At 43.9% G+C, this 122,128-nt stretch overlaps 2 protein-coding genes and 1 pseudogene across 4 annotated transcripts in view; 1 reads left to right on the top strand and 2 right to left on the bottom strand.

The window, feature by feature from the left end:
* Positions 1-9,363: 9,363 nt before the first annotated feature.
* Positions 9,364-72,408, bottom strand: NFYC (nuclear transcription factor Y subunit gamma). 3 transcript variants are annotated; one of them, XM_063104061.1, is made up of 11 exons: positions 72,220-72,408; positions 62,575-62,644; positions 38,162-38,274; positions 30,767-30,838; positions 29,242-29,355; positions 25,858-25,953; positions 20,851-21,024; positions 17,261-17,419; positions 14,064-14,171; positions 11,535-11,594; positions 9,364-10,547 (listed from the first exon to the last, which is right to left on the bottom strand). In XM_063104061.1, exons 2-11 carry the CDS (start codon positions 62,582-62,584, stop codon positions 10,116-10,118), a joined length of 1,338 nt encoding a protein of 445 aa, XP_062960131.1. In that variant the 5' UTR covers positions 62,585-62,644; positions 72,220-72,408; the 3' UTR covers positions 9,364-10,115. The 3 variants fall into 3 exon arrangements, with proteins under 3 accessions (XP_062960131.1, XP_062960133.1, XP_062960132.1); XM_063104063.1 differs by having other exon boundaries at positions 9,364-10,235; XM_063104062.1 differs by lacking the exon at positions 62,575-62,644.
* LOC134385446 (5S ribosomal RNA) lies at positions 64,821-64,939 on the bottom strand (annotated as a pseudogene).
* A 39,842-nt stretch (positions 72,409-112,250) lies between the features above and the next one.
* Positions 112,251-122,128, top strand: part of RIMS3 (regulating synaptic membrane exocytosis 3) — a 12,717-nt gene continuing 2,839 nt past the window's right edge. Inside the window, exons 1-3 of the mRNA XM_063106778.1 lie at positions 112,251-112,467; positions 117,869-118,010; positions 120,368-120,480. Coding sequence (XP_062962848.1) covers positions 112,251-112,467; positions 117,869-118,010; positions 120,368-120,480 — 472 coding nt within the window. The remainder of the gene's footprint in view (positions 112,468-117,868; positions 118,011-120,367; positions 120,481-122,128) is intronic.

Raw genomic sequence — 122,128 nt, 5'->3', positions numbered from 1 at the left:
GGCTTGGGATCTTTTTGAGGCTCTTCTGTGGCAGAAATGGAACTTGAATTCAGGTTGCCCTTATCAATACCCAGAATATCTGAAGTTGGGTCTGTTCTGGGAAATCTGACCCTCAAGATCAGCATAACCTCTGGACCCCATACCTCTCTTCCCATTTAGAGTGCTGCAAAGGTCCTTTCCCCTCCTTGTGAGGAGCCCTCACTGTAGGGAAAAGGTCTCTCATCTTTCCCAACTCCAGATTACCCCTTCACAGGCAGCAACCAGAGGAAAGAGACTGGCTGCAGCTAGAGGAATGGAAATTAGATCTCAGGAAGGACCTCTATAGGGCACAGAGGCCTGTTTCACCTGCAGGTGTATGTGTAATGGAGGGACAAGTTCACTGTTTTTCAAAGTGGAGAGACACAGAACTCTTCCTAAGGGGTGGCAGGGATGGGTGAGATGGTTCTAGGAGGCCACAGCAAAGTTGAGTCGGGGTGTGTGTGTACATGGGGGAGTAAAGGAGGCAGAGGAGAAAGTCCAGTTCAGAGAGGACAGGTGGCCACTCTGACGGTTACCCGGCGGCCTTTCTGCCCCCATCCGGATTCCCAGGACATGACTGGAAGGATGGACTTTCCCCACCACAGCCTTTAGTGACTAAGACACTTTTCTGAGCAAACAGCTGTCTCAGTCTCCCTCAATTGCCCCACCCTCCTTCCTCCCTTTCTCTCATCTGTTCCCTTGACCCCACCCTCAGCAGCTTCCTTCCCATCTCCCTCCCTGGTAAGACTGCCAAAGCTTCCCCTCTCTGCCCAGACTTACTGTCCCACCTGGACAAGTACCTTCCCTGCTCTGGGCTTCAGTTTCCTCATCTGTACAAGAAGGGAGCAGAGCTCCAAGGTCTCCTGCAATTCATCACTGTCCCCATCATCCATCAATGGAGAAAGTATTGATTGAGAGGAAGGGTGGGGAGGGAGATTGCTCCCAATTGCTGAGCACCAATTGTGTGCCAGGCCTTGTCCCTTCTGGGGCAGACAGCAGCCCTTCGCATGTGGGAAAGCTGAGGCTCAGAGAGGTGTGGGGACTCACTGAGGATATACAGCCACCCCCAAAAATAAAAAGGATACACGGCCCATTGGTGACCCCAGAACTACCTGCGACCTGTGCTCTCCCGTTGGCTTGCAACTGCCTAGTGCGCCCTGGGTGCTGGGATCAGTGCTTGGAAGGGAAACATACATGGCCAATCCTTGTTCTCTAGGACTCACTCCTGCCACGGATTGAGGTCTGAAAGTGGCCGGGACCTTGATCCTGGAGCCAGGTTCAAGCCTGTCATTGACTCCCATTGTGACCTCAGGTCACTCAAGGGCTCAAATTCCTTTTCTGGAATGGGAGGGGGTGATTGAAGTCAGCGATTTTCAGACTATATCAGCAATGGAATCCTTTTTACAGACAGCATTGTAAGGTAGCACCCCAGTGTGTAAAAAGCACTGGCACAGAGGTGCTCTTGTTGAATTGGGGTGAAGAGATCAGGCTTTCTCCCTTCTGCCCTCCTTCTGCTCTCTTCCTGCACCCAAGAAACCCTTGGGTTTTCTTACAGCTCTAAGTGTTGCTAAAGTTCAGAGAAGGGAGAAGTCTCCACAAGCAATGGCAGAGAGAACTTTCTTGGGGACAGGAGTGGAGATGACTTGGAGAGGTACAGACAAGGACAACCAATTAATGCCTGCAGCTGCCAACCACTAATGGGGGCTGTGCTAAATGCTAAACCTTGTGCTGCTTTACCTGCACTGTCTATTTCATCATCCCAATAACCTTGTGAGCTAATACTGTTCACACCCCCATTTAGTAGTCAAGAAGACAGGCTCAGTGAAGAGACTTGCCTAGTACTCTATACTTTTTACCCCTTGTGCTGCAGTGTGAGGGGCGTGGGGCAGGGGGTGGGGGGAGTAGGTAACTGGGATGGGGAGGATGTTATAGAGCATGGGGGAGGAAAAGCAAGCTTAGCCAGGGGCACACAGGAGGCCTTGAATGCCAGGCTGAAGGGTCCAATCTGGCCAGATTAGAAAGAGGGAGCCCCACCAGGCCTGAGCCGGGCATGCTGCAGAGGCTGAGGCTCCCTAGGAGAAAGCCCAGGAGGGACGGAGTGGGAGGCACCAGCACCCGGGGAGGTTGGCAGTGCTGGGGGCAGAAAGAGCACTGAACTATCAAGTCATGGCTGAGCTTCCAATCCTGCCTCTACTTCTGGACTAGCTGATGACCTTGAGCAAGTCACATTACCTCTTCCCCACCTTCCCTGGTTGTCAGGAGGGCTGAATACAATAATGCACGAAAAAGACACAGATCATACAGCAAGCTTCACAAACCCAAACCATTCATCTTATGGTTTTTCAGGTGCATGTTTGAGGTGGAGTGGGGAGATGCTATGAGAATCTTCTGGTCCTAGCTAGCTCTTCTCAAACTAGGAAGGAAGTTTTCCTAGGAGGGGACTGAAGTGGAGGGTGCTCATGGGGTGATGGCATCACATTATTTACCTCTGGGAATGCACCTCTGCTGAGAGCAGGAGGAGGAGATATGAAATAAAGGTAAGGCCTTCTCCCTTTTCCCTAAGCAGCCCAGGAAGGACAGGAGACTTAGGCCACCCAGCAGATGGAGGGGTTCAGGAAGTTCCTCTTCCTGGGATCTGGGAGTGCCACTGACCTGCCCCCAGCCTAGACCAAGCAGCCTGGCTAGCCAGCTCAGAGCCACGGGAAGTGGGAAGGGAGCAGTGTCGCTGAGCTCAGCGAAAGTGAACCCCCACTGCTCATAAGGGCTGGAGGGGGGCGCACAGGGAGAAGACAGAGAGGAAGAAGGGGGCATGGAAATGAGTCAAAGCCATCTCTTCTTGCACTGCTTCTCTTCTGCCTTCAGGATTCTTCCTCCTTAACCCCATCTCCTGGAAGACCATGCAGAAGGCAACTGTACTGTGGTCCTGCTGGTAGGCTGAATGTTCTCAGGGAGAGCCAGTGGGACAGTGGAGTTGGAGGGAAAGAGAAAAAGAAGGACTTTTCTGAGTTGCTGAGTATGCAATGGAAAAAAAAACTTCTATGCTCCCCTGGTAGGAGAAACTTGGATGAGGGCTCAGGGAGGGAGTGATATAAGCAGAAGGGACTAAAGACTGAGTGGTAGGGAAGGGGGTTCAGAAAGATGATACTTTGAAAGAGAAACAGGGCTTCAGGGAGGAGAATGGGGGCTCCAAAGAGAGTAGGGGCTCAGTGACAGGGATGGGAGGCTCAGAGAATGGGAATTCCAGGTCAAGCTTCATCAAACACTTACTGTAGTCCCTCCTCCTTGAAATATTAGATATGCAAGGTAAATGCTGGTAATTAAAAAAAAAAAAAAACACATCCAATCTCAAAAGCAATGATGAGAAATCATTAAGGGCCATGAATGAGAGGGAAATCCTGGGGGCAAGCAGGCGTTGAAGCTGGACCTCTGAGCGGGGGAGGGGGTGTTTCAGTGTTCCAGGAGCAGTGGGAAGGATAGTTGCAGAACCCACCAGTGGCAGGGGCTACAATAGACTCCCTGCTTAAAGCTGTTTCTGGGAAAGTGCTGCCTGCTGTGAACAGGACTAAGATCTCTGCCAGCTAGCCACCTGGCCTTGGCTTTAGGTGGGAAGAGTATCCATACGAGTATGACCCTTCTGCCTGTACAAATGGAGTATGGGCTCAGGATCTGATATCCATACCATGCAAAAGTCCCAAGCAAAGGCATCAATATAAGAGTTGATTTGAGGCTGGCGCTCTTCCACATGGCTTGGGCACATGCAATTGAGAAATCATCTGTTAGAGTGGCCTCCACATCCCAGGGCACAATCAGGAAAACGTGCTGGAAATAATCTCAAGGATAAACTTCACAACATATTAAAAACACAATACCTTGAGAGGCATATCTGTCATGCAAGAGTTTATATCTAAAGACCTAGAGATAGGGCCGGCCCATGGCTCACTCGGGAGAGTGTGGTGATGGTAACACCAAGGCCATGGGTTTGGATCCCAAATAGGGATGGCCAGTTAGCTCAATGGGTGAGCGTGGTGCTGACAACACCAAGTCAAGGGTTAAGATCCCCTTACAGGTCACCTTTTAAAACAAAAAAAATAAAATAAATAAAATAAAATAAAGACCTAGAGATAATGGAGCAATCTAGAAGAAAGTTTAGTATAGTTAAAATCTTCAAGAGGATAAAGGAAGAAATAGCATCTATAAAACAAGAACAGAAAGATATCAAGCAGGTACATGTAGCAGAAATGAACAGAACTATCTAGAAATTTTAGAAATGAAAACTAAAGTCACTGACATTAAAAAAACAAAAATAGTACATGGGTTAGTAGGGTAAATACAGCTGAAGAAAGAATTAATGATTTAGAAGCCAGAAGTGAGGAAATCCTCCAGAATGAAGCATAGAACAAGAGATTAAACATATGAAAAAAAAGAGACATAGAAGATTGAATGAGTAACTCCAGCATATGTATTATTAGTTTCAGAAAGAGATACTGAAAAGAGTGACTAAGCTTTCCTGAAATAAGACATGAATTTCTAGATTTAAAAGACCCACAGACTGCATATTAAAGTATCTTAAAAAATAAAAACAAAACAAAACTACATCTAGACACCTTGTAGTCAAAGTGTAGAATATCAAGAATAAAGAGGAAACTCTAAAAGCTACCAGAGAGGAAAGATAGCTTATCTACAAAGGTCCAATAATTGAATCAACAGTAAACTTCTCATCAGCAACAACAGATGCCAAAAAAACAATGTAATAGTATCTTCAGAGTGCTGAGGGCAAATAATTATGAACCTAGAATTCCATACTTTGCCAAACTGTCATCAAAATGAAAGGGCAAAATAGAGACTTTTTGACACATACAAAATCTTAGAAAGCTGCTGTCCCACAGACCTTCACTGAAAGGCTTGGGGGAGGGGAGGAGAGCTCACAGAGGTGATAGGGCTCAGTGGAGGGCCAGGACTCTAAGGAGGGGCTGGAGGCTCGGGGCTGCGGAGGGAGGCTGGGCTCTGTTTCAGGCTTGTCCTCTGCACCAGTCAGCCAGAGGAGCCCAGCCCAGCCTCGCCCAGCTGGGGCCCAGCTGAGGTTCCCCCCTCCTGAGTGCCAGCCTTGCCATCCTCCTGTCCCTCTTCCTGGGTCATGGTAGTGGCATATCACCCAAGCTGGGGTGACACAACCAGCCTCGCTCTGGGGGCCTTGAGGAGGCCATGCCCAAGTTGCTCATGTGACTGGGCACTTGACGTCCACCCTAGGATCCTCTCATGCTACCGCATAGAGACCTATGGATGACTGAAGCTGTGGGACAAAGGCTAGGTCCCTAGCCAGGAGTTGGTGGGGGAGGAGACTTTACTTCTCTATAGGAAAGGAATCACAGAGGGGACAAGACCAATGGGGGCTGAGCAGGCTGGGCCACCTGGGACAAGAGGCTTCTTGAAGCCATCTGGCTCCATACAACCTGGTAGTGTCCTTGTGTCCTTTTTTAACTTCTTTGAGGCTCCATTTCTTGCTTATAAAACAGGGAGAATATGTACCTAAATAGAATGTAAAGATAAAATGAGAATCCATTTAGGTATTGAGCTTTAGATATATTTTCCTACACAGAAATTTCTTTAAAAGATCCTCTCCATCTAACACCTCTGCATATTATCAGTACTCAATAAAAAACTGTTAACAAGAAAAAAAGTTGTGGGGAGAGCAGACGAGCAGAGGTGGGAATATGTGCAGTGTGCTGAAGTCCCTGTCTGCAGTTTGTGTTCATTCACTCACCAGTTACCGTTACTGTCTTGGTGTCAGGCCCTGTGCTGGGCTTTGGAGGCAAAGAGATGACCCTCAGCTGGAGGAGGACCACCTGTGAGGAAGACAGCCAAAACCAGACAATTCTAACAGAAGGACGGGATTTCTTCAGAGCTAACTTGGTCTTGTGTTTATTGTCCATCTCCCCCTTTCCTACCCCCAACTCCTGTCCCCAACCCAATATCCAATATAAGCTCCATGATACCAGGGATCTCATCTGGCTTGTTTTTAGCTGTACTCATAATGTCCAAAACAATGTGACACACAGAAGATGCCAAAGAAATATTGCTGAATGACTGAGTATGTGAGCTCTAATAATACTGGTTGTAGAAGTAGATATGGGAACATTGAAGAGGCCTCGGCTGACTGCCCTGGCAATTACAAGTTTCTCAGCGAGGGCCCTTTAAATTGGGCCTTGATGGACATATAGGAGATCAATAAGTGAAAAAGGAAGTAAAAGGGCATTCCAGGCATTGGGGCCAGCACATTCTGAAAACATGGAGTTAAGTTCAGGAACCAGTAAGTAATTGGGCGTGACAGGAGCATAGAGTGCAGGGGCTAATGAAGAGGAGAGTGGAAAGAAACAAAGCTGAGAAGTAAGAAGGACCTTGAACAAACTTGGACTGCTGGGAGGTCCTTATCAAAATCCAACCACTTACCTTGATGCAATACTCCTCTAGAGAGGGCAGTGTTTCCAGCTCTCACTGTTATCCTTGGGAGGACCCTCCCTTCAAAGGGTGAAGGTCTTATCAGGAAAGGGGCTAAGGATCTAGTACTCATTGAGGAAGGGGACAGTTATACCCACATGATTTCCTAGAATTCTCAAGTTGGAGGAGGGTGGGACAGGGCACCTCCCTGAGACTCAGGTGAGGGCTGCATGCTGCCCCCTTGTGGCCTCAGCAGACCTGAGCATTAAAGAAGCCAGCCCAGTTCAGCTGCTCATAATCCCCAGGGGTCTCCAATCTCCAGCATCAACCTCCTATAAAATTATCCCAACCACCAGCTGTCCCAGATCAGACCCAATTGCTTTATTTATTCCACATTATACTCAGGGCTGGGCCAGTAGGTTCGAGGAGGCTGAGTTAAAGGAGACAGTTCATATTTAGTAAAGCCTTGTTCTTTCATACACACACACTGCCTTTGGCGAGAGAGCAACTGTGTATGCACAGGGGGGTCGGGAGAGCAGTGTTTTAGTTTTGGCCCCACCCCTAATTCATGGAGTGACCTTGGGCAAGTCACTGCACTTTGCTAGGCCTCTCATGACTCCATCTGTAATACAGGGATCATGATCCCTCTTCCTGTCTCCCCTGCAGGGTCACTGTGAAGATCATAGGGAGGACAGATGCTGCAAGTGCTAGGGAAAATGTTTAAAGAGAGCTCCGGATGTAAGGGGATCATACTGGGTATTAGATAGGGGCTCACTTGGGCTGCACCAAAGTGTTTGTTTACACCAAGATGGGCCCTGCTGGCAAGGCAATTTAAAGGAAACATGCTCAGCACTGAAGCTGCTTGCCAATCACAACTGATTGAAACATCTCCAAAACAAGAATGGAAGACTATGGGAAAATGGGGACCCATTGACTGGCCTGAAATTCCAATTACACTTGGGTTTTCAGAAACAAGTTGAAGAGCAGCAAGGTGGAACATAGGGTGCCAGGAAATGAGATAGCAGAGCTTCTGCCTTTGTCTGAGACTGGGGCCTCTGCTTGCTCGCTTTATCTTTTGCATCTCTCCATGTGGGGCTGGGCACACGGGTATCAGTGAAAACTTGCTGACTGTATGATGTCTCACTAAGATGTGTGTGGGTACAGGACAGTTTGAAAGGCCAGAAGTCCTCCTTCAGAGAAAAACCCAGAGCTAGAATGAAGATACCTGGATATAAAAACAGGAACTTGGGAGTTGAAAGCATGTAGGGGCTACCTGGACTCACTTTGTTATGGGAGCAGACTTACTGACCTGCATGGTGTCACCTGCTTTACCTACCCTGACAACAATGGAAGGATACCATGTATCCCAAACCTTAAAACAAGGAAAATCTTTGCTTTTGCAAAACAATGTGATTTTTCTTCCTTTTATAGAGTGAATAACTTATGTGATTCCATCTGCCTTTTTGCTTTGGTGGCCAGGAAGCTCAGGGTCAAATAATTCTAACGATTATGTAGGTCTTTAGGGCGATCATATTTGTGTTGTTTTCTATAATTCTGATTTCCTACTCAGTTGTATTTTTCCTAATTCTAATTTGTTCTATTTTATCATTTCATTGTGTTATGTTTTTACAGCAAGCCTTCTCAATTTTTCTTGTAGAATGAGGCAAGGGTACAGGTATACTTAAGCAAATGAATTAAAATGAAAGAGATGACATACATGTCCAAGTACTTTATAAACTACCAACATCAAGGGGATACAGTCAACAGGATCCCTATCTGGACAGTAAAGTGCAGAGCTGGCCAGACCTGAATCTAGGCAAGATATTTAAATAAGAGATCCCCAGAAGAAAGAACAGGCAGTAGTGTCACCTTAATCTTAACTAATTCTTGAAAACCAATTCACATCCCCAACACAGTGGGGGATATTTGGTGAGGGAATCATAAGACCATCAGGCCCAGACTCAAAATCATCTAATATAAGCCTATTTCCTTTCCCACCTCACCCCTTGAGACAGTCCCAAAGACGAGGGAGTTGCCCATAGTTTAATGACACATACTTACTCTTTCTGGCAATCAGTTCACTGCTTTTCCCACAACAGGCCTCATCTACTTGTAAGGATGGCAAGGTTGAGGTAAGAAAGATAGGGCATCACCGGCCTCTATTGCCAATGAAGAAGTGAGATGCTCTTTCTATTCTCCCTGCTTCGATTAACAGAAAGCAGGCCCTGGCTGTAGAAACCCTCTGATCTGCTGTCTGACAAGGCACCTGGGCTGCCCTCTATGGCAGATGCCATGCCTCTCTGGTGATGGGCATGACCACTGCAGGCAGCTCAGAGTGCCAGCCTGTGCCAGGCAGGACTGGAGGGACTTACCCCAGTCCTTCTTTGCAGGATACTGCCAGCTTTCTCCATGAGAGATGCCCTCTTGACCCTCAACCAAGCAGGACACAGCTCAATCTGACATGTGTAGGAGTCCAGTAAGTCAGGCAGGCACCTCTGAGCAACAAATATATTCTAATGAAATTCACTTTTTTTTGTTTGTTTTTTTTGTTTGTTTGTGACTGGTAAGGGGATCGCAACCCTTGGCTCAGTGTCGTCTGCACCACGCTCAGCCAGTGAGCACACCGGCCATTCCTATATAGGATCTGAACTCTTGGCCTCAGCGCCATCAGCACCACACTCATCCGAGGGAGCCAAGGGGCCAGCCCTGAAATTCACTTTTAAAATTGGCTGAGGACCTCAGGTTGAATCAAATATGCAGCAGAAGTTCCATTAGCTTTGAACAACTCCTCCTCACAACGGTATCCCTCCTTCCCAGACTCCCAACCTGAGGGCAAACAAACATTTCCAGGCCCTTCCCAAGCAAAGTGGCCCCATGAATGCCCCAGGACACAGAAACCCAGACTCTAAATTATCTAAAATGAGATTTATTGCATTTCATGCAGTTTGAAGTCCATGCAGCAAAAGAGACTAGCATAATTTTTTAATGCATTTAAAAAATAAAAGAGGTGGCGGGGGGACGGCAAATGCACAAAGTTCTAGTCTCCTCGGGAAGGGTATGGGAATAAAACCATCCACTCTCCATGGGAATAAGTTCATCTCTTAAATATAAGGAATGTTTCCATGGCCTCTAGATGCAAACACACAGACCTCTGGGGCAAGAGCAGGGGGACTGTGAGAGGACCACTACACACATTCAACTAATTCAATCTGAGAGCAGAACAAGGTGGCAAATCTTGGGGGCAGCAGCTATTCCAAGAGTTAGGAAATACCACACACCCCTGGGGAGACTTGCTCCTAAAAAGAAGTAGCGGAACCAAAAAAAGAAAAACAAAAGGAGAAATATTTCTTCAACCACACTCTTCAAGAAAATGCCATAAATATGTCATTTAATAATTTCATTTCATAGCATTGGACACACAGCTCAACATATTGAAATATTGATTCCTTGGAGGAAAAAAATGGAAAAAGGAAATAAAAAATATTGTATCTTTCTGCTGGAGAATCTTGGCCCCCCAGGCGTGGGGCGTAGTGCACCAGTGTCCTAGCCTGCAGGAGGCGTTGAGGTCGGCCGGGTCCTCTGGGGAGGGAGGCTGTGCCCATCGCCTGGGGCTGTATGGCAAAAATTGTGTTGGGTGTCCTTGGCCTTGCCAGCTCAGGCCTTCAGTCGCCGGTCACCTGGGGGGCCTGCCCGTCGGAGGGCTGGTTGGCTGACTGGATGAACATGGGTTGGGCGAGGTCCTGGCCGGCAGGCATGGTGACTTGCTGGATCTGGTAGAGCTGCTGCGAGGGGTGGAGAGGAGAGAGTGAGGTCACCCCTGGGAGAGGGGCATGCAGCTCCCTATGGGCCTCAAGCTGGTTGGGGGCCCCAGATACTTCAACCACCACCCACTGCAAGGCATCAGAGGGAGGAGGGGGTGTGGAGCTCTGCTGGGGCTGGGAGCAGCAGACACAGGAGGCACCAGCCTGGTGTGAGGGGGGGTGTGTGGTGGGCAGGGAAGAGGTGCAGGGAGTTGAATTTCCTGTGGCTTTCACTTCTCTGGGCTCTGCCTCTCCCGTTAGCTCAGAGCCTCGAGCTTGCTGCACGCTGTTCCTCTGTGACAAACACAAGCAATTCAAACCACTGTACCAGCAGCTTGGAAGTCAGCATTTCCCCAAACTCTTGGTAATCCTCACTGGCAAGGGCAGTAGGACTAACCCCTCTCCTCCTTTCATCAGAATATCTGGTTCAGGTTGAAGCTTAACTGAACCTGCATTTCCTACATGGGCCCTGCTAAGAAGATGGCCTGGTATTAAACAATTACTACAGCCAAGACCCATGAGGGGTGGAGAAGATGCTCACACAACCACTTAGGAAGGTCAGGGCCAATTGGCCACTTGGATTTTCAGTTGCCTCCAATAGAAACCAAAAGCCAAGACCTCCACAGGAGCCCTGGCATGTGGGCCTAGCACCTGATACAGGCAAAAGCCAGAGGTGAATCCTAATGCCAGCTCTTCTCCCTTTTGGGCAGTAGAAGCACAAGTTTGGGCATGTCATCCTATCATGTCCCCAGTGGTTTCTGGGACCATACTGTGAAGGAAAAGCAGGAGGGAAAAGGGAAGATTCCTTCCTTGCATGGGTTTAGAATTACTGAATTATGGGCACCAAAAGAGCTCGAGAGGTCACATGTTCTCTGCAGTTCGACAAATTCATGCTATTAAAAATCATCATAGAGAGAAAACAAATAAACAAACAAAAAAACAGTCTTAAAGAGGGAAACAGGAGACCTGCATTCTAGTCCTAGCTCTGCAATGAACAGCTGAGTGAGCATGAACAAGGTACTTCCCATCTCTAGGGCTCAGTTTACTAATTTATAAAATGGCAATTTGGGTATGTAACATCCAAGTTTATTTTTAGCTCCTGCAAGTCTATAAATCTAAGGGATAGGTCCTCTCATTTAAAAACTGTACTTGTTTTAATAATTTCTGTTCACTCATTGTTAGGAGAGGAGAGGACAGTTGCCCTAACCATCCAAACCCAAATACTGCCCATTACTATGCCCAACTCCTCCCACTCTGCCCTTGCCAGGCTGGGCACCGTACCTGTCCATCTGTGAATTGGCTGAACTGCTGCTGTCCTTGCTGGACCTCTGTCTGTGTGATCTGTAGGAATCAAGATGGCAGAGCAGGCATGTCAGCAGCAGGGTCAGGTCCACCAGTCCACTACCCAGGGGAGGGTTGTGAAAATGAAATGGGACAATGCCTATAAAGTGCCCAGGATGAGGCCTGGCATAGATCAGGTGCTTGATGACTAGTAGGAAAGCAAAGATCTCTCCACATCTCCTAGCACTGATGGCTACCCAAAGAGCTGGCACAATACAGGCACATCGAGAACCCTGGAGCACATAATATACAACTCCCACACACATCTCTCTTAACATCCACCTACTCCCCCAATCACTCACTCACCTTCAGGTCTGAGGTGCAAACAGAACACCTACCTCCTAGGTACTAACATGACAAGGTATAACAGTTACGGTTTGGGGCAGAAGCCCTAAGAGTCTGTAAAGGCAGATTGCAAAATGTTGGGCAAAGTTGTGAGTAGTCCCTTCATTCTTGGAAGGTGAGATCCAAACCAAACCCGTATCACCCAGATTATCTGACCAGAACATACAACATCCTGGCAAACAAGTGGCCTTGGCCCTAGCAGTCCTTTTGGCAAACATATGAAGGACTTTTTCTGAGAGAGGCAAGGGAGGCCTTTGGAGGGCTCCCTGGGCCAAGGGAGGGGAGAAGGAAGGGGAACAGATGGGGGTAGAGCAAGAAAAACATTTACCACATGCACTTAAAAACTTATGTGGGGATTTTAAATGGATTTTAAAAGAAATTTACTGACATGTAGAACTGGATCATGTGATGACATCTGCGTCGTATGATGACAACTGCTGGTAAACTAGAAAGAAGACTGAAGCATTCGTGCACATGTGTATCTATGGAACATTTAACTAGCAATGTCCTCTGTATACCATCTTCTGGAATCATCACAGCCAACCTGCAAGGTAAGGACTGTCCTCTCGAATGTCCTCATGACAGCCAAAAACAACCCCTGCAGGCTGACCCAAGAGGCTATGAGGAGCAAGAATGGGGACAGGTGTGAAAGGGCTTCATGAAAATTTCGTACTTTATTCCTTATTTTTGGTCCTTCTCCCTCTACCAGTCTACAAGCTGCTTGAGGGCATGAGCCACATTTTTGTCTTTATACCCCCAGTGCAAAGTAAGTGTTCAAGAAATGTCTGCAAAATAAATGAATGAGCCTGAGACTAACAGAAAACACCCAGATAAGGTTAACTGTGCCCTGTGGCCGACAGGATTGCCGTTCACATCAGCTGAGAAGGAAGTTTCATTTACCTTTAAATTCTATTTAACATATTATTTATTCAGCACTCATTCAACAAACATCTATCAAGCACCTACTAAGCGCCAGGTTGTCACAACAACCCCTAACGAAGATTTTAACTGCCCTCAGGTACCCCCTTCTGGCTTTTACCCCTCCCTCTTCCCAACTCTCCCCACTTCCTAGCTTTAGTTCTGTTCCCAAAACTGACCTCTGAGGAACTAAGAACACTTCCTTCTCACTTCCTGCCACTTCCATGCCATAAAAAGTTTTTTGGATCCCAAGGAAGAATCTTACAAGGTTTAAAAAAAAGAGAGAGGAACCCAAGGAGGTTACCAGTCTTGACACGTGTATCAATGTCAGTGAGCACTGCAGAAATAATGGAAAAGCTCAAGTCCTTAAAGTGAGCCAGGGAGTGGGTATGGAAAGGGCCCTTTAATGATCCCAGAGACTATATGGAACTCAGAAGCTTAGCTTTTGCCTCATTCCTCTCATTTTCCCAAATGAGATCTTTGGAGACCTGCTCTACAAACTCAGCTCTGTCACCACTGTCAATAGATATATCACCAGAAATGCCAACTGGGCCAGACAAGTCCAGCTCTTAAACGATCGCTGCTTTTTTTGGGTCTGAGGCAAAAGAATCCATTAGCAATGCCTCCCCTTGACCAGCATCCCCCATCCTCTGCAAATAATGCCCATGTCCCTCAACCCCTTAAGCCCAGGGAGGCAGGCCCCTCAGCATCTGCAAATCTCAGCCTTCTATATTGTAGGGCATGGGAGGAGATGAGGGGTAATTCTTCTGGTTAGAGATGCATGAGGAGGTAGGGGTAAAATCTAAGTAAGCTTTCAAAAGGGCGAAGGAGGTGCTAGAACACAATAGCTTTTGGGGTTTAAAGACAGAAACTCAGCCTGCTAAGGCAGTCTGTCAAATGCTTCCTCCACCTCCAGTCTGACGTGTGCACACACCTCAGGCTTCTTGTAAGCACCCTCAAGGCTTCCCCTACCTTGCATTTCTTTGTCCCTTGAGAACAAGATGTTAAGAGACATACTTTGAATCTAATTTTCCAGTTACCCCCATCTGTCCCTTGCAGTGCAGAACAGATGTGGAGAGCATGGGAGTGGGCGGCTCTTGCCAAAGGGTGAAGTGGCAAGAGGATTGTGTGCTAAGCACTCCTTTCCAGCCAGACACCAGCTGCCGTTGGTCTCCAACTCAAGCTCAGCATCTCTGGGGTACATACCTGTTGGGCGTTGGTGGCAAGTGTCTGGATCTGTCCCTGCACGACTTGGGTGCCTGATACAGGCTGGGCTAAGCGGATATACTGCAGCTGTCCGGCATTCAGCTGCACCTAGGGCAGGGGCAGAGACAAAGAGACCACAGGAGACTGAACGCAACCTCAAACAGGCAAACTTTCCGTGACCAGAGATGGTGATTGCCCGTTACCTCTCAAGCCCACCAAAGAAGCCTACCCTGAAAAAAGTTCCTTTTCAACAGAGGTCAAAACAAGCAAAACCACAACTTCCCCACCCGCAAATCACATAACACAAAAGAGGATATGTTCCCTAAATGTATTTTGGAAAAAACTCCCAGAAGATCTTGTCACATATGTGAGAACAGCATGGCTACACACTCACTATTTGCTGCTTCTTGGCTGTTTGATCACAGCTTATTATAAGAATTTATTGCAAAGACTGTCTGATGATATCAGGATGCATGTATCTTAAATGTGGGCCTCTTTCCCCTCCATCACCACACATCTTAACACTGTGAAGAGTTCCAGTGTCCACCAGGAGCCCAAGCAGATGGCCATCATTCTGCACCACAGCTCTGGTACTGCCCAGCCCCCTGCTGCACATCTTGGAGAAAAAGTCTGGGCTGCTTTACTAGCTCTGTCCCCAAAAGCCAGGGCAAATGGGGTTCTGTAAGACTTTTAGGATCCCTGGAGTTCAGCACTAGCTTCTATCCAAATACCTCCCAAGGGGAAGCAGAATCAATAAACCTTTCACAGAAAACCCCATCCTGGGAAACCAAAGCTACAAAAGTGCCCTTATAGTCCCTCATGCTTATGATTAAGTCTCAGGTAATATAATAATACCACATGCTGCATTTAATTGTTTGCTAAAAGCCTTAACTCGGGCTTGTAACGCTCCAGTGTACCATGAAAGTATTAGTGCTTGGAGCTGAGAATGAAGGGAGGACCAAGGCGGTTACAATGTGAGAGGAATGTGTTGCTCAGCAGAGAGAACGGTCAGCAGAGGACTGAAGACATTCATACCCATGATTTAGGGGTGGAAAAAGGTTTTGGGAGCACAGGCAGATTTGGCCTGTCTCTATCTGGGGGGCCCAAAAACCGGCCTCTGTGGTTCCCCAGACTTTATTGCAAAGGGGAGCTTCTTAAGATTGACAAGCAAGTTGTACCTCTTTGCCCTGGAACAAATTTCCCCTGGCCTTCAAGAGCTAACTTCACTGTAAGAATCTTAATTCCATTAGGAAAATGCTGATGGGATGAAGCTGCACCTCTGCATGTACTGTTAAATCAATCTACTTCTCTGAAACTTCCAGCCTCAAAGGAGCTAAACTACCAAGGAAAAACTAACTTTGAAGTTCTTGGTAGACTATTCCAGAATTGTCTGCTTGAGGCAAGATGGAGGGACATAAAGCTAAACCCATTAAGAATCTGCTTCAAAGGAGACAAGGCAAGAGTATTGAGACCTGCAGTCATTTCTTTTCTGAGACTATGCCAAGAGGAGCTGCCAGGCAATGTAGCCATGCCTAAATTCCCCACCTAAATCCTATAATGCAGCTCACAGGCAACAATGTTAAGTTGCTTGTGGGATGAAGGCAGCTGGTGGAAGCTTAGGGAACCTCATCTGCTGAGACAGAGGCTGGTCCCAGGAGTCACCAAAACTCCAGCCAAGGATCATAGGATGAAAGAATAAAGCATCATCCCAGGAGTGAGAGAAGGTGTACTCACAGCCACAGGGACTTTAAATTTTCTAGCTGGGAAGAGCTCTTTGCAGAAACCCAAATGTGATTGAAAAGCTGTGAGCCAAATGGTTCCAAGCAGTTCTTAGAAGCAAATTTTCTTTTAGGCTTATGTTAAGACATCTCGTGATGCTCTGCCCCTCAGTCCTCTACCATGGGACAGGTCTGGGGTTCCTCACAGCTTTTTGACATTATTTACAGAGCAAATAAGCCTACCCCTTGGGCTTTCAAAAGAGAAGTAAAGTTTCCTTCTTAAAGGTCATCACTATTACGAGCACTCTGATGAGGTGCCTAAAGAGTCTAGAAATGCAGACTCCTGCAGAAAGTGTCTAAGACCACTGAAGATGAGGCTGTGAATTCTGCAACAAATCTGGGCTAAAGCTCTCTGTCCCAAAGGGTTAAAGTTACTGCAAGGCAGAAACTCTTCTCTGGCTTAAATGAACTTGTTCTGGTGCCTTCACGTGTAAAAATAAGAATGATTCAAGAGAGGTCTTGATGGTGTGTGTGTATGTGTGTTTGAGAGAAAGAGAGGGAGAGAGAGACACACACAAAGAGAGACAAACAGGCAGAGACAGACACATACACTCCACTTTCCTAAGCGGGATATATGTATGTGTATGAGAGAAAGACAAACAAAGACACACAGACAGAGACAGAGACAGAGACATACACAGTCCACTTTCCTAAGCTTTTTCTTGGCCAACTGCTCTGTTCATAAGAAGAACTAATCCTAAAACTGAGCTGAGGCTATTTTTGAGTTTTTTCAAAGAGGAAGTGGTTCACCAAGTCCAAGTGAGTTTCTACACCTGCCTACGTTTCATTTACAATAAGAAGAGCAAGGGGCAGGAAATAGAAGGACTGCTCCACATCACTTACCTTCCAGTTTTTGGTGGCAAAATGACCAATGTGTAGACTACAAGTGTTAAGACAAGGACATTTTTTACAAAAGAACAAGTACAAGTAAAAAAGCCAACAAATCTAAGAAATAAAATCCCTCAAGGCACACGGGAAACAGGAGTCCACAGTGAAGGAATGGATAAGTTAAATGGAAGCCAAAAATATACTTTGCTACAGGCTCCACTGGGAACTGACTCATAAATATGCAACAAGTGTATTTATGGCCTTCCCTATACACTTCCCTCTTATTCTCTCCTAATCAAAAGACAGGTCTGCCTCAGAGGGCCTTTGGGCCTTGGCATGGGTCAGTGGTTACAGTGATTTCTCTGCATAGATGAAGTGAAGGGAAATCAAGAGGAGCTGTCCCATAGTGGTAAATCTGAATATGGATTAAAGGAAAGCAGGGAGCAAACAGTGAAGCAAGTTGTGGTCAGGTGATAATGAAAATAAAGGTTAAAAACAAAACAAACACAGACACACACATATATAAAATATAAGTATTTCCTGCTATGAAGTTGAAAACAGAACCATGCAGACCTCTAGAGCAGGGCTTACCGGGATCTGCTGGATCTCTCCTGTGTTAGTGATGATCTGCTGCATCACCTGCATGGTCTGTCCAGTGCCACTCTGGGCCTGTTGGGCTTGACTCTGTGGCTGGGCCTGGACAATCTGCACCTGCTGACCTTCTCCAACCTGCATTGTCACGGGAGTGGTCTGGACAGAAGAGTTATGAGAAGATGTCTGAGCTCTGGTTCACAGCCCATAGGATTACCAAGGGATTAATAATGAGCTTTAACTGGGAGCAAACCCCCTCCATTAATGCGTAAACTTATCTAAACACTAAAATCAACACTCAACCTAAAAGTCCTTTGGGTTTACAGCACTGCTGAAGTTACTCTCTGAAATGAAACATGGGAAAGCCAAACAGATTTTTAGGCTCATAGTACAGAATATTTGCCAGGGTCTCAAACACAGATCTCCATGCTTCAAATGCTGTAACTTTTCACAGCCCCTCCAGTGATGGTAAGACACATGTGGTACAGAAAAAATGAAAGCAAGCATCACAGCACACTTGAGAAATGGCCAAAGTCAAGTTTGGAGCAGGTGAATTTGTAGGGCAAAACTAAATGGAAAGTGGGATCAGTATGAATTTACTAAGTTCAGTGTCCTGGTCTCTTCCGTAGGCATGCAAGACACTGGAAAGAAAATAAAGCACATGGGCACAGCTCTGGGACTGGGCCTAGTGCACACTGGTTTCCATCCCCATTCAAGCAGTAAAGAGATTCCTGCCTACTCCTGCCATGTGGCTCTTGACCACAGCATGGCTTCCCACGGCAGAGGTGAACATTTACTAGTAACACACTAGACACTGTTAAGACATAGATTCTTAGCTGAGCCTACCCCTAACTAACAGAATTTAATAAACCAAGGGCTTTAACTTTCTGGAAATGGCAATCTCAGATTTAAGAAATTTCTGTCTAATATTCTGCGTCTTTTACACACCCTTAGTGGATTGTAGTCCTATAAAACTTACTCTTTTGAGAGAAGGCAAAGACTTGAACTGTCAAAAGGGTCAATCATTCCTGCAAATCTCAAAACTTTAGCCCTAGATGGGACTTTAAAAAAAAAAAAAAAGATGACTGGTAAGGGGATCCGAACCCATGGCCTTGGTGTTGTCAGTACCACAGTCTCCCAAGTGAGCCACGGGCCAGCCCTCCTAGATGTGACTTTTACAGATTACCTGGAGCAGTGAACCCAGGATATCTGGCTCATCTGGGGGTGGTAGTGGTGAGAGGGAGGTGGAGTCTTTTGAACTACACATGTACTCCAACACCCCCTAACCCTCCCCCGTTCCCCTTCCCCAATTCGAACATGATCTCTCCCTACTCTGAATTAAGAATCACCTCAATAAGACAACTCTGGGAGTCTCCATGAATCATGGGCTTCAATTGATATTGCTATTCTAATGTTCTTAATTCCGACTACATAGGTTTACTAGACATTATAACCATGCATCTAAAATTACAAGGGAAGGGGATATGTTTTGGGAACTACAAATGAGATTCGAGGGATTACTAGGTAAGGAGAAATTACTATAAACTGGAGGAGGGTAGGGAAGAAAGACGATAGAGAGCCCTGAGTAAAAGCACATGCAGTGGGCTAAACCAATAGGAAATGTCTCTTCTGTTCTCATACTATGATCTTCAACTCAGCGTATCCCCAAACCTCTAGAAATAAGTTTCCAATTTTTGACAGAAAACATAGGATTCACTTTACCAAAATATGCATTCCTTCCACTTTGCTTTAATATGTATTCTGTCCTGCAAAGGATATTTGCACTCAACTTGAAACAGCCATCACTACAGGTCCAGGGAGGTGTGACACAGCACGAGGCCACCCTGAAACAGCAGGACAGCACAAAAGCAGCTGGGAGATGCTAGGAAGAACCAATTTCACCATCCTCACAAGCCTTATCAGCTCCTAGCTGAGCAGGTCTGGGTTGGCAGAGGAGAGGATAGATGAAATTCTTGCTGACTAAAAAAACGCATGCGCCAACTCATCACTACTATATCAACCTAATTTTCCCAAGAGGATTTCCGAAGTATTTCTTAATCATTTCAGGAAAATGAGGGCTTGTGTTAGCATGGCAGCTGTCATATCACGTATGGAGTGCCCTGCTGTCAGGGCACAACAACCATGAGCTTCTTAGGATGATCAGCCAATCAGAGCCAGCCCTTGGCAGACTCCCTTGAAGTTCACTCTGTAAAGGGATAAAGCTTTGGCAGATAAAGCTCTCTCCACTGCAGAGGCACAAGCATTAGCCAAAGAAGTTCCCTTAGGCATCGGGTGCAGTGAATGCCTTGAGGCAGGGACTGGGCTGTGATCATCTTCGAATCTCTCCTGCCTAGCACAGTGTCTGGCACAGAGCAAGCCCTCAATAAATTTTTGTTATATGAACAAATAAATGATCGGGGAATAAATCCTAAAATCATAATCAATATTTAAATACACTTCCACCCCCATTTCTTTCTTTTAGGCAAACCCAGCTCCTTACTAGAATATGCAAGGCTACCCAGGATGTGTTTCCTGCCTCTCCTTTCAGACTTGCCTACATGTTCCCCTATGCTGATTGTACTTTCCTACCACTACCTGTACTGTTGCTCACCTCTAAGCCTTTGCTTGTGCTGTGCCCTCTACTGGCAATACCATCCCTTCCCACTTTATTTGATTAACTTCCACTGTTCCAAGACTCCTATGATTCCCTTCAGGAAACTTCTCTGACTACCTCCTCTACTACCACCCCCTCACATCTCTGTTAGGTATTCCTTTTGATGTGCTCCTATAATACACTGTACACAATTCTAAGAACGTCCTATACTTCCCACCTGGTGGTATAATCTGTAAGTATTTGTATTCCTAACTAGACTGTGAATTTCTTGAAAATAAGGACTATTTCATTCATGCCTGTATCCCAATACATAGTATAGGATTTTACCTACAGAGGATGCTCAGTGTTTGATGAATAAATAAATTAATGATTGACAGGGAATTTGGACTCAGAGCTCATAGTACAGAGCTCTCTGCAGCCTCTCATGATCTCTAACAAACATGGATATTACTGCTCTCACAACAACACTATCGGGGATAGAAAGGATCCTCTGACTACTACTGTAAAAAGAGAGGTCACCTGACACAAATATGGTGGGAGAGAGAAATGACAAGGATAAGGAGAAGAGACATATGCAAGTTGGCAGTGATGCCCAATCTCCCCCTTTAAGGGCACAAATTCCAGTTCTGGACACACAAACAGCAGGAATAGAGTCCACTTAAAAGACCTTCTACAGAGATCCCACTACTCTTCATGGGGACATTAAAGATTTTTTTTTTCCTTCTGCAATTTCAGAGCTCATAAGGATTCTGGAGAGTATCTTGTCCACTGCACTTTCCTCATTTGACCTACAAGGAAAACAGGGTCCAGAGAGATTAGGGTGACACCTCATTTCAGTGGCTGAATCTGAGGTTTCCAGACTTCAAATCAGTGCTCTATAATAATTTGGCTGCCTCTCTGCCCTAATCAAGCTTTCCCCATCCCAAACCTAACAGGCATGGTCTTGCTGGGTGGGGACCCTCAGCAGCTCACAGACCTGGCCCTGCTGAGGCTGCGCGATGATGATTTGCCCGGGCTGAATGGTGGTTGTGGAGCTGGTGGTCTGCTGGCCTTGCTGTTGCCCCTGGACTTGGACGGCGGTGGGCTGCTGAGCCAGTGTGAAGTAGTACTGGACAGGCTCAGCAGGAGTCACAGACTGGCGCACCTCCTCCTGTGGGGTGGAAAGAGAGACAGGTAAGAGGAAAAGAACCAACTCAGCAGCCGCCACAGTGAATTTCCACTCTTCCCCCAAACAGGCTATGAGCAGTTGCCTGCTGAATGCTGAGCTCTCCACATTTGAAGCCAAAGAAAAGTGGAATTCGAAGAGACCAGTTGTGCTAAATCAAACTAAAAATAGCAGATTCTATAGGCCTCACAAAACATAGAGCTAATTTTCTGAAGTACTGAGTAATCACCAATTGCGTGATGAGCTGCAAACGGGCAAATAATTACCGTAACTAAAAACCACGCACCAGTGGTGCTTATCAGTAAATGCTGTCAAGGCCAGTGATCTGAGAACAGTGCTAATTGCAAGCTCTGGGAAGATGCTACCGAACATCATGCCTTTCAGGCCGCTCCCCATCTCCCAAATATGCAGCACTCTCCTTATTTTGTTCCCACCACCTCAGGAGGGGCAGAGCAGGGGAAAGGGAAACACGGCTTTTCCTCGGCTACAATTTCAGAAGCAAATATCAGGATTGAGAGCACTGGTAAGCAAGTGCCCAGCTTTTCTATGGTCACTGAGGGCATGTCTATTCAGCATCACATCTGGTTCTGATTGTACTTAGCCACAGAAGCACAACCCAGGGAGCCTGATGGACAGCTCTCCGCTGGGGTGCTGCATTAGCTGACTAAGGAGGTCGCTTTTTCCGATCTGCCGAGTGAAGAGACTGTTCCTTCTTCAGCTGATGTTTTCCATGGCAGAAGGAGTAAACAACCCTCTCCCAGCCACCTTGAGCTCACAGCTGAGAGTGTAGGATGTTTACACACACTACGGCATGGTTACAGCCCAGAGGGTCTGGGGCTGATCGGCCCCTGACCACTGACACAGAGATCGACGTCTGATCCGGAGTGACCTGTGACACATGTGCCCCTGCCTGGGACAACAAAAACAAAAAACATACAACCACTTGGGCTAGCTGAGTAAAAATATTAGCTAAATTTACTCACTTTCTTGTTCTGGGCTAAGTTTACCAGGTTCCACAAGATAGGAAGAGACACTTCTTCAAGGTATAGAGACCCTGTGGACTGCCTCAAAGCTCCCCAAGGTGACATTTGCTAAGTTGGTAATGACCCCCTCCCTTCACTAGGGTTTAGTGCCCCAATCTGTACTTTCATAGTACTGTCCTCATTACACTTTTTTGTACCTGCATGTCAAATTAACTGCCTGCCCTCCTAAAATGTAAGCCCTATGAGGGCAAATCCTAGCTCTCTCTTGCTCCCCACTGTCCCTACCATCCCCATGTAGGCACTCAATAAATGCTTGCTGAATGATAAATGGATTTAGATAGACAGACAGAGGCAAGAAAGTACTTTTCTGAATCCAAGATGGTGGTATGACAAATTCTCTTGAACCCAACAGTGTTACGATTAGAAAAGAGTCCCTAAACTCTCTTTTGCTACCTCTAGGATTCCGTGGCCACAGTGTGGGGAGAAGGGGGTATCCTCTATAGAAGGGGGTTAGGTATTCTTTTGCTTGCCTGGTGACTAGGGGCCCAGGATACTGAAACTAGGACTACAGATATCTAACCTCTGAGAGACTTGGGTCTCTGCAAGACAAGGTTCCCTGATGGTCAGCCACCCAGCCTAGCAAGTCCTTAAACATAAACCAACTTTCTAGGTTAATATATTCTGTGCTTCAGACCCAAATAGTCTTAACCCTCAACATGATCATGCTGAGGCAGAAGAAAAAGGAGATCCCCTTTTATTATCATCTAGGTCTCAATAACTTAACAGTGACAACATAGACTCCATTTCAACTCCAACTTCTCACCATTATAAACAAAGATCAGCCAGGCAACTAGGACTTGGCTGTGGCAGGGAAAAATACTAAAACCCTTTTTAGCTGAGAAACGGAGGTCAACTGACCTTTTCAAAGCTGTTGAAATAGGTTCAACGTATTTATTAACCACTGAGATCTCTCTTCCTATTTTATAAAAAACACAAATCACTAAAGTTGTACAGACCTAACCTGGAAAAAGCTCTTGGGTGATACGAGGGTATAGCCGACTGAGAGCCCCAGAACCAGCTTGTAGGAAGTCAGGGAGTAGGGAGACATTGGCATTTCCTAAGCCTGACCTGTGATTGTTCTGTCTCCAGCTATCCCTGACTACAAATGATCTATCATTGAATATGGGTTTTTTCCCCCCAAACAAAAAGCAAACCCTCCAAATACCCCTCTTCCAGAAGCCAAAACACCCCTTGCCAAAAGCTGTGAGAGTATGTGAAGAGCTTCTCCTATGCTGCCTAGTATATCCCCTGAGATTGTTTGTGAACTAAGCAGTGTCCAAGACACTGTGTGAGTACCAAATAGATTTGTGTTGTGAGGACAAGACGTGACTGTTCTCAAATCACTGGAATGGAAGGAGGCATATTTAAAGCTCTTCTGTATTATAAAGGCTCATTATTCTGCCAATGGAGGTCAAGCCAGCAAGAGAATGATTATGCTTGGTTTAAAGAAATGGGTGAAAAGATAATGACATTTCAATGGGCAGGAACTTTCAACTCATAGCTTTAGTGGGGCAGAAGTTAGGCCTCAACTACCTGCTACTTTCAAATAGTCTTTACTTGCTTCCCTGAAGAACAAGAAAAATTCCCAAGCACCTCTGAGAAATCAAGGGGCTTAAGCCCACAACTCAATATTTCTGGCTAGTTCCTCTTCCCAGGAGTGGGACATCACGCCAAGTGCTAGAACAATCCCTGAATGATGGGATCAATCCAGAATGGGCACTTTCTCAGCTTTAGCAGTGGCCTCCCCAACCACAGGGCTTGCTCTTGGAACCTCTTCGGAGGCTGAGACTGAAAAACAATACCAGATAATGAGCACCATCACATCCTAGAGCCATCACTACAGTGTTGTGCAGCCAGACCCAGATTAGAAAAAAGTACATCTGCTTCAGTAGCAAGAGTGAACTGCTGCCTCCTTCAGAAAGGGTGAGTTTTGGAGAGTAGGCATTTTTAAAGGACTTTACGAGGTGCCAGCCAATTTGGAGCTTGGGAAAACTTCATGTCTACAGAGGATTAAAAATGCTATCTTATGATTTCAGGCCAGCTTTCAGCAATCTCAACCTTTCAAAGGCCAGGCAACAGCTGTCCTGAAAAGGATGCCAATCAATGGCTTGAACACCTAGAAAGACCTAAATCCAGGCAGCAAGGAGCTGTTTCAGCTAGACATACTTTAAAAGGAGATGGATCATAGCATTTCGAACCCGGCTAGAATAAAACAAGGAGCTGTCTGACACCCTGAGAGAACCAGAACCACTGAGGACTTCGAAGAAAGGGGTAGGACATGGCCCTTCTCTCCAGCCATGTCTATTCAGCAGATAGCCAACAGAGAACAAGGAGTTAGCACAATGAGAGTAAGTAAGGATTGATTTCATTACAGAGCTCACAACCTTTTTTCTAAAGGGGACTTCTGATAGATACACGGAGGAAAAAATCCCAACACGGAAAGCACATGTGTGGTATTATTCTAAAGGAAGAAAAGTGGTCTGAGTTCTTGTTGTGACTTCTCAGAGAGGAGGGAACTACCTCAGGAGGAGGAACTGAATCCATGGGCACAAATCTGCAATGTTTCAAAGGCGATGTGCAGCTGGGGACGAACGTGGCAGCCTGCCGCTGTAAACATCCGACTGAAAGCTCCTCTGAACACCTTACAGCTTCCAGTCAAGGATGTTTACAGTAGCAAAGACTGCCCAGAAAGAACGGAGACGCAGTGAGGCACACCCTGCTCTAGGAAGGAGATGACAGAGGGCTTGCTAATCAAATGCTCCCATGCAGGGTCAGAACTATAAATGTCGATTAGCATGCCCAATTCTCCTATACTTTCTCTGACTGGTTGGTTATTAACATTGGCCAGCTTGGGGAGAATGGTTGTCATTGAATGACTGTTTTTAAGGATAATGTACTATGACATAATGTGTTTAAAACACTTAGTATTTTATTAGCAAAATAAAGCAAGAACAAGGCACAGCATCGCTCTATTCTGCCACTATTTCCCAAGTGGCTCTACTACACCTAGTGAGTTATGCAATTTGCGTGCCTAAAACAATGAGCTATACAGGACAGGGGTCTATTACAATTGTTATTGAAGCTATACGCAACCAAAGTACTGATAAAACAATTGGTGTAAACTTTGAAGAGGGGCAGGCAGAAAAAAAGGGAAGGTAGACATTCTTTCTTCTGATTGCTTATGAAAGTTTAAGTGGTGATTCTCAAATTTGGTTGCACATTAAAAGCATCTGGGGAGCTTTAAAAAGTACTGATGCCTGGGCCTCATCATCACAGATTCTGATTCAGCTGATGTGGGGTGGAGCCTGGGCACTGGCATTTTTAAAACCCTCAGAGGTGATTCTAATGTTCAGCCAGGGCACAGTATAGAGTAAGAGAAAACAAAGTCCCTTCACTCCAAATACCACTGTGCACATAGAGAAGCTCTTTCTTAAAAAGCTAAAATCTGTAACTTGCTGGGAATGTTCTCCCACCCCAGATTAGGAACTCTGATATATTCCCTAAGGTACCTTGAAATAAGCTTCACTTTACTGTTTGTAACTATTCTTTATTTTTCATTTTGTCAACTTTCTTTGAATTGACACTTGAGAGGCACTGAGTTAAAAGTATCCACAAATGAGTAACAGGAGGAGATGTTAAGGATGAGTCTGGTCTAGAGAAGAGGAGCAAAAGGAACAGCAGATGACGTGTGCTGACAGAGGAGAAGCAGCACATTCGACACCAGTACGCAAGTGCTCTTCAGTCAGCAGCAACAGCAATGCCTTTCCCAGCTCACCTGACGCTTTGGAGGTTTCAGTTCATCTCTTGGAACAATATCGATGAGAAAGTCAAACTGATCAAATTTTGTAATTGCCATGGCGATATCATTCCTCTGTAACAAAGAAAAGCAGAGTGAAAAATTACACTGGGGAGAAACTAGTTCACCTGGTTTTAAACCCTCCAAGTAAAATAAGATGACTTTTAAGCCATACTGAATGCCCATGGCCAAGTTTATAGCAGAAATAAGCACAAACTTATAAACTTCAAATGATCAGATATCCATCAGCAAGAAAAAAGAGATACAAGTAGCTCATGCTTTAAAACAGGATATTTGAGCCTCCAAACACTACTCCTCCTGCTTCATCCCGTCCCAAGGCCCTCTCCACAAATTATTATCCTCCAGCTAAATTAGTATAAACCTAGCAATCTCACCTGGCAGGCTTCTGGTCATTTTGTGGTTAGCAAGGTTAGTATCATTCGATCTTACAACTTTTTAGGCCTTAAATAATATTTTGTCTACAAGTAATTATAATGTATTTTAAATCTCTTAGATAAATAAATTTTTGCAACACTTTCTAGTCACATGATCCATATATGTTGGTTCTCACAAGGGTATGATTTTCATTTTGCAATTCAAAATAGCAGTCATAAATCCATGGTCTAAATCTGGTTGAATGTGATATGAATATTAGAAGTCTGAAGTTACTCGAATAGAGGCAGAGGTGGGTAGAGAACACAGGAGTCAGCTGACTAATGATACCACAGAACCAAGGCCCGCTCTGATGGATTTTTCTCTTCAAGGGTGAGACACTCCCTTTCTTTGAATACTAAAACTAAAATATTTTTATTAAAAACCAATACCTTATGCATATTAAGACTTGTGTACTTTACTAAAAATTTTAAAGCAAAAGGAAAACAAACAGGAAAAAAACATTGAATTCCAGTGAATGACATGCATATTTAATTATTTAGGGGAGAAAAAACTTTGAAATGCACCTAAAAAAGATGACTTGATGGATGGATAGAGGGACAGATAGATATGGGGATAAAACACATATAGTAAAATGTTAATGGTAGAATCTAAGTGGTTAGTATAAAAGAAGTTCACTGTAAATTTTGCTTATGTTTGAAATTTTTCATAATTAAATGTTGGGGGGAAAGTCAAAACACTAACAGAAATCCTTAGCAACCTTTATATACCACACCTTAAGAGAAGGTGACTCATCAGAAAAATAGAAAGGCATGGAAATTTTCTGCTTTTCTTCCCTTGTATCTGTGATGGCCCCAAGACAATGAAATGCAAAACTCCAGTCCGCTCTTCTTGCCAACCACCAGCTTGATAATAAACCCTCCCAATCGAAACAGGCACATCTTAAGATTGGTAGCATTCATCTAAGATGAGTACAATATAGTGTTACATTCTTGATGATGTCACCTACTGAAGCTATCTAAATGGCTCATCCATGGATAGAATGAAGGGTGAAAAAGAAAAGGAAATAATAATCACCTTGAGACATACACCAAAATGTTCCACAGTATTTTGGAAACATAGATATACTTAAATTGGTCTTTCTAAAATTTTTATTTTGCCTTTTTTTAATGCTAATATTTCACCAAGTTATTACTCATCTTCAGTAAAATACAGAAATCTTTAAGTACAGTTTGATGGAATTTGATAAATGTATGCACCCAGGTAGATAACACCCAGATAAGAATATAGAAAAGTTCCCTTCTAACCCTTTCCAGTCGATACCCTCCTTACTACACCCCACTAAATGAGGCAACCACAACTCTGATTTCTGACAACATAGGTGGTTATAGTATACGGTATCATGCACTATGTAATTCCCCCCCTCATTTCTTTTGCTTACCATAGTATCTTTGACATTCACCCATGTTGTACAGAGTAATAGTTTGTTTCTTTTTATTGCTTAGTTATTCATTTCATGAATGTATCAGTTTGCTTATATATTCCTGTATTGATGGATATGTAAGTTGTTTCCAATTTCTGACTATTATAAATAAGGTTGTTATGAACATTTTTATACAAGAATGTACACATTTCTTTTGGGTGCATTCCTGGGAGTGGAATGACTGGGTCATAGAGCAGGGATATGTTTAACTTTATTAGAAAGTGCCAAATAGTTTTTCAAAGTGATGACATCACTTTACATTCTGACTAGCGATATATGTTTCAGACACTCCACTTCCTCCTCCACACTTGGTATTGTCAGTCTTTTTTACTTTAGCCATTCTAGAGAGTATAAACTGGTATCTCATTTTGGTTTTAATTTGTATTTCCAGATGACTAATGATGTGGCACCCCTTTTCATAGGCTTACTGATCATTCAGATATTTTCTTTTTTGAAAAATGTTGAAGTGTTTCACCCATCTTATTTTTAAATCTGAACTAATTTTGAATGTAGCCTGCTTTAATTGGACCTATCTAGAACCACAGACTTACTTCAAGGCAGCATAAATTAGGTTTTGCAACTTCAACATGCATATCATCTACTAGAGTTCAATATCTTTTTCCTGTTTTTTTTTTCTTTTGCTTTAAATTTTTCATACAGTAAAGTACGCAAATCTTAACCGTATGTTGCAATGTCTAGCCGCACTAGAAGGCAGGCTCCCCAAGGTGGGGATTTTTGTCTGTTTTGTGTATTGTTGACCCCCAGAGAATAGAACAGTGCCTGGCACATTGTGGGTGTTCAATAAATATTTGTAGAATAAATGAATAAACACATGCATTTTCAATTTTGTAGGTAAAGAGAAACAAGAAGAGAAAAACATAACTTACTTTCTTGGCTTTGTTGTTAAAAATACTGTCACTGATTTATATTAGTCACACCCTTCCTCTTATATCTGGAAAACTTTTCCTCCAAGAGCTAGCACCAGAATGTTGAGGGGAGAGCTTTTAGAGCCAATGACCAAGGGTTCTATACACAATATGAATGTTGATTTGATGGATTAAAATAAAAAGAAACAAGAAGGATTCTCAGGAAAGCAGACAAACAAAAAGGCTAATGAAGTTAGTGAGACTCTGATTCTTCCTGGGATTGTCCTTTGCTGGAGTCTCTCAAGGCTCCCAACCAGAAGTTGTACATCTGGAAACAGGTAAATACTCTATCATGTGAGCCTCTGTTCAAAGGGCTAACCAAGTGAAGAGTTCAGTCACTGAGCTGTGAAAACCATGAGAGAATTAGAAATTAAGATTCTTGGTGGGGAAACACTATCACCATGACTATAAGATATGTTTTCCTCCCAACAGTGGAGAAAGATGCCAATTACACATCAGCTTGAGAGGCTAAAAAATAGTCTTTGGTCTAAAGCCATGCAAGAGAAGCAGGCAAAGGCAGCTGCTTGCCCCAGTTTTCCCAATGTTAATCTGCAATATTACCTGTAGGGTCCGGCGCTTGTTATCCTCTGTGTGGATCCAGGCTCGAAGAGTCAACTCTGTGATAAAAATCTGGGCTGCCTTGGCAAAGAGCACAGGGGCTTCTGCACTGATCATCTGCAACAGACGTAGGCCCTCCCTGTCAATCACTAGGCAAGTCATTCAAACCAGTCAATTTGTCTTTGGCCTCATGGCCTGCCATGAGACTATGGGCAAGGGTGAGAAAATGAGAAGGTGGTATTTTCAGGAGATTCCAAGGTAAAATAAATCCATGAGTAGAGACAAAGCAGGTAACAGGGAGAAGGAAGAGGGAGAAAGAATACAATGTGCCAAAAGCAAAGTGCTTTCTTATCTCATAATAGCCTTGCAAAGAAACGAAACTAGGGTTTAGGAGAGATGAAGTGACTTGCCCATGGCCATAAGGCCAGTTAAGTGGCAGGGTTTAGGTTCCAATCCAAGGAGAGACAATATGGAGAAACATAATGAGCTTGAACACCAATGGATTTAGGTAAAGGCTCAGGCTTCCCATCATTTTAGGCTTTGTTTTACAAGTACTAAAAAAGAGGGTAACCTTCCAGTGTTGCTATGGGAATCAGGTGAGATAATATATGTACTCAGCACAGGGCGTGACACACAGTAAGTGCTCAAGTAATGTAAGCTGCCTCAATGTGTGACTTCAAAATTCAAGCTGTCAGTCAAACAAGGCTCTAAACCCTTGGTGAGGTGGTCTGTGCAGGACAGAACCACAGGAAGCACTCTGGAGCTAAGGAAGCAGGAGATGAAAATTGGGATCTTGTTACTACCACTCTAGGTGAATCACTTAACCTCTGTGTGTCTATTTTCAGTCTGTAAAATGGAACTAATAATTTGTATCTTATCAAATCATTCAAGGTTATTGTGAAGAGGAAAGCAGCTAATAAAAGGGAAATTGCTATGAACTGTTAGCTTTCTGTGCAAATATAAGAGATTATTAATTTTGAGTGGCAAAAAGACAGAGTTGCTCTTTCCCTAAGAGTTGTAATGGAAGGTGGACTCCTAGGAATACACAAATAGCTAACCCAAGTAAACCCTCTCACAGGTATAATACATGTAAAACAAACTAACAGAGCAAAAGGTTACAACAGGTGCAGTATCCATATCAAAAACTTCTTAGAGCTCAAATCAGCAAACTACAGATCGCAATAAGATGCTAAGATGATGGCACTGTCCTCTTGATTTGATGATTCATGTGTACACTACACTGTGAAAAGAAATGGGTGATTACCACCTGATTTCAAAAAACAATCAGCATCTTTTCAACATATGGGAACAACCCAGATATCCCTAATTTTCAGAGAAGCATATATAATAAGTAAGCTAAAAGTGAACAGTTTTACTTAATTTTAGACAGGAACTGAATAAAAAAAACAACAGATAGTATCAGTATTTTTGTTTCTGTTTAATTAAACTTTGAACTCTAAGGAAATGAGCAATTACCTACCCATCGTTTGAACTTCAATATGAATAATGAAAATAAATGTGAATTCACCTTCACATCTTCATCCAGTTTCATAATCTTCTTAATACGAGCCAGTGGGAGTTCCTGTACTCGGAAATCTTTCTGAAATGAGCAATAAGAAGTGTATAAATGGTGAGCACAATCAATAAGGTGGCAGAGCACAACAGGCAGTAGGAAACACCCTGACTGGTTTAGTCCCTCCTTTCAAGAAATATGGTACAGATGAAATGAAGAAAATACAAGCTCCACAGCAAAATTCTTCACTTAACTCATGCAGAAATTCAAACAATTAGAGGGTTTTAAGAAAAACTTATGATGGCCTCTAACAGTGCCCTCATGAATGGTAGCCCCAAACAATATCAGGTTCTTTGCCTCAGCACAATATAGAAGTACATCATAAGTACCTTCTTTTTTTTTTTTTTTTTTAACCAAGAAAGTTTACTAGTCTGCAACATGCAGATTAAAATGAGATTTTTGCCTCAGGGGCATTCCTCTAAACTGCCAGTTCTTTCTTCTATTCAGGGACTATAGGGACAAGTGCCAGCAGCTCCTGACCACAGTGAACCATTGTTTTTTTCTGCTAGTGTGATACTGGCCATTTCGGACCTCTGCTCTGATTTTACAACAGAAATCAGGGAAAGGTTCCTTTTTCATCACAGCAGCAAAGGCCTTGTCTCCAAAATTTGCTTCAGGTTGTGGGTGGAAGGGCATGGAAAAAGGGTAAGAGTAAATCTATCAGCTGCCTTTTAGGAACAGCCTGGCTACTTTCTTCTTAACAGGACTGGGGTGGGGGGAACTGCATTACTTCACTGAGGATGAGATTTAGGTAAGGGCTTTTTGACCAGCACTACTCAATTATTTGTAATTTAAGCTCTTTTCTGTTTTATTTTGAAACTACTGGTATTTAAACACATGCCCAATGATGCATGCAATTCTAGAAATAAAAATCAATTTTGAGTTTCAGAGCTGCAATGAAGAGAAAGGTGTAAAGGCAGAGATTAGCTAAAATCAGCAAAATCTCTACTGGGACTAAGTATCAAATGATTGATTCTATAAGTGGTCTGAAATGTGACTCACCGAACCCAATATATATGCTCACCTGGGAATTTGCATCATCACATTATACAGATTTGATGTGATTAACAAGTGTAAGTAAACTTTCTTTTCCAAGACCAACAGAAAACCTCAAATATATGAGGGTACTCCAAAAAGTTCACGAAAAGATTAATACTGTCTTTTAATCCTATTTTTCCACAAGTTTTCTGAAGTACGCTTGTATGCCAAAGAAGAAAGAGCAACTATTAGGATAAAATGTACACTAAGACATCTAATTTATCTACGCTAACCCAACCAGCTGCTTGGCTACCACTCAGCTCTATAAACTTCAAACACCAATTTTTCATCTTTTTCTTTTCCAAATTAGGTATCAACGTTTTCCATGAAGCCTCTACTAAAACTAACCCTGGAGTGGCAGAGGCTTAGAAGTCCAGTTTACTAAAATTTCACCAAAAGGAAGGAGCAGGGCATAGTCATTCTATTCTTATATTCTTCTCTTCCTCTTTCATACAACTCAACTAATAGTGAATGTATGATACCTACTACTATGTGCAATCTATTCCTATCTTTGAACAGCATGTAGTTTGTCGGAGACAGTCACATAAAAACTTTATAATCCCCTATCCTACTCTGGGGGCGGTGGCGGTGGGGGGAGAGGGGTAAAATCCCACAGGGACACAAAGAAGGAAATAACCAGCTGGCAATGTGGGGCAGGAGGGAGAAAGAGAAGTTAGGAAACCTTCCACAGAGGGGATGACATCTGAGTTGCACCTAAGAGATGCTGAGAATTTGTCTATTGAAAAAGTATGAGAATGTTATTCAGACAAAACGAATAGCAAGCACAGAAACACAGAGACAAAAAACATGGCCTATTTAAGTTTTAGATGTATGATCTGAGTGCAGAGGGGAATGGCAGACTCTAAAGGGATTTTAAAAAAGGTTTAATTAGAAAAATCAATCACTGGTCTTCCTTACTGTGTGGCATATCACATGAGATGATGATACTACACAGAAAAGCCAAAGAGAATACCAGGGATGATAATTCCTTTGGATGATACACACAGCACAAGATTATGACCACAAGATTTAGCTCTCTTGCAAGTGTGCTCTCATTTGGTATGTTTGCTTAATATAATTTTCACAAGATTATTTCATGATTACTTAACCAAAGCCCAAAGCTGATTTAAAAAAACAACCAAAAAAACCCCTTCCTTCCCCAACTTGAAAGAGTAAAAATAATATTACTTTAGAAATTCCCTGAGACTATTCTCTAACCAAAAGCAAGAAATGGCCAATGATAAAGAGATAATACCATTCCCACCTTGCAGAGGTAGGAAATGAGGCAGAAATTTACAAAAAGCTCTGCTTTAAGCCCCCCACCCCAAATGTTTTCTTTTGTAAGAAAAGACTTTTTCATGATTCCCAAACCTTGAGAGCTCAAGGGGCAGAGTGTGAAAAGCAGATCTTGAGATGTGGGGATTATCATTGCTGACAATGGCCCAGTTTTCTAGAATCCTATCCTAGATTTCCAGTCACATGTAAGGGTTTACAATAAGCTTGTTAGAGAAGGGAGCCCCTCCACTATTAGCAGATTGAGGTCCACTAAATTGGCTTTCAATTCAATGCTCCCCATGTCACTGGTAACCTTGCAAGTGATGTGAATAGCATTTAACTCCTTTTCCTGATGATGATCCAAGTGAAAGAACAACTGACACACATGGTCTTTTTCCCCTGACTTTCAGGAGTAATATCAGTAAGGCGGAAGAGCAGATTCTCAGAACATTCTCATGTTCCTGACCACAACCAAAGAAGTACTGTATATTTAAAATGCTGCCATCTGAAACTGCCGAGTTTCAAGAAGTCTAAATTCACTCAGTGAGAGTCTGGAACCAAAGAAAAAAATGGATCTTGGGATGCACTCAAGAAAATCCAGAGTTTCAAAAAATGATGAGAAATATTTTCCAGGCCTACCCAGTCAGGCACTCCAGCAAAGTCTAGATTCTAGTCCTCTTGAAAGCAGTGATTCTTAACCTTGGCTACATGTTAGAATGACCTGGAAAGCTTCTGAAAAACAAGATGCCTGAGATCTTCCCAAGACCAACTGACTCAGGAACTCTAGGGGATGGAGTCCTGGCATCTCGTTTTTTGAAAATTCCCCCTATGACTATGACCCAAGTGGGGGTTAAAGACCACTGCTTTAAAGCCTTGCTACTCAGAGTGAGGTCCTTATACCAGCAATGGTATCACCTGGGAACTCAAAAGAAATGCAGAATCTCAGGCTCAACTTATAATTTAGAATTATAATAATATTTTATAAATTTATATAAATTTATTTTTAATTATAAATTATAGTTAATATTTTAACAAGATCCTCCTTCACATGGTTTGAAGTACTGCTCTACAGGAAAGGCTCACACAGCACAAGATCTGTTTTTTAACAGCCCACTAACCGTCAGCACCAAATTCTTGTTTAAATGGTTATCTGATTTGATTGTAATGTTAGAAATGTCATTGCTCAACCTGGAGGCACTGAGGAATGAAAAGATAGAAACTGCCAATTAAAAGAAAGTGATGTGGGCATTAAATTACAGCTAACTGAAGCCTGAATGGGATTTAGGGAATAAGTTAGGGGAGAATTAGATTTTTCTTTTCAAGATTCAACATCATCTCCCCCTGACCCACCCCTAAAAAGACAAAGTTAGTTTCCCTTTCCTACTTTCAAAGAGGCCCGGAGGGGTAAAACTCAATGCCAAGAAGTCTGTTATTTATTGTTCTCAAAGCTCTGCTGAGCAGAAATATAGTATTTTACACAATCACTCTAGTGCACAATCATTTTGGTATGGTTTCTAACCAACTCCAATCCCAGCTGAACACCATCTGGACTTACGGACAACTATAGAGCTTTTACAAGTGAGGAGAGCATGATGGCCAAGCTGAGATGAAAGATTAACTGATTCTGCAGGACTCAGACCAAAATGACTGGGGCTAGCATTTCAATACATGGTGAAATATATCATCAGCAAACTTCAATTACTTGTTTTTGGAACAATCTATATCCCAGTCTTAGAGAGATCACAGCACCTTAAGAATAGTCTCGTAAGTTTTATTTTTATATGAATAGTTTCAACATAATGGATTTTTTAAAAATCTGTTAGACATTTTGATGTCTCAACCTAAAAGACTCTGACACATATGAGAAAGTCTGGTTTTAAGTACTGCTGAGTTCTGAAAAGTCACAGACTGAATGCTAAAATGTTTGGCCACAATTATACAGGCAGAGGTGCAGTCAGAGAAGCAGAGTCCTGAGTAGACAGAGAAATAAGAGTCCTAGAAAGGGAAAAATCACCCAGACTTGACTGGATTGCATTTTCACTCAAACTTGGAACTGATGTTGCTTTGTGCTAAATATGAAGTAGAAGAGTCTGATTCATTCAAATATTTATTATGCACCTACCATATGCCAGACACTGTTCTAAGCATTTGGTGTAAAAGACATAGCATGGTAGAGGTCTAGGAGTCTTTTTCAAGGGTACATGGGAGGAAAATTTTAATTAGTTATCAATAGAAGAATGATTAAAGACAACTTCCTCTTTACTCTTCCTTCTCTTCACCCCCAAAACCTGAACCAAAGCTGAATCCCTCAAATTAATCCTTTTTTAACCTGATAGACTAGATGTCTGTGTAATAAAATTTGGTCAAACCATAGTCTGCTTTGTTAGCAATCGAACTTGAAAAATAAACCAAGTAGACTTAAAAGTCAAAGCCCAGGGTCTTGAAGAGATATTTGCACACCTATGTACAAAGCAGCACTATTCAGCACAGCCAAGAGATGGAAGCAAACCAAATGTCCATCAACAGATGAACAGATAAACAGATAAACAAAATGTATTATAAACATATGACAGGATATTAGCCTTAGAAAAGGAAAGAAATCTTGTCAGTGTGCTACAGCATGGAGAAACATTGAGGACATTATGCTAAGTGAAATAAGTCAATCACCAAAAGATATAATTCTACTCATAGGAGGTATCTAAAGCAGTCAAATTCATAGAACTAGAAAGTAGAATGGTTGTTACCAGAGGCTGGGGAAAAATTGTTGTACACAGGTATAGAATTTCAGTTTTGCAAGATAGAGAGGTTCTAGAGATGTGTTTCACAATAATGTGAATATACTTAACACTACTGAACTGTACACTTAAAAATGGTTAAAGTGGTAAATTTTATACCTCTGAATGTGTTTTTCACCACAACTGGGAAAAAAAAAAAAGCAAAGCTAAACAAAATACAGAGAAGTTAAGTATTGAGCTTAAACTTCCAGAGTTTATCTGGCCACTTGCCTGATCCTGGACTTATGTATCTGGGCTTAAGCTGGAGTACAGACTTGCTACATTGGCCTAGTCCCACCACACCCCAGGAGGGCACTAGTTTTATACCAGGCTAACCCCTAAACCAAAAGCCGATAAGCTTGTCTATGAGATCGTTCCCTTAAAATATGAACAAAATACCCCACTTTTTACTTTATAATTTCATTTTTTCCTCCCTTTTGAGGACAGTGGAGGTAACTACCACCTTTAGACTACAGAAGAGAAACAACAGCTTTTCAGTGGAAACCCACTCTGAACTCAGGCCACTCTGAGAAAGGCCAAGCTAAAGTTCAACTGCCAAAAACTCCCAGTATAAACAAGCACAACCCACAGGTACATCCAAAATATGAATTAGTCTTTACCTCTGCAGTCAGTGGGAATTTATCACAATAAGTTATTCTGTTTATTTTATTCATTACTTGTTTATGATCTCTCATCAGAAATAATCTCTCATCAGAATACATGTTTCATGAGTGCCATGATCTTGTCTGTGTAGTTCACTACTGGACACACAGTATCTAGCATGGTCACAGTAGGTACATAATAAGTATTTGTTTTGTGAATGAATAAATTGACCTGTATGTCAGAGGTCAAAGGCCACTAAACCTAAAAAATTGCAACATTAGTTCTACATCAAGAAGGAAACCAGTGTCTGCTCTGCTTGGATGTTCATACTTCTAAGGCAGGAATGACACATCCAACATAGGGACCTCCTTCAGTATTTGCTAAAATGACACCAAATGAAACATTCTTCATTAAGGACATGATGCTGTATTCTGAAAATATACGAATTCTAACCTGTCTCATCTTCTACTACCACTATCATACCATACACTTTCCTCCTACCCCCAACCTCCACTACCCACACAGAAACCTCTAGCCACTCTGAATATCTTGCTGTTCCTCTACATATAAGGGCCTCCCCTCTGGGCCTCAGTGCCTTTATGTTCTCTCTGCCCAAGATATACTCTCTAACCTTTCCATCTGGTGAATGCTTACTCAAAATTCAAGACCCAACAAAAATATTCTCTTTACTTCCCTAACTCAACTGGAAAGAAACAAGAACTATGTCTTCCATGCTCCCATAGCGTTTTGACATGGCTGCTTCAGAACTCATCAATGTGCCTGACTCAGTAAGTATTTAATAAATACTTAATGACAAAATGATTCTGGTCATAATTACTAGATTATGAGCTCCACAAGGGCCAGGGTTATATTTGATTCTTCTAAATCAGTGGTTCGCAACAGGAAATGATTTTAGTCCAAAGGGACATTTGCCAATGTCTGGAGACATTTTTGGTTGTCACAACTGGGGGAGGGTTGCTACTGGCATCTACTAAGTAGAGGCCAGGGATACTGCTAAACATCCTACAATGCACAGGACAGCCCCTCACAACAAAGAATGACCTGGCCCAAAATATCAATAATGATGTTATTGAGAAACTATGATCTAAGTGTATCTTTTAACACCTGGGAAGAGTGCCTGGCTCACAAAAGATTTTTTGCTGAATAAATTGCCCATCAGTTCTCATCAACTTCTAGAACTGTGGCAGGGCCACTAAGTCAGGCTTAAAAAATGAGCTACAGTCACTGAAGGAAGGTGATATCTCTGCTTTCCTACATACCCTAAGACATACACTTCACATTAAACTACCTCCAAGTCAAAGCATCCACTACACATTCACATACCTAAAGAAAGTCACTAAGATATAACAGACACTCTTGTTTACCTCACCTAAAGTAAATTACATTTTCTTTTTTCCCCACCCACAGGTGAGGAATGAACAATGCCTTTGTAAATATGCTTGAAATTAAAAATGTTTTAGTCTAAGTTTTGGTTAATCATCTAGTAAGCAGAGGCCAGAAATGCTGCTAAACATCCTACAATGCACAGGACAGGCCCTCGCAACAAAGAATTATCTGGCCCAAAACGTCAATAATCTGCTGTTGAGAAACCCTGATCGAAGCTCTTTATACTCTTTAAAAGTTTTTCATTCTTCCTTACCACTGTTAAATTCCGGATTTCTTCCATGACACGAGGCCAGAAGGACTGCAGGCTTTGCTGCGCGTCACTGCTACTAGTACCACCAAATCCTCCTTCTGTGGACATTTCGATGACTGAAAACAAACATACATGAGACACATTAAAAATAATAAAGTCAGATTTCCTGTCCAGCTTAGTCATTTAAATCTTTCTTTGTGGATATCTTCAACCAATTCATTTAATTTTTCATTCTGATAACTTATATAATTATACTGAAGAGATTTTTAGCACAGACTAAAACCTTAACAAAAGCATTTGGAGGAAAGGGTTACCTTCTTTCTAGCTTATACTACAAAAACTATCAAAGAGCTCTAACTATAAAATCAAAGTTGCTAGAAATCCAAACCAAAATCCTAATGTGAATCAAGAGCTTTTAACTTCTTGGCCAGAGGGCGGGGGGGGGGGAGGAAGCACTTTGTTGCCCTAATCTAGTCCATAATTTTCAACACCATTCCCTCCAAAGCTTTTTCAAATTCTCCATGGCTTCTCATACTCCATGCCATAGCCTGCAGCAAATATATTAAGGGTCCCTAGTGCTTAACATTTACAGAAATGTAAACCCAAGTCTGAAAAAATAAAAGCCAAGTTTAATTTTTTGTTTTAGACACTTGTGACCCCATTTCTCTGAGGCTACTGATAATTATTCTTCCTTCTAATCTCAGGTGAATCTGCCTCAAAGGACATAAAAGTGCTAACCATTAGGCCAATAATTGAGTGGTTAGCATGAAATCTCTGAACTGAAACTACTTTCCAGTTCTTTCCTAACCTGAACCTTGCTATTAGGCACACAGCCGAACACAGCAGACCAGCAATTGGAAGATTTCAAGATAGTTGAAAAATAATGGGGAATTAAAACCAGGATCAAGAGAAGAAGGTCAGAACCTGCATTTGATCAACTGCTTTGTGATGGAGGAGGGAAGATGAATAAGGATCCCTACATCAACTATAACTGTAGATAATATTGTAATGTCTTAAAAGATTTACGGGGGAAAAGTAAAAAACTCCAGATGGCTTAAATGCTTATCTGGTAAATACTAAAATGCAAGAAACAGTTTAATTAAACACAAAGAACAAGAAACTCAGTGATGTCCTAAGAATTTCTATTCTGGGGAATGATTTGAAAAGGTTTATTTAACATGCCAGTGACAGGATGCTGGCAGAGAACTATGTAAGTCATTAAGAACGAATTCTGAGGGGCTGAAAGAAAAGCACCAAAGTCAGGTGTCACATGACCAAACATGTTACTTTCCAGGCTCCATGCTGGAATGCATGCTGGGCAGATCACTCTCCATTGCAGTGGAATAAAAGCTGATAAATCTAGGTTTAGCCTGTGAGGACATTCAATTCACTCTTAAACGTTTGCCTGGATTATCCCAGAGGTCCCTGTTTGTTTGTTTTATTCCTTCTAAAGGAAATGATGAGAGGAAAGAAATGGGAGAAAAAACGAGTACAATCTTCAAAGCAGATTTCACTCTGGTATAAAGACATTAGTGGGTGATGATGTAATGGGAAAAGGTTTGTAGCCAATTTCTGGTGCTGAGGCCTATAAACAGCTCTATACATCATCAGGAACTCTTAAGTACCTGGGAAGCAATGTGATCTTGGGAGTTTCCAAAGGGAGTTAAAAGAAAGTGTTGAATCACAGTTGGAAGTAATTAGATAAAATCTTGAATCCTTGATAACCAAGTGAGATCCCCTCAAACCAGCCCCCATGACATTATTACTTATTACAATATGCACATGGTCTGTACACTACTCTCTGAGCTGTACTGAGAGCAAAGAAATCAAGATAATTTAGAGAAGTTTAATTATCTAGTTTCATTAATAGTTTCCTTTAAGGTACTCATGACGATGACAAGTGAGATTCAATTTAAACTTTCTAAAATGGGGGGGGGGAAATCCTTCTGGAAATGAACGTAATTATCAAAAAACTTAAAAAAAGAATCTACCCTTTTGTTGTATGGGTCCATAGCTTTCTTTTCTGATCTTAGCACAATCTGCTTATGCAAACTGCTACAGTCAAAGGAGGAAAATGCATGCTTGCCAATGTGGTATCTCTGCATACTTGCTAATGTTGGTAGGTTTCGTAGGAGTGCAAAGGTCTGTGAGATTTAGAAGTCCAGTAACAAGTTTTGGCTGTTCCTGATCTCCCCAAAACATTACAAAGGTGAACAATTCAAGAAGCACTTTTAGGAATGTCTATGCAGTCTGCTTTTAAATTCTGAACTGTCCAACTACAGATGTGCTAGCATGATCAGTACCCAAACATCAGTATTGTTAATAAATCATGAATTAATTTTTTGCTGGCTCAGAGCCATAGACTGTTGTGGTGGGAGTTAGGTACAAAACAGAAGTTAAAAAATCTTTCTGGAACTGAAAATGTATTAAAGGTTAAGTTTTTAACTTGAGAAGCCCATCTGCTTTAAAAAAATCACAAATGGATAATGGCAAAAAAGTCAGTCAAAAATAATGTTCTTTCTATTTTACCGCGTTATAGAGCTTTAAGACTTAAAAAGAAAAACATCAGGAGGCATCCAGGCCCACCCCTCTGTATGATGTTCACAGCTGCTCTTCAACCTCTGCCCAAGCCCTGCAATCCTACTTTAAAGTGGTCATCCGGCTCAAATGAGTGCCTCCCTCTCCAGTTCTGGGAAACTGGCTTACTGGTAAGACATTCTTTTACATCTTTGGACAGCTCTGACTGTACTTCTTTACATTAAGTTTAATTTACAAGAAAAGTCCCATTTGAGCTTTGGATTTAGAGTTAAAGCTTTCATCATTTTTCCATCCACTAACTTCTTTTCATAAATTCTTGACTTCGAAAGACAAAAAACGTATTCTTTTTATCAGGGACAGAAGATCCTCTCATGAGGAAAAAGAGAAAAAAGTTTGGAGTATGTTTTCTAGCATCTTTGCAGAGATGATTAGTGATATCTCTTGGAAGAACATAAATTGTTACATAAATTCCCAGAAAAGGTAAATACTTTCATTCAAAAGGCTTTCTCTAAAGCAGATCCATTCACTACATGGAACTTTAACAATTAAACAAAATCACTTAAAAAATTAAACAAAAGCAATATATTTTATGAAGAACAAATTAGTATTCTCGATACTTTCTCACTGAGGCATGATTTAACATTAAAGTAATAAAACCTAATCATAAACACTAACTAATTTTCCTGGCCAAACACCACAAGTAAAAAAATATAAAGCAACCTTACTTAATCATCACCTCTTATTTAATAATTAATACATTAATTGTAACTGAATGATTTTGCTACAGAAGTAGCCCATTTACAACATCTACAGCCCATGTAAAATGTGCCAGGTTCATCTCCTAGGCTGATGATAGAAGGCATGTATTTAAAAGTAAGCAAAGATTTATTTCAGGATCCTTTTTATTGTGTTAAATTGCCATTCTTATCTCTGGATAGAACTATTTATATAAATTGACAAGGACAAAACTGCCTTAAGATCAAGCCACATTAGCTTAGATCACTCTTATGAAAAAAGCAATTAAGAATTTCTCAGATTTAATTCATTATTAATATTAGATTTATTATTTGTGTTCATTAATTACTTTATAAATACTTGAATAAAACTGCCTGTTTAACTATTTAATAAAGACTTACAGACAAGTTTAAGTATTGAGTGTCTGATGCTAGAAGTAATCTCAACTCCCAGTATCTATTAATTTATCTAGTTTTAATTTGTGTTTGTTTGTTATAAGTTTGCTTTTTAAAGCTAGAAAGGAGGGCTGGCCCGTGGCTAACTTGCGAGAGTGTGGTGCTGATAACACCCAAGGCCAAGGGTTTGGCTCCCTATATAAGGATGGCCGATTAGCTCACTGTGTGAGCGTGGTGCTGACAACACCAAATCAAGGGTTAGATCCCCTTACCAGTCATCTTTTTTAAATAAATAAATGATAAAGCTAGAAAGGGAAGAATCAAAGTTCATCATGAAAAGGTTGCTCCTACAATGCTCAACTCAATCGCTGTCTCTAAATATTCTTATCTGTCTCTAAATATTCTCAGAGTGCCCTTGATCTGCACCTCTCTTTCCACTCTCACCACATTACAATTGTGACGAGTTACAAATCATTATTTGACCATTATTTAAATCTATGTCTTATTATTATTTATATGTAGGTCTTATACCGCCTGGTGTACAAGCTCCTTGAGAGTAGAATCTGAGCATAATTCATCTCTGGATCCCCCACAGCATCTAGCACAGTCTGACAACAAATTACTCCTGAGAGAAGGGTCAAGAGAGTTGCTGGATATGTCCTTTCTGAGAAATAGGGCATCTTGGAAAGCATGGCCCTGAAATAGACTTATTGGGATTACCTGAACAATCAAAAGAAGTTTATACAAGCTATTCCAGTAAGCTCAAAATAAATCAGGTTCTCTCTCGGAGTTTAAAGAACGACTACAATCAGAAATTCACCTGAAGCTGACTTACTGAAATGGATTTAAGATAAAAGGGAATGATAGAAAGGACACACAGACACACACATATCCAAGAAGGCCCTGGAAGTTGCAAGGCAGACTAGAAGGCTGAAAACACAGGCGTTGACCATTCTAAAATGTAAGTCTTTTGAAAGTCAGAACTTCTTCAGAAAGGTGACCAGGAATGATTAACAAAGTTTGAAAAATTAATGACAATGAGTAAGCAGGAGGAAGAGGGCAAATACCTCTGCCTGGCCATCCATTAATAAGAAGGTAAGAAAATCATGGAGAAAGTAAAATGATTCAATCAGACCACACAAGAGGGCAATTAGAGCTGTCACTCTAATATCCAATTACTCTTTATCATTCTTGAAGAAAGAAAAGGAGACCTAAGGAGTTTTCAAAACATCCCCAAAACAGACTACTCTTTTAAGATTCTCTTGGAAATCTTTCAAGCTCTTGCTCTTCACCAGGTACCAAGCTCACCAAATCTTCCCTTAGCTATATGCCTGGGCATGAAACAAGATGCATCAAAATTACCAACCTCATAAAATACAAAGAAATTTAAGGTTTTACTACAATATTACTTGGTTTCTAAAATTCTGTACCTTCAGGTTTTAGATTTCTATTCCTTGGCACGTACCTCATTCTGTATATCAGAGTCTTTTATGATATGCCTAAATCCACAACACAGCTCTTTGAAGAACTATAACCAAATAGATATTGTTGGGAGATAATACTAAAACCCTAACATCACAACAGCTGTTCAAGGAAAAAAGACCACAAGAAGCTCCCCTAAAATGAAGCCCAATTCTTGACCAGTATCGCTTCCTAATAAAGTACTAGAGTTGACCCATCCTCGGCTCTCACTGCCAACTGCAAACAAATACATCTTAAACCCAGTACTGACTGAGAAACAAATCTAAATGTTGGTACCATCATTCCCCTTTAATGTTCCCAATCCAACTTGCAGCCCTTAGGCCTTTTGGGCTATGAATATCCCTGACCATTCCTAGTGTCTATAACTTAACAAATGTCAACAAAGTATCCTTCTATGTTCAAAGCACATATCTTCTTCACTCCCTTTTTTGACTTGCATTTTGATCATGTCTTCTTCTGTCATGAGACGACATGCTTTTTATTTTGCCCGATGGGCAGCACTGTCACAAGCATTTTATGTTCCAATACTGCTCAAGTATTTACTGAAGTTAGTTCCAGGTTTCTTCATTTGAATCAGCTAAAATTGTTGGGATGTTGTATTGTAAACGGTGAGTGAGAAATAAAGAGAAAGGAAGAATATTTTATATGAACCAGTGGACAAGGAAGAAAGGGAGTAGAATTTAAGCTAATTTGTGCTTGCTATTTTAGATATTCTTCCAAACTGTAAAGAAAAGTGAAAACTAAATTTGAGGATTGAGACTTCTGAATCAAAACAATTCTACCAACAATTTGGTTCTCATGTGTATACAGATGAACCTTAGGACATATGCTGTTATCAATCACAGTGGCCAAAAAGTATTTCAAGCCTTAAGGAGACTTATGCTCTCCGTAATAAAACCAGTCTAAAATGGACAATTTTAGGAGGAGAAAAATAGCACCGCTCTGGAAATTAAAAGAAGTATGTGTTTGTGCACTGGCCTGCTGCCTACTAGCTGGTGGCCTTGGGCCAGTCACTCCACTAAGCCACTACAGGAGCAATGTATACTGAATACATATGCCAAAGGGGTTACTGGTGGTTTGGTAGGGAAACTACACTTCACTACTTGAAGATGCAATAAATGAATGAATACAAGGGAAGATAGTGATTAGAGAAAAAAGAGGGTTCAGTAGTCTTTAAGCTCATTTACGGTTTCTACTTAAGCAAGAAAGCACTAAGCAGTGCCAGAAACATTATTAAAGTTCTAAACTGTACATAGCTGGGTACCAGCTGATCATACTTACTGGTAGGCTACTGCATAGTCCCCATACTTACTGGTAGGCTACTACAAGAATGAATAATGTAGCCTTACTTTCTCCAACTCTGATTAATGCCAAGATCAATGTTTGAGGGTGTGTCTATATCTAGATACAAGAGGCAAAGTACGAAAATGCTTTTCAAAGTGCCTACTGGAAAACCATGCTTCACAAAGACTAAGGGTCGGAACTGGCTACACACTGCTCTCCTTAAAGATCTCACAAGGACACATTTTCAAACTGGCAGTAGAGCCATTTTTCCTTCAGAAACAAGTTTCCACTTGCCATCTACCACAATATAATCTTGCAGACAAGGGCCAGATCATAATAAGGTTGTAGTATAACTGGAAAAAAAAGAAGGTACAACAACTGTATAACCAATGAAAGTGAGAGGAAGGCTTGAACAGACATTTTTTAAAACTTGTTTCTTGTGGAATAGAAAATGGTAAGTAAACATCTTACTTCACACACTTTTTTCCTCATTCCTTCATTAATACCATCCCTGCAGATATAACAGCAATAAAATACTGTCAGTATTTTGTATGGAGGAAAAGGACCAAATATTTAGTGAAATATATTAAAGCAAGGGTCTGAAAACTATAGCCCGCAAGCCGAATCTGGCCCACAGCCTGTTTTTGTAAACAAAGTTTTCCTGGAAGATAGCAACCCTCATTAGTTTACAGTGTCTGTGGCCGCTTTCATGCTACAACAGTAGAGTTGAAGAGTTACAACAGAAACCATATGACCTACAAAGCCTAAGCATTGTTCTAAAGCATTGGTAGGTGTTTTATTTATCCCTGTTAACTGATGGGGAAACTGAGCACCAGAGGTTGAGAAGCTTGTCCCAGAACATACAGCTATTAGGTGACTCCCCTGCCTCCCTCAACTGTTTGGCCTCCATTAGCAGTGAGCCGGGCCAGCCCCCTCTGCTCCACATATATATTTCTTAATCTTTTTGATCCTCCAGCCTAATGAGGATAAATAAATTCTTGCAGGAAGAATGGCGAGTAACTGGTTTTTCAGGCCCTGAGCCTGAAAGGCTGACATGAGCTAGAGATAGAAATAATGCCTATAGTCTAAGTTGTATTTTAAAACAAAGAGCCATTTTGCTTACTGGGTCCCTTCTGAGATTCACATATAACCTCTTGTCCAGTATCTGACAGAATCCTGTGTTTGTGTGTCCAGGAGAGGTGAGAAGTGTGATTCTGAAGAATCTATCAAAGATGCCAACTTAGGAGCTTTAAGAACTTACAAACTACTTGCCACATATATTACCCTCAATTAATCTCCACTTGGGTCAGTGATAAACTTATGAATATTATTCCAGTTTTAGGATTGGATATCTTAAGTTACTTACTCAAGGTCACAGTACAGTAAATAAGAGTCAGAAATGCGAAAGCTCTAAAATTCTACTCTTGATTTATTACAGCTTGTTCATTCCCACTTTTTGCACAGTTTTAAGGTATATGTATATTCAAACTGTTCAGACAGATAAGCAGTCTCAGCTTGGAAAAGTGACTCAAATCCTTAGCCCAAAAGATCATTCTGATGCACTTGTTCCTGGTAATAAAAATGCAATGATAGGAGATAGCAGTGCCACCAGCACTGCTATCTCCTATCATATAAGCATCTTCCTCTTATTTCTCTGTTGTCTCTTTCTCTGTGCTCTCACTCTTTTTTCTATTTTATCCTTTGCATATCTCTAGGCAGGTCAGCAGCACCTATGAATACTCAGCTGAGAACAGTGGGGGGCAGTAAAGTACAAGGTACATACATAAATAAAGAAAATACATTAGAACTGGAGGTTCTTGCTCTCTGGCTAACTAACTTGCTATATGTTTATGATCTTGGGCAAATCACTTAAATTCTTAGGGCTTTTGTTCACCTATAGAAGCACCTCAAAGGACAGTTCCTACACATAGATGGGAAAATACATGTTAGAAGGCCTAAAAAAATACCAAGCTTCATGCAAATGCCAGATGGTGTCATATTATCATCACTGCCGAAAGCTGGAAAAGACACCTACTCCTGGCCTAAATAACCCTAGATGCAGTACCAAGGCTACAGACCAATCCCCTTTAGGTATTATAGCAAGTGACCCAACTACCTTCTTTTCTCTAATTTAAAATACTTAACTTTGTTTTTAACATGTTTCCTTAAAAAGCCCAGTTTCAGATGCATGGAAATACATATTAAAATAGAGAAAGATCTTCTCTCATCTCTTTTATAAACATGAAATAATTTTTAAAGCCCTTTAATAAACTATTAAATTTAGAACAAATGTACTACTTCCAAATAAGCAAAGAACTCAAGCTGAAAATGACTAGGAATGCTCCAAATTTAAATTTCTGGGAATGTCAATGATCACTAGCTATGCAAGCTTTCCCTCCAGGCCAATCCAAAAACATTTAAATTCTTAGAACATGTCTCCTTGGACACCTCAGACTTCTACTTATTCTCTATAAGCTAGGAGTATGTTTTGTCTTCTGGAAGGAAATCATGTTTATGTTTAGAAGGCAGAGAAAACCTGGAGTATAAATAAGCCGTCCCCACCCTACCTGTACCCCCCCACACACCCCCAGAAAAAGATTCTGTTTGAGCTCTGAAGAGAGTTCCAGCTGCTTCCATCTCTATCCTAGATCCTGGAGTAAAGGGACAATGTTCTGGAAAGAAGGAATTTTTGAGACTATCTCATGGATTGAAACCAATGTTTAAAGTTTTTCTGGAATAACATTGGTAAGACCCTTGCCTTTGCAGTACAACTGTAAAGACATTAATCAAAATATACATTCACTAATCAATGACAACTAATTTTTTTTCTCCCCAAGAAACTATTCCTGGCACACAATCAAATCTATTTTTACAATTAGCATATTTACTTCCCTCAGACTTGTTTGTGTGGCATACCACTATTATTATTCTTGTTAGGCATATTATTTTAAAAGCCTAAAATTTCCATGCTCCTATTTTTCCCCCAGTTCCTACATATTGTAATTATCTGTTTCTGGCACATCCTCAAAACAAACATGCCTTGCACACAGTGGGGTTTTAATACACATCTACTGAGTGAACAAACACAAGCTCAAGAACTTCTCTTGGGAGGGGGAAGGTAGGTGTGGCTGGCCAATACAGAGATTGAACTCTGGACCTTGGTGTTATCAGCACCACACTCTAACCAAATGAGCTAACCAGTCAACCCAAGAACTATTTTAAGACCCAAGTATTGTTTGCCTCACTCTAGGTTCTTTTCTTTGAAATTTGTGTATGGAGAAGTTTTTTCTTAAGTACCTGTGCTCAGTTGTGCAGTAACCCAATGGAAGAGTCAAAAAAAAAAGAGTGGGGATGAAGAGAAACCTGTTCTACTTTAGAAAATATAGCACAAATGTAGACAATTATCTAATCATAGGCCCCACTAGAAATTACTGCTGGTGAGTTAATCCATCTAAAAACGGGGGTGGGGGGGTGGGGGGGCGGCAGCAACAAAGAATTCTCATTTAAAAAACTGGAGGGTGTTACAAGAATGTCAATTTGAGCTTGGCTGTATTGATTTGGCTGTACTGATTGTGCTGATTCACAGACACACCGAATTCTGCCCTCAGCTTAATGTCTTTTTATCACTGACTTAAATATTTTTTTAAGAAAGAAAGAAGGAAAGTACGTTAGAAGGAAAGAGAGCAGGGAGGGGAGGGGAGGACAGGGGAGAGAAACAAACCTTCCAAGCCAACCAAACCCTAAATCTCCCACCTCCGTGTATATAGCTGTCAGGAACTGAGAATGTAAAGACCACTTCAAAGAGTGCAAAATTGAGATGGTTATGCTAATCCCTTATATTTGTACTTACTTTACACCTTTTAAAGTAGCTTCATATTATCTCATTTGTTTCTCACTACCAACACATAAGACAGCAAAGGTACAAATATTCTCACGTGACAAATAAAGATACTTCATCCAGGCAGACTGAGGAACTTGGCTAAGGTCACAGGGCAAGTATATGCCATAATTGGAATTAAAACTGATTGTCAGTTCTGTGCTTTTCACCTAATGTTTGTCCTCCTATTTTAGAATTAATAATGCAACAGAGGACCAAAAATTTAAGAACCTATAGGTTTTCTCAGCCTGGAACATAAATCCACTAGTGATTAGTTTAAAATAATTAGTTTTCCTGATCATTCTCTTTAAAAAAGTATTCCAAACTGCCAAGATGACAGATTCTTACACATTTCAAAGTAGAAAGCTTAAACAAGAAAGTTTAAGGTTTTCGAGCTTGTTAAGCTGCAGTTGCCACCAAGGAGTGGAACTAGACCATCTGGCCACCAACCAATAGTGGAGATGGAAAGGCCTGGTAGACCAAGTTCACTCTCTGGGGACCAAGTGATGAGAAGTAATTTGATTTTTTCACTAGAGGCCTTAGCCTAACCCCCTTGCTGAAGATATTTCCATAGCTCCATACTTACAAGAAAAATCATCTGGCTAAATTCTATATGCAGTTTCAAAATTATAGCTATTGCTACATTGTGAACATGGTGGCAATGTTGCTTTAATTATGCAACCATCACTCCAAGAAATCAGAATTCCTTTGTTTTACCTCACTGGGGGTAAAGCAAAGATTATAAATCACAGCTAGGAAATCTAAAGCAACTGATTACTTAAGAACACCATGACTCATCTGAAAATACCAATCTTTGTGAAACCAAAATTTGGGAATTGCCCCACACCACAAAGTATGCATTTGCATTGCTATGGAACACCACAGAACACCTAACACAACTCTAACCACATACCTATTTGGAAAGTCTTCAACTACTTATCTGACCTTAGCAAATTTAGGATTCATGAAAGACAATTTCCCAAAACACTGGTAGTGCACAACAGTATCTATTTATACTATGCTTTGTTCTGAAAAGTGGCTGTATTCGCATTTTTTGATAAAAATTTCAAAAGTAATTCAACTTGATTATATGTTTGATCCTTTTGTGATCAACTTGTTAAGTAATCATATAAGATTCTGTGAGAACTCTGGGGAAATTCTTTTTTTTAATGTGTGCCTTTTGGGGGAGGAGCAAGCACAGGAAAAGGGACAGTGGAAGAAGGAATTAGTTCAACCAGATGAACACAACTACAGACTATTTTTCACATTCAGTAACAAGGTACAGTGCAAAGAGCACAGGGCTCACTCTGCCTCCTGTTTCTTCACCCTTAAAATGGGGATAACAATCTTCTTCTCTCCTACCTACAATAGGTAAATACCAAATAAGAGAACGAGTGTAAAATCACTTCATTAACTGTAAAGTACTATGCTTCATATAAATACTGCATACTGTTACATTGCTTAACCATCTTCATGGGTAGCTTCATGGGCCTTTAGCCAGTTAATTACCGGAAAAAAATAATCATGGAGTTCAGAATATAAATAACCAGGTAAGATGGCTGGAAACTTACCAGTATTTCTCCAGTGAAAAATTTCTTATTGCCTTTTAGATTGAGGATAACTATAACATACTTAACCTAGAAACTAAATATAGTTGCCCTATATTAAAAATTCTGCTAAATCCTACAGATGAGGCTGGTCCCATTCCTGGTAATTAATTGTGTGTACTGCCAATTAGTGTTATCATGATCATGTGGCTATAAATTACTTGCTAAGCAAATGCTGCCAAAATCCTAGATATGTAGTATTTTTGGTTGGCTTCATGACGGATGATGTCATTTGAGACTTTACAAAGCTAACATCAGTAAGATTAAGCCCAGTGCAACTCAGAAAACAAAATCTAGTTTCTGTACTGAATAGAGAAGTGTTATACGTGTGTGTACACACACACACAAACACACACAAACTAATCTCAAGGAACTACTGGGTAACATCTCAAGGAAATATGTGTATGTCTTCAAAGCAAGTGAAAGTCACCAGATTCTAGGGCAATATTTCTAATCTTTTACTATTAAGGCACACACAGAAAATATTAACACTAGCTTTTTGAATATTCAGCCTGTAAGCTAATACCGATGTCCTCACTCAGTTTAACTTGTTACAAGATCATGTGTCATGCACGGTGCTCAAAGTATTCTGAGGAAGATGTGGTCTAACAATGACACTTTTACCTTGTTATTATGCCTGAATACAAGGTGTTATAGATATTCTCTAGTTTTAAACCAACACTCAAACAATGAATAAGAATCTTTTTAGAGTAAAGAATACTAATTCGTACATAGGAGCTGCACACTCAGATGCTAGGGGTACACAATCAGAAAAAGCTTAGAGAACAATGACCTGGAGGACAGACTCTACCATGCTCATTTCTGGATTTCTCAATTTTAGAGTCTGACTTTTTTTGTCTTTAACATGAAGCTTTATTCGTCTATCCATTCTATCCCTTTTTTTTTTTTTAAAGATGACCGGTAAGGGGATCTTAACCCTTGACTTGGTGTTGTCAGCACCACGCTCACCCAGTGAGCAAACCGGCCATCCCTATGTGGGATCCGAACCCACGGCCTTGGTGTTATCAACACCACACTCTCCCGAGTGAACCACAGGCCGGTCCCCATTCTATCCCTTGATTCTCTTCCTTCCATACCCATCCATGGTCAGCTATAATCTCTCTATGCTTAAATTCCAAATACACATTACCAGTTTTGATATTTCTCCAAAGCTCCAGTCCTGCATGTACAAGCTGCCTGCTGGACATCTTCAACTGGAAAGTTACCAAGAAATGAAACTCCAAGTGCCCAAAACCAAATCTATCTTCTTCTTTCCCCAAACCTGCTCCTTCTAACTTTTCTGTTTCTATCCTCCAGTCACCAGTCTTGAAATCTGACTCATCCTAGACTCTTTCTCCTCTGTTCCTCAATTCTAATCAACTGCCAAATTCTGTAATAACAGTATTCACCTCCTGACCTTTCTTCATACTGCCACTATCTCTGTTCATGCCCTCATCACTCCCATGTATTAATAAAAGATGATGATAATAGCTAATAATAATAATGATAAGCTAACACTCATTTACTGATTACTGTGTGCCAGATGTGGTTCTAAGTCTTTTACTTTACCACCTATTTAAACCATCCTATTAATCCTGTAAGGACTATGAACCTAGTATGTGAAAGGATCATATTGTTCATGATTTCCATTGTCTTCTACCCAACTACATTCTACATAAGGATGCAGAGCAAATCTTATAAAAGCACAGCTCTTTGATAATGCCACATCAATCTATTACCCCAAATCTTCAATGGCCTCCAATGTCAAGCAGACTGTTCAAATTTTTTAGACTGGCTAACACCAACTTACTTCTCTAGACTTCTTTCTTTTACCACTCCTTCCTCTCCTTAACTCATCTCCTTATGCTCTAAGCAGAGTGGACCACTTACTGCTCTCTTCAGCCCAAGCTGCACTTTATGAATCAAGACCTTGCTCCTGCTGCCCCCATGACTGTAATGCCCCTTGTCCCTACCTCCCTAAATCCAACACCCAGTTAAACTGTCTCCCTTCATTCCTAAGCCCAGGTCTCCCCTCCTCTGAATTCTGTGCACTTTGTACTTTCCACATCATTTTCTAATACTTGATATACATTATCAGTTTCCCCTACCAGCTTGTTAGATCCTGGAGTAAAATTTTATATGTATACATTTTTAAAGTCTCCACATAAAAGACATACACGCATGGTGAATCAGTGAAGAAAGTGTAAAAGGCATTCAACTTTAGGATTTCCTCAAAGGTAAGAACTAGATAGCTTAGGTAGATAAAGGAAAAACTCATTTTTTTTCTGGATATTTCTAGTCAAGCAGGTCTTCCCTTCAATTTTCTATGTAATCTTGAAGCTGTGGAGACAAACCAAAAAGAAGAAAAAAGAATAACCAACGGAATCATCAGAGCTGTTTGCTGTGGTTACCTTGGTCTTCTTTCTTCCTTTGAACTAAGGAACACAAGGTCACAAACTGTGTTATGCCACTTAAAAGTTAAACGTTTACTAGATGTTTTTTCTTTAGCTCTTCCTTTATACTGGAATTTACCTTTGTTTCTAATCTTTCAACTGCCCTTTTTCAACCACAGAGTGCTGAAGTGTAATTTAATTTACAGTAAATACTCTGAGCAGAGAAAAACTTTTGATCCATTATTAAACAGTGGGGTCGGGCTTTAGGATGCCATGGGGAGAGACAGGAAGATAAGAGTGAAAATACAAATAGAAAGTGACCAAGTTCTAAAAAGCTGGGCCCAATATTGAGGCAGCAGAAAGAAAATATTAAAAAGAAAACTAGGGCCGGCCCGTGGCTCACTCAGGAGAGTGTGGTGCTGATAACACCAAGGCCCCGGGTTCGGATCCCATATACAGATGGCCGGTTCGCTCACTGGCTGAGCGTGGTGCTGACAACACCAAGTCAAGGGTTAAGATCCCCTTACCGGTTTAAAAAAAAAAAAAAAAGAAAACTAAACTTCTGGAAAATGCAGACATGAAGTATATACTATCCAGCTGTATCTATTATAATTTTCAGTCACACTACACTTCAGGACTTAAATATGACATAAGTTATATCATTCAAGCCCTCATTCTTTCAATAAATTGTAACTTTTGTTCAAATATATGAAGGTGGTGAGAAAAATAAAAAATTTTCAGTACATCATAGTCTATCAGCGAATATGCAAAATAAGAAAACTTAGATCCATGACTACCCTAACACACATGAGCACATACACAAATACCACCACTTTGCTGGTGGGAAGGAGTAAAGTCAGCATAGTTAAAATATTAACTTGGGAGTATGTAGACAATGATTCCTATTTTAGTCTTGTCGAATGCTTTGAATGACCCTGAAATCTTTGTTTATTAAATACAGGTTGGCTTAAGGACTCACTTGAAGAACAGGGCCCAAATTTGTTTGGGAATTAGTTTGTTCTTGAAGTATATTATCAACAACACCAAAAACACCAAAAATAAAAACCACTAACTGGCATACAGGTGGTATATTTGTAAACCTTAGTTTACTTCCCTGTAATGAACATAAGTTACCCAGCTCTCTGGGATACCTCAGCCAGGTGAATACCATTAGCTTCTTAGCTTAGATTCTTAGCTTTCTGAATAAGCAACTGGCTGAGGCAAGTGATCCTCAGATCCTAAAAAGGATGCTAAGTCTGGTGCAACAGCATACTTCCTAACCCAAAAGACTCCACATGGAGACTTCTGAACCTCTTCCATGACCCATTTTCTCTCTGTTCTTTCTGCATCCAAATAGCAAACCCGTACGAATGTACCAAAAGGAAGAGAAACGTGAAAAATAAAAAGTAAAAACAACCTAAAGGAATAAAGGTAACATGCAATGAACTGAGTAGGATTCAAATCTCTGAACTTGCACAGGCCAGTAACTAAAAAGCTGAAGGACTTGGATTACCTCTCTGGGCCTCAATTTCTCCATTTTACAAGAAGAGTATTAGAATAGATCCCTAAGTGATTCACATTAGCCTGACTTATATAAGTATTCAAACTGTACGCATATATTATTAGGGATAATTATTAGGGATGGGTAAAAATCATGTCGTTCATGAAGATGACCACAACCAGCTTTAAGAATGCTTTTTGGGTTGCTGAAGCCCCACAAAAGCATACAGCTTCTTTAAAAGGAGATGTCTTGTTTTAGAAGCAAAAGTCCGCAGTGACCACGATTGCTGTTTTCAAACATACACATGCCTGAAACTGGAACTATATTTGGAAAAGTCAATGCCAATTTTACCAAATCTCATTCTGTCTGAATGTGATTCTTTCAATACACGAAAAGGAAGCATTCTTTCAACCAATGCTGACTGACCATGCCTGAGAGGAAGTGACTTAATAGGACAGGAAATCAAACAGATCACAAAATATCAACCCCACCCCAGTGGAAAAAAAAAAAAAAAAGGAAGTCCTAAAAATAGATGACACTACGCATGTAAAATGGGTGCGAAAGAAATCCCCATGGGTGTCCACCATTTATGTCAGAAAGGTATCTTACAGTGAAACCTATACTAGTGAAACCTGTACTAGTTTCTACATTTTGATCAGACCAACTTTTTAAAAAGTCTTTATCTCAACATGTACTTGCTTGCAACTATTCTGAAAGCTGTAACTACCTCCGTATCTTGAAAACTGACAGAAAGGAGATCATGTGACCACAAAGCAAACAAAAACAAATGGCTCCAGTTTACTCTCTAAATATTTGGTACACAAACTAAAATATAACTTCGGCTTGGTACAAAAGAAACAATTAACAGAGTTAAAAGACAACCAACAGAGTGGGAGAAAATATCTGCAAAATATACATCGGACAAAGGATTAATATCCAGAATATACAAGGAACTCAAACAACTTTACAAGAAAAAAACAAACAACCCAATTAAAAAAATGGGCCAAAGAGCTAAGCAGACATTTCTCTAAGGAAGATATACAAATGGCCAACAGACATATGAAAAAGTGTTCAACATCACTCAGCATTCGGGAAATGCAAATCAAAACCACACTGAGATACCATCTCACCCCAGTTAGGATGGCTAAAATCCAAAAGACTCTGAATGATAAATGCTGGCAAGATTGCGGAGAAAAAGGAACTCTCATACATTGTTGGTGGGACTGCAAAATGGTGCAGCCTCTATGGAAAATGGTATAGAGGTTCCTCAAACAATTGCAGATAGATCTACCATATGACCCAGCTATCTCACTGCTGGGAATATACACAGAGGAATGGAAATCATCAAGTCAAAGGTACACCTTTCCCCAATGTTCATCGCAGCACTCTTTACAATAGCCAAGAGTTGGAACCAGCCCAAATGTCCATCATTGGATGAGTGGATACACAAAATGTGGTATATCTACACAATGGAATACTACTCAGCTATAAAAAAGAATGAAATACTGCCATTTGCAACAACATGGATGGACCTAGAGAGAATTATATTAAGTGAAACAAGTCAGGCACAGAAAGAGAAATATCACATGTTCTCACTTATTGGTGGGAGCTAAAAATTAATAAATAAATTCACACACACACACACACACACACACACACACACACACACACAAACTGGGGGGTGGGGGGGTGGAAGAAGACATAACAATTACAACTCCTTGAAATTGACACGACAAGCCAACAGAAAGGACATTGTTGGGTGGGATGGGGAAGCAGGAGGAGGGAGGGAGGTTTCGGTAATGGGCCACAATAATCAACCACATTGTATATCGACAAAATAAAATTTAAAAAAAAAAAAAAAAAAAACTTCTGCTTGGTAAACATCTGCAACCATTACAATTTACCTGCATTATAATGCAAATCTCAATATCCAATCAGAACAGGCTTCTAGTTTTAATTCTGAGAGGTTCCTAAACCCAGCAAGGATTTTCAAAAATCAGCATTCCCATTTCATCTTATTCTTAGAGGCCCTTTTTTTTGACAAAGGGGTTAAAATTCTTTTTATAATCTTGATGGGTGAAATTTGATGGTCTCAATGTCTGCATTAAATAGATAGTCAGGGCCGAGCCTGTGGCGCACTCGGGAGAGTGCGGCGCTGGGAGCGCGGCGACACTCCCGCCGCGGGTTCGGATCCTATATAGGTAATGGCCAGTGCACTCACTGGCTGAGTACCGGTCACGAAAAAGACCAAATAAATAAATAAATAGATAGATAGATAGATAGTCATGTCAGCATTAATAAGAATATGCCAGTGAAGGCATGTGGAACCAGTTTAAAAAGAGATGTGTCCAGGGCCGGCCCGTGGCTCACTTGGGAGAGTGTGGTGCTGATAACACCAAGGCTCCGGGTTCGGATCCCATATAGGGATGGCCGGTTCGCTCACTGGCTGAGCGTGGTGCTGACAACACCAAGTCAAGGGTTAAGATCCCCTTACCGGACATCTTTATATGGGATTTAAAAAAAAAAAAAAAAGAGATGTGTCCAGTTTAAACAAACTCCTTTGTAAATATATTAAAATACTGGCATTTTTTTTTGATGCCATATCTATCTTCATAAACATTAACCCCCCAAAAGTTTGGATTAGTAGCAACTAATATTAATTAGCACTTCACAATTTGCAAAGCACTTTGACATACATGATCTCATTCAAGACTCACCATTAAATAAGAAGATGCTATTTTTAGGTCTCATTTGTAAGGAAGCTAACATACTAAATGGCTGACAAAGTTGGTGACAGAGCTGAATGGGACTTGAAGACAGGTCTCCTGACTTTAAATGGTCTGCACCATGTTGCCTTAAATACTGTAATCAGAGTAAATAAATGTCCAAATCTCAGATCCCATCTACGTCTCCCCAACCAATACACACAGCCACCCCCAATCCAAATTATAGTTAGCTCTAGCAGGAATTTGCTTGTTCTGGAAGTAAAGTTTTCTTCATTTCTCTGGGAAACAATTATCTGGCTAAAGTGTTAAATGGGGAGATCATAGAAATGCCATTCAACATATCCTAGAAAATAAAATATCTTAGTCACCATAGGTTTTGCACAGGCATGCCTATGTTCATTTTTCTAGGTAGTGGATCAAACTCTCAAAGAGTCCATAACCCTAAAAAGGAGAAGAACCTAGGCTAGAAGCAGTGGCTAGGTATCTTTCCAAGAAGCTAAATCCACAAAGTTTTCAAGTTTATAAAGTTTATCTAGGCCTCAAACTGTACCCCACCTCCACTTTTGCCTCCCCTGCTCCAGGCCTTCTCCCAGGGCCAATAGTCATTCAGTATCTACATTGGTTTTTAAATCATAAATAAAACCTGGAACAACTGATAACATATAAATCAGTGACTTTAAAAAAATAAATTTAAATTAAAATAATTTTCTCTTAAAATGTGATCCTTAACATATACTTTTTTCTTAGACCTTAACTTTCCAGATTAAACATTTTCTTATACCATAAGCATTCCAATCCCCGAAAAGAAGTTTCACAAATATAACTACTTTGAACTCCTAAAATACCATTCTTCACTAAGAACCCTCTAGATTACAAAGAAGACAAGGTAGCATGAAAGGAATTCTAAATCTGTTAGGCAGCTCACTCAAATATCATACCAAAAGGATTTAGAATATTTTTGCTGGGAAGAGGGAACAGAGAAAAGTGGGAGAGAGAATGAATGCAACCCTATTGTCTTATTGCCTGAAAACTCCTAATTTGAATGTATAACATATTCCTACTAACCACTCGACTTGAACACAAGTACAGTCTCTTTTCATCTTAAATAGCGCGTTTCAGTCCAAATCTGTATAAACAAACTTTGTCCTTCAATCTTTCAACTCCTCGGCAGTTTTTCAAGGTCACTTTTGCAAGCAACGACAGAGGCCTGCTTCCAGGAACTATACCACTCCAACTTGAAGAGCCCAGAATCTATACCCCTATCAATTCTCTCAGGTAAATCCTTTACTCAAGGGGAAGTTAGGCAAGGCAAATCAACACCCTCCAAACTTCTCCTCTAATAGGACCTGTTCCTTTTCCCTATCCAGAGACAGTGCTACTGGCTCAATGATCCACAGTCTGCTGCAGAAATGTTCCAATGACCTTCATTCTGTATTTGCAAATAAAAAGACATAGAATTGCTTTTTAAAATAAGGTATATTATAGATCTTAGTACATGGGATTTATGATTTCACTATCCACAAGAACTGATGGATTACTGATTAGCAACCCACATTAGCTTCATATCCCTAACGAGGTGAAAAAAATATCAAGGGCAAAAGATAAGGTGCCTGTACTCTTAACTTTCCTATTCGCAAACTGCAGGTAAATTAGGATTTTAAATATTTCATACAGAAAATGAAAAGCATTTTGCTCACATCATTTTAAAGAACCAAATCAACACTTGACAAAATGTACAGAATCAGTGGGAAAAGATTTGCTCTTGTCACTGCCAATGTAAGTGAAGAATGTTTCTAACCAGCATTCTAAGCCAAAATGTGCATTTTAAAGCAAAAATTGTTACTAAATTAATTAGCACTTACTAGAATCTACAGGCAGACAGATAAATCAAGAAAGTTATGGGGAATTTCACATTGGCATATGGGCCTTCACCATTAGAACCTTCATCAGTGCAAATCATATTTAACACAAATTTCAAACGGCAATAGTGTTACTTCCATCTCTGAAAACACAGATGTCAACAAAGTGCCCAGAAATAGAAAAACTCTTACAATAACTTAGCTTATTCTGTAGGAAAGCTTCAGTGCACTTGAACAAAGGAAAATTATTTGGAAAACAGTTAAGTTTACCTAATGCAAAGAGAAAGTGATTTGCTTCTGTGAGCCCCTGAAAAATGATTAGCCTTTCATCATGTACCTCCTCTTGTCGATACGCAACTAGGAAAAGAAATCCTAGTTGGACATGCAAAATCTAAACAGAGCAAGGTATTCTAGGTGCACCAAAAAGGTATGCATGGAATGTAAAGTGGCCATTTTCTGAAACAGTGCAACTTGTCTACACTCTCTGAAGCTAAATAGTTTCTATTATTTCAACACAAAACAAAGAATTAAACTTACCGAGAACTGCATTAATTTTACATGTAGTTATTTATATCTCCTCGGACAGGGAGAATTTAAGTCACTCCTATCCCTCCCCCCCAAAAGAAGGAGGAAACAAAAGGCAGCAGAAGATGCAGAAACCTGAGTCTGGAATGTCCACTCCAGTGAAAACCCGAACAGCTGTCCCCCCACCCCCCAGCAAACTATTCGCCATTTTTCTTTGTCTTTCAGCTGACCCCTGCCTCAGTGAAAAACTCCGAGGCTCCAATGAAGCCCTGCAGCCTCCTTCCACTTTAACAGTCAAAGGCATTCAATCTAGCATGCTATTTGACACCAAACCTTGCCTCCAGAGTGATCCCATTGGCTGAGCTGCTTTATCAGCTAAGAACACAAAGCCATGATTGGCTGTTCACGTCATCAGTTACCTCTTTTGTACACTTCCTGTTTTAAAGTTACCTTGAGAAGCAGAACAGGGGTCAGATTCAGACTTCAAAGTACGAGGAACTTAAGGCTTGAAAATGCCCAGTAAATACACACAGCAGATTCATTACGGCTTCATGTGCTTACAAAACAGAATACTGCAAATTTAGAATTGTTCTTAAAATCAAGCAAAAGGTTGTTACAGTTCCCACCCAAGGGATTTCTTATTGGCTGTCAGAGTTCCATTTAAAAAATTTAAGGTAATTTAACTGCTTCTGATTGGCCATCAAAGATGTCTATAAGATACTGCTACAGTATCCTATGGCAGTAAACCAGAGAAGCAATGTGTACAAGGTCGGAAAGTTGTGACTATCTTCAGTTTTCTGATGAGCATTAATAGAAGAAGAAAAAAGAAAACTAGATTGGGCTAATCCAAAGAAAATGCAACTTCTTTAACAGTAACAAAGAGTGATGCAGATGGCCATACAATAGTTTGCAGGATTTCTAAAAAGCATAGTTTAGTACCAAGGCAAAACACTTAAATTTTAAAATGCAAACTAATCTAAATAGGAAAATTTGGGGATAATATACAAAGTTAGCGGCAGGGATAGTGGCATTTCTGAAAAGTCAACCAGGAACCCAAGAGGGAAATATAATGATAAAAGGAGAAAAATTGGCAAAGAAGCCAGAACATCAGTGAATATAATTAAAAGCTCATTATAGTTTGATGGATTAACTAATTTATTAAGGGCTGTCATAAGATGCTGCTGATTAGCTTTTAATGTTATAGAGTTTTGATACTAGAGAGGATAAACTTTTTCTACCACATTTTCAAGAATGAGCAGCAAGGCTGATACCAAGAGAGATAAGTATTCTTGACTCATTGTGGTTACTGAAGATATTCTGGGCTGCTGAAGTTCACCAGTAATGGTCAAAGATTTACTCATGGATTTGGGGCCCAACTGCTTAAGTATTAAGAGGCAGCTCCTAATACGGTAAAAAAATCAATTAACTTAAAAAAAAAAATTCAAATAGAAATATCTCACCATTACCTGAGGCCTTTAACAATCTCCTTAGATCTGCTTCCTCTCATCAAAGCCAAGTATCCTAGGACTAAACAACACAGTTGTTTTGCCAGGCAGATGAGATCTTTTGTAGAAATTCCTTGGTTGACCTAACCTGAGGAATAATCCTTGGCATATGCAGAGATTCCACAGGGCCCTGAAATATGAGCAATGTGGTCCGTCCTATCACTTTGCCATATTAACTTCTCTACATGCATTCCACTCATTTCTCACAACAAAATGAAATCTTTTTTTTTTTTTTTAAATCATGACCGGTAAGGGGATCTTAACCCTTGACTTGGTGTTGTCAGCACCACGCTCTCCAAGTGAGCGAACCGGCCATCCCTATATAGGGATCCAAACCCGTGCCCTTAATGTTATCAGCACCACACTCTCCCAAGTGAGCCACAGGCCAGCCCTAAAATGAAATCATTTCTGACCACCAACTAGTACAAGGTTCAGTGCTAGAAACATTATAGACTTTACCTCTTTAATTCTCACTACAACTACCTTTTACATGTGAGAAAGAGTGATGTTCAGAGAACTTAAAAGAACTGCTCCCTAGCCATAAATCTAGATGGAAACTCAAGTCTCCTCACTGTACCACACTGCTTACCAAGACATGGAACACCTCAGGGCACAGCCGAGGAAATTCTTGGGTGCTACATATATGTACAGATACCATAAACCATTATCCAACTTCACTAATTTAAAAATTAAAATCTGACTAATGTTAAATTTGATCTGCCGGTTAGAGACCTAACTAAGTATATGACAAAATAGCACCCTATAAGTTGACATAAATTTTATTACTAAATTATTAGGAATAAATCAAATTTATAAGTACATGAAACAACTAACAACTAAATCATTAACAACAGTACACATTAAAGTATTAAGGGATTGTGAGGCAATTTCATTATGGCATCCCAGTAAGAGTTTGATTATGTCAACAGGATGTGTATGAGGCGGTTCCTGAAGCTACACAGTGTTACAGGTATTGTCATTTTCTCAAAGTTTAGGTCACAGATTCTGAATGGCTATTCCCAGCTTGGGAAGAGAAGGCAGAAGACCAACAGGCCAGTTGATTACTTTATCCACTCTAGAGTCTCCCTTAACCCCATAACACTGAGGGCCAAGTCAGCTGTAAGGAGATAAAGAAGCTCACCTGAGGGATGGAGGGGCAGAATAGGGAGAACATGTTCACAACATCACTGACTATTAATTAGTATCAGTATGACAAAACAACTAAGCACGTGGGAGTCCAGCAGAGCTAGTTTCAAATTCTGACTCCTCTACTTATTAACTGTATGACACTGGACTAACCCTGAGCCTGTTTTCTCATCTATAATATACACATATCACCATCAATGTCACAGGGCCACTGTAAGGATTAATGAGCTAATGTACTGTGCCTGAAAAAGCATTTTAAAAATGCCAAGTGCTAAATGTCATCTAATCCAACTTCCTTGTTTCACAGAGGGGCTAAAGTACAGAGAGGGACAAGACCTGCTTAAGTCCCTAAAGCTACTTTGAGGGAATGTTTCTCTTCTACCTCCAGCACACCCTGCAGCTCTGCAGCAAGCAATGCCTTAGCCATAAAGGGCAGTGTGGGAGGACTACCAGCTGCTACTAAAAATCTTCTCCAGTTTTTATGCCGGAAATCCATGCCTTTCACTACCAATCCCAGTCGAGGTCTGGTTACTGTTCCAAAAATCTGCCCTTCGACTCTTCTTTTGATGTGTCAGATTAAACCAACCATGTCCCTCGATAATCTGTAAAGGTCTTCGGCATAGTTCTTATTAGTTCTTGACAGTTTGCAAAAAAAACACTTCAATTCCTATTTCTCATTAACAGTCACCTTAGTGGAATCCAAGCCACAGTAGGAAAAGAACTCAAATTATCCTTGAATTTCCATTTGGCAGCCTAATCCATTCACTTACTATAGCTTTCTTTTCTCTAGCCTGTCATTACTCTGAACTAACAGCCTCACAGGATATTTGGGTTCCAACTCACATTCTTCCATGGTCCTGGATCTCAGCAGCCATCTACACCAGACAACTGAATCTTCTTAACACTCAGATCACTATGAGACAAAATCAATGACTCAAGTTACATGGTTCAAGCTTCAATGCTCTCAGAAAAGGCAGGGTGAGAACTGATGCTTTGGATGAGAAGACTGATTTTTGAATCATAGCTACCTCCTTACTACCTGTATGATCTTGGCCAAGTTACTAATCATTTCTGAGCTCATTTCTTCTTATGTAAGATGGAAAAAACAATACCAACTCATAGGAGGGCTGAGACTTAAATGAGATAAGTGAAAGTACTCAGCATTATACCTGGAATGTGGTAGGTGCTCAATTAATATTTAAACATACACTTAACTATAGCACTTACGCATATATATTATAATTTTTTAACATGTCTCTATTACCAGAGATAGGCTTTTTTAAGGGAGCACCTGTGTCTTATTTATATATACATATATTCCCAGTGCTCAGCAAAAAGACATAAATCAAACCCAACCTTAGTTGCAGTGTCAACTAAATAATAGGGAGTAGAGGGAGTAGCAGGGATTGAGGAAAACTAGAGTGTGTACGTCCCATCTAAAGGGACAATCACTACTCAGCTCCAGCTGAAACAGACCATACAGAAATGCTGGTCCACTGAAGTAAGAGCTTCAGATTTTTTAAAAGAAGCAAAACCCAGGTTGTTTTAATATCAAATCTTTCCATTTTTAATTTTGCTTCAAATCTTTTTAAAAAACCATTATAAGCAAATCAAAGAACATCAAGGACTGCCAGATTGCAACTTCTGACCCATAACTTTTATTTGACTTGGTCCTGAACAACTATCAGCTATTTCCCAAATCAAATAAATCCAACTTCAAAGTTAAAAAAAAAAAAGTGTCAACACATGTTCAAAAGAATCTGACCGAAGTCTGAAGATAATCCCCAAAGAAAGCCCAGAAACATTTCAAGCAGTGATAACATTAGAATAAAGGAATGTAGCACTGGTGCTCAATAAATAGTTACTCAATGAATGAATGAATAACATAAACTAATAAATGGAACTTTAAGTAGATTATAAATTCTCAATTATTTATTTCTCAAATATATGCTATATTCTCCAAAGCATAAACTAAGACTACTGGATAGAAAACTATTCTAGAGGGGACCTACTTACTTCAGCTCTCAGAGCTGTCCAAAGATGGCATAAGCTGCCTCAGAAGCTATGGATGGGGTTTTTAGGCACGGGATGTTTGAACACTTGACAGGGATGTGTAAAGGCAAGATGAGAAACAATAGCCATATAGAGTAGCAAGAAAAACAGCCCAGTATTTGCAGCTAGACAGAATTAGAGTCTAATCCCTCCTCACCACTTTTTAGCTGAGTGACCTCGTGCTAGTTACTTAACCCTACTGAGGCCAGTTTCCTATACTGTAAAACATCTTTTAAGGTTGTAAGGATTAAGGTAATTTCATTTGTTCAATAAATATTTATAAGCATAGGCATTGTGCTAACTAAGCTCTGGGGATCCTAAACAAGACACAGTCCCTGTCCTCAAGGAGACTAAAGTCTACTGTAAGAAAGAGAAAAGTTAAAATAGGCAATGACAATAATGCTGTATGTTAAGAGTTACCACAGGGGCAAATGCATAATCCTACTGGGGGACGTAAGCAGAGCACCCACCCCAGGGCCTAAGTTTCAGGCTTCACTGGAGTTTTAAAATCCTCAGAATAGGAGCCTACTAAGACACACAAAGCAAAAAACATGTGCAAGGTCGAGAGCTGACGGAAAGCATTACAATCCTGGAAGGGCAGTAGTTTGGAATGGCTCTTTTAGAAGATCATTTTGGGTACAGTGTGGAGAATAAGCTGGAGAAGAGGGCAAGTGGGAGGATGGCAGCACTCTAGACCAATAACAAGGAAAATAGGATACACAGAAATTTAGTTACAGGAAAATGCAGGAGTAGACATGTTGAAAAGTAGACAAATGGGAAATATTAAGAAGATAAATCAGTAAGACCAAGTGTTAATAACGCAATAGAATAACTGACAAAACCCTGCCTGATAAACAGCAAATGCTCGAATATGGTAGCTGCTACTATTATTATTGTTACTGGCAAGTGGATTAAATGATCTCTAAAATCACATTTATCCCTAAGAGTCTAAGTTATTTTGGAAACATCTTGTTTCCAGAAAAGTCCTTTCCCACTACTGGCCAAACTATCCTATACAAAATGATTTTTTTCCCTAAAGCTTACAGCACCCAGTATTCCCAGGCAGTCTCCCATCCAAGTACTAACCAGGCCTGATCCTGCTTAGCTTCAGAGATCAGACAAGATCAGGTACGTTCAGAGTGGTACAACTGCAGACTAGAAAATGATTAACTTTTATTCACAGACTACAACAAAACTGCTCAACTGGGCTCCAAGACACATCAGTCATAATATGAAATGTTTATTAGGTGTTCTCATACACAGGGTTCCAATGCCAAATAAGTTTGAGTAACACTGCATACCATATCCTCTCTTTTGAAGGGTTATAAGGCACATAAGCATAAAGGCTATGCTATGAATAATAATTCTGCAGTAGAGAAATGAATTCCACCTTGGCCGTTATTTTGCCAAGGATCCTTTTCTCATTCTCAAAGGACACGTATTGGCATTATATAGAACCAGTTTTCAATGGAACAGCTTGGGAAATGCTGCTGTAAGCCAACTTACAAACTTTGGTGAAATGAAGACTACACAACTCTATTCTGACAACTTTCCAAAATGGTTAGAGTTTTACACACATTATGGTGTTTTTGTTTTTAATTTAGTACTACTAAAAAGGACATTAAATACCACCATACACAGCAATCCTCCGCCTCCCAAATTATTGCCAACCAAGCATGCTTTGCTTCTTTAAAAAGTCCCATCTTTGTCATTAGAGCAAATTCTAAATATAATAATGAGCAAATTCTATGCTACTCACCTTCAGGGTACAGTAATAATTTTTAAGAAAGTTTAAAATGACAAAGATGTTCAGCTGTGCAGATAGTTATGTACTTTATTAGTCCCTTCTCTTTTCTCTCTTAAAATGGACAAGATCATGCCAGTGTGAAGGGGTGTGTTTTTCTTAACATGGGGCAAAAAATCTCACTTTATATAGACCACTACACAATTTGCAGCTCCTGAGGACATGGATAACAAAAATTAGGAATTGTGAAAATCTCCAATAACTCATAGAATTAAGCCAATGACATGACATAAAATATTCTATACTCTAATATCATTTCCTATGAGTCATCCCATTCCTCTCATTGAAGCACTGCTCATCATCACTATTTACAGTTCATATTCATGAACGTATTTAAGCACAGAATTCTTAAATCTTGTTTATAAGGAAATACTGTTGACTTTCAATGGAGGGTATTCATTTAAATAGGACACCTTCCTAAGCGAATCATTGCACAATATATGCATGTATTGACACAAAACACTGTATCCCACAAATATGTATAGTTAAAAATTTTTTTAATTTAAAAATCGGACATCTTATATACCTTGGACATGGATATTTGAAACTTTAATTTAAATCTGTTCTACTAGAAACATTCAAATGCAAAGATTAGACTCTAGTCCCATCTATCTACACTGCACCTGAAGTTTATCCATTAGAAAGCTCTCACTGTACAAAAGAAAGAACACTGGATTTAGAAGTAATGACTGCAAATTAGAAAATATCAAAATGGAAAATACCACTCCCATATTGAAAATGAGTTTAGCTGTCATCTCATTTCTATTGGGTACACTACTGCTAAAACACGGAGACGTGTGAGGAAAGGTACAGCAAATCCTGCAACCTGGCAAAAATTTCTGTAAGCAGAGATTTTTTTCTGAACCATTCCACAATGCTGTCTTCCTGCTTACTTCAAAGAAAATGTTACCCAGGTGACATATCACACAAACTAAACCAACAGTCCTACTTCAACTGAAAATTTCTACAATAAGAAAAATTTTAAGTGATTATCATGCAAATCTCTCCTTCTCTAAAGAAGGATAACACTGGCTATTCTGATTTTAATAACCAATGTTACTTGATAAATATGGGAAAGTTTTCATCTCATCAAAATCATTACCACTCAGCACCTGGGAATTATCAGAGAGATCAGGAGACAACTTTTCTGTGGAACAAATGATCCTACTACACTGTGCATTCAAAAGTAAGATTGAGGGGCCGGCCCATGGCTCACTTGGGAGAGTGTGGTGTTGATAACACCAAGGCCATGGGTTCGGATCCCTATATAGGAATGGCTGGTTAGCTCACTTGGGAGAGCGTGGTGCTGACAACACCAAGTCAGGGTTAAGATCCCCTTACCAGTCATCTTTTGGGTAAAAAAAAAAAAAGTAAGACTGACCTCACAGTGGCCCACTGAAAATCAGCTCCTACACCACCACCAGCACAACTAAATTAGATTTTCTTTCATGTCAAGTGGCTGTTCCCTCATATGGAAATCTTCTGTATGTAACAGAGCAGATAATTATAAAAGGCCTCCTCAACAGGGAAGCTCTAACTGGCTGTCAGGACAGATTTTATGCTATTCTAAAAAGAAAATGATGTGTTCTCTCACTTCTTAAGGTCCACTCAGTGACAGATAGATACCTACCATATGCTATTGTATTCATTTCTCATAGTTACCCTATAAGGTAGGTACTGCATTATTATTGCTACTATACAGAGAAGAAACTAAGGCTCAGCAAGATAAGAACTTGCCCCAGTGCACAAAGAGGGTAAAAGCACTGCAAAAACAGAATTCTTTCCTAGGTCTGACTCCAAAATCAGCAACTGCACTTTTTGACCAATGTTTTTAAAATCCATTTCTTCCTGCAATTAATCTACTTAAATTATGTTGGGTGCTTCGAGTCTCTGCAAGAAAATACTAAAATGACCTTGTAGCCTTCCTAACTTGTCACAGTGCATGCATAAAAAAAACTGAATAAACAAAATGAAAAGAAAGACTGTAAGACATCAGATAACTACCAACCAGTTTCCTCTGAGAACAAGATATAGAAAGGAAAAGAACAACTTGCTGGCTAAGGAATGTTCTTCCTAGCTTGTATGCCTGAGGCTGGAATGAACCTCAAGAAGGTCATCTATAACCCTAATAATGTCATCTGCTATTCTCCCTCCTGTAAATGAGGGAATTTTGTCACTTAAAGTCATCTCCACCACCAAGGCAATACTGTCCAGCAAAATGAGCACCTGTCTGGAAATCCAGTGATCTGGGCTAGACCTGGGTCTGCCCTTGCAGAGCTAAGTGACCTTGTCAAGGTCATCTCACTCTTTAGGGCCTCGGCACAGAGGACATGGCTGAAAGAACTGAAGGTCACTTCTTGAATTAAGATGCAAAGATTCTTCTTTTCCCTTAATATTGTATGGTGTGATGTTAAACAGTGTTTTAAGAGTAAGGGCTCCATAAATTGTATAGGAATTAAGAGTTATGAACCTGTATCTGAATCTGGGCTTTGCCACTTACTGGGTATGAGATCTTAAAAAATTACTTAATTCCTCAGCTTCCTCACATGTAAAAATGAGGGTGGTAATAATATCTACCTCATACTGTGTGAGAATAATATATATAATTCATTTATACCCTAGCTAGTACAATGTAAGCACTCAATAAAGGTAGTAACTGATATTATTCCTGGGTTTGATTCATAGATCCTTAGTGGCTCACTGCCTCTAAAGAAGATGAAATGTGAATTTCCACATTCCCTCAAAAAGACATCTAGCATGGCCCCTTATGTCATTTTGCCTCCATTTCTCTGTAAATAAAATGGGATTAAAATACCTTGTATCTTCTCTAGTACAATGAATTAGTTTTGACCAAACAAAAAATATGTAAGCATAAATGAGATAACAGAATTATTTGTTCTAAGAATTAAATAAGATGACATGGGCACCATCTATAAAGTATAAAGCATTAGTATGATTTCTGCTTAGAAGACAAAGTTGAAGTTCACAAGTTTTTAACATAAACTCAGACTTCCTCACACCTCCTGGGAGTTCAAGATTTCTATGGTGGTCAATTCCAGATGATAACAAGGTGGCTAGGGGTGTAATGAGTTAATGGGAAACAAAGGTGGTCATTGGTGTTGAAGAGCAGGTTGCTCAAGAAATGCTTACTAAATAAAAAAAGGTGTATGTATGTGCCTGTTTTTGTAATCTTGCCTAGACTTCATATTTGGTTAACTTAATGACTGAATCAAATAAGGCTGAGATGACCAATGTAAAAAATGCATGGTAAGCCCTGTTTCCATTTGTAGCTCTGCCTCTACATTCCACATCACAATGCTAATGCAAATAAAAAGGGGGGGGGGGCGCTTCACGTAATCACATCAAAATACAAAACAATTAAGACTTCCAATTCACTTGTCTCCCCTCTAAACCTTATTTAAAGGTTTCCAAACAAAACTGGAATTGCAAATATCTCATCATATCCAGTTTTAATCTTACACATCATGATAAGTATATCAAGATAAGTATAACTGGAATTGCAAATATTTCATCATATCCAGTTTTAATCTTACACATCAGGATAAGTATATCAAGATAAGCATACCTTAGAATCAGTATCCCACAGTTTGAAGAAGGCACTGCCTTAGGTCTGGTGTTTGGAAACATCCTAAGGAACTGGTGATGTTCAAAAAAGCCTCCCTAATGAGCTCTTTACACTAAGCACTTGGTAGTTCCTGACTGCTTGGCATAACTTACTTCCATTTACAGAAAGACTGTCAGCAATATTCTAAAGTCTGGTTTTAAGGAACGCAGATTCTCATTAAAGTTTCTGTACATATTTATCTGGGTTCAGAAAAAAATTCAGCAGTTTATTTTGTAAAGCTTCCCTTTCACAACAGAAACCAAGGGATATGATTTAAATATCCAGCTGAAGAACCCACATTCTATATGGTTACAATTCTATTGTCTGAATCCTTGAAACAGTACAACAAATTCTTATTAATTATATTCTCCAATTTAATACACTCAACACCCAGGAATCAAAGTAAGATGATCCCCTTGGAGATGTAAAACTACCTAGGAGTTTGATTAGTCAGGTTTATGTTGACAGCATGATAAAACTAAGGCTTTGGCATCAAGCAACTTGGGTTTGAATTCCTTCTGATCCACTTACCAAATGACACTGGACAAACTACTTAACCTCCCTGATCCTCAATTTCCCCATGTGCAATATGAGGATGATGCCTACCTCATGGAAGTGTGGTATTAAGTGTGCCCTAAAATACCAATTCCCTTCCTCTACTACTTTCCCCTTCTGTCTCAGAAATTTACTTACATTCGCATAAACCTGACAAAATTTGAAAACCACGGGAGTTTCTTGAAATTGGTATTAAAACAGAAGTGTAACATCTATCTAAAGCTAAAAAGGACCACCTAACAAAGAGAAGGAAAAACAATTAGGGAAATATCAAGGTTTAACATAAACATGTTTCCATGGTCCCCACACCTTGGGAGAAACAAATGTAAAGCAATCCAAGTCACTACGATTCAGAGAAAAATAATTGTACCCTCAACAAGTCAACTCTAACAACTCTGGATAACAACAAAAACTTTTTGAAATATAAACCAGAAAGTGCTGACAAATGCTCTTATTTCAGGCAAGAAGAAGATATGCACTGGTTTATTTTTGTCTAGAGCTGCTTATTTAAAGAAAAAAATTAAAAGTTAATGAGTGGTCAATGAATACAAAATATTACAAAGATAGGAAGAATGGGATCTAGGGTTCTATAGTAATATAGGGAGACTGCAGTTAACTAAATACTATGTATCTTTGAATAGCTAGTCAAGATGATGATGTTGAATATTCCTAACACGAAGAAATGACAAATGTTTGAGTGATGGATATACTAAGCACCCTCACATGATCACTGCACACAGTATGAATGTACCCAAATATTATAATGTACTCCATAAACATATACAATTATCATCAGTTATCTAAGAAAAATAAATTTAAAAGAGAGAAAAAAAAAAGAGAGAGACATAGAGAGTAGAATAGTGGTTACCTGAGGCAAGGAAGAGGTGGGCAGGTAGGGGTGGAGAAAGGTTAGTAGACTGGTACAAAGCCACTGTTAGGAAGAATAAGTTCTGGTGCCCTAGAGTGACAACAGCTAATAATATTGTATATATCAAGATAGCCAGAAAAAAAAGATCTTGAATGTTACAATCTCATAAAAATGATAAATGTTTAGGTGATAGATATGCTATTCTCATTAGATCATTATATATACATGTATGGAAACAGTCAACCCCATAAACATGTACCATGAGAAAAAAAATTGAAACTAAAAAAAGATGAATATGGTGTAAACTGTACTTGTTAAGCACATATAAAAGGAAATAAATGAGCCCAAACCCTGTATCTCTGGATGGCTCCCTTTCTCTTAACAGGAAACCTAACAATGTTCAGTCAACAAATGACTGTCACATCCTTAATATTTGCTAGAAATGTAGCTTTCGAAACGTAGTCCTACCTGTATCCCTCCTAGAGTAGGAAAATTTCATATACATCTCAAAACTAGCTGCATGGTCCTGAGACGCAATAATCTATAATTGCTGTCTTAATATACTTTCCAAGACTGCAAATGTTCCCCAAAATGCTTCTGATATCCGACTTTCTCACTTAGATCTGACTCACTACCTAATGCTGTGCCTCCTAGGTTTGGCATTCAATGAAGACCGGGCACACCTATTCAGTAGGATCCCTCTACCTGTTTACCTGCTTCTCACATCACATCCCAAATCGGGTGACTGTGTATTCCAGGGCTCCACCAAAACCTCAATGTTTCGATGCTCGCACTTTCCAGTAAAATCCCTGATCTGACTCTATCATTGGGCTGTCTTCCTAGTCCTGCACTTTCTTCGTACACCATGCACTCGGATCATGGACTTCAGGATCACTCCCAAACTGGGTCACCCTCCAAGTCTAGCTCCCCTAGATCTCGAAGACCCTCTCGACCTGTAACTCAGATTTCGATTTCCACGCCTGGGACCGTAGGAGCTTGCACGCCCCCATCCTGGGCCATGCATGTAAAAGGGAGGGAACCTCTAGAATTATGAGTGCCCCTCATCCCCGGCCATGTCCCAGGATACCCCCAAAGTATTTGCCCTGTTATCACCCTCCCTACTGCCTTCAGGCCTCTAGGCTCGCCCCACAGCCTCCACCCCACGCCTGCGCCATAGGGGGTGATCGCCCCCGCAGCCCAAGCCCCAGATGCGCGCATCCCCGCAGCCTCCAATTCCTTCATCACCCCGAGGCCTGAACCGGCGCGACCAATAAGGTGCCAGGTCCGCGGCCTCCCCGCCAACGACCAATCACGAGCGAGCCCCCCCGCCGTCGCCTTCCGCCAATGAGAGAAAGCCCGCGGGCCGGGCCGACGCGGTGCACGGACCCCACGAGCGCGGCGGCGGCGGAGGCAACAGCGGCGGGCCCGGCGAGGAGACAACATGGCGGCGGGCAGGCCGGACCGAACTACAGCAGCGGCCGCGCGAGGGAAGTGAGGTCTCGGCCGAAGGCGGGAAGCACTGCCCCTCCCCCCGCCGCCGTTTCCCTGTCACCCACCCTCCCACAGAAGCGCCCGCAGACTCACACGCCTCAGCTCAGGAGTTCAGGGAAGAGCAGGAGCCGCCCCCGCGCTCCTGCGGCGTCGGACAGTGCACAGGCCAGGGCACGGCGGAGGGGAGGGGGAAGCGTGCGTCACAGAGAGCGGAGCGCGCGCGAAGCGGGGTACAAACAAGATGGCGGCCACGCCGTTTGCACCGTCCTCCCTTTCCCCTCCCCCTCCTTTGGCGCCTCGACTCGCAGTACCGTGTAACGCGCAGAAGCTGAAGTGGTTGAAGTCTCGCGAGAATTGGGAAGGGACGCCGACCGGGGAGGCGGGAGGAGGGCTGCGTGTTTTCTGACCCCGCCCCGTTCCTGGGGATCCGGAGGCGTTGCCTGGTGACCTCCACAGGGCGTTCTACCCTTGTGGGTCTCTGCTGTAGTGTGCACACTTGAATTTTAGGTGATAAGTAGTTTGTGTGTTTGTGTTTTTAATTCGGGAAGAAAGAGACCTGAGGAAAGAAGGACGACATGGCCTTGCCAGATTAGGCACACCATGAAAGAAAATAGCTGCTAGCACCATAAATTCATATAAGAGGGCATTTAACGCTAACCTGCAAAATGAAATACTCCAGAGCAAAGAACAGTACTTCCCAAGAATGGTTGGCAGGTAACCTTACGTTCACATAGACCTTGTTTTTCTCATTTGAATGCAGAATTTAAAACTTCAAAGACAATCGGAATCCACAACTACAATGAGCATCTACTTTTTCATATTTTATCTTACTTATCTCCGTGACCACTTAGTCCAAAGGCATTAGTGTTATTTCCATTTTACAGATGATAAAACAAACTCAAAAGGGTTAAGTAACTTGATCAAGGTCTGCAGCTAGTAAGTGTCAAAACCCAGTTTGAATAACCTCTGAATCTGTAGATCTACTGATGAAATGTATATTGAATAGAATTATCTACAATGAGACAGTGTATTAGCAAGCACAGAGAGGAATGGCACTTCCTCTGCTGATGATAACCTTGAGTTTTACAAACGACTTTGGAGCCTTTTCATATATGTATATTTTTTAAATTTTTAATTGACATGTAATAATTGTACGTATTTATGGGGTACTGTGTGGTGTTTTAATACATGTATGCAATGTGTAATAATCAAAGCAGGTCAGTCATCATATCCATCACCTCAGACATCATTCCTTTGTTGAGCTTGGAGCCTATTTAAGACTTTTGTTGCATGAGTCCTCAACAATAAAATCAACACACTGTTATTTCTTTCCTTTGGGTTTTTGACGCTGGTGATAAAGCAATTTAGAATGGTGGAATAAACCGCTGAGTTGAATTCAGGAAAATTGTTTTCAAATCCAGCTTCAATAAATCTCACTTAAGGCACTCAATAAATATTTGATGAATTAGTACTGCCTGTAAGACACCAGACTTCATGAGTCTCAATTTCTTCATCTGTAAAATGATATAATTCCTACATCCTGGAAATGTTGGGGAGATTGAATGAAATGTGAGAATACTTTGTAAACTGCAAAAGTTTATAAAGAAGTTATTGATGATACTTTCAGACATGAGAACAGGCATAAAAAATTTGGCATAGGGAGATCAAAAATAAAAATAGTATGTTGAGATTGTAGAGAGATAAACTTACGGGGAAAAAACTAGGTAAATCTATAAATATTTATTGAGCCGTTACTACATATACTGTTTGCCAAAGAGATGTAAAAATGTGTAGGAAGCAACACAAGTCAGTATTGGCGATTACTGCTAATAATTAAGTATCAACGGCACGTAGGGGCTGCAATCAGTTTCCCTCCAAAATCAGGTTACTCTCAGAATTAAACTAATAAAAATCTACATAGTAGAGAAAATTAGCCAAGGGTTATATTAAATATATTTAACATGTAGTGCTCAAGCATTGATCAAGCATATTAGAAGTCCGCATAGGGTCCTGGAACTATCCCTCTGTGATATGTGTTAATCCTTCAGTTGCTGGTTTGTGAATAAATAGGTCCCTGGGAATCCCAGGGAGGGGAGTTATCAGGAGGCTTGGGACAGCAACTGTTTACCAGATAGTACTAAAGTATCTCGCTATTTTAATAGTATAACAACTGATAACAGTAATACTGATACATGATAAATATTAGTCTTTGCTGTAAACTGTATTATTATCAATATTCTCTGCCCATCCCTTTCTGAAACCCTCCCTATCTGGCTCATTCCTAGGAGGTTATACTTCTTACCCTAATGTCGTCAAATTTAGTCTTGTTTTTATCAGTGACATGTGAGTAGAAATGGCATTAGCTACTTCTGAGCAGAAATTTATGAGCAATCACATGTTTCTGCCATATTATCTTTCTTCTGCCCTGAAAGCAGCATGTCCCAAGTAGAGCTGCTTCTCCACCTTTGGTCCCAGAATGAAGATGTACAGAGCTACAGCTGGTACACATGACATGTAATGTAATGTAAGCAAGAAATAAACCTTTGTTGCTGTAAGCTACTGAGATTTGTATTAGTCTGTTTTCTGTTGCTTAACAGAATACCTGAAACTGGGTAATTTATAAAGGAACTAAATGTATTTCTTACAATTTTGGAGGCTAGGAAGTCCAAGGTCATGGGGGGCACATCTAGTGAGAGCCTCCTTGCTGGTGAGGACTCTGCAGAGTCCCAAGGTATGCAGTGCATCACATGGCGAAAATGCCAAGCAATGTTCACTTGCTCTCTTCCTCTCCTTATAAAGCTACCAGTTAACTCCCATGATAGGCCATTAATCCGTTAACCCATTTCTCTATGAATGGATTAATCCATTCATGAGGGTGTAGCCCTCAGGATTCAAACACCTTTTAAAGGCTCAATCTTTCAAATAGCATGGTCAATTTCCTACCCTCTTAATACTGTTACAATGGGGATTAAGTTTCAACATGAGCTTTGGAGGGGACAAACACTCAAACCATAGCAAGATTGCTTTTAGTTGGTTGTTACTGCAGCATAACCTAGCTAGCCTAAACCAATTAATGCAACCCTGAAATTAGCTATCCAGGGGGGTTAAGCCAAGATCAAAAAACAAAATTCTCATCCAGGTCATAATGGGAGGAATCTCCAGAAGGCAGATGTGATTATAACTTAATAAACAGAAGCCTAATCAATCTTGCCAACCAATCATTCTGTATCCTGTTTGGAGAGAGATTCTGTGAACCAAAGAACTTGATCAGCCTAAGCAGTCCAAAAACAGGGCAGTCAGAGGCTAGCACTAGCGTCGCCCCTCTAAGCCCTGTCTCAGTCAAGCCAACCTGAACATTAGGATTTCCTTGTCCCTGTCCTCCCTATGGGGGATGATGGTATCTCAGACTGCCTCCAGCTAAGAAATGCTTAAGATCAATGTGCTTTCCTGGTCTGATTCTATGCTCACTCAGCAAATGTCTTGCAAATAGGGACAGAATCCAGTGATCTGCCACCTAGAGGATTCCAGTTCTTTTGGTAATTGTATTTTTCATTGTAAATTAATTCTGGTTTATATAAGTATCAGTTTTTGTGAGCTCAGTGAATACAAGATTCCCCCAGGAGATGGTTCCACTCTCTGCTTACTATTAAAATTAGGTTTCTGAGTTTGCAAGGTTGAAGATCAGTTCTAGGATGAAGGTAAATTCCATCTGGACATCCTTAAGCCACACCCCTCTATATCATTATGTGCCTTTTTTGATCTAAAAGAAAACCAGTTAGTGCTAAAGAGAGATACAATTCATGAGCTGTTGGTGTTCAAAAAAGGGATCACTTATTTCCACTTAATATAAAATAGTGGGGAAGTTCAGGAAAGATTTGCAAGTATGTGACATTTGAACTGGGTCTTAAAAAATGAGCAGAATGGGGAAGAGCATGCCATGTGTAGGCAGCCACCAGAGCAAATAGAGTAAGCAAGGGAAATACAGAGTAAGAAGGAAAGGAAGAAGAATCATATGAAAAGATAACATTATGGTCAGATTAAGGCCCTTGGGTTTCATTTTCTGTTATGGAGAGTTAGTCATGGATTTTTGTCTTGTTTTTAAATAATTTAAACCATTTTTAAGTGTGCAGGTCAGTGGCATTAAGTGTATTCACATTGTTTTGCAACCATCACCACTAACCATGACTAGAATTTTTCATCATCCGGTACTGAAATTGTACACATTAAACACTAGCTTTCCCATCTACCTCCCTCAGCCTCTGGTAACCATCATTCTACTTTCTCTCTCTATGAATTTGACTATTCTAGGTACATCATGTAAGTGGAATCATACAACATGTGTCCTTTTGTGTCTGGCTTATTTCACTTGGTATAAGGTCCTCAAAGTTCATTCATATTGTAGCATATACTAAAACTTCATTTCTTTTTATGTCTGAATAGTATTCTATTGTGTGTTTATAGTACATTTTGTTGATCCATTCACCCATCAATGGACATTTGAGTTGTTTTCACCTTTGGACTACTATGAATAATGCTGCTATGGACATTGGTTTACAAATATCTGTTGGAGTCCCTGCTTTCAATTCTTTTGGGTTTATGCCCAGAAGTGAAATTGCTGGATCACATGGTAATTCTATGTCTAATTTTTTTTTAAGGAACCACCATCCTCTCTTCCACAGCAGACGCACCATTTTACATTCCCAATGATAGAAGTTTTTACAAAGAGGAGTGACATGGTCAAAACTATGTTTAAAAGCAATCTGGAAGGGCCAGCCCATGGCTCACTTGGTAGAGTGTGGTGCTGACAACACCAAATCAAGGGTTAAGATCCCCTTACTGGTCATCTTTAAAAAAAAAAAAAAAACAATCTGCAATAGAGAGTAGGATGGAATAGAGTTTCAGAATGATCAGTTGGAGACTTCCACAATAGTTTAGGCAAAATGTAATGAGGGCCTGAACACATCAGCAGCAATGAGAAAGGGGGGAAGAGTATACAAATGCAGAGGTGATATTGCCAAGGTAGGATTGAAAAGACTTGACCATTGATTGGCTATTGAGGGGGTGGGGAGCAAGAAAAATAAGAGTGTTTAGTGTGACTCCCAGGTTTCATGCCTGGGAGCATGGTAGTATCCAGATGAAGAATCAAAGCATGGAGAAGTCCTGCGTTCAGATTTGGACATGTGGAGTTTGAATTCCAAGTGGGACATTGTAAGCCATGGGGTGGACATTTGTTGTCTTGCCTGCTCAATACCCCTTGCCCTTTTAACTGGTAATGGCACTCTACATTTTTTTTTTTTTTCCTTCTTCTTCTTTTAGATTGTATAATGCATCCTACTTCATCTCTTTATAGCACTGGGTTCGGAGGATACGTGTCCATGAAAATACACTTCTCAGATCTCTGACAGGGAGAGTTGTAATTCACCAACAGTCCAGCTGCTGAGCTCTGAAATCCCTGCTGAGCTTTGAAATCCATTGCCCTTACTTACTTCCCACAGGCCGCTCTTAGCCAACGACTGAGCACAACAGGGAATTTAGGACAGGACGGTTCCTAGGATAGGTGGTACTCTTAAGATGGACGACTTTGACTGGAGGACTCCCCAATGTCCTTGCCAAATTTACCTTGGAACTTCAAAGCAGTCTAAGATGCTTCCACTTAGAACTTCTTTCTTCTCCCTCTCCTCACTTAGGGTCAGACCAACATCACAATCTGATGGCTCTCTCAGTCTTCCTCAGTTCTTTCCCATTTTCTCTCACAGTGTTTTTTATAATAAATTTCTTGCATTTTATCCTGTCTTGGTGAATGATTTCCTAGAATCTGAACTGACATGAGGGGAGGGAGGATGGGATGTTTCCTACAATAATACCTTCCTACAATAATAATAATACCCCTTCAGCTGCAGGGACAGGCGCATGACCCAGTCAGAATAATCACAATGACCCCTACTTCTTGGCCCATTGTCTCCTCAGGTTCTCTTCCAGACCATTAGCCACTTGGTCCACCTCAATCACAGTCATGGCTGACCAAGTCAGAGCAAGGCCTCACAGTTCTGCTGGTTGGGGCTAACTAGTTGCAAACATGGAGTCTATGGCTTCTTCTTCCAGTCCCTAATGACACACCACCTCACAAAGCACAGGATCTAGCTTCCTGAGCATCTGCCAAAGGGGCCAATGAAGCAACCTAGTACAGGAGATTTAGCTACCCAAGGGACAAACTGATCAATGGAAGACAAGAGACATTAAGGAGTAGGATAGAAGAATCCACTCTTCCTTCCTTCCTCTGATGGACTGTTTTAAGATATAATTTGTCCATGTGACCTTTCTAGAGAGATCTGCATGACCAAGTGGCTGCACCTAGTCAAGAGACTGCCGTATCTGATCAAAGATCATTATGAAGTAGCCAGCAAACATTTCCTTGCATCGCTTCCCATCTTTTCTTGCTTTCTCTTCTCCCTCATTCTCACTGCCCCAGGATTGTGCCTCCCACATAAAGTTTAAGTACATAATCCCTTCAGTCTTTATTTTATAGGAATCCCTGCTAACACAAGTCACAGTTTCTGAACGGAGAGCACGTGACCAAACTAAGCTAAGCAAACCCTTCATAAAAGTTTGAAATATAGCCATAGAAGAAACTAAATTCTTAGGCTCAATTCTGAATTCCTGGGAGAAAGAACTCCTGCTTGGGCTAGCTTTAGCCAAGTGTCCACCACTGAGTCAACCAACATTGTTGTGGAGGAGAGGACAGGATCATATATAAACGTTATCATAACCCTGTGAATAGGTGTGCTAGAGGGTGGGAGATAGAGTAACACTTCCCAGAAAGGTGGGAGAGAGGATCAGGCAGACCAAACAATGGCTGTCTGAGAATAAATAAAGAGAAAGAAGGTAAAGAGAATGCCTGAAAATAAATAAAGCTATCCAGTAGAGCTTTCTGCAATAATGAAAATCCTTTATATATGCACTATTCAGTATAGTAGCCACTAGCCATATGTGGCCATTGAGCACTTGAAAGATGGTTAATGCAACCAAGAAACTCGATTTTATTTTATCTAACTAGCTACATGTACAAGCTGATCAGTTAGCTCAGTTGGTTAGAGTGTGGTGTTGGTAACACCAAGGTCAAGGGTTTGGATCCCCATACTAGCCAGCCACTCCCCCACAAAAGCAGACTACATATTAAACTAATGACTAATGACTGATTGCTAATGACTGCATATTAGACCACACAAATCTAGACTATTTGTCCACTTTAGGAGGGAGCATGGAGTACTGGTGATAGCATGTGTTTTGGAGTCAGCCTGATCTGGGTTTGAGTCCCAGCTTCATTTGCTTAACCTCTCTGACCTAAAGAGGTGAAAGATGCAAAGACCTGGAGGCCATTATAGGACAGTTTCTCAGCTCCTCCTGGATCATCATGAAATATGAGGTGTCCTGCTCTACCTCCTCAGAAAAAAAAAAGAAAGATGCAAAGAACAGTCAATGGTGTGTGATACCACAGGAGAGAAAAGGGCAAAAGATCTGCAAAGGGTTGAAGAGTCCATTGTATTTAAGACACTAGGAGTGAATTAGGACACTATGAGTGAATTAAGACAGAAAAGTGCTAAAAGTGTGATGGGGTAAAATCCGGACAAGCTATTCATCTATTTTTTGGTCATCTGCTAAGTTCCTTTCCTCTGGAGAGGGATCCCAGGCAGGAAGAGATTGGGAACACAAAAATGATCTCTCCTCTTAATCCTAATGGCCACGTGGGGAGCTAAGAACTCAAAGGTGTGTCCTGAAGGTGGGGTTCCCAGGTCATGACAGAAAAACAGAATCAGAAACATTATCAGTTGTGGGGTCTGGAGGCAAAGGTGGGGTTGCCTAGATCAAGGAAGCCACAAGGAAAGAATAGCTGATATACACACCTTCGTTACACAGCACTTACAGTGTGGCTAGTCCTTCAAAGTTCAGGGCTATGTGCACCTTTGTATCTCCAGCAGCTAGTAAGTGCCTGGCTCCACAGTAGGGACTTAATCAACATCTGTTGAATGAATGAATGCAAGTAAGCCATTCCACTCTCTGGTGCATGGTAGACACTTTATAATGTTAATTAAGTTATCAGAGGGAGAAAACTCTGCAGTGAGAAAGTGCAAGGGAATCCTTCTTGGCTTGGAAACCATGTTTGTAAGGTCCTTAGCATATTGCCTGGCATAGAGGAATTATTCAACAAGTGGTCACTATGATAATTATTATCAGTGGGTGAGTAAGGTTTTGCATAAGGTTGAGAGAAGGCCTTGATAATAATAAGAACTAACATGTGCTGATCTCATTTAATGCTTTAACTCAATGAGATAGGTTATATTAGACTAATTTTACCATTGAGAAAACTGAAAGAAGAGATGTAATTTATCCAAAGTCATCCAGCTCAGAAACAGCTGGACTGGTATTGAACTTAAGTCTACCTGACTCCAGAGTCCAGGTTCCAGCAACAAAGGTTTGGGAGCCAGGGGAGCTTAACAGAGAAAGCTCTGGGGTCAAAATTTACTTCTGATTCCTACCCATTAATATCAATCTCAATGCCTTCTTCTCCCTTCCACACCTACTACTTGCCTTCTTGCCAAGCTCCTCATCCCTTCTATTGAGTTCGCCTCTAGACCCCCCTTCTGCTTCCTGTCCCATTCAACCATCTCTACTCTGGTTTGACTCAAGGAAGCAGAAGTTGAAATGGGATCAAAGGAAGGCTTCTCATTTGTTAGTTTGCTTTTGGTTTTAAGAGACTCTAGGGGGCTGGTTGGTTAGCTCAGTTGGTTAGAGCATGGTCCTGATAACACCAATGTCCAGGGTTTGATCCCTGTACTGACCAGCAGCCAAAAAAAGAAGAGAGACTCTAGAGCAAGTGAGTAAACTAAATATTCCAGTATACAGAAGGAAGTCAACAATGCAGATGAGAAACAACAGAGAACATTGACGGAGGTAATTTCTTGGGGTCTTGAGCACAGGTCAGGTTAGAGGTTGGCCTCTGATAGGCTTTCCTTCAGAATAAAGGAAAACAGATATGGGAAAAGAAGCAGCAGATTTAGGCAAAAGTTAGGATGCTTAAAATCAATAATTAAGTTTTGCAGCAATTGATGATGGCATGGTATAAAATAATGTTTTTATTATTACAGGTCATAACTCATTAATAGATCAAGAAATTGGGCTGGCCAGCTAGCTATTATTGAAAAAATGAAATAGAATAGAACTGAAAATTTGAATTAATTGCCCATAGCAAGGGTAAGTACTGTGGAAATTGTTATGAAACTTTTGTTTCAGTCATAAATACACACACGTGTGTGTGTGTCTATGTGCATGTGTATAATGGTCACAATGTAAAATATACTTCTTATTGAGGGCATAGTAAAATATATTTAAAAGTCACCAGCCAGGCTGTGACTATGGGAAAAGTGACTGATCTCTAGAACTTCCTTTCTTTTCCGGAGTTTTTCGTGATGCTTGTAAAGTGGTCTTGCTTGGTCTCATTTTACGACAGATAATAGACACTCTGGGGGGCATGAGGCTGTTCAGCTATGCCAGAGCTCCCTAACTATGCCAGTGGCTACAGAATGTGAGTTACAAGTCTCAAAAATTAATTTCCTAAAAATAATTAATTAATTAATTTCCTAATCTTCAGGGTTAATCTTTCTTCCTGGTTTCCGCTTCCCTTACTGTCCCAAGATGACTGCCAACAGTTCCCAGGACTTGGATGTTTCCTCATTCATGATTAGCAAGGAATGGAGAGTTTGTCTGCCAACCTTATCAGCAAAAATCCTGGGATTCACTCTGATTGGACTGGCTCAGTTCACATGACCACCCTGACCAATCATTCAGGCCAGTGGGATTGAATGCCCTGATTGGTTCAGCCTTGCTCTGCCCTGATGGAGTTAGCTTCTGGAAATACAAGGGACTCTGGAAAGGAAATCAGGGGCTATTAGAAAGGGAGAAATGGAAAAATAAGGTAGTCAATTAATGTTCAATACATGTGGCCTTCTATGGGCCAAAATTAGTTAAAAATTTCAATAGTGTTGTGCTAGTCATTTGTCTGTTTGCTCTGAGCTCCACTCCAGCCTTCTCATGCTCTCCTTTGTACTGAAGGTACAGGTGGGAAATTGTGTGCCTTGACAGATGTTGGTGGGAAAAGAGGCAAAACCATTGTTCTGTCTGCATCTCTGGCAGCAGCTGGTGTTATGGGCTTGGAGACGTTCAGTGTTTCCAGCAGTGGTGGTGGGGGACTATTGCCACAGGCTCCAGCAGTGTGGGTGGTACAGGAGGGGCAGCAGTGGATGGCTGCAAGCTCCAGTGACCTCTGGTGGTTCTGTCAGCAGCATCATTGCAAAAACAGCGCTCCAGTAGTGTCGGCCACATGTTTGCTTCTGAATCTGGTAACACCCTGTCCTTTGATCCTCTAGGTCTTGGGGTGGTAGAATCTTCCTGCAGCTACTAATCTCTGGTCTATCCCATCTTACCCTTTTTTTCTTCTTCAGGCCTTTTAACACATTTCTAAACAGTTCTCTGGAATAAATTTCCTCTGTTTGAAATTCCAAGCACATTTTCTGTTTTCTTGTGTTCACCCTGATGGACACAGTGTTGCCCTGGCTATCTGATAGGCTGACAGCAATTACTAACTGTTTAACATTTGTGCTGTTTGCAGCTATTGGGCTGGGAGATGACAGCACACTAATCTCTCAGCTGGGGCATTGGGAAAGGAACAAGGGAAGACCCTGGAGCAAGCCCAGGTAAAGTTACCTATTCCCTTCTGCTGCCTCACCCACCCCTAACTAGTAGAACTGTGTTATGGAGTGCTTACTGCTTGCCTCCCAGGATTACTTGAATCTGTGTTGTGGTTGGGAGAGACCGGCTCCAGAATGAGCTCAGTTAGCAAGGGGGCCCACAACAGAGGGGCCAGGAAAAGGTGTCCTTGCTGTGGAGTAGAGTTTATGGGGGGGGGCGGGGAGCAGAGACTATTACCTTTGCTGCTTCTTTTTTAGAGGCACTGATGGAGGGGTAGACTAATGTCTACCTTTTCTGTCTTACACCAAGTCCTCTGTAATCAAAACAAAACAAAATAAAACAAAACAAACAAACAAAGAAACCCTGAGTCTTGCAACAGCATTTATCCTTGCCAATACCTGAGGAACTGTTATGAAACCCTTATATCCGACCTAGCTTACTTCTGTGGCTTCTAGTGCTACGCAAGCCATTGAGGGGTAGCTAAATTTCTGTAGGGAGTGGAGGGTTGAGATTGTGAATGACTTGCAGGCGCCAAAGGGGCATCAGTACCAAGAACACCACTTCTCTTAGAGGTCCCTTGCCATGGCCAGCAGCGTTTTGCAAGGTGGGCAAGTCCTGAGAAGAGGACGATAAACTCAAATACGATCCATGATCAGAAACCTTCTAGATCCTACTCAGACATTAAATTGCTCTATGATCTTGGGCAAGTCACTTAATCAAGCTCAATTGTATATTTCCCTCTGTTTTAAAAAGAGCATAGGGTTTTTTAAATACTTTAAAAATAAGTTGTTTTAAGGGAGTGGATGGAATAGGAGAAGTGATAGGTATTATTTTCTATCTCTCCTTCTCGCCCATCCTCCCTGGGTTTCTGTGAGCATCAAGTAAGATGATAAGCATGAAAATTCAGTGAAAAGTACAAAGCACTATACAAAAGCAAGGAAGTATTATTATCAACATAGTTGTTAGCTTGGGAGGATAAAGGCAGGGCACAGGCCCAGAGCCAAACAGCTGGAAGGCAGGAAATCTTAATACCAAAGAAGGAAACTTTCTTTGTTCAAATTCTTCCCAGAGTGGCACTTTCTTTGGAGCAGACCTGGCACTGAAATCCTCTGAAACGCTGAAATGAGTCCAGGAAAGTGTTAAGGGGGGCAGGTAGGGCACTCAGCAGCCAAAAGACACTGGAGAAACACCAGCCCTGGTTCCTTGGTTCCTTTGTGATCCAACAAAAGATATAGTCTAAGGGGGAGACAGATTGTATCAGCAGGTCTCGGGTTCAAAGCCAGGTGTATGTTGGATCCTCTAACAGGCTCTTTAGCCAGCCACCGAGCTATTTTGGAAGCCAGGATATCAGGGGTACTCTCTAACTAATACTGAACAACCTAAAAACCAATCCCTCTACACAACTTTCAAAATGAACATCAATGAGGAGAGGACCTTAGAGATAGTCCAGTTAAACTGAGGCCCAGAGAAGGGCAGGGACTTGTGAAGATAACACAGTAGAGTCAGGCTCATTGGGCTGCCAGGAACAGAAACCTACTCAATCAAGCTCAAATACAAAGGAGTGTAAGGACTGTAATGGAAAAGCCAACAGAATGAAGGCAGGTCTGGGAATCACTGTCCTATTCATTTTCTCTCTCCTCACTCCCTCCCCATCTCTGGACCGGATTGCTTGTTTCTCCTCTACCTACAATCAGGCTTCTGCTTTCTCTTGCTCCTTACTACCTATTATCTTGGCTTGAACATGGCTTTACTGGCCAAGGCCCACTTCTCTCTGACCTCTCTACTTCAACACCCTCTGCCACCTGACAATTTCTTTCTGTTCCTTGGTTCAAGAGGGGCTCAATTAGCCCATCTAATATTGTTGGGCTAGGCTGTCTTAGTTCACTTTGTGCTGCTATAACAGAATATGTGAGGTAATTTATTAAAAACAGAGATTTACTTCTTACAGTTCTGGAGGCTGGGAAGTCCAAGATTGAGGGGCCTGCATCTGGCGAGGACCTTCTTGCTGTGTCATCTCATGATGGAAGGCAGAAGGGCAAGTGAGCACGAGAGAGAGAGAGAGAGAGAGAGAGAGAGAAGGGAAGAGAAGGGAAGGGAAGGGGGCTGAACTCATACTTTTATCAGGAACCCACTCCCATGATAACAGCATTAATCTATTCATGAGGACAGAGCACTCATGACCTAATCACCTCTCAAATGTGCCACCTCTCAATATTGTTTCATTGGGGACTAAGTTTCCAACACGTGAACTTTGGGGGGACACATTTGAACCACAGCATAGGCCAGAGGTCAGAGGGCACCAGCTAATATATGAAATGATGAACTTTGAGTCAGCTGCTGGCCCCACCCATTCAAGTCTAGAGGCTGGAAAGGCCAAGTGATCTACAGCACAGCTCCAACGGGGTTTGTGGTCTGGGTGGTTTTCCTTGAAGTGGACATGAGTTGGCAGAAGCTGCACCTATCACTGGGATTGCGTGATTGGAGCCAAGGGTTCCAGATTTCCTGCCCAGAATTTTTCCCGTAGATCTGTCATTTCTTTCATTTATTTATGCAGCAGACAAGTCTTAATGACTGCTAAATGTCATTCATAAATATCTTCTTTGTCCTCCTCCTCCCCCTCCTTCTCTTCCTTCCTGCCCTGAGGAACTTATGATATATTGAAGATAAAGGCAGGAAAATAATCAGAATATGTAGACACTTTGGAAGAAGTATAAACACAGTAATAATAATAGCTACCACTTACTGAGTAGCATGTACCAGTCGCTGCTAATCACTTTACGTACATTTTCTTATTTAATCTTTACAACTCCCCTGTGAAGTCAGCCCCACATTTCCACATTTCACTCATGTGGAAGGAACAGACTCAGGGAGAGAGCAGTTCACAGATAATAAATGGCACCACAGGGCTATGATGCCAAAGCCCGCTGTGTTAACCACTGAGCTGTGCAGCCTTTATCATGCTGTTAGAGCCTGGAGGACCATTTGGCCTAGGGAGGAGGACAGGGATGACTGGGGAGAGCAGTAGACCTCCAGGAGGAGGTGACATCTGAGCTGAAGTGAGCAAGCTTTCAGCAGGCAGATGGGGTGGCAGTGTCAGCAGAAAGAGCTGCAGGTGTGAACAGCAGATGTGAGTAGAGCACAGGGAAAGGCTGGAGTGGGGGCGTGAGCAGCAGCAGCAGCAGGGCTGGGAGCACTTGCGTGACCCCCAGAGAGGGTGCCACCCTACATTTGTGGCCTAGGAGCCTCACTTGCAGCACCCTATTCCCTGCCCCACCTCAGGGTGTGAAGGCAAGGCCGGGAGCATTGAGGAGAAAAATCTAGGAGGAGGCAAATTCAACAGAACCTAAGAAATGAGACTGCTATTGCCTGGGCTTCTGTTCCTGGAATGGACTCACAGGATGCAAGGATAGAGTCCAAAGTGAAAAATTCAAGAGGAGGGAGGATCTTTAAAGTATTAACACTTGAAACAACACTAACAACCCTTCCTGCCCAGATTCCCCACACAGCTTTCTTCAGCCTGACTGTCAGTCTTGTCTTATTTTGTTGTTTTTTGGTGGCTGGCCCATATGGGGATCCGAACCTTTGACCTAGGTCTTATAACACCATGCTCAAACCAACTGAGCCATGGTCTTGTCTCAGATGTCATTTCCTCTAGGACACATTCCTTGGTCTTCCAAGCCTGTCTTAGGGCACCTGAGCAACTATTCTGTAATTGCCCTTTGCCTTCCTTCTCTGTCTTCCCCCACCAGGGTGTGAAGTCCTTGATGACAGGGGCTGGGTCTTCCTTACCCTTCCATCCCCAGTACAGCCTGTGGCTCTTGGTAGCTGCTCACTAAAAGGTAGATGAAAGACTAACAAATAGCCCCTAAGGAACTCCTGCCAAGTCTTTCAGGCTACATCGATTTTTCTGACTCTGGGGTTCTATAGACTTCAACAGTTAGAATCCTACACATGTTTGAGCCAGGAGAAACCTTAAAAATCATCTAGCTATCTCTTTCCTTCTACCATTTCTCAGATTGAGGTCCAGTTATAACTTATTTGCCAACAATCCCATTGTATGTCTCCAGCCACAATTTCTTCTCTGACCTCCACATCTAATCATCTGCCTATGTAGACCCTCATCTGGGATGTTCCACACTATCTGCATCTAAACACGTCCAGAACTGGACTCAATATCTTCTCCAGGCCTGGTCATCCCCCAGGCTTCCTGTCTTGGTGAAGAGCATCACCTCCCACCCTGTTGCTGGGACCAAAAATGTGGGAGTCCTCCTTACCTCCTCCCACAGCTTCCCACCACCAATGAAACATCGAGTCCAGCAGTGTCTACCACCTAAACCGCAAAATCTGTCCCGTTCTTCTCTGCCTCCCTGGTCCAAAGGCCCCCCCGTTCTCAGTGGACCTCCGCAAAAGTCTCTTTATTAGTTCCCCCAAATCTGCTCTTTCCTTGTACCAATCCATGTGCCTCACAGAAACTGGAATGATATCTTAAAAATGCTACTTTCTTGGGCCAGCCCATGGCTCACTTGGGAGAGTGTGGTGCTGATAACACCAAGGCCACGGGTTCAGATTCCTATATAGGGATGGCCGGTTAGCTCACTTGGGAGAGCGTGGTGCCGACAACACCAAGTCAAGGGTTGAGATCCCCTCACTGGTCATCTTTAAAAAAAAAAATGCTACTTTCTCATTTAAATCCTTTGCTAAAAGACTTCCAATGGCTATCCACTTTTAAAAGAATTAATAATAATTATTGTTATAGCTAACACTTATGGCAAGTTTATTATGTCCTAGGCCCTGTTCTAAGGACTTTACACATATTAACTCATTAAATCCTCACAACTGTAAACATCACCATTACACAGATGAGAAACAGACTCAGAGAAGCAACTTCAGGGCCTTTTCATAAGTTCTAACCCCATCATTGACTCTCACCTGGTTGACTGCTATTCAAACTTCAAATGGGACGCCTTAGGGAGCATTTGAGGATCTCTCTTGCTAGGTCAGGCCCTTCTATAGCATGTGTCCCAGTTTTAATTATACAGTTACTCAGGGGGGTCATTTGATTGATATCTGCCACCCCAATAGGCTTTAAATTCTATATCTTTTGCTCATCATTGTATCCTCAGTACTCCACATATAACAAATACTCAATATCTGTAGAATGAATCAGTGAAAAGTGTTTTTATTTTATTTTATTTTATTTTTTTTAAAGATGACCGGTAAGGGGATCTTAACCCTTGACTTGGTGTTGTCAGCACCACACTCAGCCAGTGAGCGAACCGGCTATCCGTATATGGGATCCGAACCCGGGGCCTTGGTGTTATCAGCACCGCCCTCTCCTGAGTGAGCCACGAGCCGGCCCCAGTGAAAAGTGTTTTTAATAGGACAGAGGATACAGTCAGATTTGTTTGAGAAGGATTCCTCTTGTGTGGAAGCTTGAAGGTGGTGAGACCAAGTCACTAGCAGCAGCTGATTCCCAAGTGGGAAGGAGGCAGGCTGGACAAGGGGAGCGGCAGTGGGAAAGGAAAGATGCAGGTGAGCCTGGGAAGTGTTTAGGAGGCAGATTGAGTGGATGGAGGTGAGGATGAGAGAGAAGTCAAGAGTGACTCCTAGGTTTCTGGCTTAGGCAGTGGGTACCTTGAACTGGGATGGGGAGCACCTGGAAGAAAAGAGGCAGCTTGGATTGGCAGAGCAAGTGGCCCCTAGACCAAGTCAAAAGAAGCATGGATGTTCTCAAATCTTTGCATCCAAACTCCTCAGCTTGGTCCTGGTGTACTTTATCTAGCCTCATCTCCAACCTACCCCCAAACTCAGGACACACGACCACTGATCCTACCCCAAGCCCAACTCTTCCTACTCCCTGCCTCCTACGTGCTGCCCCACATCCTCACTCCTCCCTCAAACTTCATAAGACTCAGCTCAAGGACGTCTCCTCTAAGATCCTTCCCTGATCCCCCCACCCCTTTCTGAGGTCATCATGTCCTCCACTGATTCCAGGATTCACTGTATCAGAAACGTTTCTCTGCCCGTCTCACCTAACGACTGTTCTCCTCAATTCTGAACTCTAGTACCTGGTACAAGGCCTGGATCAAGATAAAGCTCAAAAAAGTTTGTTTTATTGGATTTTCGCAAGGACGTGGATTTATCACATTAAGAGTTGGGTCCAGGAATGGGACATTAAATCCCGGTGTCCCATCTTAGAGATTGGACAAGTCAATTCTCTCAAGCCTCAGTTTTCCCATCTGTCAAATGGAGATGATAATACAGTGGACCTACCTTGAAGAGTTGTTTTGAGGGCCAAATGAAATACTCTGTGTTAAGCGTTTAGTACAGTTCCTGGGACATGGTTAGCTCCCCCCCACCGCCCCAAAATTAGCTGTTATTATTATTATTTTTTTTTTAATTCTCACCTTAACGCCAGGAAGAGGCATGAACTGGAACTAAGGGTTGCAGTTCCCAGGATGGCCGCGCGAGGGAAGTGTTGAGCAGCCTCCAAGCGGACTCGCTCTGCTCCGCTAAGGCACCTGCTGAGGACCCAGATGGCTCGGCCGGGGTTTCCGGGGCTTTCCGGCCCGTGAACAGGTGGGCGCTGGGCAGGGAGCCGTGGAAGGAGCCTCCGCGATGTACTCGGTCTCGACTCTCACAGCCCCGGCCGTCTCTCGTGCTCGTCCGCTTCTTGGCTTGGGGGTGGGGCTGGCAGGCCAGAGGGAACAGAGTGGAGGGCGACTGGGATTTATCCCCTCCATTTTGTCACTTATCTTTCAAACTTGATTATGGTCATTTCTTCTGTATAGAAGTTTTTATAATCACATTTATCGATATTTCCCCTTATGGCTTCTAGGTTTCATCGTGCTTACAAAGTTTTTTCAATCTCCAAGATTATTAAAACATTCATATTTTCTTCTTTTTTTAATTCTTTGGGAGTTTTTTGGTTGTGGTTGTTGTTTCAGTTTTTGTTTTTTCTCTCATGTTCTCTTCTGGGACATTATGTTGTTGTTACTCGAATATGTGCTCCACTTGGAATTTATTTTGGTGTAGAATAAGGACACAGCTCTCTTCTATTTCCTGCAATGACTTGCCAGCTATTCCACCCACTTTTTGCAAGGCCTCCCCCCCCCATTTATCTGAAGTGCTATCTTTATTATACACTGATTTCCTTTCTGTGACTGGGTCCATTGCCGCACTCCATTTAGTTCCACTGATGTGTCTAGTCCTGCTTCAATACCGTAATGCTTTAAATACATTGACTTTATAATATGTTTTAATATCAGGTAAGGCAAATCTCTTTTCATTATTTTTCTAGATTTTTTTATTCCTGCATGTTTATTCTTTCATATGCACTTAAGAATCACCCCCCCCCACCATCTTTCTGGAAGCCAATTTGTAATGCTGGACTCCCTGAAATTATATGCAAAATGTATATTTGCACATTTCTCCAGAGACAAAGTTGGAAATTTTCATCAGATATGCAAAGGGACCGTGATTCCAAAGGGAGCCCCTGGTTTACATGTCTCTGTAATGGGCAAGGGAGGAGCACAGAGGAAGCCTGATTTATCTCCTCTCTCCCACATCCTCACAGCCTCTGCTCTACCCATCCTTTGCTTCCACCATTCTTCGAGATACTTCCCTGGCTTCCATCTTGCCTCCCCTAATCTAATCTCTCTTGCTGCTCAAGAACAACTGTTCTACCACAGAGGCCCTAGTTCTAGGCCCAGGTCTGAGTAGATTAGATGTTAAAAAAACTTTAAGTAAATAAGATCCTGAGTACTAGCTTCACCTCTCATCAGCTATGCAACCCAGCTTTAGGCTCTCCAAGTTGTTGAGCTCAGTTTACCCTTCTCACAGACCAGGTGTGAAGGGGTGAGATAGGATGAGGGGTATGTGGAAGATACAGCTAGCTATCCCCAGGAGGGTCCTTTAATCTTAATAATTTTCCTTTTCTCCCCACCGTCCCAGTCCCCATTCACATTTTAATTCATACCCTCAGCAGGGACACTACTTATTTTACTGGTCTCCAGCAAATATTAATAATACTGTCCTCTCTCTAACTTAGTGGAATTAACACTGGAGCCCCAGAGTGGAGTTGACCAGTCCTAAGCAAGGTTAAACACAGTGAAGTTGGGGGCAGGCATGATCCTAGGAGAAACTTTATACAGCATCCTCCTCAAGTCTGAAGCTGTCAAGGAACCCAGTACTTAGGGAGTCTACTTGGAAGTTCATTTAGGCAGATTCCAGGCCCTAGGACAGGGTTTCTCAGCCTCAGTACTACTGACATTCCAGGCCTGATAATTCTTTGGTGGGGGGTGTCCTGTGCATGGCAGGATGTTTAACAGCGTCCCTGGCCTCTTCTCATTAGATGCCAGCAGCAACCCCAGTTGTGAAAACCAAAAATATTTTCAGACGTCAAATTTACCCCGGGGGGGGGGGCAAAATCTTTCCAAGTTGAAAACCACTGCCCCAGGAGTAGAAAGGGCAGAAGAAGGAAGTTAACTTGGGTCTCAGGGCGGAACACTCTCTACTCTCCTACCCTCTGAAAGAGACATTATGAAGTCTTTTTCTTCATAGCAAGCACTTGGGCAAATCTTTTCCCTTCTCTGAACTTCAGTTTATTCATCTGTAAAACAGACCTGATGTTTGTAAGTGGTTTCCCCTTCTCCCACCACCTGGCGTTCCTGGATCTGGCCCAGGGTAGGGCAGGGGGCACCGCGGTGACAGTGAGGTCCTGGGCGGTGCCCCCAAAAGAAGGAAGGATGAGAAAGAACAAATAGGGCCGATTGTGGAGGCGGGTAGCCAGGCAGGAGACAGGAGCTTTCTAAGGACATGGAGAGGCTTGAGGCGTCCCCAGATCCCGCTCCTTCGAGGCCCGCTCTTCTGAGGCCTCATTCACGTAGTTGGCCTCACCCAGGCAAAACCAGACTCTCCGGATTCTCCTAGGCCCCGCCCACCACCGAGGTCCAGCCCCCACTGGCCCCGCCCACCCAGTGCCCCCTCCCACCTGGCTGAGGCTCCGCCCTCAGAAGACCCCGCCTCCCTCTTCGCCTCCCGCCAGCCCGGGCTCCGGCTTTGCACCCGGAGGCGACTGAGAACGGTGGCGGCTGCGGAGCCGGTAGCGCAGGCGGGCGGAGCAGAGCTGCCCAGCCTGGTGGCGGGCAATGCCCCCGTGAGCCTCTCTCGCCGCCCCCTCCCCCCCCCGCCCCGCGTCCCTACCACCTCGGAGTCCGCGCCCGCCTGGAGCCGTGCCGCGCCTACCGCCGGGTCCGCGGGGCGGGGTCCCGGGGTAACACCTGCCCCGCCTTGCGGAGCCGCCTCGGCCTGCGGAACCCCCCTGCCTGTCTGGACCCCGGCCCCACCTCCGGGTAAGTCAGTAGGCCTTGTTCGCCTGGGAGTGGACGTGGGGAGGGGGCCGCCGAGGTCTGGGGACCATGAGGGAGAGGGGGACTTGGGCTGAGGAGCGCAACGTACGGATGTGAATGTGCAGGGTCGGGGGGGAGGGGCCCGGTGATGAACACAGCGTGTGTGATGGCTCGGGGCCGGGTATAAGGTATGAGAGGGGGACGTGGGGTGTTTGGGGAAGCCCGGAAAGGGGGATAAAGGGCCCCAGAGTCTTGAGTTCTTTGCTGATGCTCAGAGCACCAGGAGTCCTGGTCTTCAACAGCATTGCCTGGCATGGCATTTTTGGAAAGTGCTTAAAATCCCTCCTGGAAAGGAAGCTGGAAGGCAGCCTGCCTTTCTCCCTCCTGCCTGTGCCCTGCTTGAGAAGCGGCCACTTTTTCCTCCCAACGTGACACCATTGTGGTGCCCAGAGGACCCTCCCAACCCATGAAAGAAAAGGAGTGTGCTCACTCCAGCCCTAGGGTGGGCAGAGGGGCCTTCCGGGAAGCTGGGAAAGGCAGTTGGTCAGTAGCACGGGGAACCCGGCGTTCAGGTAGGCTTGGCAAGACCTTTGGTGGGCAACTTGGGCACCCTCTCATTTTCAGGGAGGATATCTTCCCTGGCTGGCTTCCTGGCTACCTGGACCTCATGTCCCCATCACTTTCTCTGGACAACACAGTCCTGAAGCATGGGTTTCCAGTGTTCTGGGCCTGGAAGCTCAGGAAAGGCTCAAAGCTCCTGTGGTCCTGGATTGTTGTGGGCAATGCCATACCCAAGGCCAGAGAACAAGAGGCACTGTCTGGCACTGCTACCTTGGGGCCGTTTGAATGTGGCCCTTCAGGGCTTGAGAACGTGGGTGAATGGTAGTGTCCAGCCATAGCCCCAGGGGTGTTGTCAGGGTGTGAGGAGGAAGATTGTGGCCCCTTTGGTCCTGTCCTTCAATTCATGCTGACTTCTTAAGTTTGAGATCCTTGGATGTGGTGCCTGAAGTAGTGGGAGGAGGGTCTTTCTGGGTTCGGCCTGGTCACCAAGGGGTTAATGAGCTATCCCCATAGTTGCTGCCAGCCACCAATTAGTCTGTAATCAGGCAGCTGCCAACTGTCCCTGGGGGTGTGTGGGCAGCCTGTTCTCTGGTTGGGGAAGGGGACTGGGCAGGGACCCACTGGAAAGGGGGCCCATGCAACCTGTGCTTAAACCAAGCGTTATGCCCTTCAGAGTTTGTTTAGGGCCCACAGACCCCTTCCCTGCCCTCCGTGCTTGGCTGCCTGGCTTAGGGACTTCCATCCCTAGGGTTCTACACTTACCCAGCCCTTTGCAGGGTATAAAGCTCAAAGTCAGTTAAACTTGACTTCAAACCCAGCCTCTGCCACTTTCTGGCTCTGTGATTTTGAGGAAATTACTTCCCCTCTCTGAGCCTCTTTCAGTAAAACACCTTCCTGCTAGGTCTTCTGGGTGGAGCAAATGAAATGGTGGATTTGAGCTTCTTAGCACAGTGCCTGGCACTCAGGAGAGCTCAGTAGATATCTGCTAAACTCACAAGCGACCCCTGTGCCAAGTACGTGCTGGGGCAGGCATGCAGGGGCCAGGTGCTGAGGACCCAGCAGGGACCAGTCTCTTCCCGCTGGGCATGTGGTCTACGTCACTGTCTTAACTATTCTCCCTCCCTCCTTGCTCACCAACACTTCTGGTCTCTGGACATTAATTGGACTTTACTCTGCGGAGCCCAGGCCTGAATCTGCTACTCTCTGGGCTCCCCCTCTCCTCACCCAGGTGTTGAACTCTGGGGTCTGTCAGGGGTCTGGATGATGTCTGCAGCTGCAATAGCAGCTGGCCCTTTAAGGAGGGAAGAAAACAATTATCCTTCCTGGGCATTGCATCAGCTGGAGCCTGGAGGGTCCCTGGGGAGGGAGGGGGCAGGCTGGTGGTTGATTTCATTAGTGCCATGTGAGAACTCTCACCTGAGTCTGCCCCACTCCCCAGCCGCAGCCTTCTCCCCCAGGCAAGAGCTGCCCCAGTCCCTCCTCCCACCCTGGGAGCACCATCTTGGAGGGTTCTCTCTTTCTGTACCCCCAGCCCATGTCACGGTCTGGGCAGAGGGGGGTGTAGGGAAGTGCCTCTCACACTGGCCTTTTGCTGACTGTGGCAGTGTCTCTCCTGCTAGCATTCTGCTGACTTGGGGTGCAGGGTGCGTCTCCTGTACTGGCATTTTGCTGACAATAGGGGAGTCTCCCCCATTAGTGTTTGGGTGACATGGGGCGTGTTTTTCCCACACTGGCGTTTTGTTGATGCAGGGGAGGGATGACTTCTACACTGGCCTCTCGCTGACAATGGGGCCGTCTCCTACACTTGTATATTGCTGACCTGACAGAAGGAGCTTTGCCTGCTGAAGTGTGTGTATTGAGGGTGTGGGTTAGAAATAACTGCTTGCTGGTTGAAGGTGAGCTGGCTGGGAGTGGTGAGTCACAGGGATTGTGTGGTCCAGGGCAGAGAAGAGACCAGGTACTTGGGCATTGGATAGACCAGGTTTAAATCCTATGTCCTCTACTTCCAACGTGTTACCACTTCAGCCAGGTGACCTCAACTCCTAAGCCTTAGTCACCTCTGGAAAATAGGAATATATAACCCATACTGCTCCACCAAATGTGGTAACTGGATGAATGGCCCCTTCTCCCGTCTCCCAGGGCTTGCAGGAGGAGGGCACATCCTAACTGATGGTGCCCTTACCTTTGCAAGTTTGGGCTCTTCACACCTTGAGCTCAAGATACCTGGACAAGACTTGGTAATTTATCCTGAGACCAATGGCAGCCCCTAAAGGGTTTTAAGCACAGGAGGCAGAGTCTGATTTCCAGAGAGTGTGGGCTGGGGTCTATGGCCCTCAGGCAGAACCTTCTGGAGACTGACCTTTTCCCCCCTTCCCTGTGGAGTAGCCTTGACACCCAGGGAGCCAGTTGTTTATGTGGCTCACCCCAGGAGGGAGGGGACCAGTCCCAATCCCTTCGGCTCCCTGTCTCTGGGCTGAGCCTCATCTCAGCCTTGTTGACGAAGTTCAGCCCCTGAGGCCAGGTTCTCCCAACCTCCCTGGGGAGCCAGAGCGCAAGGGGCAGGGCTTTGGCACCAGGCTGGCCTGTGTTTACATCCCACCTCTGCCATTCACGAGCTGGGTGACTCTTAGCAAGATACACTCTGTCTCTAAATTTCTTTGTCCTCAACTATAAAAGGGGTTGGTGTTATCTCTGTATGGGAAGGATAAAGTGAAATTCTAGATGGAAATCATAAAGTCCTATCTCCATGCCAGTTGGCATTTTTACTCTGTCATGTGAGGGCTGACACCTATTCTGGGCCAGGCTCTGGGCTGGTTGGGGCTGGGAGCAGGGCTGGTTTCAAGAGTCTATGGTCACAGGGCCCTGCATTTAAGACCCCACACTTGGTTTAATGTTCTGCTGTTACTGTCTTGAAATTCTTGGTAATTTTGAACAATGGGTCCCACATTTTTATTTAGCACTGGACCCTGCATATTATATAGCTCCACAAATTGGGTAAGGGTAGGAAGAGGCCAGGAAAGACACAGACTTGCAAATAGTTTCTGAGTGGAGGCCATTTGAAGCGGAGGCAATGACTAACTGTCCCAAGGTGGGTGGATGTTAATAATAGTAACGTTTATTTAGTGCTTACTGTGTGCTAGTTCTCTGAGAAGCACTTTACATGCTCATCTTCAAACAGCCCTTCAAGGTAGGTATTATTATTATCTCCAATGTATAGATGAGAACACTGAGGTTAAATTATTTGGCCAAAGTCACAAAGATATCAAGTGACAGAGCTGGGATGCAAAACCAAGTTGTCCAACTGCAGAGCACCTGCCTGGATCAGGGAAGTCTTCACCTAGCAGGGGGGCCATCAGAGCTGATTCTGAAGGATAACTTGGAGTTTGCCCAGGGGGAAGAAGTTGCAGTCATGAAGGGAGGGCTCACATAGCCAGGAAGCGTCTGTTCTGAGGGTGTGATGCTTGCCAGGAGAAGAGGAGCCAAAGCCAGGTGCCTCCTAGGGCTGAGAGAAGGTAACCTTTGGATTTCATAGTTCTGATTTTCTAAGCTCAGAGCCCCTGGTCACTCTGCCTCCAGGTCTTGCTGCTACTATGGCTCCTAGAGCTGCCCCAAACCCACTTCTCACTGTATTGCTCTCTCCATATCCCACAGATAATCTCATTTACTCTCTTGATTTTAATAATCTCTTCTGGGTTCAAGAACTGCAGGTCTAACTGCTTCCAAGACCACGCTTACACGTCTCACAATCAGCCTTAGGTCCAAATCCAGGCCCCCAGCTCCATCTGCCTGCACCTGCTCTGCCTCTAGGGTCCCCAGCTCATCTCTGGCACCATCATCCACCCACTTGCTCAAGCTGGAAAGCTGGAAGCTCTCCTGGACACCTCCCTCTCCCTCACCCCCACATCCCACAGCCAATCCTCAGTAAGTCCTGATAGTTCTCCTGAATCTCTCTGGAGTCCATGGACTTGCTTCCTGCCCACCCCCCACACCAGACCACTGTGGGCTCACCTGGACTGCTGCGACAGCCTCCTACCTCGTCTTCTGACATTTCTGTTCTTGCCCCACTTCATGTCATTTTTCACACTTGGAGCCAGAGTGACCTTCTAAAGATAAATGTTGATTGTGTCATTTCCCTTCCAAGACTTCTTGGAATAAAAGCCAGACTCACCGATGTCGTCTCCCAGGCCCTGTGTGATCTGGTCCTTGCCTACCTTTTGGTCTCATCTTCTACCATTCTCCCTCTTTCTCAGCTGCAGGACTTTCACACATGTTGTCCCCAATCCTGGAATGCACGCCCCCTCCTGGGGCCCTGCTAACTCCTACGTATCCTTCAGATAGATACCAGCTGGAACATCACTTTGCAGGGAAGCTTAAAAACCAGAAACTAAACACTGCCCCCTTCCATAGGACCTTATACTTCTTCACCACACTCAGCACGCTTGAATTGCCTTTTCATCGTTCCTTTTTCTTGCTAGACTGTGAACCCTGTGGCATCAGCAATCCTGTTTTGCCCAGCTCTGGCACATAGTAGGAACACAATGAGTTGTTCCGGGAATGAAAGGAGCAGATGAACCATTGCTGCAGCATCCCAACTGGCCTCCCTGCCTCCAGGCCTACCTTTTCCAGTCCTTTCTCCATATAGCCCCAGAGAGATCTTTCTAAAACATAGAACTGACCCTGTCACCCCCTGCTACTTAAAATACTTCAATAGCTCCCCATTGCTGACAGGAAAAGGCCTCAGCTTCTCATCATGATATTCTAAGCCCTTTATGATCTGCTCCCGACTGTCTATCCAGCCTTGTCTCCCCGCTCCCGCTCCATACTTTGAACTCCTGGCAGTTCCTCTAACATGCCAGGATGTCTTGTGCCTCTATGCATCTGCACTTGCTGTTCCCTCTGCTTGCAGTGCCTCCCCACCCCTGCTTTGTCTCCACAGAGAACGTCTTCCATTCTGCAAAATCAGTTCAGCTGCCACCTTTGGTGTAAAGCCTGTGTGGAACCCTTCCTCCCTCCCTGGACAGATACCCCACCCTCCCTCCACCACATCTTTATGGAGTCTACATCTCTTACTCTCTGCCTCTTGCTAAACTGGGTTCCTCTAGCTTAGACACCAGATTTTTTTTTTTTTTTTCAAATTGTTCATCTTTGTACCTCTGGCCCCCAGCTTCTCTCCTGTCTTAATTATGTCTTTGCTTATGTACAGAAACCCACTCAAACCAGCTTCAGTAATAAAGAAGTTTTGTTACATGGGCACAAGAGATTCCTGAGAACTAAGGCAAAGGAAAAGCATTAACCTTGGAAAGACAGGACCCAGAAGGCCAGGAGAACTTGAAGCAGCCATTCTCTGTGCCCTGCTGGCCATCTTTGCCTTTCTGTCTTCTGCAGACTGGCTTTCTCTGCTCTTTCAGACACTGAGCCACCTGTAGTTCCTGTATTGTGTCCCTCGGCTCCAGTCTCATTTAGAGATAGAACTCAGGGCATGGCAGACCCAATCTCAAACTCCCAGGAGAGAATCTGATTGGCTCTGAGTCCAGTCCAATCAACTGCAGCCTGCAGGGAAAGACCATAAAGTTAGACATGCAAACGTGGCTATTGGTGCCCACCTCAGAGAAAGGATTTCTTTGTTAGCTGAGCAAGTACTTCAAAAGACATCTACTGGAATCCTTAGAGCACCTGGGTGGGTGCAGCTGGTTGGGCCTGAGCCATAATCTTCCATCTGGACAGCACCTGGAGAAAAAGGACCTGGAACTGTGACTTGAAAGGGAGTTTTTCCTGGGGCAGCAGTGCCCAGGGCAGCTCTGAAGCACCTGTCAAATGTAATTCGTAGGTCTGAGTAGAGAGAGAGGAAGATGAGACCCTGAATTTTCTTACCTCCCTGCACAGAGACAGAAGAGGAAGGCATGAGCAGTCAGGATAGTTTTTCCTACCAATATCTTCTTTACCCTCTAAGACTTAACTCATTTCCTTTCCTGAGTGAAGAAGCATGCCATGCCTACCCTACCTCCCCCTCTCCAGCTCCAAGTCAGTCATTCCTTACCTATATTAATTCTGTTCTTTGTACTTCCCTAGTAATAAACATTTTTGAGAACTTACTCTGTGCCAGGCACTGTGCTCATGCACTATTTCATTTAATCTTAACAACCTGCAATATGGGTACTACTATTTCCACATTTTATAGGCCAGGAAACTCACATTCAGAGAGGTGGCATTTACAGACTAGGGACACACAGCAGTGTGACTCCAGAGTAAAAGCTCTTAACCTCAGCTACTTACTCACTTGCCTGTTTGCCCTTTGGGATTGTGAGGGCCTCACGGGCAGATACCATGTTACCATCCTCTCTCTCTCCCCACTGCCCAGCAAGGGCCAGTCTAGAGCAAGGGCTCCCAACTGTGGGACAGATGGAGGCAGGTAGAGTAGAAAAGACATCCGGGTGGGAGTAAAGGGTCTTGTGGATCCACCCCGAATTGCTGTGTGACTTTTTTTTTTTTTTTAAAAGATGACTGGTAAGGGGATCCTAACGCTTGACATGGTGTTGTCAGCACCACGCTCTCCCAAGTGAGCTAACCGGCTATCCCTATATAGGGATCTGAACCTGTGGCCTTGGTGTTAGATGCACCACACTCTCCCAAGTGAGCCACGGGCTGGTCCTCTCTTAACCTTTCTGAGCCTCACTTTTCTCATTCAAATATGGGGATGATAATTCCTGCTGTGAGGCAGCAACTGGCTGCTAGCTGGCCCCTGTGCCCAAGCTCCTGCAAGAGGTGGGCAAGCCTAGAACTGCCCAGTGTGAGCAGTGATACCTTCAGAGGGACCCAAGATGACTTTCAGTGACTCATGGATCTGCCATTGCATAACGTTGGCTCACATAGTGAGAAAGTTGGTTCCCTTTCAACTCTACCAAGTTCAAGATTGTCCCAGGGAGAAAGTGTCAGTGTAGTTGCTAGTGTGTCTTTAACAACTTTCCAACACTTGCTGCCCTCCCTTTTTAACAGAGCAGTCTCAGGCTAGGCTCAGAGCCTTGGATGACAACTTCATGTAGCTAAAATTTAATAATATAGCTTTGTTTTTACTGTATTTATTTTATTGTCATTTTCTATTTATTCAAAGTGATATTGGCTTTCCGTTTATAGTAGTAATACAAAGTTTCTGTTTAAAATACATACATTTAAGTTAAAAGTGTCAATTTAAGGAAAAGAAATAGCAGTACAGGAATACGTAGATTTGGCAGAAATTGTTGAGATTGCACACAGTGTTATGTGGATAATGCAAAATTGGGATGGTATGGGGGTGACAGAGATGCAGACCGTTGGCCTAGATAATTATGAAGCTCTCTTCCACTTACCTGACAGATTTGGGGTTCTCTCCCTGCTGTGCCAGCCTGCTTCCCTCTGTCCACCTTGTGCCCTGGCCTGGGTTTCTTTTGGAGAATCCTTCCATGATTGTTCTGCAGACAGGAGAATTTGTGCTACTGTCCCCACAGCCTGCTTGAGAGGGGGTCTCTTGGAGTTGGAGTGTCTGGATGGGGGTAGGATGCCCCCTCATCTCTGAGGCCAGGACTCGAGGCCTCCTGGGGGGAGCAGGAGCTGCAGACTCCACAGTTCTCCTGGTCCCCATGTACAGCACATGGGGTTCCTAGAGGCCTGGAGTCCCAGAGCAGTGAGGTTTTGGGAGTACAGGTGAGGGTGAGGCTGTCTCTGGAGCTTCATGCCCCAGAGCTGTGCACCAGGGACAGCAAAGCAAGAGGCTTGGAATCTCAAAGGTCGTCCCCTTTCCACTGCTCTCCCTTTTACCCACCTCTTTATGCTGCTGACTGCCTGCCCCCAGAGACTGGGCTGCAGATCCTGGGAGGCCTCAGATGACACAGTGGATTTATCCACATGGCCCAAGACTAGGGCCAGAGTAGAGAAGGTAATGGGAAGGAGGGAAGTCCTGTCTGCCTCCTCCCCAATCCCATGTTAGCAGTGGGAAAGGGGCCTGGGTAGAGTGTGGGACATGTGCTTGTGTATCCATGGTGAATGTTTGAGGGTCTCTTTGAAGGCATATTGTGTGTATGTTTATGTCTGAGAGAGAGGGAGTTTAAATTTGCATGTAGGTGTGCACACTGTGTGTGTCCATGGTGAATGCAGCTATGTAGCTCCCAGTGTTAATGTCTGAGGGTCTCTGTGAGGGAGTTTTTGTGCAGCGTGTGAGTTTGCATGTGGCAGGGTGTCCTGTGTGTCTGTGTGTGATGTGCGTGTGAGTCTGTGGTGACTGCATCTCCAAGTGATGTGTGTCCGTGACGCATATGGTATGTTTCCATTTGATGTGTGTGCTGTGTCTGAGCGCCTTGTCTAAGTGGCTCGCATGCTGGGTGTGTTGTATGCCTGTTGTTTTGTGTATGTTGTCGTCTTCGTACAGCGTGTATCTGGCTCTGTGGTGTGTCTGAGTGTGGCTGAATGAAGGTGTGTAGCATGCATTTGAATCTTTGTGCCCCTGTAAGGGTCCGGGGGTAGAGGGGAGTGCCAGGAATGCAGCATGTGTCTGAGGGGCGGTGTCTGGGCTGGATTGGTTGGAGCCGCGGCCCTGCTGGGTTTCCAAAGAGGGTCCCCAGGGCAGGCAGCGGGCGTAGGTGGCGCCTTCCGGCTTGGCGCAGGGCTGGTAATCAGAGCCCCTTCCCCCCATGAAATATTGATCCAGCCTCGCGGGCCGCCCTGGAGAGGGGAGGGGCGGCGGGGAGCAGCTGCTGGCCGCTGTCCGTGGTGCTGCTGCGTCTCCCCTGGTGGGGGCGTTGGGCTCAGGCGAGGGCGGGCCTGGGGGTGGGGGGGGAGAGATTGCCCCACCTACCAACACCCTCAGCGGGGGGTCCCTGCCTCTCAGGATGAGTTTGCCTGTCCCTACCACCAACTCTTTCTCCCACCCCATCTAGGAAGGGGAAGCATGGGGTATCTTATTGGGATTCGGTATCCCCCCTAGAGTTAGGGTGACCATATGCGTGAGTTTACCTGGGGTAGTCCTAACTTACACCTGTTGATTTTTAGTTGTGTCCCTGCTTACTCTCAAAAGGGTTCCAGTTGGATGATAAATTATGTGCTCGCCAACAATAAAGGTTTGATCCAAAGACCTCTTTCCCTACCATCTCTGCTCCTTTTCAGGCCTGGGCTTACTGCCCCTAGAGAGGGAGTCAGGATGCTGCATCCTGAGCTGGGCAGGCCTCTCCTTGGTCTTGACATCAGGATATCGTAGGGCCTCCAGGTTGACCATCTATATGCTCATGGCATCTTCTTGGGGTTGTCCTTTGTCTTGTGACCACTGATTCTCCCTCCTTTAGTGGATTCCATTTTCCTCCTACTTCTTTGTTTGTTTGTTTTTAAAAGATGACTGGTAAGGGGATCTTAACCCTTGACTTGGTGTTGTCAGCACCACGCTCTCCCAAGTGAGCTAACTGGCCAGCCCTATATAGGGATCTGAACCCTTGACTTGGTGTTGTCAGCACCACGCTCTCCCAAGTGAGCCATGGGCTGGCCCCATTTTCCTCCTACTTCTGACTGTGGATGTTACCTCTCGCCCTTTCTTCACTCTATACTCTCCTCCGGTCATTCTCGTTCCTTTCCACACCCACTTTTCTTTCTGGGGAACACCCAAATCCTGCCCACTCACATTGCTCCCCTTAGCTCCAGGGAATCTGCTTACCTGCCCAACACCTCCATGTGGGAGTTGCAGTAGTTATCTCACACTCATCATGATTAAAATGGGGATTCATCTTCCCCTTAAACCAGAATTGTCCTCTTTGTCCCTTCCTTTAACTTTAGGCAATCCCCTACCCCACCCATGTCTCCTGGCCACACTTTCCTCTTCACACCTGCACTATCTCAGCCCTCATTACCTGCATGGGGATGGCAGCCTCCCGGCTGCTCTTCCTGCTGTCAGGCTTTCTTCTGATTCTGCACTCAGTGTCAGATCGATTTCTGTAAAAACATTATATCTAAATCATGTCAGATTTCACTCCTACAGGATTAAAGCCAAGCTTCTGAGTCCCACATTGACAGCCCTTCTTTGGCTGCTCCTAGCGTACCCTTCCAGCCCTCTCTTCCACAATTGTACATACTTTCTGCTCCAAATGCTCCATTCTGCTCACCAGCCTCGAACACGGTGTTTTCTTTCTGGACTTTCCTAGAAGTCCCCGCCTCACCACCACTGCCTCTCCAAATTCCAACTATCTGCAGTGCACTTTCTTTTTTATTTTTATTTTTATTATTATTATTTTTTTGTCTTTTTCGTGACTGGCACTCAGCCAGTGAGTGCACCGGCCATTCCTATATAGGATCCGAACCCGCAGCGGGAGCGTCGCCGTGCTCCCAGCGCCGCACTCTCCCGAGTGCGCCACAGGCTCGGCCCCTGCAGTGCACTTTCTTATGATGCCTTCTCTGGTCTTTCCCATCCTAAGGTGTTCACTCCTTCCACAGAACAACCAGAGTATTTTTTCTTTACCTCTCAATGCCTTGAGTGGTCTATGGACCAGCAGCATGGACATCACTGGGGAGCTTGTTAGAAATGCAGAATCACAGGCTCCTCTTGTGACCCATGGAATCAAAATCTGCATTTCAGAAAGATCCTTAGGTGATTTGTATGCACATTTAAGTTTGAGAAGCACTGGACAGCATATCCATTGGGGGCAGGACCTTGCTTCTTTTTGGTGGTGGCCTTCAGCCAGGGCTGGTGGTGTTCTCAAGTACCAAGTTTAGCAGCCCCTTTCAGGTGACAGGTGCCACATCTGGCCAGATTCCATGAGCTATGGGAGGGGGTGAATGGTGGAGATAGATGAGAAGGACGTGTGACTTGCCTGGACCCCTTCCACATAGAATCTATACCCTGCAAGGCCCCAGAGCTCAAGATCTGTATATCTGACTCCAGAAAGCACTCTAGCAACATGAAGAGGAATCAGTTAATCAATAAAGAGCAGTTATCAAGCATATAGCAAAACTTTTCCCTCTTCACAAAACACACATTGGTGGAAATGTCTGTTATTTTAATGTATGTTTTGAAAAGAAAAATATCTATTTTTGTTTTTTTCTTTATAACATTAATACAGTTTCTAAAAGCAGCAACTTTAGAAAGCACAATATGTCACACAAAGAAAATAAAAATGATTCGTAATTCTACTATCCTGGTACAAATATTGTTAATTTAATGTTTTAGATTACTGTTCATTCATTCAACATATATTTACAGAGCCCTACTATGGGCCAGACCTGCACCGGGTACTAAGGATTCAGGGTGTGAGCTGTTTTTAAGCAGCTCACAGCCAGCGGGTGGGGTGTGGGGTACAGGCATGGAACAAGTTAGGAACAGCAGTATATTAATTTGCTAGGATATCTGTAGCAAAGTACCACAAACTGGGTGATTAAAGCAACAGGAATGTATTCTCTCACAGCTCTGGAGGCCAGAAGTCTGAAATCAAGGTGTGGGCAGGGGTGGTTCCTTCTGAGTGTTGTGAGGCAGGATCTGTTCCATGCCCCTCCTCTAGCTTCTGGTGACAGCTGGCACTCCTTGGCATTCCTTGGCTTGTTGATATATCACTCCAATCTCTGTCTCCATCATCACTTGGCATTCTCCCTGTGTCTGTTTTCACATGACCATCTTCATATAAGGACACCAGTCATATTGGAGTAGGGACCCACTCTACTCCAGCATGGCCTCAATTTAACTAATCACACCTACAGTGAACCTACTTCCAAATAAAGCCACATTCTATGGTACTGGGGGTTAGGACCTCAGCATTCTTTTTGGTGGGGGGGATACAATTCAACTCATAGCAGGCAGGGACAGTACAGAGTCCTGGGGGAGCATGATGGGGGTCTAAGGACTTTCAAACTGGGACTGAGCAAAGAGTAGGGATTAGCCAGGCAAAGGCAGAGAGACAAACAAATATGGGGTCCTCAGAGCATGGGTGTGGGGGTGAGCTGGAGAAGAGCATTCTGGGCAAATAAGAGACCAAGTGTCACTTTAGGAATGAAAAGAAGCCAGTACAGATGGAAGGTAGAGCAGGGGCAAAAGGCATGGGGAGCGCCGGGAGATGAGAGGCAGAGCCAGGCCGCCTGAGCTATGGGCTTTCATAAGGGGCTTCTCCTTTATCCTGAAGGAAATCAGAGGTGATGGAAGGGGGTCAAGCAGGAGTGATTCATTCAGCTTTGTAGGCTGTCTCCTCCCAAGACTGAGCTCTCTGAAGGCTGTGTTGTTCTTCTAAGTTCTGAGGGAGGACACATAGCCATGTCCTCAGGAGCCCACTTGCTGTGAAGGCATATGGTAACCCTGTCCAGGGAAGGAGATATGGCCATGCCCCCAGCAGCCCCTAGTTGGAGTGTGGGGGACAAGCCTTGCCTTCAGGAACTTTCTTCTGAACAGGAGGCAAGACATCACTGGGGGTGCCTTACCCTTGGTTGTTTGAGTCCTCAGAGTCTGGAGGACGTAGGCTGGGGCCTGGCCACACCATGTCCTGCATGCCTTGAGGCCTATGACAGAATGTGTCCAGGGCAAGTGTGTGGCCTGTGTGCTTCCCAGAGGCCAGAGGCCCCAATGCTAGGGGAGGCTGGGGGCTGGGTCTTGCAGGGTCTGTGTCCTCAGCACCATGCTCCCTTCAAGGGATGTCTGGGGTCTGTATTGCCTTCCTACTCAGGACCCATCCTATCTGGTGCTCAACCCTTCCCTTGCACACCCTCAGAGGGCTTCCCCTTTACTGTGTGTGATGGGACAGAACCCACCCTGCCCGGAGCTGCCTGTCCCTGCCTTGTTGGTCTGGGTGGGCCAGGCTGGGTGGAGGAGAAGTGGGTCAGCTTGGTAGCCATGGTGACAGCAGCTGCTCCCTGCCAGCCTTCTCATCTCTTCACCGCAAGCCTCACTGATGGGCTCCATTGTCCAGTCTGGCAGGAATGGGGGCCAGGAGAGTGACGCTGGGGGCTGGAGTGCATATGAGTGTGTGTGTGTTCAAGCTTGCACGAGTGCCTGTCAGAGCTGATGTGTGTGCCTCAGCCAGGGGTGCCCACTGCCCACTTCCCTGCCCATGGGAGCAGTAGGGCTCTTTCTGCCTCTCTGGGCTGGGCAGGGGCCACGTGGAGTGTTTGTGAATGTGTGCAGATGTTACACACATGTGAGTCTGTGAGTGCCTGTGGCTGTCCGTGTGGCTGCTCCTGTGCGCCTTTGTGTGGATGAGTATCTTTGTGGGTGGGTGTGCACATATCTGTACACACACGTGATTGTGTCTCTAAGTGTGTATCATCTGTGTAGGTCTGTAGGATGTGTGATCGCATATTTGAAATTCTGTGCCCTGTGTCTCTGTATGTGTGTGTGAGTTTTGCAAGCCTGGTTTGGAGGAGATGAAGGTCTGCACACCAGGAGAGGAGCTAACACAGTGTGCCCCCCACTCTGGCTGGTGCTTCCTTGGCGCAGCCTGTCTCCCCCACACATACCAACCCCTGTCACCCACCCACCACTCCCTGAGTGTGGAAAGGAAAGGCTAGGGTCAAAGGGTCCCCTCTTCCCCTTCTGTGGGTGCAGGCACTGGCCTCTGCCATGGGCACAGATTGGCATGCGTGGGAAGTCCCAGTGCTGAATTAGGGTTGGGGCTGTGGTCTCAAATGCCAGACCCAGTATCCAGCGAGGGGTCAAGAGCTGAGATGCCGGCACAGCTCCATGGGCCACCTCTCATCTCAACTAAGAGGTGTAGGGACCCTGATCCCACACTTATTCTGGAGCACCCAGGACTGCAATGGGAAGTGATCCTGTTTGTCTCTGAGCCCTCCCCTGAAGTTGTTGTACCTGGTGTGGACTCCAGTTAAGAAACACTAACACCTGGACAATCCTTTCCCATTTACAAAGCCACCATTATTAGTAATTATAATGTGATTGCCCAACTGAGCAATTAGCGTACACCAATCCTTGTTTTGTAATATTTTATCTAATAATCCTAAAGCAGACATTATTATCCCCACTTTGGAGATGAGGAGGGTAGCATCAGGGGTGGGGGGGGTTAAGGGAGCCCTCCATCACATTGCTTGTCAGTGGCAGATCTAGGTTTTGAACCTAAGCTGGTCTGCCTCCAGAGCACTGTTTGTATTCACACCAATTTCCTGTACCTCACTGTCTCGTCTGATCCCTTGTCCAGCCTGGAGAGTTGGGCAGGGTCCAGGTGGCAATTAGACTCGTTTTATAGAAGAGGAAATGGAGGTTCAGAGAAACTCAGTGACTTGCTCAGGATCACATGGCTGGGGATAGAGCCAGGAGTGCCTACCTTGCTACTGACTGCTGAGAATGTCACAGGGTGTCTGGGAGGGACACAGACCCCATTTGTCAGGAAAGGGTGGAGGAAGGAAGAATAGGGTCTAGAGCTCCTTAGAAATGGTCCTGGATGAGTCCTTTGTGTGTTAAAAATATTCAAGCTGTGAGGCTTCAGCGGTTTGATATTAAAGCACCTAAAGTCAGATCAGGGGACCCAAGTGTTCAGAGTTTTACAAAGGAGGAAACAGAATCGGAAAGTTTAAATTATTTGCCCAAGGCCACACAGCTATCTCCAAAGTCTGTCTTTTTATTCCTCAAGCTACTGGAAGCCCTTGAGGACAGATATCTTCCCTTGCTCTTCCTCTAAGATCCCCTCTTCCTTTCCAGACCCTTTTATCACATCACCTCCTCCTGGGAGCCTGCCCTGATTGCCTTCACCTCATTTCTTGAAAATTTGGTGTCTTGGCAGAAATTAACTGAAGCCTTGTGCAAATGCCCTAGGGGTGTGCTGTTGGGAGGGGCACAGCCCCCTGTGATGTGGAACACCACGCTCAGATTCATCACTCAGATTCATCAGTTCGGTGAGTTTGGGTTTTCTTTCAGGTGAGGGATGGGGAGGGAATACCTGACAGGTGATGTGGTACCTGGGAATTAGGGGACTTGGGCTGGAGCTCTGGTTTTGCCACCAACTTTCTGTGTGATCCTGGTTGTGTCTTTTCCCAATTCTGGGCCCTGAATTCCTATTCTGCAAAATAGAAGACACAGGCTGGAATAGAGATGGCAAATCAGTTTTAGCTCAGGAGCTGGTTCTCATCAGCAAGTGCTAGAACACTGTGTTGAGAGGGATTCTGAGGTTAAATCTGACCTCGACAGGAAAGAGAGATGGATTGGTGATATCTGCTGTGGGTGGAGGATAGAAGGGGTGCTGGAGCCTCAGTTATTTTCAATCCCTTCTACACTAAGTCCATCACCCAGTGGTGAATTCCGTGGTCTTTCCTATTGAAAGAATGGGTGGCTAGGTTCATCTTGGGCTTTTGGGAAACTTCACTAATTCTCAAAGTAGACTTATTATCTGGCTAGACACATGGCCAAAGTGACCAAGGAGCCCGGGGTGGCCTGGCAAGGCCCTAAGACCTGCTGTTGTCAGAATTTGGGAGAGGATTTAAAGTGCCCTTTGGGTCTGCTGAGACCCCAGCGTAAAGGCCAAACATTGAGGGCTAGAAAGAAAATACTAAGCTTATTCTTGGGGAGCTTGGAAGGTATCCTCTGGCCTGGAGTTTTGACAGGAGTGGGGGGCAGTGGTCGTCCTCCCAAGAAGATAAATGAGAACCAAGTCCCTCTGCTGCTGTAGCAGCAGATGGGAGTCCTCAGGGAGAACTTCAGAGTGAGATTCCCATGGCCCAACAAGATCGTAGGAGGGTTTCCTTACTAGAGGTGCCATGAACTGGGCTGGGAAAGAGACAGTCCTGCTAAGAGGCAGAGGAATTGTTGAAGTGACTTTCATGGAAAGGATGTAGTTCATTTAGCAATTGTTTAGAGCCACCAATATGTGACATGCTGTATTTAGTGTCCTGCCAGCCTCTCACCACTCTGCCCCCAACTCCACCTCCTCTCCTTTCCTATCCCTCTGGTCTGATGGCTGGGAGGTTGCTATGCAGTGGAATTTCCTCTTTGTCTGTCTCTCTGGCTTGCCCTTCCTGAACTAGTCTGGTGCCAGAGAAGGAACTAGAGTCCCAGTTCTGAGCCCTGCACTGCTGTGGGCATTCACAGATTCTGCTTTCCCAAACGGACTTTTAGAGATCACCTGATCCAACCCTTTCATTTAACACACTAATGAGGAAGCCAAGAGAAGTTCGCAGAATGAGTCTGTTCACATTCTAACCGCACATTCTGATTGCTAACCCTCCCAGACTGCCTTCCCCAGGACTCCTGGAGCAGAGGGTCAGGCCCCAGGACCTTGGGCCCAGTGCTCTGAGTCTGGGTCCTCCTGCCCTCCTTGGGGAGTGCCCTGCAGGCTGGGCCATCCCAAGCATTCATCAGCTCTCCAGACCTCCTGGGTGATCCCTGGGTGGTTAAAGATGAAAAAATAGCTCTGGATGGTACAGAATGCTGGATGTCAAACCATCTGCTTGTCCGTTCCATTCATTATTCATAGGGAAACATGAGCCCCAGGGTTGGCAGGGTCAGGAATTTTGTCCCTTATCCTCTTTCCTTCTCACCCCCTGGGGGTAGTGCTCAAGCTTCCCGGAGGCTGCACCAGGGAAGCACTTGCTTCTCCAGCTGTGGTCTGGGTGGGATTTCTACTGCCCCCTAAATGCTCACGACAGCTGTGGGAACCTGGGCTAGAGGGGGTTTTCTCATAATAAACAGTTCTCTTGCAGCTTTCTCAAGAAGCCCAGAGACCCAGGCAGAGCCTGAGCTTAAGGGGTGGGCCCACATCTTTGGATGAGCTCTGGTTGAAGGGGCAGGGGCTGCTGAGCATGTCTGCCTCTTTGTGGAATCAGGAGACCTGGGCTTGAGTCCAGGCCTTACCACTTCTTAGCTGAGTAGGATGGGAAAGCCCTTTACTTCTCTGAGACTCAGTTTTCTCACCTGCAATATGGACATAACTACACGCCTCATAGCAATACTATAAAAAGTAAGTTAGACTTACTCTGTGGCAGATTCACAGATCAGATAAGCCCTCTCCCACCTTCCACCAAAAGACTATGCAGATACCCCAAAAAACACACCAACTGGCACTGGAATTGGAAACTAAAGAAAAGAGATCATCACAGGCCAAGGTCCAGAGGGACTTTCCATTAGCTGCAAGGTTGTTGGGGGATGGAGAAACACAATCCGGGACTCTGCACATATCACAGGGTGAATGAAGACAGTCCAGACAGCCACAAAACAGGCAAAACAAGACTTTGACTTATCCCCTCTGTCAGCCCTAATTTACCAGGCCAGCAGGAGCCATGCTGACCAGGAGACCAGGTGCCCACTTTCAGCTGTCTGGGGACTGTCTTCCTCATCAACCAGAATGATGTCTTCCTTCTCCCATCACCATTTTTCCTCTGCTTTCTATGTTTTTTTGAAAAATCAGGATGACAGACCTGAGGGCAGAGGGTCAAACAGAGTGCTCTGAAGCCGGGGGTGGGCAACTGCCCTGGGAGAGCACAGTGGGCCGGGACAGAGCCAGGAAAGGGCTGGTGCAGAGCATGCTGGCGCGCCTGGCTTTCCTATGTTCTGCCTGCACAGAGGAGGCCGACTACAGCATCACACTGTGCAGCCGAGTCATAGAGGCCACCTCAGTACAAAACAGAGCCACAGACACCTGCTGCCCTCTCCCCAGAGCGGTTCTTAGAGCCCTCTGTCCTCCTCTTCCCTAGCACTTACTATAACCATCAGTAAATATTGAATCGTATAATTAGTTATTTACTGTCTGTTCTCCCGGCCTGGACTGGAGGCTTTGGAAGGAAGGACCAAATCGTCCTGGCTCACTGCTGTATCCTTGGCACTCAGCATTGGCCTTGGAATCTCAGGGGCTTAAATATTTGTTGAATGCAGCTAATGGGGAGAGCAAATTTCTGTACTTTGGAAAGGAATTTGGCAATATATTTCAAGAATCCAAAAAACACTATGCCTTTGTTATCAGATAGGATGCTTTTGGATGTAACAGAGAACCTTAATTCAAACTGGCTTAAATGATGGAAAATATATTATCTCACATAGCTGGAAGACCAGAGAAAGGCAGGCTCCAGGTGTGGCCTGGGGTCCTTTCTGTCTCTGTGCTGTGCTACTCACAGCGGCACTGGCTTCATCCCAGGGCTGGGCCCTCTCTAGGGGGTGGGGTCGTGAGAAAGAGAGGGGAGAGAAAAAGAGAGGGAGGAAGAGAGACCCTCACCTTTCTTGCAAGCATGAAATCCAAATCTTCCCCTTAAGTCAAATTGGGCCAATTTAATCATATGCCCACCTTTGGACTAGTAAGTTGCCACGGTGAATGCCATTCATTGATTGCTTTAAACTAATCAGGATCTGCTTCCAAAACAAGGGTTGGGGTGGAAGCTGGACAAAACCAGCACTCTGTCAGGAAGCAGGAAGGGGGGATGGCTGTTGGGGAAGCCGCCAGTAGTATCCACACCTCTTACCCAGTCACTCCGTTTCTAGGAATCAATCCTAAGGAAATAAGCAGACAAAATCAATGTAGAAAGATGTTTATTGCAGTGTTTATTTAAAAGAGAAAGAGGGAGGAGAGAAACTCGGGCCTGATCTAAGAGTTAACTGTACTGAAATATGTAAGTCATTTATGCTACCTCTATACTATGGAATATTATGGTGGCGTTAAAATATTAATACAAGACGACATTAGGAAATGTTTATGATACAATGTTAAATGAAAAGTACCAGGATATAAAATTATATTTACAGTATGAGTTCAATTATTTTTTTAAAAATGCATAGAAAGCAAACTGGAAGGAAATGGGTTAAAATGCTTATGGAGACTGCCCCTCAGTAGTGTAGTGAAGGGTGATTGTTGCCTGCTTCTTTATACTTTTCTGTACCATCCCCTTCCCTTCCACAGTCTGCACAGGCTGGAGCCAGTTTTATTCTCCCTGCTCTTACTTGCTATGAAAATCATGATCTGGGCCTGGCTGGTTACTCACTTGGTTAGAATGCAGTGCTGAACACACCAAGGGTTCAGATCTCTGTACCAGTCAGCGACCAAAAAAAAAAAAAAGGAAAAGAAAAAAAATTACAACCACTAACACACTGGATATTTGCTCTATGCCTGACACTGTCTAGGTGCTTTACATGCTCTATCTAATTCAATCCTTCCTACATGCTATGAGGTAAGTGCTTCTATTTCTCATTTTGCTGAGGTGTTCACTGAAACCCCAAGGTGTTTGGTCACAAGGTCACACAGCTGGCAAGTAGAGGCCTTTGGAATTCAAACCCAGGCCATCTGACTCCACAGACTGAGTCTTCACTGCCAAACCAGGTCACCTGCTGCATTCACCATAGCCTTGCACTCATAACAATAGCCCAATTTATTGCACACACCCTTCACATTGATTTGTTCATTTAATCCTTACAACCTCAGAGAGGCTGAGTGACTTGCCAAGGTCACACAGCTAGGAAGTGGTGGGGCTGTGGTAGAGTTCCCCGGGTCTGATGTGACATCCCTTTATCTCCTACCCACCTTCAGAGCTGCCTGAGACCCTGCTGCCCCGGGGACCATGTTTAACGGGGAGCCGAGTCCGCCCTCAGCTGGGGCCTCCAGGAACGTAGTGCGGAGCTCCAGCATCAGCGGAGAAATCTGCGGATCCCAGCAAGCTGGGGGCGGGACCGGGACCACCGCTGCCAAGAAACGGCGCAGCAGCCTGGGCGCCAAGATGGTGGCTATCGTGGGCCTGACTCAGTGGAGCAAGAGCACACTCCAGCTCCCACAGCCTGGTAAGGGGGTGTGTGATACCGAGGAGCAGGGGTGGGGGCCAGTTTGCAATGACAGAGTACCCAGAGACAGTCCTGATGGTGTGTACTCCCACACCCACAAACATTTTTATAGCACTTCCCATACACCAGGTGCTCTTCCAGGTCCGGTATGTGTACTGACTCTTTTAATCCTCACGCAGCTCTGCGAGGCAGGTACTGAGAGAAGCACAGGAGAAGGGAAATCGAATGCCCAAAACAACACAGCTAGTAGGTGGGGGAGTCTGGATTCAGATCCTAGCAGTTGGGCTTCCTCGTTCATGCTCTCAACCTTCACACTCTGCTACCTCCACACACAGACTTAGACACAAATCAGTAATTATTCATTAAACAGCCTTGTGTTCCTGGTACCGTGCTAAGTGACAGACGTACACATTCACAAGATTCAGTCTCACCTGTAATCTCCAAGTCGCCTAAGTACAAATAGCCACATAAATGCAGTTACATAGTCACACGTACACATTACAAAGTCACAGGGGAGAGAGACACACACAAAGACACATGGCTTGTACAGTCACATAAGTAGAGTGCTCAGTTGTTCCACTAAGCCACTCATATTGCCAGGAAAGCACAGTACAGTCATTCCCACTGTATATGGTCATGTATAAAACCTGCCATGCAGATCACACAAGCATAGTGTTCTGAGTAGACACGTAGAAATGGATCACAGAAACATGTCACACGTGTGTACACACATACCTCACAAAGCCACATTCATACACACCTCAACAGCCACATCCTGAGAACTACTTTCTGAAACTCCTAGTTACAGAGTCTCAGCTATGCTCAGACTGGTGGGTGACCACCTTGTCACACACAGCCACACGTGGACCCCACTCACACAGCAGCCAGCCCTTCCCACCAAGACCTTCTTTCTTTGTGGCATCAGCCCAGACACCAGCTGGTTTTGTTTTAAGAATCTCTTCCTGCTTATTTTGCTCCGAGTAACAACTTCCCCAAGAAACCTTCAAATAGGCAGCTGGAGGGGGTGGTGAGGAGGCGGGGGTGCCGGAGGATCCAGTGAGAATGCTCCTCAAGCCTTCCAGGAGGTGCTGGGGGTGGGGGACTTTTCCAGGCCTTAAAATAGATTCCCACAAAGCCCTCGACAGAAGCACGTGGGATGGTCTTTTCCAACAATCAAGCTGTGACGTGGTTTCTGGCTCAGGGAAAGGATAGAAGGGGAAGGGGCTTGAGGTTATCAGTGCCTGGGGTGGTTGTGACCTCTGTGAATATGTAGTGTGTAGGCCTGGCTCTAGGGAGCCAGGGAGATGGGGATTTGGGGATCCAGGAATGGGTTGGGATAGGACCAAGGGGTGGGATTAGGGATAGGGGATCCTGGAGGTGCTGGACCCCAGGAGTCTGGCTCCAAGAGACCAACCCCAGGAAACCAGCTGACTCAGCTTCAGACCCAAAGGCTTCTTCATGTCCAAAGTGATCTAGAGGGACAGTTTTCCAAGGCCAAGCCAGGGGCCTGAGTCACTGGGAGACATTCCAGTGATCTGCCTAGACTTCACAGTTAGCCGGCAGGGATTGGAGCAGACACCAGGAAGACCTTTCACCTTGAGAAGAGATAAACAACGATGGGCCTTCTGGATGCCTTGTCTCCGTGGTATGTGTGGGCATGGCTAAGGGCCTGGGGCCTGGAGCCAGGGGAATTACCCAGCTGCCCTTCTGACTGAAGGTCTCTGAATCATCTGATCACTGAATGTCAGAGCAGTAAGGGTCCCTTGAGATCATCTAGTTTGATGTATTCATTTTCTTGATGAGGCATCCAAAGCCTGGAGGGAAGTCACTCTCCTGGAGAGTGACCTTAAGCCAGCCTTCAGAGCCATTTATTAGCTGGGTGCCTCGGGTAAACTACTTCATCTCTCTGAACCAGCCTCCTCGTTTGTAGAATGAGAACAATAAGACATGACTTGCAGAGTTGTCCAGGAGATTAAATGAGACAGTTTGCAAAGGCGCCCAGCCTGGTGCCTGGCACATAGTGGACACTCAGCCAAGTGTCACTGCTGTTATTATTGCCTGTGTTCACATGGTAGAGCCCAAACAGAAGTGAGTTCTCTGGCCTCCACACCTCTGCCCCTTCCCTGTGGCACACTCCTCTACCATCCATATAACTCCTTCTCCCCGTTTTTTTCCTCCCAGGCCTTGAGGATGCCAGTGTCCCAGCTTGGAATCCCCTCCTTGGTGGGAGAGTCTGGTGCCAGAGGAATGTGTGGGGCAGACTCACCATGGGCATTGGCCCTAGAAAAACTGTTCTGAGAAAAGATCCTAGAAGGGTGCCCCCTGCTGCTCTAGATGGGATGGTTCAGTTCCCTGAAGGGCTGAGCTGTGTGAAGAGGGAAAGAGGATTCCTCTCCTGGACCCAGTCTTCTGGGCTCTGGGTCTGCTCTTCATGGGCCCCTTTCCTTCTAGTTTATCTGTACCCTGCATTGGCTAGAGCCCTGCCCATTCCTCTTTGTTTCAAAGCCTCCGCCCTATTTCAGGCCCCATAATATCTAGCCTGGACTATTGCACCAGCTTCTCTAGTTCCCCTACCTCCTGCCTGCCCCCTTCCAGATTATTCTTCATATTGCCCTAGAATGGACTTCTGAAAACTCAGTGACTTGCTTTAAAGGACTAGTTCTGGCCCTGTAACTGCCTATGGGACCTTGGGAAAGTCACTTTCTCACTGAGCCTCAGTTTCCTCTTTTGTAAAATGGACCTAAAAATGCTCTCTCCCAGCTTCCTTCTGGATCTGATATTCTCTAATTTGTGAAAGCAGTGAGGAGGGTGGGGTCAGAGCTTTGGGGTTCCAGAACACAGGTAGGCTCTGGCCTGGCATTAGGTTAACTCCACACGGGCCCATCCTGGGCTGCCCCAGACTCTGCCCAAATGGAGCTCATCTTTTCAATACCAGGGACAGTGGCATTTCCCTCAGGGGCTCCTGGTCAGGGTGAGGAGAGGGCTCAGGACCATTCCAGAAGATGCCATGGGGAATGCAGCTGCAGCCCGTGACTGCCTCTCCCTTGTATGTGATGGGACAAATGGGATGGTTCCTGGAGTCTTTCGGTCTCTGGGGACCACAGAATTATTGCAAGCAACTTGGCCTGGTTCTTGAGAGAGAGGTTACATAAAATTATTCTGCAGATCAGCAGGGGTTGAGAAGGACAGATATGGAGCCAGTAGAGGAATTTTCTCTGAGGTTGCAAGACTGTCTTTACCCTGAAGATGTGGAACTTAATCTTTGATGAATCACATCTCAAATAGATGGGGGGTTGGGAGGGGAATGAGAAGTAGCCTGTCAGTAGACTGGGAGTCTGGGCCTGGGACCTAGTCCTACCTCTTTTGGTGCCTGGACCTCAGGCCCCCCATCTGTGAAATGAGAGGGGGTGGCTAACTGAAGTATCATTAAGGTTTCAGGATTCTGTGACTTCCCCCCTCAAGGGCCCACATTGGATTGGGCAAACCTGATCTGAGATGGTCAATTTGCTCCCAAGTGGTTCAGAGCTTCTTCAAGCTCTAGAAAGGGCATTGGTGTCATGAGGTGGTAAGGCTCTGGCTTCAGCTCAGGGTGTGTGTTGGGGACGTGAGGGGAAGGTGGGTGACTTGCAGCCCCCACAGACCCATCTGCCTTCTAACTGGGTTAGAGGGGATGCAGCAGTTTGGAGCCAGGGACAGGGAGAGTCCCCCACACCCACTGTATTTACCAGCCCTCTGTGTGTGTGGTGGGTCACACACCACAGGTGGGTTTGCATCAATGTGGATGGGCTCAACTCCAAGTATTATGGTGTGAAGATCCCATGTATATGACCTGACTGTATGTGACAGAGTACATCGTGTGTATATGTGACTGGGGACTGGTAGGACCATTTGTGACTGTTGTATAAACATACCTGTAACCTTGTATGTGAGATTACTGTATTCATATGTGTGATTGTCAGCACTTGTATGTGTCTGCTTATACCTGTCAATGTGAAAGAAATATGTATAAGCTAATGTGACTGTGGGTGTGTGTGTTATAGACAGACGTATTGATGGTCTCATTGATTTCTGGGTATGCAAGCTATGCTATTATCCCAGAAGCCACGATGCTCTCAGAGAGGACATTCCTCCTCATCCTCCCACCCCATTCTCAGCCCTGCCATCCCATCCGCTAATAATACTGGCCCTTCCAGCCTTCTCTCCCCCAGTGGGGACTTACTGAAAGATAAGTAGGGCAAAGCAGGAGGAATAAAGTCCTCCTTTCCCCAGGCCAGGGTCTTGAACACCCCCTCCCCAGCCTGCCATTGAATGTGGGTGGGAGAGAGGACTGCGGGGAAACAGCTCCCCTGTCCCCACGCTTTCAGGGGCTGTGTGCTTGCCCCACCCCTCGCCTCTCCCCATCCCTGTGGGCAACTCCACTCTTAATTTGCTTGGGCCTCTAACCAGTGACAACAAAATGGCTCCTTTGGTACACGTCCTGTCTCAATGCCACCTCCCTTCCCATTATGTTCTTCCGGAAGCCAAGCTTCAGCAGGGGATGTCCCTGCAAACCCTCAACCCGACTCCCCCCTGCCTGCTCCCCCAGGAGGAGAGGGTGTCTAGAGGGACCACACTGCAATGCTGAGGAGGTTGCCATGGAAACCCAGGCAGGATGGTGCGATGCCAGGAGAGGGGCAGTGCCCGTGTTCCCTGCAAGGCTGAGGAGGGGGGCCAGCGTGGGCCTCTGAGCAGGAGGTACAGAGGTGGGCTCTCACTGCACAGCTTCTGGGTTCTTCTGTAGACCTTTATCTCAAAGCCAAAGTCAATTCAGGGCACCCTGGCAGCCCTTCTCTCAGTCTTGCGTCCCTCGTGGCCTGTCCAGCTCTTCACACACATTCCTCTCTGTGTGCAGACCCACCTTCAGAAGTTTGAGTATTCCCAGGCTTCACAGGGGGTTCTGTGGGGCCTGTGACGGTAACAGAGAGGTGGGTTGTCAGGTCTGTGTGTGATAGGGTCCGTGAGGGAAAGTAAATCTGGAAATCCCGGAGAAGACACACTTTCCAGAAGATATAAGAGGAGGACTCTTAACCTTGGGGCAAGGGCTGAAATTGAATGGGAAGGTGGGCATCAGAGAAGCCTGGCGAGGTCGAGGTCCCCAGGCTGTAGGGCTGGGGCTCTGTGGGTGGCTCCCTCGCCCCCACCCCCATCGGGACTCTACCGTCACCCATCTTACTAGCCTGTTTAGTCTGTGTCTCTGCCCTGAGCAGGGCCAAGTTCTAGGCTGCACACTAGCTCTGAAGTCAGCTCAGCAATGTCGGTCCTGCTGTGCCCACCACCAGAGGGTGACTTTGACAGTGCTCTCAGAGAAGCCTCAATCGTGATCTGACCTTGTTTCCTCTCTGTGCTTGGGGCGGGGTTACAGAAGGGGCCACCAAGAAGCTGCGCAGCAACATCCGACGGAGCACGGAGACCGGCATCGCCGTGGAGATGCGGAGTCGTGTCACGCGCCAGGGCAGCCGGGAGTCCACTGACGGGAGCACGAACAGCAACAGCTCTGAGGGCACGTGCGTGCAGCCCCTCCGTGGTCCTCCAATCAGAGCCAGGGGGCAGGGCGGGAAAGTCTCCCCGTCTGGTTTCCAGCTGAGCTGTCTGCATCCTCTATGTCCCTTCCTCCCTCCCTCCTCCTCCCCTAGACACCCAATGCCTGGGCCCCAGGTCTTCCTCTTGCTGCCGTCAAAATACCCCAGAGACCCAGGAGAAGTTCATTCCTTTTGTAGGAAAGGAACCCCTGCCTCCTTCCTCCTACCACCTACACACTGCCCTGCTCCAGAGGAGAGGGGTGGAAAATGTGATCCTAAAATCATTTTAAATCTAAAACTATTGTTATGGCTTAGATGAGTGGAGTTTTCACAGTAGCCTTGCTTGGAGCTTGGGGAAGGAGACTGGACTAGATCTGTGTTTTTCAAACTGTGGTGACTTGGGCAGGAAGTAAAATCGGTTTAGTGGGTCAAAACCAGCATCAGAAAAAGAAATAGAGAACTCAGGTGGATCCTAAGAAGTAAGAATGAATTACTTTGTGAACTGTTGTTCCAGTTTTTTATGTATAGATGCACATAAGTCTGTAATGGGTCATGATGTTAATTCTTTTTCTTACAAGTGGGTTACAGTCAAAAATTTGAAAACCACTGGGTTAGATATTTTTTCAGATCTCTTTTAAATCTACGAAACTACAGTTGCATGACTAAGATTTTCTGCTTCATCAAGGCCCTATGATTTCCTGGCTCTGGATTCTGTGACTCCATTATTTTAGGTTCAGTGATCATGTCTCCCTGCTATACCCACTTTCATGTGCACGAGTAGCCATGAGCATTTATTGCATGTTACCATGTGCAGAGCATCACTGGGCACCACTGGTCAGTGGTTCTTACACTGGGTTCTACCAGCTTCGATCAGACCAGGAATAGTGATCATTTAACACTGACCACAACCTTAAGGGATGTGAGTGCTACCATTATCTCTATTTTACAAGTGGGGAAACTGAGGCACAGGAGGAGGATGAGGAACCTTACCCAAGGTCACAGCTAATAAGTGGTAGTAGAGTCAGGATTTTAATGAAGGCCATTTGACTCTATAACCTTTGTTCAAAATCTTTACACTTTCTATACCAGCCTCCTAAAATTCTGTGACCTTGAGAGTCTAAGTTCTTTATTTAACCTTCTCAGATCCCATTGTCCTAAGAATGTGATATTAGGCTATTACTGACCACAGCTAATAAAAGTGGGTGGGCCTTGAAGCCCCTTCCTGGGGGATGGAGGCAGAGCCTAGCCAGGGAGAGACACAGGCTCTTTCCGACAAGCGTACACAGCTTGCTGTTCCCTCCCTGCCTGTCACTGGCCAACGAAGACTCAAGGCCAAACTATCCAACAGGATCCTTTCTTGGACAGCCTTTTGTGTCTCTATCCAGAAGCCTGAACCATTCTAGATCTTAGAAGTTTGTTCGGTCCATTGTAGCTCCTGAGCAGACCTGGGCCTCATCTGTCCTTTCTCTGCTGGGCACACACAGAACATGGAGGCTTGAGGACATGAAAAAGTAGCACTTTTCCCTTGCTCATAACAACAGCATTAGCAACAAAACTACCGTTTATTGTTTACTATTTTTTCTGGAATTTTTCCTGCACCATCTGTGCTAATCCTCATCATAACCCCATGAGCGGAGCATCATCCCAGTTTTGCAAACAAGGCTTCTTGGAGCCTCTGTTTTCTCATCTGTAAAATTGGATAATAGCTCCTACCACACAGAGTGGTTGTAGGATTAAATGATGAAATGCATGTGGAACCTTTAGTGCACTGTCGGCACCTGGCCAGCTTTCAGTCACTGTGTTTTTCTTGTTACTATTCCCAGCCCCCGTCCCCCATAATGCCCCCCACCCCCCGACTTGCCATTCATCTCAACTCTGTAATTGTGTTATTTCGGTCTCAGTTGCTGTTTTGGGCACCACCTTACGTTATTGACTTGGATTTCAAACTTATGGTCAGTTCAAACCTCAGTTCTTGGAACTTGCTCCAGGCATTGAAATTTCTGGCCTATATCTCTGGTTCTTGGCATTGACATCCCCTGGTGAGGACACAGGTTTCCAGCAAACCCTGCCTTTTAAGGGTCACTTCAGAAATCCCTGGGGCTTGAGGATTAAATACCATCATTATGTTATTTTTATTAACTTCTTTTCTCTGGTGACATCAAAGGATTTTTCTTCAGTGTGCAGAAATGAACAGTTCTGTTTGTCCCCAGCACTCACACTGTGTAGAGGAGAGATTGAGGAACAGAGGGGAGTGCCAGTGTCCCAGGGGCAGTGCCACTGCAGCCTGCCACCCCCACCCCTGCCCCAGGCTGCCCCAACACCCTCTCTGCCTCCTCGTGCAGGTTCATCTTCCCCACCACCCGGCTTGGAGCCGAAAGCCAGTTCAGTGATTTCCTGGATGGACTGGGACCAGCCCAGATTGTGGGGCGACAGACGCTGGCAACACCACCCATGGGTGAGTCTTCTCGAGGGCAGGGCAAGTGGGGTCATGGAGGCCACGCAGCAGGAAAGTTGAGCTCAGTTGGGGGCCCTGTGTGATGCGGTGCAGGCAGCAGAAAGGAATCCTTGCTCGGGCTGCTGTGCCAGTGAGCAGTGCGTGGAGCACTCGCCAGTCCCTTCCTCATCAGATAGGAAAGGGGTCCCAGACTTCCTCTGCTCCCCTCCCTCCCTTCACCACACAGTCACCCTCTCCTGCCACTTACTGGCCGGGCACAGGATGGTGAACAAAAATAGCGTTGGCTGTGGTGGAATTTATTCTATCATCAATTCCCTGTGTGACCTTGGGCAAGTCACTTATCTTCTTTGAGCCTCAGTTTCCTCATCTGTAAAATGGGAATAATATACCCACTTTAGTTCTGCAATCTAAGAACATTTTTTTGAGCTCCTATTAGATGCATTGCATGAAGTATTTCAGTTTACTTTACTCTTAGGAGCTGTGGCTTATTTGACTTATTACTCCGAACAGTGCTTGGCACCTAGAAGCCTTTTAGTAATTTTCTCATCCCCCTTCCTTGCAGCTAGGAAGTATCTCCTGAAGTCTGCACTTGGTCCTCTTAGCTGTAGTCTGGATCATTTTCTGAGCTCTCAGACTGACCTTCCCTCCCTCCTTTAGATACTGGCTGTTTTGGCTTCAAGCAGCTCTTCCCCAGAGGTGCCTCTTTACCTCCACCCCCTTCCCCATCTGTCTGACCTGAGCAGTGTCTGACCCAGATGTCCCCACTCAGCCCTCCTTTGAACAGTGCTCAACCTTTGACCCTCACAGCAAAGGGGGAAGCCAAGTGCAGACGGTGCCCTGCTGCAAGTCATGCAGTTGAGCTGTGATTCCACTGCAGGCAGCCTCTTTCCACTGCACTGCCCTGTCTTCCTCCAAAGTACCCATATCTGCTAGAAGAGGGGTTCACAGGGACCCTTAGAGGGTGAGAGTCAGCTCTCATCTGGCTCTCGGGTTGGATTTGGTTAATTCTCAGTCCTTGCCTTCAGGCTCTTAAGGGCCTGGGGAGCCTGCTTTCCCAGCCCTAGACCCAGACACCGGCTGGGAGGCAATTGAGAAGAGCCAGCCGATTCCGCAAGGCTAATGCGCCATCACAGCCTAGGACCTTGTGTGTGGTGCCCCCTGGTGCCCAAACCTGGGAAGGACGGGCTTGCTTTTCCTCACTTTGTTAGGGATGTTGTAGTGAGACATGGAGGAGGTAATTCCCAAGACCCTGGCTCTCTCCCTCCCCCATAAGGAGAACAAGAATTGCTGGGAGGATAAATCCCAGGAGGTCTCCTGAAAGTAGTAAATCCGCATCTCTCCCAGTATGCAAATACAAACCATTGCATGGTGGCCGAACCCACAGTCTGGCCCATTTAATTTTTCTGGATCAGGCTTATGATTCTGCACCCCTTTGAAGAGTGTTCCAAGTGACTATTACGGCACAATTCCAAATTCTGCTAATCCACGTTGAACAAAGCTAAGTGTTCCTAGAAATCAGATAACATACGACTCCACACACAGAACTTGCTTCCACTGGAGAATCCATTTTGCAGGAGCACAGTGAGTTCTCAGTTCTCTGCGTTCAGGAAGTCTGCTGGCCTTCTCTCCCTCCTTTGGCAAGAGGACA

This window comes from Cynocephalus volans, chromosome 8 (assembly GCF_027409185.1).
Source record: "Cynocephalus volans isolate mCynVol1 chromosome 8, mCynVol1.pri, whole genome shotgun sequence".
Lineage (NCBI taxonomy): Eukaryota > Metazoa > Chordata > Mammalia > Dermoptera > Cynocephalidae > Cynocephalus > Cynocephalus volans.
Note: the sequence above shows the minus strand (reverse complement) of the source record. Positions and strands in the feature narration are given on the sequence as shown.

Coding starts and splice junctions, on each gene's coding strand:
- NFYC (XM_063104061.1), bottom strand. Junction 25,954..29,241: donor ACAAGCGCCGGACCCTACAG/GTAATATTGCAG, acceptor TCTTTGTTACAG/AGGAATGATATCGCCATGGC. Junction 10,548..11,534: donor GCCAATTCACAGATGGACAG/GTACGGTGCCCA, acceptor TGTTTGTCACAG/AGGAACAGCGTGCAGCAAGC.